This window comes from Anticarsia gemmatalis, chromosome 24 (assembly GCF_050436995.1).
Source record: "Anticarsia gemmatalis isolate Benzon Research Colony breed Stoneville strain chromosome 24, ilAntGemm2 primary, whole genome shotgun sequence".
NCBI lineage: Eukaryota > Metazoa > Arthropoda > Insecta > Lepidoptera > Erebidae > Anticarsia > Anticarsia gemmatalis.
In genome coordinates, this window is record NC_134768.1 from 5,586,039 (window position 1) to 5,730,217 (window position 144,179).

General features: G+C 34.9%; 12 protein-coding genes across 15 annotated transcripts in view; 4 read left to right on the forward strand and 8 right to left on the reverse strand.

The window, feature by feature from the left end:
• Positions 1-3,847: 3,847 nt before the first annotated feature.
• wfs1 (wolframin ER transmembrane glycoprotein wfs1) lies at positions 3,848-15,256 on the reverse strand. Of its 2 annotated transcripts, XM_076130364.1 has the most exons (9): positions 15,042-15,256; positions 14,348-14,452; positions 12,058-12,157; positions 10,311-10,430; positions 9,783-9,904; positions 9,214-9,324; positions 7,653-8,842; positions 6,750-7,258; positions 3,848-6,396 (listed from the first exon to the last, which is right to left on the reverse strand). In XM_076130364.1, exons 1-9 carry the CDS (start codon positions 15,073-15,075, stop codon positions 6,027-6,029), a joined length of 2,661 nt encoding a protein of 886 aa, XP_075986479.1. In that variant the 5' UTR covers positions 15,076-15,256; the 3' UTR covers positions 3,848-6,026. The 2 variants fall into 2 exon arrangements, with proteins under 2 accessions (XP_075986479.1, XP_075986480.1); XM_076130365.1 differs by lacking the exons at positions 12,058-12,157; positions 14,348-14,452; positions 15,042-15,256 and adding an exon at positions 11,104-11,217.
• Positions 15,257-15,991: 735 nt separating this feature from the next.
• On the forward strand, positions 15,992-18,345 carry LOC142983642 (protein SHQ1 homolog). The gene has a single exon (XM_076130623.1). It carries the CDS (start codon positions 16,206-16,208, stop codon positions 17,595-17,597), a length of 1,392 nt encoding a protein of 463 aa, XP_075986738.1. The 5' UTR covers positions 15,992-16,205; the 3' UTR covers positions 17,598-18,345.
• A 4,128-nt stretch (positions 18,346-22,473) lies between these two features.
• Positions 22,474-30,661, reverse strand: LOC142983394 (MICOS complex subunit Mic60-like). The gene is made up of 17 exons (XM_076130231.1): positions 30,498-30,661; positions 29,676-29,872; positions 29,207-29,263; positions 28,796-28,941; positions 28,358-28,484; positions 27,814-27,977; positions 27,253-27,378; positions 26,746-26,818; positions 26,531-26,631; positions 26,097-26,207; positions 25,595-25,712; positions 25,136-25,273; positions 24,681-24,784; positions 24,229-24,330; positions 23,280-23,368; positions 22,876-23,054; positions 22,474-22,577 (listed from the first exon to the last, which is right to left on the reverse strand). Exons 1-16 carry the CDS (start codon positions 30,659-30,661, stop codon positions 22,877-22,879), a joined length of 1,995 nt encoding a protein of 664 aa, XP_075986346.1. The 3' UTR covers positions 22,474-22,577; position 22,876.
• A 1,642-nt stretch (positions 30,662-32,303) lies between these two features.
• LOC142983448 (MICOS complex subunit Mic60-like) lies at positions 32,304-45,348 on the reverse strand. 2 transcript variants are annotated; one of them, XM_076130323.1, is made up of 18 exons: positions 45,193-45,348; positions 44,010-44,191; positions 42,480-42,636; positions 41,888-41,978; positions 41,212-41,283; positions 40,693-40,862; positions 40,184-40,310; positions 39,653-39,816; positions 39,112-39,237; positions 38,655-38,727; positions 38,457-38,545; positions 38,072-38,182; positions 37,605-37,722; positions 37,160-37,294; positions 36,539-36,642; positions 35,949-36,050; positions 35,482-35,567; positions 32,304-35,205 (listed from the first exon to the last, which is right to left on the reverse strand). In XM_076130323.1, the coding sequence occupies exons 1-18, from the start codon at positions 45,235-45,237 to the stop codon at positions 35,028-35,030; spliced, it is 2,130 nt and encodes a 709-aa protein (XP_075986438.1). In that variant the 5' UTR covers positions 45,238-45,348; the 3' UTR covers positions 32,304-35,027. The 2 variants fall into 2 exon arrangements, with proteins under 2 accessions (XP_075986438.1, XP_075986439.1); XM_076130324.1 differs by lacking the exon at positions 41,212-41,283.
• Positions 45,349-45,463: 115 nt separating this feature from the next.
• On the forward strand, positions 45,464-46,383 carry mRpL35 (mitochondrial ribosomal protein L35). Its single transcript, XM_076130325.1, has 2 exons — positions 45,464-45,593; positions 45,745-46,383. The coding sequence occupies exons 1-2, from the start codon at positions 45,572-45,574 to the stop codon at positions 46,251-46,253; spliced, it is 531 nt and encodes a 176-aa protein (XP_075986440.1). The 5' UTR covers positions 45,464-45,571; the 3' UTR covers positions 46,254-46,383.
• Positions 46,384-47,028: 645 nt separating this feature from the next.
• On the forward strand, positions 47,029-50,319 carry LOC142983600 (myrosinase 1-like). 2 transcript variants are annotated; one of them, XM_076130566.1, is made up of 7 exons: positions 47,029-47,085; positions 47,310-47,409; positions 47,676-48,248; positions 48,373-48,615; positions 48,913-49,070; positions 49,456-49,694; positions 50,048-50,319. In XM_076130566.1, the coding sequence occupies exons 2-7, from the start codon at positions 47,331-47,333 to the stop codon at positions 50,193-50,195; spliced, it is 1,440 nt and encodes a 479-aa protein (XP_075986681.1). In that variant the 5' UTR covers positions 47,029-47,085; positions 47,310-47,330; the 3' UTR covers positions 50,196-50,319. The 2 variants fall into 2 exon arrangements, with proteins under 2 accessions (XP_075986681.1, XP_075986680.1); XM_076130565.1 differs by lacking the exon at positions 47,029-47,085 and adding an exon at positions 47,197-47,231.
• Positions 50,320-50,463: 144 nt separating this feature from the next.
• Positions 50,464-62,051, reverse strand: pll (serine/threonine-protein kinase pelle). The gene is made up of 10 exons (XM_076130564.1): positions 61,859-62,051; positions 61,275-61,506; positions 60,810-60,889; positions 59,112-59,183; positions 53,987-54,149; positions 53,370-53,510; positions 52,890-53,016; positions 52,142-52,306; positions 51,521-51,714; positions 50,464-51,119 (listed from the first exon to the last, which is right to left on the reverse strand). The coding sequence occupies exons 1-10, from the start codon at positions 61,985-61,987 to the stop codon at positions 50,944-50,946; spliced, it is 1,479 nt and encodes a 492-aa protein (XP_075986679.1). The 5' UTR covers positions 61,988-62,051; the 3' UTR covers positions 50,464-50,943.
• A 9,540-nt stretch (positions 62,052-71,591) lies between these two features.
• LOC142983414 (uncharacterized) lies at positions 71,592-73,131 on the reverse strand. Its single transcript, XM_076130252.1, has 3 exons — positions 72,988-73,131; positions 72,385-72,476; positions 71,592-71,825 (listed from the first exon to the last, which is right to left on the reverse strand). Exons 1-3 carry the CDS (start codon positions 73,064-73,066, stop codon positions 71,616-71,618), a joined length of 381 nt encoding a protein of 126 aa, XP_075986367.1. The 5' UTR covers positions 73,067-73,131; the 3' UTR covers positions 71,592-71,615.
• Positions 73,132-93,781: 20,650 nt separating this feature from the next.
• LOC142983639 (oxaloacetate tautomerase FAHD2A, mitochondrial-like) lies at positions 93,782-100,925 on the reverse strand. The gene is made up of 5 exons (XM_076130619.1): positions 100,238-100,925; positions 97,416-97,635; positions 96,074-96,238; positions 95,615-95,781; positions 93,782-94,585 (listed from the first exon to the last, which is right to left on the reverse strand). The coding sequence occupies exons 1-5, from the start codon at positions 100,516-100,518 to the stop codon at positions 94,429-94,431; spliced, it is 990 nt and encodes a 329-aa protein (XP_075986734.1). The 5' UTR covers positions 100,519-100,925; the 3' UTR covers positions 93,782-94,428.
• A 932-nt stretch (positions 100,926-101,857) lies between these two features.
• Positions 101,858-105,270, forward strand: LOC142983602 (peroxiredoxin-2-like). The gene is made up of 7 exons (XM_076130569.1): positions 101,858-102,010; positions 102,119-102,167; positions 102,557-102,698; positions 103,083-103,218; positions 103,671-103,773; positions 103,965-104,093; positions 104,438-105,270. Exons 1-7 carry the CDS (start codon positions 101,978-101,980, stop codon positions 104,527-104,529), a joined length of 684 nt encoding a protein of 227 aa, XP_075986684.1. The 5' UTR covers positions 101,858-101,977; the 3' UTR covers positions 104,530-105,270.
• Positions 105,271-111,879: 6,609 nt separating this feature from the next.
• LOC142983697 (cytochrome P450 4c3-like) lies at positions 111,880-120,842 on the reverse strand. The gene is made up of 10 exons (XM_076130696.1): positions 120,568-120,842; positions 119,598-119,687; positions 117,146-117,256; positions 116,227-116,409; positions 115,564-115,760; positions 115,226-115,289; positions 114,950-115,139; positions 114,493-114,641; positions 113,926-114,102; positions 111,880-113,140 (listed from the first exon to the last, which is right to left on the reverse strand). Exons 1-10 carry the CDS (start codon positions 120,716-120,718, stop codon positions 112,986-112,988), a joined length of 1,467 nt encoding a protein of 488 aa, XP_075986811.1. The 5' UTR covers positions 120,719-120,842; the 3' UTR covers positions 111,880-112,985.
• A 12,125-nt stretch (positions 120,843-132,967) lies between these two features.
• LOC142983395 (putative cytochrome P450 4d21) overlaps positions 132,968-144,179 on the reverse strand; it is a 17,766-nt gene continuing 6,554 nt past the window's right edge. Inside the window, exons 11-20 of the mRNA XM_076130232.1 lie at positions 141,046-141,210; positions 139,008-139,097; positions 138,507-138,617; positions 136,149-136,334; positions 135,625-135,821; positions 135,245-135,317; positions 134,617-134,806; positions 134,095-134,246; positions 133,588-133,764; positions 132,968-133,250 (exon numbers count right to left, since the gene is read on the reverse strand). Coding sequence (XP_075986347.1) covers positions 133,096-133,250; positions 133,588-133,764; positions 134,095-134,246; positions 134,617-134,806; positions 135,245-135,317; positions 135,625-135,821; positions 136,149-136,334; positions 138,507-138,617; positions 139,008-139,097; positions 141,046-141,210 — 1,496 coding nt within the window. The 3' untranslated portion in view covers positions 132,968-133,095. The remainder of the gene's footprint in view (positions 133,251-133,587; positions 133,765-134,094; positions 134,247-134,616; positions 134,807-135,244; positions 135,318-135,624; positions 135,822-136,148; positions 136,335-138,506; positions 138,618-139,007; positions 139,098-141,045; positions 141,211-144,179) is intronic.

The window sequence follows — 144,179 nt, forward strand, 5'->3', positions numbered from 1 at the left end:
CACTCACGAATTCGCATCGTTTTCAACGTATTTTGACTTTATTTGTATTGTAAATAAGAGAGATGAAACAGGTATGAACTTTTCATATTTATTAAAAACTTTAGGACAGTTGTTTGACTTTATTTTGACTCTCATTGTTTTGACTTCTTCAATGGTAAGCAAAATGCTTATTAGATAGTATTTATTCATTACATCCCGATGATTAATTATCAAAGACTCCCAATTGGAAGCGACTAACAAACAAACAAGCGAGTAACAAATCGTGATTTCGTAGGTCTCTATTTCGAGGTTTTATGAGTACGTAGGTACTATTGAAGATTATAATTTGTATTCTGATAAAAAGTACCATCATAAGGCAGATCGTCGCAGAAAAAACAAACCACAAAAAAAAATCTGTAACTTATGGAAAAAATATTATTGATAAATCTCTAATAATAAGTGTTAGATATTAACCACTATCAAGAGCGTTCTTCATATTATTTACAATATTGTATATTCGTAGTTAACATTCTGCTCTGTAAATAGATATTTTAAAAGCCAGTTAAGTAATTAAGAGATCCATTTACGAAAACACTTCCCGTTTTCAGACGAGGTGTCATCGACGTTATTAAATTAATAGCTTAATGGGATCTAATGGTCCGTTACAGTGCTTATAATTAACCACTAAGAGATGAAATAGTATTAAGTTATAATGAGACTAAAGACACATTTTACACACAAGACATTGATTCATACTTAGCTAGAATTTAAAAACTAATATTTTTTCGTGATTAAATAACGGTCAAAAAACTATGTATGTGGGAGGTTTAATATACTGAATACTAAAAAAATATGTATTTTTAAAAGGTTTTATCTATACTAATCTATACTAATATTATAAAGCTGAAGAGTTTGTTTGTTTGTTTGTCTGTTTGTTTGTTTGTTTGTTAGTTTGAACGCGCTAATCCCAGGAACTACTGGTCCGATTTGAAAAATTCTTTCGGTGTTAGATAGCCGACTTATCGAGGAAGGCTTTAGGCTATATATCATCACGCTACGACCAATACGAGCAGAGTATCAGTGAAAAATGTTACAAAAACGGGAAACATTTTTACCCGTTCTCTCTGTGACGCAAGCGAAGTTGCGCGGGTCAGCTAGTATTGAATAAAAGACCTATTCTTGCCTAAGATAAACATCGCTAGGTCATTATTTATATTTGAATCAGGCACTTCTAACATTATTAAGAAAGTAGATTAAGATTGATTTTAAACTAGCCTTATGAAATACTGTCCCAGCTATCTTAAAAGAAGTCCTCCATGAGTCCAATGTTTTTGACCGAGTTCAAAAATAAATAAGTTATCAATTCGCCGGTTTATTTTGTATAACAATTACACTATTTCTCCGTGATTTGTGGACCGATTTTCAGAATTCATATTTTTATCTAAAAACATGACGGCTACAGCATTTTAAAAGTCAATTTAATATTTAAACACGAATAACACCAAAAACATAAGTAGGAAATATCCCGGACTTAGTTCAACACGCCACGGCGAGACACCAGTTTCCTGGACTCTCTCTTGGGAACGGATGAGATATTATTTTCCTCTTATTCAATTGGGTCTTAAGGGATCAATAGATCTGTCAAGATTTGGAATCCCTACAGCAGTGTTTGTGGATACAAGATGGATGGAATCCTTATGTTGTAATTGGACCAAGTTCGTTTTCTTTAATGATTTATTTTTTACTTCTTATTTACTGTAAGTTTTTTGGTATTTAAATGAGATATTAAGCTGATCACTGGTTTCTGTAGCTATTAAAGAGCTAATGTAATTCAGATTTTTTGTTGGTTATAGCTACGCTCTGGCAAGAGTTTAAAGGAGAAGCGGTGCTAGATAGAGGTTCATATCCCACAAAAGATTATTATCAGACTCAAGCCCTTACACCTAAATGTCATCAAGCATCGATGCACATATGAAAAATCTGCTTTTAAAAAGTCGGTCCAGAACAAAATTGCTCCGTTTATTCCATACCAAACAGAGTTTCAACAACAATTTTCTAAACACCTAGAACCACAACTTAGGTACTAAGCAATCGTAGAAACCACATTAATTTCAGTAATGGCACAACAAACGACAGAGTGAAATTTCCACTACATTTCGTAATATCCTTTGTGGAATATGTTTCCCCAAATATTCATAATGTTTATATGAACACTTTGTGAAACACAAAGGAATGCATACAATAAGTTATTATCATTAACCGGTGCGCTACAATTTGTAGTAGTGAGCTAACAGGCTGATGTAAATACGGCAAGCGATGGGCAGACACCGCTCGCGGTAAAGCGGCGGTCATAGTGAGACATTACAATGTTGTTTTAATTTGCAAAATTTTAGCTTTTAAATTAAAAATAGGTTACCTTCTAGACTTGACTTGCGGCCGACGATATTATACGCTATCGGTCGATACATTAGCTTATCTTCAGCTAAATTCTGACTCTCAAAATTCAACTAAAGATAATCATTTTTATTAATGCAACTCCCGTACTAAAAATTGCTCTTGTGTCGCGGACACTTTGACAAACATACAAACAAAGCACAAACAGACCCAAAACAACTATTTGGGGATCGCACAAATAAATGTCCCTCATGAATCCGCGATCCCGATGAACGTGCGAAACAATGGAAGTGGCGACCACCTAACCACTGCGCTACGGAGGCTGCTACAAAAATGTAAGCTACCTAGACCAATCTTTATAAAAACAACAAACTATAAAACGTAATTAAACTGTAGTTAAATCGCGGCTTTATGTAGTTAATTAACAAAATAGCGAGCAACACAGCACAGTGTTAATGTTAGTTTATCGGCCAGTTGTACGAACTGTGCCGCTCTGCTAATTAACCATTCATTGCAAACTAACATATTGACAGCATTGGTTTATTGGTGTTTTAAACTAATTGGGGGTTAGGAGCACGTTTGGAACAAATTAGGTCGGTTGGATCGACCCTATAATACATATAATTACAATTGGGAATCCCGGAAGACCACAGATCGTAGTTTATTTCTACATTTCTTTTTTAGTAAAATATATTTTTTAACATAACACCTCCATGGCGCAGTGGTTAAAGGGATCACCACGCGTGTGTCCGGAGGTCGTAGTTTCAATTCCCACACGAAACAAATGTTTTTTACGATCTACAAATTTTTGTAGAAGAAATTTGGGCTCGGCTCTCCTAGCGTAGACGCAGCTTGATACTAATAAGAATAAGCGATGTAAGGAAATATAATTATCACAGTAGGTTGCCTAACTAAAATATCGTTTAACTTTGAAAGACTCTTGATTTTAAGAGATTTGATTTCAATACATTCGTTAGTACTCAAGACATAATTTAGCAATATTGATAATGAGGTTAAAACGAAATTGACGAACCTTGTTCAATTTATTCTATTTTATTTTGACTTCATAATTTTGAAACTGTAATTATGTTTTTTTTTAGGTTGCCATTTCGTATTCAGTCTATAACGTGGCTAAGATTGCTGCTATGAATTAAAAAATTCGAAACTGATGATCAGGTGTTTTATGACTTTAAGAACGCTCCCTTTGTTGATTGGGACCAATTTTAGCTTCTTCTGGTCAAGTATTAGATACATTTTAGATTAATTTTGTAAATACAAAGTTATTTAGCGATATTCATCTTTATATTATCTTTATAGCGATATTTATCGATAGCCTTTGATTCATCGCACTGTGCAGAATTCGAACCCAAGTATAGGTAGCGGTGTACCTAAAATTCTAATTTCAGCCGCAAGAGATGTACTCGTCTATCTAAAGCAGTGATTTTTCAAAGACAAAAATGAAACAAACCAAAAATATTCCATTATTTTTTATTAACAACACTGACATTTCAAATATAGGCTCTATTGTCACACAACACACCTTCAAAATCTACGCCTAACTACACATTTATATCTTTACAAATCCAAGTTAAAATAATACTTGTTCCTTCCATACAATCAGTCGACAGTCATTGACATTTTAAATGCATAAAAATTAATATATAGAGTAAAATTACTAAAATCTATCTAGCATTACACGTTAACAATAAGATTTGATTATTTTTTGGGCTAGTTTTACTACTGTCTCGGTTGAAATACTTTTTTTAGGCAAAACGTACGTATGTATCTTCACATAGGAATCTCTTTTAGCCCTAACACGTACGATAAGAAGACTGGGCCTACTCCCGACATCATCGAAATGATTGAATGCGATTCAGGCTAATGTCGAAGCGGACGCTTAAATTTCAAACCAGCGTAGGATCAAACGCAGATTTAAGTGAAACAGAAGTGAAAGTTAATCAGATTGTTTAATATAAACTGCTTAAATTTTAAACTAGCGTTTGATCACGCGCTAGTTTTGGAATCTAAAAACACGATTTGACATTAGCTCGAACCTGATTCAATCGAATTCGAATCCGATTCTGTCGGGAGTAAGCTAGCTGTTTTCAGTAAATTTTGTTTAAACGACTCTCGCAATGATATAGGTCTAGTGTCATAGGAGTTACCAAAATGTGAAGAACACACCTAAAATTATTTGTAGCTTACACTGTGTTATTTTTTAGATTCGATGTGATTCATGGTCGTAATTCATTTAGGTACCCTCCACTCCCGTAGCACAGTAGTAAAACCAGCCTTAACTTTTAAAATTTTACAGTAGAATATATTTTTTACGATACGTCACAAAATATTTCATATTTTATCCAATTATTTCATAAGTCCAATGTCCCTTTAAAATCTTTTACTCTATAATAGCACTGGATAGTTAATACCTACAGAAAAATAAGATATACGAATAATTTTATGAACAAAAACATGATTTCGAAAATACATTTCTTTTACTTTATTCGAACATAATTTCTTTAATAATATGATTATTCTAAATAAGTTTAATTTCATGGCAAATTGAATACCCGCGTTCCGAGATAAAAGATCAAACAACTAAAGAACAATAACAATGCATTTTAAATCTTACCTCTAACTAAATAAGCTTCAAATTTGATTAAGACGTACAGTTGTTTCCAAAAATCCGAATCTATATTTAAAACTAATTTAAACTTTATTTTATAGTAGGTAAGATTTAAATTGCTATGTTGCTCTTCGAAAGTAATGTTAGCGACCGATGTTACGAGCGTAATGTAACATGTTACACAGCGAACGTTCGACTATCGTACGGGGTACCAAGGTACTACCAGCGAGCGAAATACGTATTTTCACCCACTGTAGCGGAGCTGACTGCAAATTGACCAACCACAGTGCATGAAATCTCCACTCTGCGTCAATGGAAGCAATGTCTTTGGTGGATTCGCGGTTTTCTCTGCTTTCACAAAGATTTGAATTGAACAAAGATTTTAGCACACAGTATACCTAACATTTTATGCTAGCTAATGATAAATTACGCCTCATAACACGGGTCGGTAGTCAGAAGATAAAATTTGAATACGACTGATATCATTTATGTCGATATGATATGGGTATAACTCCGTTTTTAACTACAAACAATAGGCGTGTTCAGCACAGACATAAACAACCGTACGAGTGAATTATATCCAGCAATAATTATGGAACGTATAGAATCTACACAGCCAAATCGATGACCTGTCAATACACACTAACGAGAGAGAATTTACATTATATTGGCGACTCTTTATTGAAATGAATCATGTCAGCGACTTGTAGAAAATCTTAGACGGTCGATGATTTTGGTGTATAGACTGTATTACGTTTCAAGCCTGTGTTATTAAGTGTATGTAACGGCATAACGAGTGCACTAGGCCACTGGCTAAAGGCATTTATCAAAAAAACATTCCACTCTAAACGAAAGAGAAGACACGTAATACTCGAAATATGCGAAATTTTCGGGTACCCAGAGCTCGTGTTAAGCCATTGCATGTCCCCATGTTGTGTAGTTACAAACGGAACAAAACATTCAACATTATTCATCAAAATACTACTAACTACAAACTTAAAGATCATTGAAACAGACATAAAATCATTTATTTAAAAACAACCACTGGATTCAACAGGAAATTTAAAATATATTTTGTTGAAACAACACAATCGTTTACTAAAGTTTTGCACAGTTCCGAAAATTTGGAGACAGAAGGGGCCTTTGATCTTATTGTACCTCTCGCTTCCTTGCATTCTAGGCAATTAATTTCATATCCTTTTACATTCAGGTCTTTAGTACCAATGTTATAAGGTACATTTTCGTTAGACAAGATGCCTTTGAAGCGTATTTTGTCGTCAGCGCGTAACAAACGTGTGAAATTACTAAAGTAATGGTCGAAAACTATTGATATTTCCGCGTGACGTTTTAGAAGACCACCGCTCGCTTCCATCATGAGTCTTACTTCGTATGAGTATCTGAAAACAAAGAAAAATAAGTTATTAGCTGATATATCTATTAGAAACGCAAATGTGCTTGCACGTATGTACACATGCTCGCAAAAAATTGCGTTCGATAAAAATATGAAACGTATTTGGATAAAATTACTTAAGTGCATCAAGTTCTCTAATTAATTATTAAAAGGTGATAACATTTAATTTTAATTGTATTTGAAGCCACTAGAAGACATTTGACTTGGTTTGATGATCACTAACTTGAAATGTCAAAAAGGAATAACTTTTAACGTGCTATCCGAAGCACGTGAGCACTGTAAATAATACTGTATTAATTCTTCAAGAAATAATTAGGTAAGAAAATATACCATACTCACTCATTCAAATTGTTCAAATGACAGCTCTTCCCGCTTTGCCTCGCAACGCTTCTAACAAACTCGCACTCTTTAACCGACTGTAAGCTCTCCTCCCCTCTACATAAAGTCGAATATTCTTCACCATAATAGCACCTGAAGTATTCTTGAAGGAAGTTTGGCAACCACGCGGCAAAATCACTCCACCTATTTCGAATACTCTTTAAGCGTACATCGGTTATATAACCCTCCCAATTTACGTTGGCACCGTCGAGTATCGAGCATTTGATTTGCGTCGCCGCTGTATTATAATCCGACCATGCAGGGGAGTTGCATTGATTGTAATAGTCGTCCCAATTGATGTGGTATGTGTTGTCGTCGTAGTCAGTAATGAATTCGTTCTTGAGTAGGTTCTTTATGCTTGATTTGTCTTCGCCTATGAGTTCAATCAAGCCGGACGGTAAGCCGTCATCTTGCAAGTTCGTGACGAATTGGTTGCCGAAGTATAGTAGGGTTATCAGGCCGACTGCGAGCTGTAAGTAAATTATATTTTCAATAAATAATTTGACAAGTGTTCTAGAGTGCTGTGAACTTACAAATAGGATATTCTGCACATGTTATAAAATAAAGTAGCCCACTGTCTGTGTCTGTTCGCAATAAACTCAAAATCTACCGGTTTCACGTATAGATAGAGCGATTTCCGAGGAAGTGTATATTCGTTAAGGTAACCCCTGTGTAACCTGGACGAAACCATGGCGGGCCGCTAGTCTCGGTTTGCCCGACACGTGAATTTAACTCTGAATCTTGGGATGATACATAATTAAATTGAATTTTTAGATACATATATTAGAAGTTCTGATATTAAAAAGATAGCATCGAATTGCAAAAGTGAATATTAATACAAGACATAATAAATAATCAACTTACTTGAAACGGTGTAACAAACTTCTTAGTATTCTCAGACTTGGCCAATAGACAGGTCACTCCCAAACTAAGCCCGAAGCCGATCACAACAGACACTGTGTAAAACACCCTCGACATCGTAATGTATTGAAGAAAGGCGAATATAGGCAAAGTTACCGTCACAACGCCTATCAAAGGCAAGAAAAGGAACGAACACACTAGCGCCAAAGTACCTCTAATAAGACCATATGTTGTACAACCATGTGAACATGTTATGAACATCTGCAACCAACTTAATGTCACGCAATGAGGCAACGCACACTTAAACACACCCTGCCAACTACTTCGCCTAGCCATCAACGCCAAAATAACAGGAATCAACAAAGAAAAAAACACACGAGCGTTCAAACAAAATTCAATACTATTCCCTAGTATATAAGACGGATAATTCGATACGTGCAAGTCTAAGAATCTCCAACCTTGATGCACAACCGTGTCTTTTTCATAAGGGTATTTTGCTAGTACATTTATACCGAACGACAAGAGAGCAAGGAAATCAGGATATATACTCCCGTTCGTAGCAAAAGAGAATAATGTTAAAAACATCAAAAACAGTGATAGCACGCAGAATTCTGAGAACGGTACCCATTGGGTCGCTATAAATGGATATAAAAACAAATTTATGAATAGTGCAAGAAAAAATTGGATAAATGGACCTAAATTGTTCCTAACGAACAGGTTTTCGGACTCGTCCGGTTGTAGATTCCCGTCACTATATCTCAAGAACAAACCGGACCATTTTCTGAAGTCTATGAACTGTCTTTTCGCGTGTAACATTTTGAAGGTGCATATGACCATTGCTACGAAGCTAGCGTAGTACATAGCTAATGGCACTAGATGATAGAGACTGTCTGCACTGACTGACAAGTAAGCTATTAGTAGAATCGAGAGTTCGACATTGGATAGTCTGAAAGTGAATGTACCGAAGTAGTATAACAGTTTGAGGTATAGAACTTGTATGAAAACTATGGGGTGTATGAAGGCCTGGTGGAGTAAGGGAACATGGTCTAGGGCCTTAACACTAGGGTCTGTGAGCGTGAGTTCGTAGCTGACTAAAGGGAGCTCTCCCTGACAGTAGTCGACGGCCGCTGACACTAAATTGTCTACTGTTAGGTTTCTGATGTCTTCGCTGGGACCACACCGTTCTGGACATTCTGCAAATGGAAAGACAATATTTCAATTGCGTAACAAACGCTTAAGTATTTAACTTTTTGCTACGTTTTCATTCGAGCTTTTTTATCTATTACCTAACTTTTCGTTCATTGGACTGAATATTTTTTTATATTAAATCCAAGCCTGGAATTATAATAACGGTGTTTGAACCTTCGAAGTACCAGTGTGGAAGGAGAACACACAACAAAGAAAAAGGGTAGGCTTTTGCCCTGCGAGACACCACAAAAGCTAGAAAAAAGATTGACGAGTATTTATAAAAATACTCGAGTATCCATAAAAGTGCGTCATCTTCATCTTGGTTTGTTCATAGTTCGTTTTTTGGAAGATTTAAGTATTTTTTGTTGCAGTTTACCTTCATCAGGTGTATTGGCTGTTCGTATAGTGCCATTACTATGTATTTGGTCCCCGGCTTGCAAGTGTGAAGGTTCTAACGCCTGCCCGTCGTCCAGGGCCCGCGCTTCCTCTGATAACAATACATAATATATTTTTCCTAGACCTAGGTTCATCAATATAAATTAATATATTAGGTCGGGGAAAAAGTTTTTCGCATTATGTATGTATGAACTTGTAATAAAATCTTTTCTCTATACAAAAAAGCTCGATATATGGGTAGCTCACTGAAAGAAACCTAATGAACCATATACTCATTTGTGATTCTTGAAGCCAAAGAGATTTTATTACAAGTTCATAAATAATATAAAGCGAAAAGACTTTTTCCCCGACCTAATATTATTTGGACAACTCATACAGGTAACTGATTCCCAACTGAGCAGAACTTGTATTCTTAAATGAGGGAACATTATAACTGCGGTGAATTTCAATCAACACTGTCTTCAGCCTTGAGTATGACAGTCATGATTGTTTGTAAGTCTGTGTTTTGGGTACAATAGTTAGTACTTTACTATTAAATAATAAATTTACCTGGAGAATCATCGTCCGGTGAATCGCTATCGTCGGGTTCCTTACGCAGTGTGGTGTTGCATATCTCTCGGATACGTCTCTCCAGTTGCGCGGTGGTTATGTATTGTTCGCCGTTTGATAAACTGTACATAATAATAATATATACACATATGTTTTTACACAATTTAGAACCGTTTTAATGGAAATGAGAGAAACCTTCATGGAAATGATTATACTTGGACCATTACAAACATGCAAACTACGTAAAACGCTTTTAAAAATGAGACGTTCAACTTCCAACCACAGGTGGCCTTTTGTAACCAAGATCGGTCGAAATATCGCATCTGGTATAAAAATAGCATACAACGTCCCCAACTTGCACTTGGCCAGCATGGTGGACTCAAGGCCTAACCCTTCCTCGTTCGGGAGGAGACCCTTGCCCAGCAGTGGGACAGTAAAAGGTTAAAAAAATAGTACACTTTATTTTAAACCGCGCTTAAGACCCGTTGCATTACAATATAATAAGTATCAATATTTTGTACGACTCACCTAGCAAACAGATCTCGGGCAGCTTTCCTGGCGACCGTCTCCTGCCGGCTGGCGGCAAGACACGACTTGGCACGGACTATGGCTGCACTGTCCTCGTCGATCACGCCGCTGCGTATACACCTGACAAAAAACAGCTTTTTAGACGACTGTTATGACTTAAGGTCGCTTTACATCCTAACAGTCGGCTAAACTCAAAGTTGGTCATTCATATATGTACATAAATCATTTTATTAAAATAGCGAATACGACTTCCAGGAGAAGATTTTGTGTTCCAGGAAAATTGTCCTGGTATCCGGCACCTTGTCCCGTATCTAACACGACCAACCGCGTCACCAACACCAATAGAATATATTGACAAAAATCATCACGCTTGCGTCAACATAAAATGCAACCCTATAGATTTTGAAACAACGCGCGATTGCTAGCCCATTGTTACCTTTAAATTTGTATAACGCTTATAACTAGTATTAAAGAGATTTATAACTATTTCCTGGAAACAAACAAAACCAAATTAAAGATATGTGACTAGGTAAACTGCGTTAGTAAAGAACCCCGAAGTACACTTATAAAACTCTTACGCAGACCGACGCAATTCATCGCGTACTCTATCCCATTTTATCTTCCAAACCGCATAATCGTTGTTTCCATTCATTTATTACACAATACTATTACACATAAGCGTTAAAACGCATGAACTGTTGCACAGAGAGTGTACCTACAAACTGTGGGTCAAAGATGCGCACCATTTTTTCCGTAGCGGTATGTCAGTAATTCATAACAATGGTTTTGTTACCTCATATCATTATCGAGAATGTGATACTATTGCCGTTCTCTGAAACGCCGAGCTGATCCTATTGTTTCGTTTGACGATTATTCGCCGTTTTGTTTTGTCATTGTGACATTCGTGGCGTTATTTATGATTTTTTGTTGATGAAGTCAACCTCCTTGACAAAGTTTATCTTTTAGAGAAAAAGGTTTGATTGGCTTATTAAGTTAAAAACCTTGTACTTGGTCCCAGCATAATCGAATTCGAATACAACCGAGTTCAATTCGTGCAAATCTCTAAACGAGTCAAATTTTACATATTAAATCCAAACTTACGCATGAAACTGGTTTAAAACGAAAATAACTAAATGAACCGATTAAATAAAATAAAATAAAACCATTTCCATATAAACCAACGGTCAAATTTAGGATCTCGATTTGATATTAGCTCGGATCTGATTAAATCGAATTGAATAAGAAATATGCTCACCAATACCTTCTAATTGTTGGCGGTAGAAAACGCGGCATCAACGCATTTAAACATACCGTTTCCCACGACGCTTTCGATGTCGTTCAATAAACGAGTAAAAAGTTGTTGCTATACTAATACTATAATACCTTAGTTACTAATCAAGCTAAAGTTCAGAGAGAGCTGGCTCGCAGTACCGAGTGTAAATTTATATGAACAAATTTTTCCCATAGATCTTAAATAAAATGTTGAGTTTGATTTTCATTATATTCGCTATTTTCATCGATTGCAGATGATTAAGGTTAAAGGTTTAATTTGTTCAAGTAGAACGAACAAATTAAAAATGACCTAGAAAGTATTCATTAGCTTTCAGATTTAAATTTATTTCCAGTTGTGTCCATAAAGAAAAAAAACAGAAACTAGTTTCTTTTTTTCGATTTTGGTAGGAACATCTGCTAAGTGCCTGTCAAAATAAAAAGTACGCGATGAAATTAATTAGGCAAAAGTTGTTACCTTCGCAACATCCTTCTGGCTTCAGGGTGAGCTTGTTCAGTAGCACATATCAACCATTCCAGTGCCTGTTTGAAGTTCGATATTTTGTCAGCTTCTAGCTCTGAAAATCACAATTATATTTTTATATGCTGTATATATATGTTACTTACTAGCTGACCCGCGCAACTTCGCTTGCGTCACTTAAGAGAATGGGTCAAAATTTTCCCCGTTTTTGTAACATTTTTCGTTGCTACTCCGCTCCTAATGACCGTAGCGTGATGTTATATAGCCTATAGCCTTCCTCGATAAATGGTCTATCTAACACTGAAAGAATGTTTCAAATCGGACCGTTCAAACAAACAAACAAACAAACAAACAAACAAACAAACAATCAAACAAACAAACTCTTCAGCTTTATAATATTAGTATAGATTTTTATTTTGAATAATACAGCACGACAGTTAGCACTATAATAGGAATAAAAGAAACAATAAGGAGTCTTTATATTCTTTGAAGTACCTACTGTACCTTTATTCGCATGAATAAAGAAGCAGTTTCTAAACAGAGGAGGTACTACACTGCTAGCATAGCTACTGCACTGTATTCAATTAATTACTTAAATTCTGGCCGAGATTTCATCCGCGTGAGATTACTTTTCGGAACAAAAAGTATCCCATGTGTTATTCCAAATCATCAACTATCTATTTACCAAATTACATCAAAATCCAAGTAACAAATATTTTCGCTATTAGGTTAGGTTAGGTTAGGTTTCCTGGGCTTTTTCCGCACTTAGCCTCTTAAATGGGCCTTTGTGCGTGTATCTACCCTCTCTCATTGTTGCGTTGATTCACCCTCACTCCAGCCATCCTAGTTCTTCCCAGAACTTCAGTAGCTTTTTCAAGTTGCTGCAGGCTTCCTGGAGTGTTGTTGTCAATATTTTTGTTCGCGCTCGTTGGTCCGCCACGCTGTTGCATTCCACGAGTACATGTTGTGGTGTTTCCTCTGCCTCCATGCATCCTCTGCACAGAGGGCTGTCCGTCACACCTATTGTACATAGATGTTTGTTTAGGGGACAATGGCCGGTTAGGATTCCTATTACCTTGCGTATTTTGTCCCTTTTTAGACTGATAAGGTTGCGGGCAAGATTCTTAGGTGCCACCGGAACTGCAGCCTTAGTTTGCCTGCAACCTTTGCTGTTGTTCCATTCTTTTAGGTGTTTCGCTTCGGTGTTTCTGTTCAGCCAAGATTTAATTTGTGCTTGGGGGATAGGCAGTAGTGGTTCCGGTCCAAGTACTGTTCCATTTGATCCCCTTTTAGCTAGTTCATCAGCTGCATCGTTTCCCATTGAATTGCTGTGCCCTTTGATCCATTGCAGGGTAACTGTGTTCGTACGTGCAATAGCCTGGAGCGCATTATGGCATTCCAGAACAAGGGCAGATGTTATAACGTTATTTTGTAAGGCTTGTAGCATGGATGCACTGTCCGAGACAATTTTTATTTTAAAGTCTCTGACATCTCTGGCTGCGACTGCTTGTGCTGCCTTAGTGATTCCTATACATTCTGCTTGGAAGATTGTATTTAGTTTGTCTAGGGTGGCTGATATTTTGATATTTAGATCGTTCGAGAAGACGCCGGCTCCTGTACCAAATGCGGTTTTGGATCCGTCAGTGTATATCCTAACTTCGTTGATGCCAGAGTCATCTTTAGATTCCTCTTTGAGTTGGATATTGTATCTTCTGTCAAAAACGTGGTGACATGGCGTTTTATCTGTAGGTGCATCGAGAAGTGGTATTTCCTATATTTTCGCTATTATAATATTAGTAGGAAGTAGAATATTACTAAAATAAGTAATACATATTTATTAAATGTAATGAGACCACACCTGTGTTTACTTTGTAAAAGCAAATTCAAAAACAAACAATGTCTGTATTGTGTGCCTTCATTATTCTCTGTTATATTGTATTCTACATACATTTAAGTATTAATTTCCTGTACAAAATTGACTGAACAGGGGTTATGAAGTATAAAGGTAGTTTAAAATCTAAGTCTAATGTTGCAGTAGTATATGCACACAGAGGTCTAGGGTTTGATACCTGAGTTGAGACAGAAAGTAGTCCTTTTAGTTACTCTGTTAAGAACCCCTTATCTCTCATATTAAGGTACTTAAGGTTGTAGATACAGAGATGGTGTAATGCCTGTCCTCTAACATATATATTTTCCATATTTTGTTTTGTGAATGTAACCAAATAGGTATGACCAGAGCATATACCAGAGGCATACGACAGCATGTATTTAAAATAAGCTGACTTACCACATTTTTCTTCCAAGAGTTGTTTAGCAAGGACAACCTGTGATTCAGCACAGCCATCCTCAGCCAACTGATTGCGCAGACGTCTCAGGGAGCCTTGAGGTCCATCTGAAGCAAGATACACCTTAGAAAGTATACTAATTTACTATGACATAAAGCATGTGTAAGCGCAAAGGCAGTATTTTGTTACATAGAATTCCCATAAGAACACATACTTCCACACTATAATGTTATTATTTTTTAAAAAACTATTTAGGCTGAACATACTGTTATTTACAGTTTAAGAACCGAACATATTTTTTAACTCCACTCTTATGATTGAATATTATAGATATTAATAAAAATGTAGTCTCACAGCTGTCTGAAAGTTTGTTAATTAAATTTGGAAATAATTTATGGAAAAAGAGAATTATAGTTAATGGTGTACTAAAACAACATATTAATAAGAGCAAAAAGCATAATATTCATAACAGCATTTAATTTTAAAGCACCTGCTAAACTTTGGACATTTCTATCAACCTTGATTTTATGCAACCTTAGATCAGGAAAGAAGCCCTAAAACCAATCCATAAAAATAGAATCTATAGATTGGTAACAATAGCCATAAAACTACAAATTATAATAACAACTTATGAGCGAAATTAAAAATATGGGCCACATAATTGCGATAAAAAATCTGACTCATTTAACTACTTACCATGTAAATTCCAACGTTTTCGACCGACTGGCATAACTTAGTGGAACCTAAAGCTGATGAAAGTTCATAAATTATAACATTGACCTACCTACAATAAATTGATACAAAAATAATAAATTATTTCTAGAAATGAACAATTTTTTGTTTTGATTATTTACACTGCAGGCGATCCGCAATTTTTTGTCGATTTATCAATATGTCAATGTCAATACTGACAGCGAAACGAAATTGCGAAAAACAATTTTGCACATCAAAACGCAAATATTGTACCTACTGCTTTTGTATAATCGATTAAAAATTAAGCACCAAAACCTCTGAATCACGTATTAAACTTTCACGTCGCACTTCACAGAATTAGCATAACTTATGCAATATATTCTTATTCTAAAATGATAAACTGTACTTAAATAATAATTTATTCCACTGTATACAATCACTTCATGTGTGAAAGGAGCAAAACTGAGTTAATGAAAGCGGTATTTGACACCCACGAATTCCGCCCACCCTAATAATACACTGGTATATCTTAAAATAGACTTCATTGAGATGAAAGATTTCCTGTAGCCGTTTTTAAATATTTTCCTCCCCAATAGTGACTCGATGGAAAGATATTTCAGTACATGGTAGTTAGATAAACAAAGTTCGAAACGAACTTATTTTAAATTATTTTTAACTTTGCATAAACAAAACGTAGCTGTCAAATCTTGTTTTATTTTAAACTAAACTAGTTAGAAGCGCCTGTTGTATCGACTAAAATTATTTTTCTTTAGCGTATGGACAGACTTTGAAACAATAATATATGGTAAAAAATATGTAAATAAAACATTCACATACAAGAAAGTCAAAACAAAACATTGCATAAGTAGAAATAAGTATCACCGGAACAGTTCAGTAACATATAATAGAATCGATATTTAAACTAAAAACGATTTTAGTTGGATGGTATAGACCTACACCTCTCTATCTATCACAATAACCAAAAAAAACAGTTGTTAAAAAAAAGCGTGTGCTCATGCCGTGCTCCTCGTCGGTGTGTCTATTCAAAGAGTAAAATATCGTGTGTTGTGCATCGGTTCGATCGACTGCGCGCTGCGTTGCATTTTTATCATTTAAAATTATATGACCTTTGTTAACTATATGTGTTAATGTCACTGTGGCCGTAAAATGTTGACTCCACGGTTTAAATTGACTCAAGATGATGGGCACGTTTATATAAACGTCCACGCTCCGTACACAAACATCGGAGACACAGAGATCGATGTGGAAGGTGAGAACTTCCTCTTTGTTTCGAGCCCTTATTTTTTGCGGCTTCGTCTTCCGGGTAAAATCGTCGATAATGACAGCTCCAAAGGTTCCTATATTTGCGACTCCGGAGATTTTAACTTAACTTTCGATAAGGAAGTCCCGGGAGAGCACTTTGAGAATTTGGACATGATTACTAGCCTTTTGGCTCCGAGAGACATACCGGACATGAACCCCGACCTCGTCGAAATGCTCGAAGAAGATGGCATCACGTTAGATACCGAGAACGACAATGACACTGGCAACAAATACACATTCGGATTCGCAAATAAAATTACGACGGAATTTAGTAACATTGGAACAGAGTTTCCTCAGATATTTGAATTGAGAGTGCCTGAGAATGTCACCATAGAAGAACGTCACACAATGAGAATTAAACACGAAAATGATAAATTTTCTTCTGACCATTATTTAGCTGATCTTTATGATACTGAGTTATTAGAACCTTATTTGAATGCAACAGTTTATCCAAATGGTCAGAATGTGGATAGTGAAATTGAATTCACTGAAGCTGAAGTAGGGGTGCTGAAAGAGCTCCCTAACAAACATTACTTGCTCACTAAAACCGAATACAAGCAGGTCTTGTATGGATTAGTTGATATTCTTTACGGGTATTGCTATGACAAGCGAACCACTCTTAACGAAAGCACTGTTGAATCAAGTTGGACTATAAACAAACTCTCATCTACTCTGAGCTGGTTTTGCACATTCAATGATACAAGACAAGTCTTGATCGCATGCTACAGACGAGCTCTTATACATCCAATCTTCAGAAACTTTCATCTATGTACCAAAGTAAAGAATGATTTAGTGAAATTGTTCCAAAAAGGCAAGAAATCTATTATCAAATGTATGATTGAGATTCATCAAATGTTCAACGCAAGTAATGATGCTCGGTACATTTTAAACCAACTGTACATCAAAGACTATTTAATATTTCTACAGAAATGTAGATCGGAGGAGTTAAATGAACTGTGCAACAATATAGCTAACATTGATCTATCCAAAGACGATTTGGAGTTAGAACTGCACGAATTAGAACAAGCTGCAGAGATGGTTAAACAGGAGGAAATGGCAGTGATGCAAAATGAAATGGCTGTGCAAATGGCATCAATGTCTTTACTTCCAGGCTTACAAAAAACCAACGAGTTATATTACGATGATGATAGTGATGATGATTCCGATTCATCTTCTGATAGTAGTGATTCGTCCGATGATTCGTCTGAGCTTGACTCCGATGATGACCCATCCTGACATCAACCGGATTCCTAGGACAGGTGTTGCAAGGGATTGTGAGTGATCTGTACTGAAGACTGAATTTAGGTAATGGAAGTGTTATGGTGTATTCGGAACATTCTCAGAATGTGTTTATGCAAAAGTTATATATTATGATATAACTTGAACTCAGATTTTAATGTTAAGTTTAGTGAGTAGATGTTACAATGTAATTCAATTTATGCAGCTTTAGTTTCACATGTTATAATCAAGTTAAAATGGTTCATGTTCAAACCATAGTCTAGACAAACTTCTCTAATATAAATATGTACCTATTATATTATATTCATATAACATGATATAAAAAGCAACTCTTAATAGTAAATGTCTATAATATTGCAACTACAATAATATTAGTGTAGAAAAATTCAATTAAATATTCAATCAATGGTATGCTTAGTTATTGTTTGTCAGTGATTAACTGGAAACTGTTTATGTAAACAAATCATGTATAATATGTACACAATACAGTACCTATGTTTGCACTAAAATATTTAGCATTTTTTAATCACTCTTTAGCCCACTTTGGAAATGTATCTTTAAATAATCTTAATCAAATTCACATTCATAGTAATCTTGTCCTTAGCAGTCACATAGAATCTAATTAGTATTGACAAAGCCTAGCCGTAATTTGCAATAACCTAGCTGTTTCTTCAATTCTATAATAATCAGGATTATATTGAACTATTGAAAGTGTACTATATTGTAATATAGAATTTTAGATTTATGTATGTTTGTTTCATTGCGACTACTATTATTACTAGATGACTCGCGCGGCTCCCCTCGTACAAATAATTTGAGCACTATTTCCGCCACTTAGGCCCATGTAACAATAAGGGTAGATCCAGCCTTATGATTGCGTAGCCATAGGCAAAAGTTCGCGTCCGCTGTAAGTTCGCGTCGCGTAAGAATTTGTTGCTTTGTATCAATTTCTATGGTACTGCGTCTTCTGAATCGGTATTTCGGCGCCGTAGAAATTCATACTAATTGACACTTACGATCCGAGACCTTTAGGGACCTAGGCCTATAGGCCTTTAGTTATTGCTGGCGTCTAATAAAAATTATATATATGGGACTATATTTAACTGTTGTTGTTGTTAGTATTGAAAAGGGAACATAAATAACAAAGACCAAAGTTTTGATTTACAAATATAAATAATTTATTTTATTCGCAAATACGTAATATCATTTCATTTTAAATACAGTTAATAACAAACTTTTTCCATTCCTTTAAAAGAAGTTCAAAGTGATATATGATTCCAAGTTCTATTTACGCTTATATGTAGGAGGTTCATAATAGGCAAATCTGAAATTAGGTTTATAGATTTCAGGTATCTTATACTCTTCATACAAAACAGGGGCTGCCCATTTCGTATCTTCGAATCTATGATCCACATATTCAGGTTTAAATAATCCCAGGAATGCATCGTACAAGAAATCTAGAACAGGATACGTGTCTATCACAGTGAAATAGTGAACTATCTGACGTGAGCGAAGTTTCATTGAGAAAGCAAGCATTCCGGATAGACCGTCGTTGCGATAGTCGGTGTCTCTGTCCATATAATGCAACGGTGCTCCAGAATCTAGACCATATCTTGCCCAATTTCCGTAGACACAGTGAAACCAGTGCCATTCGGTCTGAAAATTGTAAATGATATAAGATTATAACACTGAACAACATCCATTTAGTATTAAACTGGATAAATACACAGTAGTAGATGCAAATGTGTCTATATAAAGTCTGCAGTATTGTCCCTCTATCTACAGTTTCACCCATTTTTTTTTGAAGTCGTGTACATTGTAAGGACAGTGTATTATGGTCTTGTACCTTATTTAATTCTTACGAGGTACAATGTAGGATGAAGGTTTATTAGGTACTCATATTGTTTAAACAAAATTTATTAATAACTAAGAAATTAGGAGAATTAATAATTACCTTAGGACATGGGAATAAATATGAATCATGTACTTTTACACCATATTTGATATAAGGCAGTGGTCGTCTATTGTAAGCCTTTATGAACATATACCCAACGATAACATGGACATCATACGAACGTGGTATCGTATGTGTAAATACTTTCCTGGAAATAATACACAACGATTAATACTATATATGTACATTATGTATACCGATCAGAGTCGAGACCATTTTTACGCAGTTGTTAGAAAAAAATAGGTTTCTTGAATATAAACTGATATTGTCGTGAGGTTTACGGTCTCGGTGAACTCGAGCCGTAGTTGATTCCACGACCGGCTCAGTAGTAGCGGCGTTTTGATAACTTTTACAAACCGAAAATAGTTCAAAAGATTTTACTTTACTTAACTTACCATGTAGATCCAGCTTTTTGACATATCACAGTTCTCAAAAGTGAACCGCGAAATCCGGAAAATCGGATTGTCATAGCCCATAGAGACAAATCGTACATACAAGGCAGTGGATGGGATGCATTTGCTTGGTAGTCGAATTTATACTGAAAATTAATATTTTATTGTCAAGTATTATTATGTAAAAAAGTACCGATAGCCGAGTGTTTTCGGCATGCGCCTCCCTCGCAAGTAGTCAAAGGCTCGAACATTGAGTTTTGGAAGTTAAGTGTGTATTAGGAATAATTTTTTTCTCATAGTAACGGTGAAGAAAAACATCGTGACCTGTATACTCATGATGTCTTTGTCACTTTATCTTTATATTGAGGGCATGCAAAGTTCTCAACACACATGCAGCCATCGCGGTGGACTCAAGCCTAACCCCTCCCTTACTCTGAAGGAGACCTTAAGCCAATAGTGAAAAAGTCGGTCAATAATAATCGGCATACTTACTAAAGGATGATAATGAATACGTGCAGGCGTCACATAAGCTGTTGAGTTATATAAATCATAATTATCGTAGTCATGATACGCTCCTAATATCTCTTCAAGTGAGAATTGTTGGCGAAAGTTTCTTAGCACCACTTCTGTAGACGTGGCTGATGTTAGAATATGTCTGGTGGAGATCACCGCACAGGCTCCAAGGACGTGCTGCCTTCGGTACGCAGTTGAGCAGTAACAGCCTAGCATATCTGCTTTTTCCTGTAAAATGGGTCAGACTAAAATAGGTACACATATCTTTCAGCACTTGAGAAATAAATCTTGGTACTGATGGTCAATGTAATAATAAGTATCTTAGGAGAACTCGCACACGGTCATCTGATTCCAAACTAATCAGATCTTGTCCTATAGTACCTATACGACTTGCTTATATACTTCTAAACACATACTTATGTAACTTAATTTTCATCCAGGTTCAAAACGAATACTGCTCATCACTCAAATAGTTGTACTTGGTGGGATTCGGACCCACCACACGCGGTTACTATACATTCGCGCTAACTGCTACGGTTATTACGGCAAGGTTGATCATTGTACCCGGGTTAATATACATTCACTTTGAGTGAGTTATAAAGTGATTGATTACTCACTCTCCAATACCATCGGATAGTTTGTTTATAATGTGGCGAGAGACGATAAGGTCTATTTACTTCACCGTAGAACTTAGGATTGAACTGTATGAACTTGTCTTCTTCAACACGGAAATCTGGAGTGTGGGAACGATCTGGAACCTCAACAGTGTCGGAACCATTGACCCTCATCGGCGGCAGGGTAGTGTACGCGCCTGGGTAATGCCATCTTTCAACCCAGCAGACGTGTTGCATTATAGGATTTCTCCAACCGTGTCCCGTGACGTACGGGATTAAGAAATATGTTGTAACCGCCAACCACCTGAAGAGTAAACAAGTTTAGTTGTATCAGGTATCGAACCCGAGATGTTGTGATCAGCAGTCGTATACACTACCCCCTAGATCACAAACATCCTACTAAGGTAGGTAGGTACATATTACTGTAAATAAGTTAGAACACAGAATCAATTAGATACTTACCATTTTAGTAGGCTTAAATCCATCTTGATGTCTGTTAAATTTAAATTAATTCATAAACAAACAAAATACTATCGTCATGCCTATTTAGCCCAAGGTATTAAAACCACTGTCACCTCGGCGCAACTACTATCACCGCAAGGTATGTTACTTTATCAAAGCAGAGCACTGCAAGATTCCTCTTTTATGGCTATCTGTCGAGAATCAGTGTTACCACCGTTAACAGCTAACTTAACATTAAGGAATTATAACATGTCATGTGCCAATGCATAATGTGTTTTTTCGACTTATAATAAACGTAACAAACACTTACCTGTGGGTAAACGCAAATAATGAGAATAAATTCTTATAATAAAAAATCGAACACAAAAAAATATATCGTCATATTTATTTTTTTATTCTACCAATCGATTAGGATAATACGGTACCTAACATGAAAAATTTAATATATGGATTCCAACAAATACACCAAATGTCTGTCAAATTTAATAAAAAATGTAAAGCATAGTTTGATTCTTGATGGTCATTACAATCTTTGATGTAGCAACTCTAAATTATTCGTTAAATGTTTTTTCCGGTCTTCTTTCGCAGCATGCATTCGTTTGTCTCGTCTCGTAAAAATGCAGGTATTGACATTTTTGCTGGGATTGTTACGTGTGTAGTACACATATTGATTAATAGCCTGGACTTACACACAAGTACTTATAGGTACTTTTTACCCAGAATAAAGCAAAATTTGCTTTATTCTGCTTATTTAATGTAGTTAGATCACAAACCGCGAAAAAATACTCTCTCTTACTCATTCTTCTTATATTTTCTATACATGGGTCTCTACTGTGATTAGGTACCTACCTACCTAGTAGGTAAATGGCAAAACGTGATTTAATGTGTGCATGTATGTAAGTATGTTTCAGTAAAAATAAAACAATAATATAAGTATAATCACATAATATAATTAAAAACAAGAAAAATAAATACAAGGGTTTCAAAAATTACATTTGTTTAAATTCGAAGACGTTTCACTTTTCAATTTCAATATTTAGTTCTGAAACAAAACTGTCGTTAGTTATAAAGTAGGTAATATTGATACGTTTGAAATGTTACAAATGGGTACCTTTGCAATTAACAAATGTAGGGAAAATTTGGGGTATTGTATTCTGTAAATAATTTTCAATCAATACATAGTTACATACACGTAACAATAGTTACATACATCTATTTAGAGCCCGAACGTAATATCGGCGGCCATTATCAGCATAAGCATCGCGGTGACTGAATAAGTATACGGTGCTGAACGGGTTGTACGGGTAGTCGCTAGACTAAGAAGTAGATGATTCTCTTACACTATATGTATTGTAATCCCATCGCAGCAGCGTGTGCCAGTACGGCCTCAGCAGCCTGGCGCACTTCGAGGTGAGTCCGCGCAGCCTCGTACCACTGATGCGCAGCCAGCCTCGAGGCGCCCTTCAGCGAGTTCACGTAACGCAGCGCCGCCGCTAAATTACCACGTTCTACCCAAAATCTGTCAGAATACAATTTTTACTATAAAGCTACCGTAGAGCTTAGTCGTTCCGTTTTCGTAAAGAAAGATCCCTGGAAGGCCAAGGAATCCAACTGATTTCATCGCGTACGGTTGCCTTTTTGCTACGGCAAGGTTTTTTATTTTGGACATACAGAAAATATTTGTGAAAGATAGATAAAATTTAAAGATGCGTTAAAAGAATATTGAAAATAAGAATAATTATACCTTGCTCTTTGTAGTAAATCGAAAGTGTCTAAATCTGGAGACGGCTCTTCCGGAATTTTATCATACTCTGCTTGTGGGATTCCAGATATCTAAACATAAAATATACTATTAAGATTTTATATTAACTATAGATAAGGAATTTTTATCCTCGGTAAAGAGGCAGTTCTCTTTTACTTTCAATAAAACTTTCGGGAAATTAGGGCAAACTTACGTTTAGTTGCGTAACTCTCTAATTGTTCGCTGACCGAAAAATATAAGGCCATATACATATAAAATCAAGTTTAAATGTATGTTCCAAAGTATAAACACATTCAGACACTACATGCAAAGCGGCCACACTTCCATCGATCTTGGCAAAAATAACTTAGCCTCGTTCGTCGCATGTTGATCGATATTACTTAAATATAAGTTTCTGACGGCTGTCTCTTTTATGTTTCAATCTTCCCTGCAATATTCTCAGTACCTACGTTCTAGAACTATTTTCACGTTAGATTGTAGGTTTGATACGAGTATCTACGAGATTTAATAGAGATGTTGTTTAGTAATCCGCCTGTTCTGTTATCTCTTTGGCTTATATTTAGAAGCAGCTTATACCTTTATGAAATCATATTTAATTAAGTAACCTTTTAACAGCTCCATTTGGCATGGCAATTCCAAACAATCATGTACCTTGGTAAAACTCTACGATAGAAACATTCTAGCATAATCAACGAATACGAATATTCGTTGAAATTTCATTTATTTTACAGGAATATAGGGCATGTTTATCCGTTACTGCCTACCCCTTGTCAAAATAGAATAGGAAAAGATCCTAAACAATAATTTAATTTTTTAATAAGTATTTTTCTGAAATATTTGACGAACTATAGTAGGCCCTCAGTACCTCCCTACATTGAAATTTTCCAAATAAGTCCTGTAATATTCAATAGTCCTTTGGCACAAATATTACCTTCATAAAGAGTAATGCAGCCTGCAACCAAGATAGAATATAGACTGGCATAGGACCTCCGTCTTCTTCTACCAGGGCCACTCGCAATGCGGTACTCTCCATCTGAACACGTGTACAACTTCACAGATATTATTACTTGTTGTCTATTTATACAGTCAGTCTTAAAAGTTGTTTGATATAGAATAGCATGCTCGCTTAACAACACGTGTGGCAACAAAGCGTGTTGTTTGTAAAGTGATGGCAAGATTATTTATTTTACGTTTGAAATTTTAATGTGTTAAGCGGCTTATTAGCTAAGTATATGTATATCTACTTAGCTAATATTACACGTATATATCCACAACACAGTTACAATATATAATTTAAGGACTGTCTAAAGACTGTCATTGGTTATGATCAACATTATTAATGATTACTGATACACGTGATTTTTTATTTATTTTTGTACTTACTAATTTGTATCTATCTTTGAGCACGCTCTCAGGCATGAGTCCGTTCTCACGAACTGCCGGGGGTATAGACTTCAGCACAGTCAATACTAGTTTATCCGTGCCGTCTGAAAAATATCATATGTTCAGTTTAACTATCCCTAATAACGAAGCAAAGAATTTACAACGTTGTTGCTACGACGCTACAGTTTGTCTACGTCGTAGAACTGCTACGGTCGTTAAATTGTACCTAAATGTATGCCTGTAACGTCCGAGACAAGACTTTACTATCGAAAATCTAGAGGAGATGTGCACGAACGGAGGATACGCAAATTCCTGTGGTGTAAACTGACTTACAAGAATCGTATGAACGCGTTAAATCTTAAAGACATCATAGACCCATCAAAATAAGCGTGCAACCTAGACGGCTACTAGGGAAAACGATAATTATATCTTGGTTGTTCTGGCAAAGGCTTTACCTGAAGCTTTCTCGATGGCATTGAGTTCTCTATTGATATTAATGTTGCGGCCTCCTTTCTTAGTGGCTGCGAGAAGAGACGCGCCCGCCGTCCAAAGTTCTTGAGATCTGCGCGTGTCACGCTCGGCTTTCAATCGTGCTGAACAAAGATATCACAGGGAATTCATACAAGTTATGTTCTCATTCAGTGATTAATTTTGATGGGCACTGTTATCTATCGTCAAGTAATTTCGGGCTCGGTAAGGAAACAATACCAAGAAGCAAAATGTACATTTTAGCAAGACATTAGGTATTTGTTAAAATAAGACTTTATTTGGCATTACAGGCTGCCCCATGCAATGCCCAAAATGTATGAACATGTAATGCCAAAAAGGTATGAACAAAACGTTGTAGTATCTAAGCACCCTTTCTAGCATTCACTTGAAAGATGTTAAGAGAAAGTTGATATGAACATTAGTACCGTTAAGTTTATCCTCGACTGCAGCTAGTTTGACAGCCATGTCAGCAAGTTGTGCCGCAAACACACGCTTCTCGGCCGCCACTCGGTCCGCCACCAACTTCGCTAACTTGACCTTTGTCTAGAATATAACAAAATAAATATAACATTCCATGGTATCTAAAATAAATAAACGTTACATGCGGTTGTCTGATACAAAACTAAGCATAGCCTAAATTGAGGCTCACAACAAATACTCGTTCACAAAACAAATAATTATCCTGAGTGGTATTCGAACCAACTACAGGCGAGGTTACCACGTTAATCACTGCGCCAAACGTGCAATAAATATATTTACCCGTTATTTATTTAAGAATTTATGTATGTCACTCATGTTCGTATGTAAAGATCTCTAGTATATGCCAACTTCGGTAGCAAATTTTATATAGGTACCTAAGCAGATTACGCGGGGAGAATGTCTAAGCAGTATTTACTTACCTATTAAATAGGTATAAGTAACTCTTACCTCTTTCTCCTTCTGTTCCAGTCTTGTTTTCATCAACTCTTCGTGTCTCTGCTTTTGTTTCAAAATCAATTCTTTCAAGAGCTTATCATTGTCCGCCCTTTGCTTGTCGTACTGATAAACAATATGGATAAAAATATTAAAATAGGAAACATTTTCAAAAATAAATAAGATTAGTGATTAAGACTTACGTTGCGCGACTATCTATACTCGGGTAATTACAAACGTTCGAACTCCGTCATAATCACATTTGTATGAGCGGGAGAGAGCAGCCAAATTATATGACGTAGTTCGCACGTTTGTAATGGTCCGGTTGTGATAAAAGAAAAAAAAAATACGGTGTCTCGGAGGTATAAGATTAACAAGCGTAGTATTTAATTATGGATAGGTACTACTTAGACCACACCTAACACAGATAAATAAATTCTTAAACATACCCTTTGTTTAAACTCTTTATCCATTTCGGCTCTCTTTTTAGAGAGGGCAGATTGTAGAGCGTATTCCCTCGCTTTCTTCTTTTCTTTACACTGTGGCAACACTGTAATATAGACAAACTATGGTAATTTAGTATTGACTCCTAAAACGCCATGACTTATACTGAGGAGAAAGCAAAGGAGTGTGAAGAATGAATAAATGTTTAACTTTTACTTACTATCATAAGCGCGATTGACACGCTCGGACATTCCTTCAGTGGCATCCTTCAACTCCTGATTTAGTTGATTAATCTGAAAAAATAGAACTATTTAACAGTATTTACTATATAGGTATACAGACATTCGACTAAAAGGTCAGGTGTGTAGTACTCGTAAGTCGTAACCGGCAATCCTCTATGGTAAGATGTAAAAATGTTAATGAGGCAAGGAAGTTTGTAAAGATCTTTGGAAGTAGCAAGTTCTTTGGTCTCTGCCTCGTGCCTACCCATACGGTAAAAAGGCTTGATTTATGTATGAATGCACGTAATTATGTAGACATTTATTTTGCAGTGATTACAGTACGTGTTACAAAACTTTTATAGATAAACTAAAACCTACCTAGATCGCTGTCTAAAATTACAGCTGCCTAAAATAAGTGAAGTTATTTTTGAGTATATCATGAGTAGACGGACGCAAAGGACTTCCTATAATAAGTAGAATGATTAGTAATAGCAAAAAATACTCACATATCTATAAGTATGGTATAACAAGATGTCAGGATCGCCTCCTATGTGCGGTTTCTTCGACAAGTATTTCAGCCCAGGGTAGAGGCATTCATTCTCAGATGTATATTTGTCTATTATCATTTCAACCTGATAAATAAAACAACGTGATCATAATTTCATCTAGGGGCAAGTCTTTTGATTGCTAACTTCGCTAAATAGTAAATTTGCTATTTGACCGGACAAGCACGCATCAAAATGGACATCACGTCTAATTACGAGTCTCGATTCTTTTTAAAATTTCTTTGAGAATGTTCTCATTAGTAGTAGGTATTATGGAGTATAGCAACCTACCTTGTACAAGGCAGGCAAATACAGACTCGTCCTCTATTACCTACATAGGAGCAACGAAATTGCGGCGGAGTGGGGTGTGACGTTGAAAAACAATATCTTTGCTTGACAATACTATGATGGTTGGCATAACAGTCTTCGAAAAATAGCTGATTTCAGTACCTCAAACTGGCCGCTGCTGTAGCCGAATATGGAAAAAGACTACATTACTCTAAAGATAATCAGAATCCATACCATCTCCCACTGGGTATCCATAACAAGTGACTTGTCGTTCTGCCATTGGAACTGCATACGAGAGCCCGTGTACAGTTGACGGAGATCCTTATGCAGCAACTTGGTCTTAGCAATCGCGTCCTTAGGGGCTTGCACTCCGCAGTCCAAATAACGGTTCAGTTCCTCTGTTGGGAAAATTTATGATAGAATAAAAGGGAAATTTAACATGCTGCTATCTTACTGCAGAAGCGAGTTTTCTCTTTTGCAGAAGATACAGAAGTCAAGCTTAAAATTTTCCACACTAACCAACCTAATGAGAAAAGGGAAATATTCCACTGATGATCAATCCAGTCAAGAGTCGTTTCCATTAGCGTTACAGCAAGCAGTTATTTCTAATACAAAGTAAAAAAAAAGGGTAAGGCACCTCATATTTCTTACGGATGTAAGTAATAGTTTGAGTGACGGAAAACGTTTGAAAAATACCTGGTCAAGCTCTTAACTAGGTACTTCTACAAAATTTGTGAAATCGTAATTATTGTTAAGATGAAAGATAGTCAAAGTTTACCAAATCTTTTCACAGCATCCTCAGCGTTTTTAATATGCTCCTTCACGAGATCAAGTCTCTCCTGCTTCACTTCATGCAGCTTCTTGAGTCCCTCTGCAGTGAAGTTTTTCATAGTTTCTTGTACTACCTGAAAAGTTTAATTCGTAATGTGTAGTTAAGTTTTAAACTGCGCCTTTTATAAGTAGGTACTTGTATACATAATTGCGAGACTGCATCCTCAAACTCTTGAGCTTGCACGACGTACCTTAACGATAAATTCGCACCCGAAACCAAGGAAGGAAATTGAGTCAGACAATAACGTTTTTTCAGCACCTTATTTTCTACAAGTAAACCTGAACTAAGGTGGTGAAAACCAATTTATGTATGTTTTATCACCTTCACTCTGTTTTAAGATACCCAAGAATAAAGTAAATATACTAAGTAAACGTGAAAAATTACCCCATTATAATAAGCGCACGCTTCCTTAGCGGTGTCGTAGTTGTTAACAGCAGTCTCGCCGAGTTCTTTGAGGCACCTCTCGACCTCACAGATGCCTTGTGTAAGTATCGGAGGCTTCGGACACTCGCATTTCTCCGGCGTTTCTTCTGAAATTTTACTCTATCTTTCTTAAATACCAAAATGGTATAAGTAAAGTGGTAGAAATATGATGTAATTTATAATTTATCACCACTATGCTACTGCTGGGCAAGAATTGTTTCCCGGAATGATGGCAGGTTAAGACCTTGAGTACTTACACCACGCTGGCTACATGCGGATTGGGGGACCTCAAACCCTCGTCCTCTTGCATGGGAAGCGTATGCTTAATAGACCATTTTAATAAATAATTATAAATTTATAGTATTTTCTAACCTTCCTCATCTTCTTCTTCGTCTTCTGGTTTCTCTTGTTTAGGACATACTGGTGGTTCTGATACAATGCAAATTGTAGAATAAGTATTAAAAAATAACATTCAAATACAGTTGGAATATCACTACAAAATATTAAGATCGAGATAAAGCAAATTAAAGGTATAAGCTTGTTAATCGATTGAAAAGTTACAATAATAATTAGGGTTGAGTTCAATGCATCAAATATGCAAGTTAAAGCCTAAAAAAATTACATTTCAGGACGAAATTAGTTAGAAGGTTAGAATGTTCGAAACACTAAGTGGGTACTAGGTACCTAAGTATACGTAAGTACTGATAAAATGTCATGAGGAGTGAATTGGTCATTCCAAAAGTGCAAATAAAAACTGTCAAAGAACTGAACCCCGAAACTGTTCTTGATAATATATTCTCTAAAAGTATAGCTTGTTTAAAAAAAATATTGAAAATAAAACCTTCGACTGGTTTCCCATCGAGCGAGCACTGCTTCGGTTTCTTATCATCGCTATAATCTTCGATATACTTCTTAAGATCGTCTATACACTTCTCAGCGTATTCGGCATACGACAGATTCTCTTGATACAATATTGCTATGAAGTCGTCCAGCCATGGAGCGTAGAGTGTCAACCAATCGCGGATCTCCGGTGTAGCTCTGTCATGAAAAATGTACGATGGTGTAGGATAAAATCTGCGCTCAACATAATCTAGGCAAGTATCGCCATCTACCGGCATACAGATAAAATAAAATATTATGGCTCTAATCCCCGGTTTCTAAGTACTTTTAACGGTAGTTTATCTATTCAATAGCGGTTTTTATATGAGTTTAAACGCTATTTAATAGATAAACTACCGCTAAATCTACCTCAGAAACCGGGGATAAATCGCACATGTTTATTTTGGATTTACCGTATTTACTTATGATTGAGATACCTTACAATATCTGTTTATATATCCTTGTTTTATTAACAGCAGCCCGTGTTCTCAACCAGGCATCACCGACTTAAAAATAAACTATAATTTGACGCCTCCATGGCGTAGTGGTTAAGATGCCATCACGCCGCTACCAGTACATCGAGAAGTCATGGGTTCGATTCCTACACGTACTTAATATTTTTTTTGTGCGATCCACAAATATTTGGGTAAATAGTTTCGAGTCTGGTTGTACTTTGCGTCCGTTGTTTGTATCTTTATAAAAGTGCCCGACTCAAGAGCAGTTCTTAGAGCGGGTGCCGTCTAAAAAAAATAAAAATAAGTACTACTACAGTATTTCAACTTACTTTGCAGCCACTATACCGACACCAGACAGAAAGAGTACGGTCATAGCAGCCCAGAACCACGTGTCGTCGGGCGGTGGTTTCGGCGGCGGCGGCGTAAAGGGGCAAGGTTCACGGGGACGTGGGTCATCAGTCTTGAGCGTCTTGACCGGCGGGAACTTCGTCATACACGCTATACGATAGTCGATTTGGCGGTGACGGTACTAGAATAGTGTAGTTGACGTAAGTTTTCCTAGTGCACAAATACGTCTTTCAAGTAAGTGGTCACTTTGGACATAGACCTAGCGCCTCTAACACAAAATGTCTTACAAGTCTTCTTAGTCAGAAAATATTCAAGTCTACTTCCAATAAGCTTGGGTATTTGCACCGCTAAGTTTTACGGCAGCCATGGTAGTAGCTCCAGGACTGGCCGCCAGTGGCGTCCCACCAAAGGCCGCTCCTATCATCTATTGATATTTATCACATTATTATATTTACTTACCAAAAGTGTTCTGATATTGAAAATACATGATGTGGCTCGAAACATACTAGATCAAGGTCTGATAAAAGCTTTATTTAATTTTAATTTGTAATTTTGCATATTTTACTTTGGCTCTATTCTAAAACTGTTGAAAAAATGTTATTTATAGTTTGACTTTTTGTCAGAAGTTGACTGTTAATGAAAAAGAAAGTGGAAAGAGTTTCAGATCGCCTGTAGTTTGGTTAACCAAAGAGTTATATTAGCATATAAGCATAACTTCACCAGAGAAACTGATTGAAACCGCAAAAATGTGCAAAAACCTAGGAAAAGTGGCACAGATTACAAACAATGCCTTAGGGCTCTTTCAATTTAGCCGTATCGTGTCGGACCGCAGCAGTGCCGAAACGGTGCGTTTGTCGTACGGTGCACGGACGGTCATTTGTTTTCATACAAATCGCACGGTGCGGCAACAGTGCGGTGTCGGTACCGAGAACGCACGACGGCAGGACGGCAACGTCGCAAGCTCCACGTGTTTATTTCGCTGTTGAATAGTGCGGTGACTAAACGTGACAGCTAATTTCATTGAATTTTCATGTTTATTATTTGCTTAAAATGGATGATATAGACGTGGAAGAATTTATAAATGAAATTGAATTACGTCCTGCTATATGGAACTCCAAAAGCGACAAACACAGTAATCGCACGGAAACAAAAAATGCTTGGGAAGGTATATGTGAAAAATTTATAAAGGATTTTAAAAATAAAAATACTGGTGAAAAAACTGTCTTGTTTTAACCTAGGATAAAGAATATGGAAATCACCAAAATTACATGTTAATGAAAACATCGGTAGTGTTCTTTTACGGGCGCGGCGTTTTTGTTTCTGTTTGATATTTTTTAACAGGAGCACTAACAGTAATGTTTCTTCGTCAGAGTCCATGGCTACACTGCTGTCACATGAATTTAAAACAACACTAACATACAAACGCACGGCAGTCAGATACGCTTTCAATTTAGGCGTTTGGTGTCGGACGGCTAACGTACCGCAGCGGTACGGCAGCGGGCTATAACCAGCGGCACGGTTAACGTGCGGCAGCCGTACGACACGAAACGTCTAAATTGAAAGAGCCCTTATTATTTTGCCAGAAATTGGTGTATCTATCACTATCATTATTCTGTTCCAAATACAGTTATGTACTCATGTACCTAATTTTTTTTTAAATCTCATCATAATAGTTCTATGAGCTGATATTTTACGCATAAATGCTGAGTCAATTTTGATTGCATTTTCCAAAAAGATGATACAAAACCAGTCAGGCAGAAGCTAGGATATTAAATAATAAAACAACATTGACATCTAAATGAAAAAAAAAATCTTTAATTTACATACCATATTTTATTTACATAAATTACTAAAATTAAAGAAACCTCCACTTCGCTGGCACATTAATTTTCTGGTCTAAATCTGATGATAATAAATGCAGAACACATTTGTGCACGAAACGAAACAATTCAACTAATATTTTATAACCAGCGATTACACGTTTTTGATACAAATTTTCTTTGTGAAATAACTTTGTAAATGAAAGAAAATAGGTAACCATTTTTCCGCCAAAATATTAAACAATATTTGACAATGATGGTTTAAATCTAAATAAATGGCTAATGGACATAATGGGTGTAAAATTGTAAATAACATAATATTTCAATGTCTTACAAATATAAATTAACATGGAAAAATAACAAAACTTTCATTTAAATAAGTAACAAGTCATTTTTATTCTACTTTTCGTCTTACATTACGATTTATAATACATTTCCTCATAATTCACAAAGGCAGCTATGTCAGTAAGAATGTGTCTTTATTTTAGCGCATTGAAATTAGGGTAGAATGACAAAAAATATACACCGTTTTCGTGCCGTTACAACTTTCATACAAAAAATACATTTTATTTGCAAAGAAAGTTTAATCAATAAATAACATTCAAGGTGAATTAGGGCTGATCAAAAAACCATATAAAGGGACTCGACTCATCAAAATTTTATACCTGCATATATTCTATGGGAACAATTTTATATTACAAAACAATTGCGTTTTAGACAAAACAATATACGAAAAGTACTCCGCAAATAAATTAGAGAGAACCTAAAATCTTTCCAGTTTTAAAACATGTTAAAATAAACAAAAAATGGTGTTAAATTTATTGTTTTGCATTTACTATATCTTCGCACTAACTAGGGTTGGTAATCTAAATTTTATATACGTGATTGTCTATGCGCCGCTTATTCTTATTGGAGTGGTGTTTAAGACCCATAATATTACACGTTAGACTAGTCGATGTAAGTTAATATAATTAAGTGCAAACGCGATCGAATGTCTAAAATCAGTTTGTTCAGATGAGTTTATTTACCTTCGAGTAGAGTCACATAGGGCCGAATACTCAAACGAAACTCAATAATTTTAAGTAACACTTAAGTCTCGTCTCGTATCGTAGTGGTAGATATAACTCAGAGGATCACTTAAAATTGAGTGACATTGGAGGATTCCGCTGATGCAGCCCTTATATGGTGACGACACGCGATCTTCTACGCTGGCCGTTAGTGACGCGATGTGTAGGTATACGACGTGACTTGTGTGTTAAATATGACAAAATACGTCGTCGCGAAAGTCTATGGTTTATCGGCAATAAAACAGGCCAATCATGATGTTAGTCGCTGACGTTGTTGATAGTTAAGAGTAAACACAGGTAAGAAGTTTTGTTTTTATCGCTCCATTCTTTCAGCTTTTTTGCGAAGCCTATGTTTTTTAACCCCTTTGTGCACAACGTAACATAAACCTTCCATACACGACGATTTTGTACTCAAATGACAGCACAGACTCATACATCCAATGGTATTTTCACAAAGTAGAAATGTCTGCAATATGTAACTGTCCGAATTACCATGAGTCATTACTGTAGCTGTCGCTTGAAGACAAAAATCATCGGGGATCGATGATTTATGTTGCGTTGTTTACAAAGAACCCGAAAAACATAGAAAGAAAGTATATTTTATCGCGTTCGTCGTTCCCTACTGTTGTCCCACGTGAACGAGTAACGCATTACAACGAGATATTTGGGCGTATTTTGACATATATTTAACACACGCATCACGTCGCATAGTATCGCGTCACATTCGACATTCACGTAAGACAACCTTAACTCTACTTGAATGTATACTCATCTGAACAAACCTTAGCTTTAATAATCGCTATTGTTGTTATAGATTTTATTAGGAATCCATACTAATATTATAAATGCGAAAGTAACTCTGTCTGTCTGTCTGTCTGTCTGTCTGTCTGCTACTCAATCACGCCTAAACTACTGAACCAATTTGCATGAAATTTGGTATGGAGATATTTTGATACCCGAGAAAGGACATAGGCTACTTTTTACCCCGGGAAAATGACGCATTTCCCGGGAAAATTCAGGTTGCGAACGAAGTCGCGAATAATCAATATAATAATGACATTAAATTAACAAAATTCCGTTGTCATGGCAACTGTTTTAATGGTGGATATGCCTTAGCGCGACTTCGTTATATTAAGAGATATAAATAATTTTAAGAATATTTTTCGTGAAAAAAAAAAACATATTTTATATCATCACGCTACGACCAATAGGAGCAGAGTAACAGTAAAAAACTTTAACAAAAACGTGAAAAATTCTGACCCATTCTCTTTTATGTGACGCAAGCGAAGTTGCGCGGGTCAGCTAGTACTCTATAATGGATCTTAAAACACACACACTGGACATTTAGAGTACGTTTTCACGAAAGCGAAACTCGGTAGATACGGCTGCGAATCAACCAATTGCAGTGCTCGAAATTTTCACTTCACGGAAACAGTGATATTTACCGATTCGCAATCACTTCGCTTTTCCCTGCTGAATTTCGCTTCCGTAGAAACGCACCCATAATGGCGGCTCCACACTATCATTGTGAACGCGTAGGTGTGAATATACGTGTGGTAGGTTTTCGTGGAGAATTAGTGCGACACTAGTGTGGAGCCGCCTAGCATAAAGATATGCGTAAGGCCTAGAGGTAGAGCAGGCCGGACACAGAAGCATGTGCCATGACAGCTTCAGCCGCCTGGCGCACCTCGAGGTGCTGGCGCGCGGCGGCGGCCCAGGCGCGGGACGCGGCGCGCGGCGCTCCCTGCAGCAGGTTCACGTAGCGCAGCGCCGCGCCTAGCGACCCGTGCTCCATGTGGTACCTGCACACAACACTATCTTATAGCAGTGCAGAAATATTTCCACTCGTCTCTTTAAACTTGCTGTTACAATTAAATACAGCATATTTTTGGTACTTTTGAGTCGTTAAAAGTGACCATGACACATCAACAATTACACATTTATACGACGACACCATACTTTGATCGACTCGGTTATCGAACTCGAGACCTAGTGATCGTCAGTAACATACACTACCGCCGAGAAAACAGACTACAGCCATATTAACTCAAAGTCGCGAAAAAGCAAATAATTGTTACCTTGCCCTCTGGATGATGTCGAATGTGTCCAATTTGGAGAAGTCAGTGGGTAAATTGTCCAACTCGTCCTTAGGTATCTCAGCATACTAAAAATATAAAAAAGACATGTTACATAAACACTATCTTCTGCCCGCAATAAAGTTCGCTTGAAAATATTTTCCTGGTGTTTATAATTTTTTTTCAGTGCAGTGTGGCATCTTAACTTTGCCATGGTAACTTTACCTATACATTATTTTATGACAAATATGTTTAATTTCAGTGATAATGCGCTACTACCTATGTCCCTACTCCCTACCAATCCCAATAACCATTGAAAATAACTATATTTCCCAGTTGGTAAAGTTTACACGACAAAGGTTACTGTGTTACCACAGTTGACGGTAGTTCTTGCGTGATCGAGTAACAATCATCCATCTAAACCTGTCATCTTTCACATTAATAATTAATATCAGTAAGCTTGTACGTACTTTCTGGAACAACAGTTTGGACTGCAGCCAAGATAAGAAGTATACTGGTAACGTAGCACCCTCACGACCCACTAGCGCCACTTTCACAGCGGTCTTCTCCATCTGAAATATTAAAATTAACCATTTAAATCATATAAATAACTTTTATAGTCTTCGGACTTAAAAAGAAAATGAAAGGTACATCATTAATATGGAAAATGTTATGCCATTTAACACCTGCCGAACTTTCGGAGCCAAAACATTCGCCAACGGAAGGTACAATAAACGCAATATAATTCCGACTTACATGTCAAGTGACTAAAATAACACAGCGAGCGTGTTGAACAGTAGCGCGATTCTCTAACACTATCAATTACCGATAACCGGTTAGCTATCGAGAAATTTTGTATCAAAATCTGATCAGCGCCTCTAACGGGCGTCGTAGGAACTATTTTGGAAGTACATTTTTAATGTCAAACTTTCGATACTCGACAGTACCGACTATAGAGATTCGGCATTTAGCGACGGAACTTGCATACTTGTAGTTGCGTATGTCGCTTCACTTAGCCTTTCTAGATACAATATTGATATTTATAGGCAAGTTTACTTACAACATCAAACCTATCCCGCAACGCTTTCTCGGTGACGATGCCCTTCTCGTGAACTTCACTAGGGATTCCCTTCAGCACTGTCTGTACCAGCTTGTCTGATTTGCCTGTTGTATAAAGTAATATATTAGTATTATTGGTGCATACTAAATGCGAGGACGTCACTATAAGATTGATGACAATGAAAAAGAATAATTCAGTAAATTCCATAATGCAATTTATCAACAATAGTTAGAACATTAGATACGCTGATTTTTTTATAGATGCTGTCAATTGTGATAAAAAATTGAGAATTAGGCTAATTTTGCACTGACATAATCTCTATATAGTTTAAAACTAGCAGACCCGCGCGACTTCGCTTGCGTCACATAAGAGAGAATGGGTAAAAACTTCCCCCGATTTTGTAATATTTTTTACTGGTACTCTGCTCCTATTGGTCGTAGCGTGATGATATATAGCCTATAGCCTTCCTCGACAAATGGGCTATCAAACACTGAAATAATTTTTCAAATTGGACCAGTAGTTCCTGAGATTAGCGCGTTCAAACAAACAAACAAACAAACTCTTCAGCTTTATAATATTAGTATAGATTAGTATCTATAGATGAATGTAAAGTGTACGCACCCGCTTTCTCGAGCGCCTTGAGCTCGTTGTCGACCTTGGTGTTGGGCGCGGCGCGGCGCGTGGCGGCCAGCAGCGCCTCGGCCGCCGCCCACAGCGACTGCGAGCGCCGCGCCTCCGCCTCCGCCGCCGCACGCTCTGTGCATACAATCATTCACCATTATTTATTATTTTTTACCCTCTTATTCTTAATACGGAACCTCATAAACATACTATAAACCTATTTTAGTTAAAAAGCTTATTTTAGTTATAATATGTTTTCTCCTCTTCATTTCGCTGAGGAGTGAAAGAAACAAAACACTTTATAAGCCTTTCATAACTTCATATATTTATATGAATAAGAGGGTTAGACTATAAAACGGTTTCTAAGTAGTATGCACGCACTCGGACGCTACATACAAAAAACCTGCAAATCAATAGCCATATTTTAACAATAAAATATACTAACGCTTCAACGTCTGCTCAATAGCCTTCAGTTTGCCGGCCATAGCCGCCAATTCCTTCTTGAACTGTACGCGTTCCTTCTCAACCTCTTTGGAAACTTCGCGGTTGAATGTGTTTAGCACCTGAAATTAAATTAAAATATTAGGTCGGGGAAAAAGTCTTTTTGCAGTATAGTATGTTTGAACTTGTTATAAAATCTTTTCTCTACACAAAAAAGCTCGATATTTGGGTACCTGAAAGAGCTCACTGAAAGAAACCTAATGAACCGTGTACTCATTTGTGATTCTTGAAGCTAAAGAGATTTTATTACAAGTTCATACATACTATAATGCGAAAATACTTTTTCCCCGACCTAATATAATAATAAAGAAATAATAAGCGTTTAGTAAAAATAAATATATAATAAAAACCAGGTCAAACGTATTTTTTCTTTGTACAATAGTCTGCCTAGCTCTATGTTTAAATAAATACCTCTTTCTCCTTCCTTGCAAGTCTGTCATTCAAGACCTCTTGTTGGATCTCGAACTGCTTCTTGAGCTGTTCCTTCATACGTCGGTTTGCTTCTGCCTGGATTTCTAAACTCTGGAAACAATGAAAAAATATTTCGGGTACAAACATATTATTCATACACATAAAACTACGCCTTTTTTTAGTGTGGGTATGCAACGACCAAATAAAATATTTTTTTTTCTTTATTCAAATCTATGCATCTCTTCTACAGCATCGCCGGTCAATAGTACCATGTACTTGACCTTTTTGAAAGATATCACTGATATAATTTGTGTATGTTTTTCTAGACCGTCCCCTACGGCATTCTCTTTTGTCAAGATTATTACGATTGTTTAATGTAAGTTACCTTTTTCATGAACTCTTTTTCCTTCTTCAGTCTCTCGGTTTGAACAATTTCATCGACTTTCGCCTCAATTATGGCTTTCTCGTCGTGACCTGAAACCAAATTGATTTCTAAAAAGTACTCTCTGTATACAAAATTATATTTGACAACAAAAATATATCCATTTTGTTATATAGTTATAGGTTTATTTTGTTAACTTACATTCAATAGCTCTGTTGATTTTCAGCTCTCGAACAGTCTGCAACTGCGCAATTTCGTTCTGCAGAAATTGAATCTGAAAATGAAAAAACAATTGGGTTATAGCAGAAATAATATTTGCAGACCAACAAAATGATATAAAATTTATTTCGTTAACAATATTCATACAATAAAAAATAAAAAATTACCTGGCTTAATCACTAAAGCGGAATCAGATTTGACATGGGATCAAATCCGACTAAATCGACTTCAAATTTAATTGTATCTACTAGTCGACTAACTATCTAGATTTTTTGAATGAACATTTGATCAGTGCCTCTAGCGGGCGCCGTAGTAACTATTTTTGTAGTACATTTTCAATGTTAAACTCTAGATACTCGAAACGCGCTACAGATCATATTCTGTCAGTAGTATTTCATTTTACACACTAATCAATTAAGAGATGTTTAGGTTTTCATACCTGTTTCAGTGCATAAGTCAACAGTAGGTCGGTGTCGCCTCTGATGTCAAGTTTCTTAGCGCACAGGTCCACGCCCGGGAACAACGCTTGCAACTCGTCTTTGAACATACGACGAGCTTGTTCCACCTGAAAGAAAATATACAGAGTGAGTTAAACTAAAAGAGTTTCGAAAATCTTTCCAAAAGAATTGAAGACCACTAAATCTGTACCAACCTTAATTAGGGTTTGTTTTTTTTAATGCTTCATGATTTCTGTACTTATTATGTGGGGTTTAAATACTGGTTAATTTTTTTGACACAGAGAAATGGCCATAAGATTACATAAGAGCACGCCAGCTGTCGCTATACTGGTGGGGGGACAAGTGTGTTTTTTCGTTCCCTTTTTCCAACCACATCGTCATGCGGGTTGATAGACTAATATTATTTTGACCAATTATTGTTTAATGAAAAATTGTAATCGCTGTCGTTGTTACGTCTCCATCTGCGGTATTTTCCTACGTCTCGTTTTGAGACCCACAAAATTATTTGGCTATAATCTGTACCTTGTTCCAGTAGCGGTCGCTGAGCACAGCCTTGTCGAGCTCGGCTTTGTACGCATTCTCAGCTTGACTGAGGTCGTTGCGGAACTGCTTCAAGTAGCGCTGCGTCGCCGCTATGCTCTCCGGTGGAGCCTGGACACCGGCTTGGATCATGCGGTCTAAGGTTTCTGTATAAAGAAAATGTTTGGTTGATTACTTGGATAGTAGAGTAGTAGATTGTTGGCTTATTGACCGACTTTAGAATAAGGAGGATGTTCTCAATTCGTCTGTACCTCTTTCTTAAGATTTTTACCTCATAAGTATTTACTGGGTAGATAACTTTTCGATGACTTTATTTTATTTGAAAGCGAGTCATTTAAATTTGGGCTAAATTTTTCTAGTACTTTTTGTGATGTCCTTAAAAAGGTTTAACTTTGTCTATTCCATGATGGTTTCATAGTAGCACCATAAAAAGTAATTTTGCTTAGAAGTAGCTTTTTTAAGAATTATTATATGCATTCATAATGCCCACGTATAATAGCAAGTTGTACATACCAATAGCACACCTAGCTTTGGCGCCGGCTTCCCTCGCCTTCGCGTAGGTCTTGTCTCTTTCACCCTGCGCGCCTTGAAGCGTTGAAAAGTACTTCTTGTCTAAATCACCGAGAGATGACTCGATCACCTATAAAATAGATTTACGCTTTAGTCATCGATGCCTTAATATGTACAAAGGGTTATGGTGAAAGAGATCACGAAAACAAGATAGGTTGAAAATAGAGTTGATTTGCTAACTAACCCCACCTAGCGTGAGATAAAGATCCAGGACTTATATGTGCAAATTAAATTGTATTGTTCTTATTAACTAAATCTTATCTTATAGTATATAAAATTCTCGTGTCACAATGTTCTCGTACTCCTCCGAAACGGCTTGACCGATTCTCGTGGAATTTTGTAAGCATATTGAGTAGGTGTGAGAATCGGTCATCATCTATATAATAAAATAAAATTGTCATGTCAAAAATTTTAAGGTCGCGAGTTATAATACAAAAGAGGTACTCTCTGACCTTAAACAAAGCGGTGTTATAATCAGCGCAGTGCTGCGTCGCCTTCTTGTAGTTGTCGATAGCGAGCTTGGTGTTCTCGTGCATCTCGTGTTCTATCTCCACCATGTCTTTAGTGATCTTGACGGGAGGAGGGGATTGTGGCTCGCATTTCTCTGTACGGACTAGTGTTGCTGAAATTAGAAAAAAAATATTAGACAGTTTCACAGGGCGTGGATAAGTACGGGATAACCGATCGTACATAAAGTAACAGGTCATGAAAACAACTATCAAAGTTCTACCTGTTACAGTAACTACAATGAATGTTGTGCATTCTCGTCAGTTTAATAATTAATATTGTCATCCGATTTTCATAGAAATTATTTAACCAGTATTGAAATTGTATCGTAAACTAGGATAACAGATCCATATCTACTCTTTAATTAAAAAGTCTTATGGCTGTAAAAGAACCGTTAACAAAAAAAAATCAAGTGTTATAGAAAAAGGCGACGGTAAAAACAACGCAATTCCCAAAGAACTTACCTTCCGTTTCAACTTCAGCTGGTGGGATGATCTTCTTCTCAACATAGAGTGGCTCGAACGACGGAGGCGGCACTGTTAGATACATGTGCACACATTATGTTAACTCCATATTAGTAACACACTAGGTCAAAATGTTTGAAGTATTGTTATAGACCCATGCATGGTTTTGAGTCGTGAGTTCCCATTGTATTTTGGGGTTTGGTGTAAAGGTAAAACAGTGGATGATGTATATTAAACACAGTTTGAATGTAGGAGACGAAAGTGCAAAGAAATGTTACTGTGCTTTTCATTTTTATAAACTGCAGTGGATTTCAGATTAAATCAATGAGTAATATCCTGTGGTTTATATACATTATGTTTTCCTGTCAATATGAAATAATTATTTCTGTTTATCATATGGATTTATGTGAAGTTTACACGGGTGAATAAAGCTGCACGGCATGGGCCGCGCGCCGAGATTCTATCGTCGAAATGAGAATGCGGCTAGATCGCAAACGACTAAACGTGCGAAGCGTTATTGCCGCAAGTCGATAATCGACCCGCGTAAAACCCCTTTTAAAAGTACTCCCAAAAGAAACAGTATGATAGTGGAAAAACAAACAGTATTAGAACAATAATGCAATGCAAAAAATCTATGTAATTGAGTAAAACCATTATTATTTTACAATTCACTTACATTGATATTCTTTCGGTGCGAAAGTTTTCTCAGCATCTTTGTCGATATCCTGTACCGATCTAGGTGGGATTGCCGGTGGAGTGACACCCTCCTAAAATACATCATAAATAACTGTATTATAAGAATTTCATCATCATTTAATCATCCTCATCTTGTCTCAACCTCATTGTTTAACCCATTAATGTCCCACTGCTGGGCAATGGTCTCCTCTCGTATTAAGGAAGGGATCAGGCCTTGAGTCCACTGTATTACATAGTAATAAAAATATCAAAGTTATATTACAGCTAGATGATGCCAATGCAGTGGTTATTAAGGTTACAAAGTCTATCTCTGCACAGGGATTGTTGGGACAGTGTCCTAGATGGGAAACCTTGTTGTTGCACCTACTAATAGTCGATCTTATAGTCAAACTGCGATGATAGTTTTATGGGACATTAACTAAATACCTGTGTTATAAAGACGTTTAATAAATAAACTGGGATTATAATGTTCCCATTGTTTGTATGTTCAATAAAATAAACACATTATAGTTTCTTATTATGATCACATTCGGTATTTTACAATTCTACCTTGATAGTTTACTGTATCTTACCTTTCCAAACATGAACTGGGTGATAAAAGTGGAGATATTGCCCAGTTGGTTGGTTGCAGCCTTCCAGTATGTTGTATTCTCCTGGTACACTAGAGCCACAAAGTCGTTAGCCCAAGGGACATTTGATTCCAACCAGTTGCGTGTATCGGGACTGTTCCTATGGACAAAAAAAAGGTTAAAAATGTTAATTAAATTTCTTCTTTGATAGTTTATTTCAGCAATAGCAAATTTATGTAATCAAATCTGCATACCACTGCTGATTTTGAAGCCTAAACTTTGTTTCCTAGGTTGCACTGCGTGGTATTTGTATATATCTTTATTTTTGAGCACAAGCCTCACTGTTGAATTTCCAGTCTCTTTTAATTTATGATTAACTAGCTGACCCGCGCAACTTCGCTTGCGTCCAATAAGAGAGAATGGGTGAAATTTTTCCCCGTTTTTGTAACATTTTTTACTGGTACTCTGCTTCTTTTGGTCGTAGCGTGATGATATATAGCCTATGTCCTTTCTCGAGTATCAAAATATCTCCATACCAAATTTCATGCAAATTGGTTCAGTAGTTTAGGCGTGATTGAGTAGCAGACAGACAGACAGACAGACAGAGTTACTTTCGCATTTATAATATTACTAGCTGACCCGCGCAACTTCGCTTGCGTCACATAAGAGAGAATGGGTCAGAATTTTCCACGTTTTTATAACACTTTTTACTGTAACTCTGCTCCTATTGGTCGTAGCGTGATGATATAAAATATGCCTTTTTTTCACGAAAAATATATAAAAATTATTTAAATATCTCCTAATATAACGAAGTCGCGCTAAGGCATAGGTATCCGCCATTAAAACAGTTGCCATGACAACGGAATTTTGTTATTTTAATGTCATTATAATATTAATTATTCGCGACTTAATTCGCCACCTGAATTTTCCCGGGAAATGCGTAATTTTCCCGGGGTAAAAAGTAGCCTATGTCCTTTCTCGGGTATCAAAATATCTCCATACCAAATTTCATGCAAATTGGTTCAGTAGTTTAGGCGTGATTGAGTAGCAGACAGACAGACAGACAGACAGAGTTACTTTCGCATTTATAATATTAGTATGGAAGTATGGATTATCTATGCAATTTAATAGCTTCTCAATTATAGTGTTTGGTAATATGCCAGGTATATGGCAATATGCATGCCAGTAGGCAACATTCTAAATGGTGAAATGTGTCTCTTGTTGTTATGATATTGTGTATCTAATAATTGTATTTAATAATTACAGTGACCAGCTGACCCATGAAACTTCGCTTGCGTCACTTAAGAGAGAATGGGTCATAATTTTCCCCATTTTTGTAATATTTTCATTGCTTAAACTCCTAATAGTCATAGCGTAATATTGTAGAGCCTATAGCCTTCCTCAATAAATAAGCTATTCATCAGAGCACCAGTAGCTAATGAGGTTAGTGCCTTCAAGCAAACAAACAAACTTTTCAATTTTATAATATTAATATAGATAATACATAATAATACCTATATTTGTTATACTTACTTAGCATAAACAACAGCAGCACCAGTAAGTACAGTCGCGCCCACAGCTCCCCAGAAGAATTTAGCAGACTTCTTAGGTGGTGGTGTGGCAGCACACTTCTCTGCTTCACCTGCATACCCTCTGTGCGGAGACCGCATCAATATGAGGGCAGCCGATGACCCGTCCACCACGTGCCTCCGCACCTAAAACCATTACTCATCACATTGTCATTTTATTTCTTAATAGTGGACTGACGTGACCTTATCCTTTGTTCCTTTGGGACTTTGGATCCCATCTATCCGCAAAAATACATTTTTATTTATATTGATGATGCCAGTTTAAACATTTACAAGCTAGTTATCTAATAACATCATACCAACCTAATTAGGTGTGTTTATAAGCTCCTAATAATTGTAAACACATAAGAACATGTCTATTATGCTATCATGGTTAATCTAAAAAAAGTGAAACCAAATGTAAGTGGTATACCCAACTTCATCCATATCTTCCTCCCCTCCCAATTAAGCCTGAAGAGGTCTTCTCCAAATAGGAAGAAAATAGAAACATAAAGTGAATATTGGCTTCATCTGATATATTTCATATTCATTATTTATTATTAAGTTTGTTTCTAATTTGGAAAAGAAAATAAGCTTCCTATATCTATATCTTTCATCTGATTGCATCTGCATGCTGCTATCTCTGTTATCTATAAAAACAGGTGATTACATCAACTTAGTGCCACTGAAGTAATATTATTACTGCAACTAAATTGCATATTCTTTAAACATATTATATTGTTAGCCATACATGAATATGATATTAGTAGAGAAGAAGAAACCCTGAGAAAATAAGATACTGGTACAACTTGACATGTTATTATTTTGTCAGACCAGTCATCTAGTCTGAACGCAGCCTTAGCAACAATTTTGTAGGTTATTTGAGAATATGACGTTTAATGATTGTTATGTAAGGTACAACAATATCAAGGACTGTGTAAATAGATCTCATAACAGAAGCTATATCCTCTAATAACGAACGAATAAGAAAATATAGACCTCAAACACTCTGCAAAACATTTTTACACAATCATAACATAGCGAAAATCGGTGTCAACAAATTGTCGATGAAATACTTGTGTATACAATATCCATGGTGATAACTACTTGTTATCGAGAGTAATACGTAAATGCATGATTGTACATACCAAAATTAGTTTTGCATTCCCTACATGGCTCGTAAATTTATACATTTTTCGGCACGAATCTCTTTCCACTTGGGCTGTCAAAATTCAGAGACTACAGAACGGCGACTACATTCAATCACAGAGAATAGAACAATAGTGTTTCTGTAATTTCGTTTCGGCCGTTTCGGCATAATTTTTTTATTTAAGTTAAGAGAAATGCTACTTTAGATAACCAACTGTGGAATTTGTTTTATATCCTTCTTGTAACGCCAAATAATTGGGTTTTATTTAGATTTTCTTAGGCTGTAGAACTGTGTTAAAAACTGTCATTTAATGTCAAACTATTTTTGACAGCTGTTCAATCACTCAAAATTACGATTTCTATGGTGTTTTGTTGAAAATGTTTCGTTGCGCGATTTATGGTAATACACTTTTAACTTGAATAAGTAGTGGTGTTAATATGTCTTCTAAATATGATGTATAATTTATTGCCTCTTTTTCCTCTATTTATTGAGCAAAAATTGTATCAATATTTCTGAGGCTTATTTTTGAGGTTATATTTTTCTTTTTCAGCTGTTCGGAGTATACGGCCTCTTACGGTCCCTTATATCAATGCTGCCAGAATTATTTATAACAATAAAAACTTTTCGACCCTCAGTAAAGTATGCAACGTGTCAGCAAATACAGGCATGAAGCCAGCGAGTCTTTTGAACAACAAACAGATTCTGGATATATCAAATAATTTACAACCTGTTCCTGTAAGAACTGTGACGAAATTCAGTCTAAAGCGAGGCAAAAGGAAGACTGTTAAGGCAGTGGTCAGCAGATTCTTCAGATTACACTGGGGAGGCTGGATAAGGCCTATGGTAGGCAGACATAAGAAAATGTGGAAGAAGTCTCCACCGCAAAAGAGGAGACTGAGACAGCACGTGACTTGTAACTCCACACAGAGCACATTGTTGGACAAAATGGTGACAAAATTCTGGAAGAGACCCAAGCATTATGTTGATGACCCATATGCTCCATACCACACTAGAGAGGAGTTTCCTTTCACAAGAACCAAGCCTATAGCTAGGCACTAACTTAAATGGAATACCTCAATAGTTTATTTAGCAGTACAACATCATGGCTACTGTTTCTGTGTATGCCTCTTAATTGATAAAATGTTATATTATGTTAGATATAGATAATAAAAAATTCTTACTCATACAATGTGTTATTATTACATTTGCTAGTAGATTGTTAGATTAAATTCAGGCCTTATTTTAGCAACACTAGATATGTGCATGAACCTATAGAACTCTATACTTTTTAGTTATAATCAGTCCTATCTTGCTGTAGTTTTTATTGCATGAATGTTACCAACATTTATGTAAATATTTCTGTAGGAATATAACTTCTGTAAAATTAGCAGATCCTCAACAAACAAGATAATAAGTACTATGCGTTATGGTGCTTTATTATACTGTTCTTTACATATTTTAGTCACCACTAGTATAATATTACAGTGGTGACATACCTACTACTAAAGAACAAGGGGCCCAGAAAATTTCCTTGCACTACACTTCCTACATGCAAGTGTAGAGCCTGTCTAAACCCAAAATAATTCTTATTTATTAGAGCAGATTATTAGCAAAAGTAATAATGAAAATGCTTAAATTTTCACAACAATTTGAAATTGCTGTTATATACAAAAACCCAAGTGCTGTAAGTATGTAATTAGACACCAGGCGATGTCGTTAACGCTGTTTATCGTTTACTCTCAGATTTACGTTTTGCCTATGTAAATGCTTAACACAGATTGTCAACACAGTACCTACAAGATAAGCAGCATTATCCAATAAGAATGAGTTAGTTGCACTAAGTAAGGCATTCAATAAACAGTTGCAGTTAATAGCTGAGCATATTTACTTTGTAAGTACACAAACATGTAAGGGAGGGAGCAAATAAATTTACCTAGTTATCTAATCTAGCACTATCTAGAACAAAATAAATATTTGGTAAAATTTGCCGTCATAAGGTGTAGCACTGTAGATGAAAGCATATGAATTGTGTAACCGGTAATAACTGCACATGCTATCGGTTTCCTTAAAAATAATCAGTTACTTAACAAAGAAAAATTATTTATGTCAATTTAGTTCTCCTATTCAGCTGCCGATATGAGGAAATTACCGAAGAATATGAAATTAGGAGTGGCAACCGCTGCGTACCAAGTGGAGGGTGGTTGGAATGTCTCAGGTAGGCACATGTTTTTTAATTTTATTGTTTGAGATTCGGTTTCGGAATTCCTACAAACATCACAAGGTACGAATACGTAGCAGGCAAAGTAGTTACCTAATTTTAAACATAATAATAATATAGGTAGGTACTTAGGTGACCTTATGGGTTGCCCTCTACTTATGTAGGTACTAATGCAAAACAGTATCATGCTAAAGTACGAACTAGGTCAGGTACCTTTAATGTATCTCCTACCTAGGTATTTTCCTTTTTTCTTAATATTTTAGGAAAAACGCCTAGCATCTGGGATGTATACTGCCACATCCCAGGAAGCATAAAGGACGGCACAACTGCTGAAGAAGCTTGCAAGTCTTACGAGTTTTACAAACGAGACATTTTGATGCTGAAGTATTTGGGTGTCGATTTCTACCGCTTCTCCATCTCGTGGCCCAGAGTCTTGCCGAATGGATTCGCCAATGTGATCAGCAAAAGTGGCATAGATTATTACAACAAAGTTATTGATGAACTCCTTGAAAATGGAATAGAACCAATAGTTACAATTTATCACTGGGATCTGCCACAAAATTTGCAAGATCTTGGTGGATGGGCAAACCCTCTCATAACAGAATGGTTTGAGGATTACGCTCGGGTATTATATGAAGAGTTTGGAGATCGCGTCAAAACGTGGATAACTATGAATGAGCCGAAGCAGTTCGCTGTATTTGGTTACGGCACCTTTCGATTTGCACCAAATATTGTTTCACGAGGAATCGGTGACTATATGGCTATTAAGAACTTGCTTTTAGCGCATGCCAGGGCATGGCATTTGTATGACAAAGAATATAGAGATAAACAGAAAGGTAAGTAATACATTAATCTTTTGTTTTTAGGCTTTATCGATTGGAATTTATTGTATCCAATATCTACTGCCACACATTGGAATATCCACCAGTACCTACCTACAATGCGATTTATTATTTCTAGGTATTTGTGGCATAACAATAGCAACAGATTTTCGCGAAGGTGCATCAGATTCGGCCGCAGACATAGAGACTGGTAAACTGGCGTTAGATTTCGAAGTCGGCTTGTACAGTCATCCAATATTCTCGAGCACTGGTGGGTTCCCGGAAAGGGTGGTCAAACGTATTGCTCAAAAGAGTGCGGAGCAAGGCTTTCCTAGAAGTAGACTGCCGAAGTTGTCGCCTGAAGAAATAGAGTACATAAAAGGTAAGTTACTAGCTACATAATAGAATAAAGCCATCCATAGGTATCAAAAGTTGCGAAGCCGTTTTATATCACAAACTTCTTAAACGAAAAAAAAATAAGTAGATACCTACACTGAGTTTGCTGTAAATCTTCCATAAGCAATGGAAAAACAGTTCGATTCATAAAGAAACAGGAAAACGATACCAAAAGGTTCTGGAAGGACAATGTTCCCACGGAACATTTGCTTGGAAACATTGTGCATCAAAACTCGAAAAAAAAATAGTGTAGACAAGCACTTAATATCATTATAATTTCCAGGTACAAGCGACTTTTACGGGTTCAATCACTACTCAACAAAGTTCTACACCGAAGACTTGTACGTGCCAGGAATGTTTCCTATACCATCGTACGATGACGACATAGGTGCTGTAGGCACATACCTGGACTATGAGCCGGCACCTGTGATTCATACCACCGTATGTTTTATTTTCCTTATAATAAACTTTATTCTGTGGTAGAAGATCGTGACATGCATTTTTTCTTGTGGTTAATGCAATGGTTAGCAGTCTAACTAGGTACCTACGTGTTAAAGTTGTTAAAACTTCAAAGTCCACACGATCTTGGACCAATTAAGCGTAATGATTTATTACTTACCCAGTATTTTTTACATACTGAATAACTTCAAACAAAACTGCAAGCATCAAAATTTCCTACCTCTACCTATTGGTTCAAAAGCACGTTAACAGATGTTTACCTAAGTATTCCAGTTTCACATTCGCTTACGTTTTTGGTACCCTACCTGAGGCCTCTTAACAAGACGACTATAACTCAAGATCCAACCTATAATTCTTATTTTTTCAGCCAATCCCATCAGGCATGCGTAAAGCGTTAAACTGGGTGCGAGAAACCTACAACAATCCGCCTATAATGATAACAGAGAATGGATATGGTACAATGGGCGGTCTGAAAGACAGAGTAAGGATAAAATACTTCAACGACTATTTAAACGCGGTGTTGGATGCTGTTGACGATGGTTGTAACGTTATCTCTTATACCGCTTGGAGTCTTATGGATAATTTTGAATGGGATTCTGGACTAAGGTAAGTCAATTTGTAAATATTTAAGAGCTCATCCGTTTATTGCAAGTCTTGACCTGGCTGACAAGATACCAGATTTTTATTTTGCCGAGAAAAAATAGCCTAGGTTTCCCCTTGTGAATTCTTGTTAGAGAAGGTTTTCTCACGGAGCTTTATGGTTCATTCTGAACAAATATACTTGATATAATTTTTTTACCATTTTGTCATCACTTTTAACACTATTTCTAAGTCAATATTCATGTATGTATGTATTTAGGCACAGGCAACCCGAAATCCAAAGTTCTTTTAATCAAACCTGCCTTTGATTTGCCACTGACGTGGATTAAAGTTTCAATATAATGTAATTTTGTTTTCAGCGCAAAATTCGGTATATTCGAAGTGGACTTCACAGATGAACAGAGACCCCGCAAAGCAAGATCTTCAGCGATATGGTATCGCTACATTATAGCGACTCGAACGTTAAATTCAAACTATGAACCGGAGTTGCAAGACATAACTTTTTAATTCAGAGATTGAACCTGGTAGTCGTAGGGCAATTTCCGACCACTATCGACAAATTTTGTATGAATACCTAAAAAGCGCCTCTATCGTATTTCGCAAAAACTACTTTCTTCAATCATTTTAAATGTTAAAAGTTAGACATTTAAAATTACTGGAAATTGCACTGTACAAATGACGTCGTAATTTAGGGACTTAATGCATAAGGAGTCTGAATTAAGGTCTAACTACTAACTAAAAGTTAGGTAACCGTTTTAAAGTAAAACTTAGTGTATCGTTTTATAACAAAATATATTATATTAAATATCAACCATTTTATGTATTGACGCATTAAAAATACATTAAATGCTATATTCTTAACATTATTGTAGCTTGTTATCTAAAAAAACATTATAAATCTATATTAAGTTGTGATTTATGTCAATTTATCATAAATATTATTTACACTATTTCAGTCGTTTTTAACTTTTATTGCGAAGGCACACACAAAAAACAATTGCATTGTCCATTTGAAATTTTTGAAGTTTAAAACTTTCATATCAAATGTTTACCTATTTTTAAAGCAAACTCAATCTCTATTGATCTGTTATCTCTTTCTTAAATGTATTTGATACGCGATAGAAAGGGACATAAGATTCAATAGAACACTACTTGCAGGATCAGAACGTAATGTAATAAGCGACAAATGCCTTATAATTGAAATTCAACTCAATAACCAGATTTTAAAGTACATTATGCCTTGTCAAACGAATTATCAAATGAAATTGTTCGCGGGTATCTGCATAGCGTCTAGTTGTTTGTAAACTTGCAACATGGTCGGTCGTTCTCTTCTCTCGTACATTGTACAGTGAAGGCCGATAGCGAAGAATTCACGACACATCCTGGGGTCTGACAGCGGGGTGTTACGGATTACGGGGTCTTCTAGTGTTGCTGGAAATAGATGTAATACATTTTTAGTAAAAAACATTAATTTTGTTGAAAAAATTGCTTTCCGCTTCAGAAATTGAGGGCATTAAATCAAATTATGAGTAGTTGAAACATTCTTGTGAAAGAAAACGGCATAAACATTGCACTCTGAACAATATTTGAAAAGTAATTAAAAGATGAACATCACCATCATATTCTTAGATAAAGGGCCAAAAGCCGAGCAGTTTTCCATCTATTAGCGGCTAGCAACGGTAACGAAAGACTGCTTAAAACACACCATATCGCGGTTTTGATGTGGTTTTATATACAGACACTTTTCATAGATGCACGCATGTACGCACTTGTGCACGTACTAATTCAACTATCACAAAACTATTTTAGCCTCTTAATATCTAGTAATATACCTGGATCAGTCCCAATTTTATGCAGCACATGCATATGCGCGCTGAGCAGCTGTACTTTCCGCTGTCGGTCTATAGCGGGCAGCGCGGTGGCCATCTCCACCATCACCACGCCGTAGCTGTACACGTCTACCGCGGGAGACAAACAGTGGGAACGTAGGTATTCGTCCGGTAAGTATGGACGAGTGCCGTATACCCTGTGGAATAGAATAATGTTTTAGAATCAGTGAATTGAACATTTGAGACTTTTGCCTAACAATAAAATGCATTAGTTAATATTAAAGTGAATATCAAACTGTATAATTGACTAAAATAAGAACGAACAACCTTTAGTTAATATCAAGATAGTGTATTCGCGAAAGTTTTGCCTCTATGGCGTAATTTATTAGGTTTCGGGTTCGATACCCGATTCGGTCTAAGTGGGTCTTTTTTAATTATTATTATTTTATTTTAAAATTATTTTATAGTAGCCCAGATTGATAACGTGTCCGGAATATGGCTATTTACTCGCTTCCTTTCACGTAAGACTGGCATTGATAATGGCTAAACACGTTTCTATCTACATTTTATACACGAGAATCGCATAATTTTATGTATGTTTGTACAAATACAAAATGATATTACCTGGACACTTTCAAATGTGTTCTATCCTCTCCGTAAGGACCTTTCCTCGCGAGGCCGAAGTCTCCGATCTTGGGCATAAGACACTGGTCTAAGAGAATATTAGCAGGTTTAATGTCTCCGTGGATTAACGGTGTTCCAGCCATCGTGTGGAGGAATTGAAGACCTCTGGAAAGTGGAAAGAGTATGTTTTATACACAATTGGCAACTTGATAGATTAAAAGTTTCAAAAGCAGTAGCTTTGATAGGTGATTGCTAGATTAAGAACTTGATGATCCTGAACTCATATTGATATATTATTATGAGTTAACTTTTTTATTTTGGTTTGCGGTGATTCTGGCTTTATGCCTAATTCCGCCAACAACACAGTATTAAATAAAATATATCTAAAAATATTTAAAGTCGTGTTTTTCCGACTGCTAATAAATCATGTTGAAACATATTTCGTGAGTTATCTTCATTAGCAGATTAATCATATAATTTATGAAGCCATTTATTAAAATCTTAGCATTCTAATACAGTTTAAACAATAGACTATCCATTTTTTTAATGGATACAAAAAAATTACCTTTTTAAACAGGCACAGACCTTTAACAATAGGGTAAAGATATTACTATAGACATAATTATACAAGTATATTATGTTTATATAGTACAAGATGCATGTCTTTTAGAACTATTTATTTTCAATTTTATGAACTCTCCAAACAAAAGTCAACCTTCATAACCAAAACACAAAGTTCATTTCTTACCTAGCAACACCATGTGCGATACTGTATCTTTGCGACCACGTCAGCGGTGGATGGTGGGTCTTCCCTCGAAGCCTTTGTTCTAAAGACCCTCCTGCCATTAGTTGGTACACTAGACATGCTTCTGGCCCTGAAAATACGACAGTCTTGGATATAGAATTTTACATAAAAACAACTATTTCCATCGGAAAGATTAAGTAGGTACCAAATAGTCTACTCAATGCATAAGGTAAAACAATGACAACGTGATTAAATTAAAACTACGCAATGGAGATATAAAATAATCCAATCAAAGCAACTTATCGTTAACACGAAGACATAAGCAGGAATGTATTAAAAAATATTACATTTTGTTGGATACCAAAACATTTCGTATCAGCAAATAATAATAATGCTTTATCCGACCCAGGATTCGAACTGCCTTGCTAGCAGCAGTACTGTCCTAACTACCAACATCATTCGACAGAAACAAGTTTTTCTTACCTCCTAAACAGTATCCATATAACGGTAATATATTGTCATGCCTGTATTGATTCAAGCACATCTCTCTGATCAACTCCTTGTTCCTGCCGTCGTCGTCTCTTTGAAGACGCTTCACGGCTACCGGTAGATGTTTCCATTCACCTGTAATTCATAGTTAAAGAGGTTATAGTTGCCCTTATTTCTTTAAAAACTGAATTGAAAATAAGCTTATACATATTATTATGTGGGCATATGTTGGTGGAACAATGGGTGACAAACTCTAAACTACTCGATTTTAAGACATGAATGATTAATCATACAATTATTGCCACTTTAATATTTAATTACGCGTCGCGGACACTGTTACAAGCATAAAAGAACAGACACAATCGACAACAAACTGGCGACAACTTTTTGTTGATTACTTTAATATTGTTCCAATCGATCCCGCGATATTCTACAGAGATGATAGCTGCATAGCCATAATCACAGCCCCAAGCACATCGTGTGCTTTTAATTTGCAACAACACAAAAGTAAGGCACTTGAAGTACCTATTTGGAAAAATATTTTGGGGCCCTTATACGTCTTTACTAACCATTTACTATTCAAATCACGTACACACATTAACAATACATACCTTTGAACACTTGTCCGAAGCCTCCTCTACCTAGTAGATTGTCTTCGGACCATCCATTTGTGGCCTCCTTCAGATCTTCATAACTCATCTTGGGTATAGCAGACACATTCTTCATGATTTCGTCATCATCATTGTTGGTTCCTTTACTTGCTGTTGATGAAGACTGGAAACAACAATTTAAATGAAAAATAAGTTATACCCACTACTGTTAGGCGAGGGTCTTCCCCCGGAATAATAGATGATTAGGCTTTGGATTCATTATTTAGTGAAGGCAACTACTTGCCTGTCATTAACGATTTTAAACTCTCGCGACTATTACACATCATATTATAATGCAACGGGTCTTAAACGCGATTGAAAATTTAAGGTTAGAATACCTTCGCGTTTAAGACCCGTTGCATTATAATATTACTTGCCTGTGTCTTTGTCACCAGAATTTTTAAGTTTGTTGCTATAAAAAGCCCCGGTTTCATCACCTCTGAATAAGTATCGATTACTTTATGAGGTAGAATTTTGACGGTTGTTTTCGTACATTTGCTGTTAATTTATCTATCATGTGTGTTAGTTTATTAATAGGTTATAATCGGTAAACTATGAATCTGTTTCTTATATACGTAAAGAACCACTATTTAAATGGTAACTTACAACTATTTACTCGTAAGGTAACTACTCGTAAATTTTGTTTAATACCTAGGTAGGTACTGTAAAAATCACCATTGAATGACCTTAATTGAGATTTTTTAATATTTTCCTAGTAAGTTAAAATTTCCGAATTAATAACGTGGTTCCTAATAATAAAATTGAAAACAGATGGCTCGCACATGGCGTTCTTATCTAATACAATTACTTCCTATTAATTACTAGCTGACCCGCGCAACTTCGCTTGCGTCACATAAGAGAGAATAGGTCATAATTTTCCCCGTTTTTGTAACATTTTCCGTTGCTACTCCGCTCCTAATGGCCGTAGCGTGATGTTATGTAGCCTATAACCTTCTTCGATAAATGGACTATCTAACACTGAAATAATTTTTCAAATCGGACCTGTAGTTCCTGAGATTAGCGCGTTCAAACAAACAAACAAACAAACTCTTCAGCTTTATAATATTAGTATAGTATAGATCAGGTCGATTGATTTCCTATATACATAAATAGATAATTTTCCTAACTCATTACGTACACTACTCAAATATTAGGTACAGTTTTATTTGTATTGTGTCCACCAGTTATGTGTAGAGTGGTTACATGTAGGTAAAGCCCTTAGTTATAAGTACAAGGAATTCTTTGATTCATCTTGACCTTTATAGCATTGCACGAACTAAAATGACGCACATGATAAAATTATTTTAATACCTTTTCCGCTTCTTCCTCTATTTCATTATAGGAAAAAAATTTAAAGATACTATTCAATGTAAGACAGTGTTGGAGTTTCGTTTATGTTTTAACACTGATTTGATCTCGAGACGCTTTTGGCTTCACTCGGATAGCGTGTAAAAATTACGAAACTGAGATCCGTTGGTCCCCTTGGTAGGTATGTACTTATTTTTATTTACCGTCCCACTGCTGTGCAAGGATCTTCTCCCGAATGAGTGAGGGGTAAGACATTGAGTCCACCAAGCTAGCCAAGTTCGGGTTGGGGACTTGGCATGCCCTCAGGAAATGTGTTTAACAATTTTTAGGCATGCAAGGTTTCATCACGATGTTCACCGTTTGATGTTAGTTAGATTATACATCCAAATATTTCAAAACACGTGCTGAATAATAAAAACAACACACGTTTATATTTTTGTTGAGAAAGACCATAGCTCAAAATTTCCGACAACCTTTTGCCTCAATCATTAAGGGTATTTTATATCGGTTTCCTTAAAATATACTCGTTGGAAACCCCAAATTGATTACGTAGCATGGATGCACAAAGCACTGCATATTGGGAACGATTCTTAGAAAATCGCGAAGAAAGTCGTCGTACAACATTCTTTGAACGTTGAACCGGTTACAATGTGTTTCTGATGCGTGACCTTTGTGATGTCTTATGATTGAATGGATACAAATTATGATCACTTTTTGTTGTTTTGTTTTTAATGAGTTTTAAATTGATGAGGCATCAGATATCGGATAAGGCTCTTGAATTCTTCTACTAAGTAATATAAATGTGGTATTTGTTTGTTACGTTGTTGCAGCTAACTATATCGATTTCGACATAGGTACCTAGTTGCAGACTTAGGATCAAACGTAGGCTAAATTTAGTATACGAATTGAGCTATGGAATAACCGGTTATGGGTTTTTTGAAGTTCTGTTTTGTTTAATGATTTTACAATTGATGACATCACGATATGGGCTGAGCGTCTCGAATAACTTAATACAAAAAAATACGACCTTCAACCCTTTACCCACTTTATAAAATTAGGTAACAGATACACTCCAGTAGGTATCATAATGACATGTTTTTATAAAATGCCTGTTTATGGATGTCTGATGTAGTCGATAAACATTCATAATGAGTTTGAACTCAAGTTATCGAATATAATTTAAATAAATGAATAAATAAGGATTTTGTATTTTTCTAACTCATACATCGACCGTTGAACCGAATACGTAAGAAGTTATTTTATTCTTTGATGCTTATCTCCCCTTTAGACTTGTGCAGAGAGAACATAAAGGACTGAAGAATAAATACGCAAAGAGTCAGCTGACACCGAGATGCGACTCGATGCGACTCTAAAATATAACTATATTTTCTACATGAAAAGGGGGAAGGGGGAATTTAAATCGCCTCCCTGTAGATACCTTTTACAAAGAAAGTATGAAAGTATGTCTGTTAGTGTTTCTACTGACTGCCGCTTGAAACTGCTGAACCGTCTTTGACAAAATTAGATCGTGGGATAACATCCGCCTATGATGAAAAAAACCGCGAACAATAGATCATAGGTAGGTAGATATAGCAAGTTTTTGGTGAATCATCTGCTTTGAAGTATAAATAAATAACTTGCCTACAATTAGATTAGCAATACCACAAATTGGCTTTGGCGTTATTTACTCTACAACATTTATGAGGAAAACACATACTGGATATCGGTTGAGAGAGATTAGTTTGTTAGACTTTATTTCTAGAGATAATGTTTCAAAAACGACAGGTGTGTATTACTCGTAACCGGCGGTACTGTACAACAAGATGTATGGATAAGATTGAAGCAAGGGAAGTTTGTAAGGATCTTGCAAGTGGCGTTCTCTGGTCTCTGTCTACCCCTTTAGAAAAATGACGTGATTTATGTATGCATGTATGTATGTATATCTAGAGAATTGTGCTAGCAGAGAGATATAAAGAAACAGTTTTTATACGTCAATCTCAATTTATACTTAAGTGTTTGTGAAACGTTACCGTTAAAAGTTTATTTTATGATCTTTGTTAAATCTACCAATAGACATTTTAGATGGCAGGCGTGATTCAACCATATGACGTAAATAGTACAATTTATTATTATGTCGGTATAACAACTTTGTACTAAGAATAAATCTTGCGACACGTCAACAGCGTATCAATACTATAAACTATGCGTTCCGAGTTGTTCAAGTATTGAGTTGTTTGGCATAGAGTAATAATTTATTGAAATATTTCCTTTCTTTAGGTCAAAAATTGTTAAGAAACCGTGTTTGGGAAAGTCAAAAGACGTCATAACGAGGCAACATACGATGTTGTTACGTAAAATTTTTGAAAAAGCTAAATATTTATGTTAACATTTTCCTATTACCTTACTGACTATAAAAAAAATGAAATATTATTAAGAATCTCGTTCTATAAAGCTTGTTTTGTTATTGGTTATCCTTATATTATTATTTACTATTTTACCGAGCGGGACGACCTAATTTGTTTATTGATAATTTTATCAACTAGAATCATCATGCATTCATTCTTATCTATGTTTCCCAAGTTTACATTTGATATTTAGCTTCACTTTTAACATAATATACAAATATTAATAGACGTTATCGAATTTCTTAATTAATTCTCGGAACCATTTAGAGAGTTATGAATAGTTTTCTTGTGATATTTTCCTTATAGAAGAATAGACAGTTGAATGAATATTTTACGAGCAAATTTACTTCAAATGCGTGTTTATAATGTTCTGTTCTTAAAAAAGACAACTCCCGCACTAAGAATTGCTCTTGTGTCGCGGGGACTTTTACAAACATACAAACAACGGACACAAAGCAGAACCAGACCCGAAACAATTATTTGTGGGTCGTTCAAATAATTGCTCCGTGCGGGAATCGAACCCACGACCTCCCGACGCAGTGATATCGGCGTGGCGACCTAAACTACTGCGCCACGGAGACAGTCGAAAATAATAAAGGCAAACTTCGAAAGGGGTGCAATTACTTAAATATAAATTCCATTACTTCCATTAAAAGGTAAAAAAGTAACTCGCGACATTGCTAGTAAAATGTATATGTGCGTATACGGGCACGCACGCATTCATACGTATAAATGTCAGAAAAACTACTCCATTTAATGTTTTGCTAAATCCACTGAGATCCTATCCATTAATCTTTGGAAAGTTCAAGCATTGATCAGTGTGAGAAACAATGTATTTTCTATTCTGTCTGGTATATTAGCATTAAATAGGTTAAAGATAATTTATAAACCTTCTAACGATAGTTCAAAGTCTGACCAGACTTGAAATAACTACACCTAGTTCTTAACTTCTTACTAATTGTATTTCGTGGGAAACCAAACTGTACTTCAGAAACCACCTTTATCCTTATTAACACGTGCCACATATAATGACGTTCATTCATTCAACGTATAGTTAGTGGTCAATCTAGAGTTAAAGTTGTTTAAGCAGTCCGAAAGCCTTTGACACGGCATTTCGGCAACTTAATTCATAACAACCGGGAACTACTTTTTACGTACTCTCCGATCTCCGGAGACTCTCAGCTCAAATACCAATATGCGGTCACCCATCTATCGTAAGTCCGCACTTAATTTGCTTAACCTACTCGATCTAACGGGTGAGTGCAACTATGACCACCTCAATAGTGACGTAAAATCATATGAATCACGACATTTAAATATGAAACCACAAAGCCCATTCAACAAATGTTATCTGTGATCAATTGTTAACTTACCTTGCTAATGTCGGTGCTTGACTCATAGTTCGGCGAAGTCTGTATACGGCTCGTGGTTGGCTGTTGAACACCCTGCAGCAAAAAATGAGGATGCATTACGGCAAAAATATTTTTGGAAATACATTTTACGATTTGGACTGGAAATACGATTGTTATATATAAACTGGAAATTTTGAACCACAATTTCCTCTATGGTGTAAAATACAATGTAAAATTAATTATTATATTTAGTACCTTCTATTTAAAGTTGTAACAAAAAGCAAACTTAACATAAAAACCTAGTTCACCACTTCTGACGAAATATCAATTAACTTATCAAGAAGACCATTGACAGTTTTTTTCATAGCATTACTGTTCATTTATCTGCCATGTATTTTATCTAACACTTATCCATAAGTGGCGAAATTGTCGCAAAATACATAAATGTTATGCTGAGTACAAAATATTATAGTTGGTAGTTAAATATAAAAGCTATAGGTAGCACAAGACATCCGTAAGATATGTACCTGGTCTACATTTAATTACAATCTCTTTTCTTCATTCTTTAAAGTCTAAGTTCTGTTTACAGAAGCATATTCTATTGTAATTTCTTCAAGAATATTCCTGTTGGAACTAGTCATAGGAATGTTCTAATTGGCTGTTGGCCAATAAGAATGAATGCAAATCTTTCCTCTTGAATAGTTTTTATACAACAGGAAAATTTATTACAAGAAACTGTTTTTTCAACTGACTGAGGTTTAAAGCAATGACCATTATCTTCTACAACCTGAGTTCATTCAACTTTTATTATTTTTCAAGAAGATTTTGCTCTGATCATTAGTTATAAGAATTAAAAAAATATTCATACCTTATGAACTTTTTTTTACAAAATTTACATATTGTTAAGTCACTACATAGTATAAAACAAAGTCGCCCATTTTGTCTGTAGTCCCTTCGTATGCATAAAACTTTAAAACTACGCAACGGATTTTGATGCGGTTTTCACTAATAGAAAGAGTATTTTCTCCGACAGGTTTTTATATATAATTGAAATACATTGAAACTATATTAGCTGAGTTATAGCGATTTATGTCCAAGAAGTCAGAAAAAAAATCTAATTGAAGATTGCATTTGTGCGTGCGCCGCTTATACCGTTGGATACAAGTAAGAACAATGTATAGCAAAAACATTGGTCTTTATTAGTTCTACAAAAAAGTCCGCGATGACATATATCCAGCTTTTTTATTTAAGTCACAAAAACTACTTTTCTGTATTAAAAAAACATTTAATTCGTTGGGTGATGTTTAACTGGTGATATAACCAATAATACATATATCCTTATCAAAATAAGTAAGTTCATCATCACGAGCATTTAATTTAGATTATTTTTGCAGTTTACAGTGTGTTATTTAGACATATAGTTTAGGAGATATCACGATATTAGTATTGCGGCACGGTACGGGCCGGCCGCGGCAGCGTCCCTATAAATCTGTACATTACTTAAATATTTTTTCCAAAAACTGATAGGGGGGGCGATCAAAGAAGAGTCACAGAAACCAAAAAACATTTTAATATTTTATAAGGGAAAGAGAAGTTATTGTGAATTGAAAATTAGTATCCAATATGTGTTGGTGCGTTGACTGTATTTGTCGAAGTAGCGGGATACACGCAAACGAAGTTGCGCGGGTCAGCTAGTTAGTAATAAAATAAAAAACATACCTTTTCTATTAACATAACAGGCAATGGTATAGAACTGAAGCTGCCATCAGTTTTCTGTGTGCTTTTCTTATTGGATTTGTCTGAAAAAAATATAATTTGTCAATACTATTTACATAAAGAAAGAGAAGAAACATCAAAATCTTATTTTGGTTCAACATTTAAATACTGGATATTCCTACTTTCTAGTCAATAGGCAGAAAACTAACTGTTTGCTAGTAATTTTGAATTCCACTAGTGTCTATTGCTATATTGAAATATACATTTATATTTATGCAAGTAACAATCCCTATCTTTATTAATGTATTAATAACATTAATTCTATGAATTACTTGACCTTTATACCTATAATTCTAAGTTTATTTCCTTGACTAGACAACATAGTAGGTAGGTATATTATTATTCCTTTTTATTGATAGTAGTAAAATAATATTTTTAATGAGAATTTTTCTATTTAGGATATCTTACCTTGTGCAGCACCTGTTGACTTTTCCCTTATACTGCCAGAGCTTCTTATTTTTTTTAATAGTTTATGGAAATCTTCACTGACTAAAGGGACTAGGCATTGTAATGCTGGCACATATCTCATTTTGTATAGTAAAATAAATAATTCTTGCACTGTATGGTTCTGTTGACCCCATCTTGTGAATAACTGTTCTGTTGGTGTAGTGTTTTGACGGCGGGCCGCTTGCTCTATGTCCTACAACATGAGGAAAAAAAAAAGTATTTTAGGAATTTGACACTTCCATAGATACTTTTGAATTTTGTTTTAATCAATCACTAGAAAAAATCGCAAGTACCTAGTTAATGAAGTGTGAAATAGTACTAACTACTTTAACGCTTGCTCTATTTGTGATATAGGTACTAGTCAAAATAAACATGTTAACATTATATTACTATACGTGACATAAAACAGGTCTACTCTCATATTCATTGACGCAGACACATTAAAATATCTGGGAATTCCGAAAAAAACATATCACAAAGATGTATAGTGCCCAGGAAAACCCCAAACTCACGGAACATCCAAACAAGATAGTATAAGTACGTACATTAACATCAAACGGTGAATATTTCATCTGATTACCCGCTAGTTCCTTCCAATAATCCTCTATATCAAGCAGTCTACATAGTTCTTTATTTATATCGTACGGCAACTCGTAAATATACATTTTTGTCATTGTAAAATTATGTTTTTCTTAAATGTTGACCGAATACACCACCACTTCACATAACCACTTGTTGTTCACTGACAGCTGTCTAGCCTGACAGATGACAAAGTGACACTCTGTGATGACAGTTTATTTCTGACAAATAATGATGTCTAGATATTCGTTCAAAAACCATAACCACAAATCGACACAAATAAAAACCATTCACGTCCTAAGACTTGTAAAAGGTTCGTCGGCAAAAAAAGATGAAATCTGTCGTTTTCAAGAATGCTACATAATATGTGCAACTGCAGTCTATTAATGTTCATACAAAGTTTGCCATTATGCTGTAGCGATCATCAATGCTGGACTCATGCGTTGCATGCAGATAATCTTTTAATATTAAATAATTCAATTTAGGCACCTACTCCTCACAATCTGAGATTACATACTATAACTTTAAAAGCGCCTACATTTTATTTGTAGCAACAATTCTCCTATCATCAGACTAATAAAATTATGCAACACGTAGGCGGCACAGAACTAGAGAATAATGCTCATGCTTTTTATTATTCCAACTTACCTCCATTACTATCGTGGTTTTATTCGTTTGTCGTCAGAAAAAACTGGGCTGAACTAATGATAGACCGCTTGTTTATGACACATACTTAACTCTAAATCTCTCTCTTAATATAACTAATTTGAATATCCAGTGGATTTTCCCAAACATCATCAAGACAAACTTTATTTAACGATTCATTTGTTAATTACTTTAGGTATAATTATTATCACTTAAGTAATGTTCAACAATAGTAACACAAGACTTGTTTTTAAAACACATTGTCACCGTCGTACATTTAGGTATAGTGTTTTTTGAATTATTTTATTATTGGTGGTCATTAGGTACAATATGATTCACAATTACCTAGTTCTTTAATAAACAGTTACCGAACAGCAGATAAGATCTTTGTTACTTTCCATTCCCTGGTTTTTTTATTTAATTTATAAAAAAATGATTAGCTTGTTGAGTTGTTTGGCATTTAATATTATAAAACCTAGGTATTAACTTTCATTGAATTTAGGTACTTTGCAATTGCGGGTTCTTTAGAAACAAACTATATAATGAAAGAACTACATATTAAAACATAATATTTTTATTTGTTATGGCCGGTTAACTTAAATAACATCACTGGTCCCGGGAGGCGTACGGAGGTTCTTAATTAATTAGGGAGATAACTTAGTACTTACTTATTATCTAATAAATAGCTATTGGTACCTAATTTGTTTTTAAATATATCTTTTACTTATATGACATTTATTATGTAATATTATACACAGAGTAAATATGGTAGTAATGCATATCCAGTTGCGGTCTGACGGTGAAACCGCGTAACGCAAGAAGTACCTAGATGTGTGCTAATTTGATGTACCTACGTATTATATTTTATAAGGTATTGTGAACTAAACTACTGACATACTGATAGTCTCCATAAGTGAATGCAGGGGTGCCTTTTGTTACAAGGGAAAGTACCTTATGATATTTATTCCTCGAGGACGAAAGAAATGGTTACGCAAGCCATTTGACTCGCTAAAAACCGGCCCCGATAACCATTCTTTACGTACCTGCACTGCAGTGCTCCGTAAGCTCCACTATGCATATGTATCATGCTTCGTTGAGGCAACTCCCTCGATTCCATGCAGACAGTAACCTGGGCTAATAAAGCCTATTAATGCGTCCTGGACTGCAACCTCCTGTCTACATCATCGGAGACATACCATTACGCCTATTGATCCAGGTAGACCCTTTTTTTGCGTCAGGAAAATGCATTACTGCATGTCCCGCCCCAGGGAGGAAAGCGGTGGTCTTTCGGCTAACTTGGGCATACCCACTAAAAACCTGACGATGTTCCTTCCACGGTCACCATAACGTGGCCAGGACGCGGTACCTCCAATCGGATACTCCGCGTCCCATTCAGGTAGACCTAGGAACACCTATTAAGATTATCGTCGTAGTTCTGTCGTTAGACTCCAGGACCAATGGAAGTTAATATAATAATAAGTATATGACGTTTGTTTGAACTCACTTTGAACTGCTTTGTGATTCTCTTACTCACGTTATACTTACAAAACGTGCGCATTAATCTCTAACGTACTTATATTATTCTTCGATTCAATTAAAACGTTTTAAGGAAATACAGAAATATAATATGTAAGTAGGTACCTAGTAGATAAATTAGCTACGTTATATATATACGCTATATAGTTGCTACGTTTCTACAACGCGACGTAAGAATGAATCTTGAGGAAAAAAAAGGGCTGAATACTAAAACTTAACGACATCAAACCTATATACTAGATTAGTTTTCAACATGAGGTGCTAAGAAACAACAACCGTAATGAGATACGTCAGATAAGATCCTGAAATCCTGAAACAGCTAAAAATCGCAGAGTTCTCAGTAACTTTGTAAAGGTGAATAATCCTGATGTTCACTTATACTTTTTGTGACAAGGCAAACATTCTTAAAAAAATTTTTAGCAAATGCTAGTAGAGGTTTCTTTTACCCTAGAGTAAAATACCGAAGACCTAAAGAAATATTTTAAGCTGGCAGAAGAAGATGAAGCTACGCTTTGAGATGCAAGTTAATTATTTTTATCTGCCAGTGTTCTATTATCGGGTAGGTTTCTAATTTATAGCCAGTTACTTCTAATTTATTACTTACCTACCTATGCGTTAGCTTAACAGGCGAAATTTTGGCAGTTGTTTTCATACAGATAGGACTTAAAACTTATCTATAAAAGTTGTGAAACTGGCCAGTTTTGACTGCCTCCGTGGCGCAGTGGTTATGGTACTTGCTACGCCGCTAGCGTTGCATCGGGCGGTCGTGGGTTTGATTCTCACGGCTCTGATTGTACTTTTTGTCCGTTATTTGTATTTTTGTTAAAGTCCCCGCGACACAAGAGCAATCCTTAGTGCGAGAGTTGTCTTTTGAAAAAAAAAACTAACCAGGTTTACACTTAACCATAAAGCTGTAAAACTGTTCGAATCGCCACCCTAACCTACATTATCGAATCAGAATCCCAACGTCAATAAAAAATTACTGGCCATTGTGCAGAACTATTTGCAATTAATTAAAACAAAAGAAACAAACGGACCTTGTTGGTGGAAAGAGGACACATAGAATACAAACATATGTGTATTTGTACAAATGCTACAAAAGTGGGATTGTGTAAAATTCTATCGTTTGAAATTTTACTAATGACTGACCCAAATATGTCATGCAATGTATGTCTTTATTATGCGTAGAAAGATAATAGAAAACGCAGTAATGTCGGCTATAGAATTTGAATAAAACCATATGATTTATTCATTACTAGCTGACCCGCGCAACTTCGTTTGCGTGTATCCCGCTACTTCGACAAATACAGTCAACGCACCAACACATATTGGATACTAATTTTCAATTCACAATAACTTCTCTTTCCCTTAACCGCGTTTAAAATATTAAAATGTTTTTTGGTTTCTGTGACTCTTCTTTGATCGCCCCCCCTATCAGTTTTTGGAAAAAATATTTAAGTAATGTACAGATTTTTTTTTGTCTTATATGTATAGATCAAAGTCGTAGTACCTACTTTATCGTGATATCTCCTAAACTATATGTCTAAATAACACACTGTAAACTGCAAAAATAATCTAAATTAAATGCTCGTGATGATGAACTTACTTATTTTGATAAGGATATATGTATTATTGGTTATATCACCAGTTAAACATCACCCAACGAATTAAATGTTTTTTTAATACAGAAGAGTAGTTTTTGTGACTTAAATAAAAAAGCTGGATATATGTCATCGCGGTCTTTTTTGTAGAACTAATAAAGACCAATGTTTTTGCTATACATTGTTCTTACTTGTATCCAACGGTATAAGCGGCGCACGCACAAATGCAATCTTCAATTAGATTTTTTTTCTGACTTCTTGGACATAAATCGCTATAACTCAGCTAATATAGTTTCAATGTATTTCAATTATATATAAAAACCTGTCGGAGAAAATACTCTTTCTATTAGTGAAAACCGCATCAAAATCCGTTGCGTAGTTTTAAAGTTTTAAGCATACGAAGGGACTACAGACAAAATGGGCGACTTTGTTTTATACTATGTAGTGAAGTTTGATGCTAATGATAATCGATATGATGATGATGAGATGAATGCGCGAAAATTGATTTAGGTTCTCTATCAAAATATTTTGAGCGCTCGTTGCCTACATAGGTATTATTTGTGTGCAATAAATGTAGAAAGTACAGAAAAATAATATTTCGCGAAAAATGCAAAATGTAGAGTCAAGTCTACCGGCACCTACTCTTAATTGTGGTCAGATTCATTTCTAGCAAGTACGATACCATTCAATTTTGAATGCAGTGTTAGAGAACAAAAAACTACGGTTGCTTAGAGACTAGATGAACCATGCAGAGATAACCATGTAATTTTGAAAGCGAATGAAAAATTACATATCAAAGGGTTATCCATTTGCTTAGTCTTACTTAAGTTAAGTGTATTTCTCAGTTATTTTACCGTTTTCACCAAAAGCTAACATGTGGTTAAAACAGAAATGATGTGACGTTGTGCGACTCCGACTTGCGAGGTACACTTACGCAGGAATTAGAACAAATATAGGAGACACTTGAACACACATGAAACCACACGAGTACAGGGCTGTACTCTGTGCTTTTGATATGTAGAGTAATTTAATTATAATGTTTATAAAACTTTTTTTATGTTTATTTTTGAAAAAAGATCAATAAAAAATAAAAAATGCATCGTATCTGAAAAAATGTTTCTGTTCCATCAGAACGGCATCTTTAGTCGAAACTGTCTTTATGCTTAGTCTTCCGAGAGTCACTTTTTTATCCGCAAAATACTAATTTAATTACGTATAATACGTGTATTTCTCTCCTCTAAAACGTCTCCTTCATTGGAGAAAATCGTACTGTTTCCTGTTATAGCCATTACGAACTCAACCAAACTTATTACTGAATGAGAATGAGAATTTCATAAGACCCGAGATTTCGGACAGTTTTTTCTCTAACCCCCGGTTTCTGAGGTACATTTAGCGGTAGTTTATCTATTCAATAGTATCAAAATTAAAAAAAACGCTATTGAATAGATAAACTACCGTTAAATGTACTCAGAAACCGGGGGTTAATGAAGTAACTGCAATATTTTTAGTAATAATGGTGGTATTAAATACAGCCCTGTATATCGAAGGCTGTATGGCATCGTTCACAAGACCTACATTGTCGAACCGCAGCCGATATCCCACTCAGTCCTCCTCAGATCACCTTCTGAAACAGATCTCTGAGTTACAATTAACATTACTTATTGTGGACACATCGGTGGAGGAACCAGGTAAGAAACCACGTTTGTTTGAGTGTTTGTGCATTCTGAAAACTTTTGTCTATATTGTTGATGCAATTTTAGTTCTTATTTCTTGGAGCATAAGGCTTAATAAATCAACTGTAGGTAAAACTTACCGGATAGGAAAATTTTGATTAGTGTTTCTTACACGTGGCTTTTAGTGTCGTTGAACTTATTGTTTGATTTGTGATCATCCTCTATGACAACAATGGTTGGGAGTGGAAGAAATCCTAACTCCAAATAGAATGTCCAGGTTTCTTCGAATTTATCGAAATGTTGGACTTATTTGTACTTAGTGCTTTAACGAAAGCTTACTAGAATTTTCCTAATCAGGTATCTAATTCAAATTCAATCGAGTCAGATTCGAGCGATTGCCAATGCGTATTATATTACAGCTTGGATGCATGAATCCTGGCTTAAAATGCAAATAATGTTAATCGAAAATTCCATTTAGGTCCATTTTAATCAATTACCGAAATATAAGTTATTTGGTAATTTAAAAGTCACCTGTTCTACCAGTTTGTATACACGATAGAAACCTTTTAAAACGACAGTATAAAATCAAAGGTTGTTGCAACGGGTTCTCACTGACACTATACAGGCTGTTTGCAATCTTGCAATTGCTATAACCACTCGTATTACATATTAAACTCCCCTACACGGGATGTTTACACTTTCAGAGTGTATCATACTATTAGGACCGGATGATCGCAAGTGCAGCAATCTTCTATTAATTCTAATATCGGAGTAGCGAGGTGACAAGTACTGCAATGTAATGGGCCTTCCTATGACGTTAGAAACAATGTAGGTATGTTTTCGTAGGCAAAGTTTGGAAGCATTAGGCGAGGTCGGTTTCTGGTCTACTAGAAATGTTTTACAATTCTGCAGTCTACAAGGACAGTTATAAAGCTTCAGCATTTGATAAGCATGTCGTAGAACATTCAAGATTTCCTTGAAATCAATCAATTGGTTTTAAAAGCTCATGCTCGAGGAGTTTCATATTATTATATATCTTCAAAATGTAGGTGGTTTTTGCTAGCGATTCTGCGATAATCATCATTTATGACGTTAAACCGTTGCCATCGCAACAACTCCGCAAAAACTGCATTGCAGCACTTAATTGATAAATAGATATAGGTTTTGGTCTTCGTCATAAGCGGAAAGCGGGAGGCCAGATATTTTTTCAAATAAACCACCGGTCGTTTTTACTGAAACTGCATTATCGACATCGGTAACGAAAAGGACTCTTGGACATTTCTTGGGGTGTTACAGCATGTCAAAATATAATTTCTTAAAGTGTGCGCTTGATTGTTGAAGAAGCCTTTTCCTTGCTGACGCTAATATGGGCGCCGGGACTAAGAGGGTGTGGAATATTTGGTGGATTTAAAAAATCTGTCGAGTATATATCGTAGTAATAATAATCTCACTCTTTGCTTGAAACCGATTTTACCGATTAAGCTCTGCCTTAGATTGAAAGAGTTTTTTTGCCGCAATCGAATATTTGTAAGGTTTGCATCAACACTGATCCGTGCCTTTCATACAAGTCTTCCCAAGTTTCAAAAGTTTACGTCTGTCATTAATATTTTGGCTTATTTTTTTGGAAAGGGCGGTAAATATTTTCCATTTAACCGAATTACGAAATTACATATAATTCGAACATATTCATGTGAGTCAAATGTGTTGTTTGTACAGTTGTGACAAAAACTATTGTATTGGTAACCTCGTCTGGTTGATTGTGTACCCAGTCGGGCACCACGTACTTGTAATATTCAAAATGTTAAAGTTATATTGCTCTTTTAGAGTTGAATTGATTAGAATCAGTTTACGATTTACTTTTATATAAACATCTCAGTTGCATTTATACAATTTTCTTTATCTTCTCGCTATTCAGACTTCAAAATATACTTTGGCGTAAGTACGCAAGTGTCTACTGGTTTAGTCGAATCTTCATGTTAAATATCTGGTTGAAATGGTAGATTCCGTGAAAAAATAATCAGAGTCGATCTTAAAAAAAAATACAAGATTTTATTTCCAAACCCCAATAACAATTTCTATGGAACGATGCATCCTCACCATCATTCCGTAGAGATTGTTAATCCTAGGTATTATTACTGGCTTTTAATAAAGTTTTATCTATTTATCTATTAACATTTCAGATGCAACGAAATCTTTAAGTGGGTCTGGAAAACGAAAGCTACTGCTAGCAAAGCTAAAGCAAATATTCTGCGCCAGGATTCAAGGTTTGATAAGTCTAAAGGCCAGGAAATAGGTTTGTATACATATTTTGTTTAAAATCAAGAGTTTTACAACCAGTCTCATTATTTCATATATCTCTGTTAGACGCAATGGCATATTATTTATTATATACTAGTACCATTTTCAGAATAAATTAATAAGCAATATCTGCAAATTACCGATGGTGTGTACATTGAACTCAAATTGACAACTGCATAGATACTAAAATGAGTCATGTCTGTATAAATAATTATATAACTTACTTATGATTTATTAATATTCACAGGTGTTCCAGTGTTTTAACAATTCGCAAAAGGACGAATAAACTTCCACAACAAATAACAAGTCTTTTGATCTTGGACTTGTTTTTAAAAATATTATTGTTCGATCTGTATTTTTTACTTAAGACTAAACTTACGCCACGTAAAGAGGTTAAAATAATATTAGTTTTGTGGGTCAACTTTAGGACTTAGAGGAAGAAAGATAAAAAAATGCATTACATTTTTACTTACCCCGTAGGGCTTTAACATATATTAAACTTAGTTGAATGATCATTTTTAGTAGAAAAAAAAATGTTACAGATTCTAACTCGTCATTTAATATGCCCAGGATTTTGAGTTTAAGTAAAATTGGGCATCTGCAGCCAAAGTAAAAGTACGTTTATTTTAAGTTTATTTATCCGTTCACAATCAAATTGTAAGTTAACATCCTCAGTTTGCGTCTCTATCTTGGTTAAAAAACAAACTTCTTCCACTCCATTATACTCGTACTTTTACACTTACATACTTTACTTTTTCATAAACTACTGTTTTCTTTTATCAAGCGGTGTATCAAGAACAATAACTATTTCTCGTCGACAATCTGGATTTTTAGTTAATTGTTTTTTTGTCATTTCAGTGCAGAAGTAACAAAGAAGAATAATTTGAAGAGAACGTGCGTATTGTTAAGCGAAGTTGGTTTGTGACCGTCACTAACGGGCAGTGATTTGACTATTTGCCCGTTTTGACGATCGCAAAATGAACTCGCTTGACTAAAATCTACCAGGAGAATCCAGAAAAGACGTCCTACGAAGATTGTTGAAATTATTTTGGAATTCCTGAAGAAATTATTCAAGACTTGTGTTACTGGCTTCCTCAGAAACATTATTTTCTCCCCGTGAAATAAAACAAATGGCTGAATACTCAAACGACACTCAACCTAAGTAAAACATTCGTGATTCCATTGTTACTTTTACGTGAGTTGTAGCTATAGATATAATAATATGTACCTTAAAGCATCACCTGAAATTAAATGTTGTTAGAGTATTTGACCGATAGTCATCTTCCCTGGAATGTATGTCCCGAATGGGAAGGAAAGAAGAAGCTGTCTTAAGTAAAAAAAAGTAAATAATATTTTTTTCCAGTAACTATTTGTTTGTGTTACTAGTTAAAGTAATTTAATGTATAAATGATAAGCGCTAAATGACTAATTAGATACTTATTCTTTGTAAACTTAACAAATTATTAGTCTTGTAATGTCGATGTGTAATTATTATGTCTTGAGTATAATATTGCTACATAGCACCTCCCCCTCCCTTTTAGCCCTTTTTTTTATTAAAGTTACAGCTACCAATGTACATTAATTGTTTAATACATGATTATAACTCTACATACTCTAATACTCAAATGACACTCAGTTTTAAGATACACCTAAATCTTATGCTGTCAATGTTGTCGTGTATTGTACCAGTCCAAATAATATTTAGCATGACTTTTTCAATGGAGTGTGGCTTGGATGAGAATAGCCATACATTTTAAATTTATTATTAAAGTGAAATTAAAAAGTTTGTCTTCAATTTTTACTAGTCCGTAGCATTAATTAAAAAAAGGTAAAATCGCCCTAAGTCCGTATTTTGGAGACCTTTACATATATTTTTGTAACAATTTTATGCTAGGTATATGCATTAAAAAGCAGATTTATGTAAATAAAAACTAACAAAACAAATATCGAAATATAAAAAGCCTTTTATTTTAATACGAATGCCAAGAATCTACTTCTACTTTCCGCTCTTTCTTCATAGAGATGCCAATAACACCGTAGTATATTTCAAGGAGTGGAAATCTTATCAGAAATGTGATAGTCATTGTCTCTGGATTGTAACTCACTGTGACGTTTGATACTGGACTTTGGTACTCCACTTTGAGGTAATGAAACTCTTCCTTCATATCGGGTCTGATAGCCTGAAAAGAATTAAAGTTATGTATTGCCTCTGTGGAAACTAATTTATGAAAAACGACTTTACTTTAAACTTTATACTTAAGTGATAGATATTCTATACCTTTTTTTGTTTTACCTTTTTCTACTGCTGGATGCCGTGGCCGAATATCGTGTAAATTATTGTTATTAGGTGTTTGTTTCTCAAAGAGTAAATAAATAAATTGAAAACAGATTTATTTACATAGCTTTCTCTAAACTACCAATGAAACTAATGGCTACACTCGCCGATTTCATTTGGTTTATCTTATTTCAGTTAAAACACTCACTGAACAAACATGGTTAATACTAATTTAATCATGACGCTGTCGCAATTCTTGAATTATTTCTATACATTCTTATAGTTTACGTACTAGTTACTCGTGTTAAGACTCAAGCGGTTGCCGTAGGAACCATATTGAAGTAAAACCTTTCGAAACTTATCGTAGGTTGTTTCAATAACCCCGCTACTACAGCTACAGTAAGTTAAGAGTAGGCTTTAAACTTAACTATCTAAAATTGGGCAATGAGTACAAATTCATTTACCTGACGCTTTACGACATGGTCGTAATGTGTTAGAAAAGGTTCTATAGTACCTTGCGCCGTATACGCTATCTCTTCACCGAGGTAATGGACACCTGATAAAGAAAAATATAAATATAAGATGTTTACACATTACTGCCCTAATGCTGGGCCTTTGCCCTAGGCCCATGAAAAGACCTTTTTCTCTTCTTAGCATTGGAGAGGCTACGCAACGAGGCTTTGCGTCTACCAAACTAGCCAAGTGTGATTTATTCTTTGGCTAGGAAGGAAACCATTTTCAGGAAACAAATTTATGCAGGGGAAGCTGCCGACATATTATAGTTAATAAGTTACAGTTCTGAATATATAGTCTAAAGTAGGTATAAAAGTGCCTGTGACAAGGACCATGGATTCCTCAGTTAAGAAAAGAAAAAAAGTTAAATGACACGTAGTGGTCAATTCGTAGGAGGTTCAACTTCCTCAAGAAGAAAATCTGTGATTCACAAATAGCTGTAATGAGTGACTGCTGATCACGAGGTCTTTGGTATAAAATAAATTGTATTTACTAAAAGAGCACAAATAACCGACAAAATGTATGAAACACGATATTTCTAAACTTTTACATACCGTATTCGTATGACTCTATAGTAGCATCAGTTATATTAAAATAAATCGCAACTAGAAACGTTATCGCATAGAACAACATTTTCTTTTGCTACAAAAAATATTTGTTAAATAAAGATTGTAGACGAGTGTGTATGTGCCTATGAATTGAGAGAATCACGGTGATTGGATTAAACAGATCTGTCTTATCTTTTTGCCTTACTCAATAACATTGAAAATTGATTTAAACCGTGCTAAATCGTAATTGAAACGGTCCTCATGGCATTTATATCATTTTTTTTGTGTATCGTGGGTTCAATCCCAAACGAAATCATTATAATAATAATGCAAAAGTTTAAACATTGTATGATGGTAACTCTTAAACGCAAAAACACAAAGGATTAAGGAAATTAAGGTACAAATAATAATATGTCATAATCTCATATTAAAATGCTGGATGTTATGGACAACATCAACATCATGGATGCTTTTACCCCGGCAAATCTTTCCACATCGAAGTTGCAGGCATTTTCATGGATATTCACCAGAACTTCTTTTTCTAATAAATTGATTCGTTTAATTTAAGTATAACACCTCTACCACTACGCATTATGCAAGGTTTTAATCTCTTACGTATACATAGCAACCAACCCGTAATCAAGAAAAGTTTTTTATGGAAATTACAGGAACTATTCCTCTATATCTATAATCTATAATATATAATATCACGCCTGAAATAAGTTCTTGCCAGATTTAAGACTTGAGAAAAGCAAATCAAAAAAAAAAAAGGTTGGTCCCACAAATCCAGAAAATTCGTAAATGTCATGGAACTTTTACATAATTATTAACAAACAAACAATAAATTCATAAACAAAATAATTATCTAAAGAAAGCTGTACTTGTAATTTCTTAATAGTTTTCCGCCTAACGACAATCAAAACAAATCGATTAGTTTGTTTACAACAACTCATTAGCTAAGGACTAATATTAGTTTTAAATGTATAAATACATACATTTTTCTAAAATAAGTATCAGTTACATATTTACCTCTTAGAGAGAAGGTATAAATATATCAGTGCTACAATTAGTAATAATAATTTAGTGATTTTCTGTGTTCTCTGCGGAAAGTTACATACTTTCCGATATTTAACGTAGACAAATGATAGTTTGTAATGTTGTTCAAGTGTTTCGTTATAATATATCATCGTTCAGTGTTTATAGGACTTTCGTGACTTATTAAAAAGTTTTAAGAATACTTTTTGTTTGGTGGTCGTGAAAATTAAATTAGTAAAAAAAATAATTCTCTCGTTTTTTGAGATGGTGTCTTGTCATATTTTGGAAGTAAAATGTGATGTTTTATTTCAGAAAAAAAAATGTTTTACCTGATTTTAAGTAGGTTCTTTCCGGCTTTTTATTAGTCATAAGCCGAAATTTTCCTACTTATGTTCAGGTAAAGACTACTCACCGATATTTTTTACCACAGAAGTTAAATTGTTATAGTATATGTTTTTGGTTATGTTATAATTCCAGCGTTTATTATTTAGTCGTGGATATAAGTAGATCTAGTCCGGATTTTTTTTTCAATTAAAACCCGAACTCTTTCTACTTTATATTAATGACTAAACACACATCGGACCGGCTGCACAAAATAGTAATTTAATTTTGTTAATTTACAGGTAAAATTGTTTTACATTTATTGTTGTGATCATAAGTAGATTATGTCCAGCTTGTTTATAAAGTTAAGCTCGGCTTAATCTACTAATAATTACGACAATTCTATACTTTACAGATTTTTTTATTGTCATATTTTTGTATTATCATAGCAATTACAATTAATCTGGTAAAATTTGTTGCCTTGCCTGTTCCTTAGATTTGTTCAACAGCTCTAAATTTTTTTTGATTTTCTGTTTATAGAAATTATTTTCGATGTATAATTTACATTTTTATTTTGTATTCGAAGTCTTCGGGTTACCGTTTGACGCTTAGGCCCTGATGGTTATTATAAAAAGCTGCAAAAGTTAATGAGATTTTACATGAATTTAAGTAGGTTTTTTGTCCGGCTGTTTATTATAATCCAGCCACAAGATTCCTAGTTACATTTAAGTAAAACACCAACAGAAAGACACGCCACAATCTTCAATACTTGGATGTAAGTATAAGTAGATTCTGTCTGGCTTTTTTCTCATCAAAGTCATTCAATTTCTATTTATGTTTAATTCCAATGTAACCTTCGAGGAAATTATACGTACTATTGAATTTATAGCCTGTTCATTGTTTTATGATACCTAACATGTTTTGACCGTAATTGTACAGGAATATTAGACCTAGCGATGTGATTTTTAATTTTTATGTAAAATCGTGATAAAACCTTGAGAAATCTTTAAACAGTTCTTGAAGGGACGTCAAGTCCCCAACACACCACTTGGCCAGCGTGGTGGACTATGCGTCTAGTCCCTCACGCAGTCTGGCAGGGCACATGTGGCCAGGTTTATTTGTTTGTAAAATTGTGGTATGTTATCATTTTAAGTACGATTCGATCGGCTGTGATAAAACAAATTTTAGCCCTTCGTTTCATGCTTTAATTGATGACGCCATTACGAAGTTACTTATTTGTATTTTCACCTTTTCATAATTGATGTTATACCTAACTATGCTGCGCCAATAAGGTTCTGTATGATATCTTGGATTTTTTAAAAAAGAAGGTGTTTCAGTCAACGTCAACGTCCTCCTTGCGATTTATTTACCTGAGCAAGCCCTAAAGCTCTATAAACCTCTCTAAAACCATCATTGTTGAAATTCTTAGTATCGAATGTTCTAGCAAACATCTATCACGTATTAGTTCTCACCACGCCAACATATGTATACTTAGTTTTCAGTGCTCCAAAGTGTTCACATTGTGTGAATGCATCAAATCACAAAGGAGGCGACGGCTCCCCAATAGGGAAGTTGTCACTTAGTGTGCACCAAGTTTAATGGATTCAAATCACCGGGTGTGAGCTGTTCAACTCATATTATACTATTTTTGAGCCGTTGTGAAGCGATTATTCGATTGCAGTGGGACCATTTTGCACTTAAGCCTGGGTCACGTTTTGCAGAATTGAATCAATCAAACTATCATGCATAGGCGATGGATGGGTGTAGACCTCGCAAGCAATTTTATCTACTCATTAAGTTTTATACTTACTGTTTAATGTCTTAATTTTCAGGGAAATCCCCACCAAAATGTAGCCTACCGTATACCGTCTTCCTTATAAGGACAATGGATTGACCTAAAATTCTCCTACAGTTTCGGGTTTTCCATAAACATCACAATACTCGTATTAACGAAAACGTCAGAAGGACAAATTTATATTTGATTGTAACATACGTCATGCATAAATAAAAATCACGCCTTCTTTCCATAGGGAGAACGCCATTTGCTATGATTCTTACAAACTTTACTTTTCAAATTTACAGCCATGCATCTTGTCATACAGGACCGCCGGTTACGAATACTACGCACCTGAACTTTCTGCAAGACATCAAAATGTGGTCAAAGGTGTTCCCTCCCGGCGTTTCCAAAACGTGGGAACAAAGGATAGAAGGACAAAATATAACAATATTATTGATTTTAGTTTAAAAGCAGTTCTCTAACATTTGCATTGCTACGGCAGTAGTACGTAGAGCGATCTACGTCAACAGCTACGATTACTCAATCGCGGTCAATCTGTGAGACTCTACGAGGCATTTCCTGAGATTAACAATATCGCTATAAACAAGATATGAATACGAAATACATACATGCAGATTTTCTATAGAGATAACTTTGCCTGTATTTTTACCAACTTCAAAAAGGAGGACTACATGTTTGAAATGTTTGTTTTTTATGTACATAACATATGTTTATCAATTTCTCTCCCTCGTTACCTGTGGACTGAATGCAAAATTATTTTTATTCGTATTTTTCTCCTTAATATAATTGGAGTTGGGGTGCACAGTAGGTAGGCATGTTGCCACACCCACATTTAACAACTTACTGGTTTGATAGGTCAAGTTTAACCGTAATATTCCGTTCTTTTAATGAGAATTTTCTAGAATTCTAAGTCGACAATCAGTTACTTATGTGATACAGATGGTGCTTGCATATAAAACAATTAATCAAATTAAACATATAATTAAGCCAATAAAATCTGTTCGATGTTTGACGCATAGGAAATTACTTATGAGTTTAAATGAGAGAGATCAGGGGTCTTGACGGCAATCTTAACCCGCACTAAATATAATTAGGAAATAACTTTTACTGTTTCGTGAATCACTACAATTCTTAGAAGCAGCTATATAAAGTATTCCGAAATAAACTTAATATTTATTTCGGAATACATTATATTAACTACAGAAATTATTGTAATTATTGATGTTTTTTCTGTTGACATGCCTCATAAATAAATAAATACATTGCTGAAAATTGATCTTTTCTCACAATTAAAGTGATTTTGCTATACTCCATTAGGCCGTCAATAACAATGATTGGTTTAGCATTTCTTTAAGATCTCTCGTACTTTTTTTGGAGAACGCCACAACTACAAAATTTTGTTCGAAACCACAAAAGTTCATAAACTTTTGCTAAAAGATGGATTCATTAATAATGTAGTGTTCTATCAATGGTCAATTTGGATTCAGTTATGGTTGAATATTGGATCAGATAACCATTTTTTACATACTGAAATGAAATGTTTGTTCATTGCAAGGTTAAGAAAATGCACTAGTTTTGTATGTATAAATTTTGCAAAGAAACATATTTATGAATGAATGTCAAACAAGTGTCTTGCTAATAAGCAGTAATAAGTACAAATCGGCTCACCAGTACACAGTGGCTAAGTTAATTGAATCAAATTCAATTATGTAAGAATAAGCGCCGTTTCCGCCGGAAATGACCTCATGAGTAGGATGTGACGCTTAATCGTATTTAAAATCTATTTGTTAAAGAGAATATAAAATTTAATTGGAGAACAAATAATCGTTAAATATTCTAAACTCAATATATTGTATAAATACGTACGATATCTTGCAAACGTAAAGTTGTTGGAATTAAAATGGTTTTTCAGATCGATAAAAATACATATAGTTGAGGCAGAAAGAACGAAAAAAAAATGTTAAAAGCTCCTAATGTAACTCGCAATAAAACAGAATTTAAATTGTTTGTGGTCACTCCGGCTTAATCTCTCTGATTTTACTTATAATCAAAGTCCAAAACTCTCAAATTGTTATCTTTTGATAATGAAAACAAAAGAAAAACGTCCTTCGGTCTGTACTCGCCAGATAGGATAGGTCAGTTCATATAATGTTGAACCAGAATGGACCAGTAATAATACTTGGTAATTATTGAATATCCTGTAGAAAATAATATTGTATTGCATGCTTTGTTCCTATTACGGACACCAAGGAACTATCACGTATCCTCAGTTGACAACTATTTGTAAGCCAAGCTGTACATTGTTTCCACCCTACAATTTTAATGATTAACTCGTTACCTCAAACAGCAACGAATAGTGACCATCAATTTGATGCACACTAGTTGTCAGCCGAGATACATGTGTGTCAAATATAACACCTATTTGACACGTAAAAGATTTCATTCTAAATCAAAGTAATAAATTCATTGCATAGTGCCGACAAATAACCGTTGCACCACACGCATAGTCGTATACATACAACGTAATCTATCGCGATACAGTAATTCAAACTTTGACATGGATCTTCAGATAATAACATCATCCCCGCTAGTACTGAATACGTAACTATAGCTCTATCACTTCGTGCGAAGTGCGTGCTCGAACATTTATTTTAATTTAATTTTGTAGTTCGTTTCTCTTTATATGTTTTATTTAGAAACCTTTTTTGAAACAAAATGTTACTGAAATAAGAGTTGTATAAGCATTCAGCTCTTAAACTGGTGGACAAGGGTTTAAAACCTAAGTAACATGTTATACTAATTTCGTCTCACAAACAAACGAATATGGATTTAAAACCTAGGCAACATACTACCTTCCCCCCTCCTAAGCAACCGGATAGGAGTTCAAAATTAAGCAACAAAATACGCTTCTTAAGCAATAGGATAAGGATTCAAGACTTTAACAACAAACTACATTCACCTCCCGAGGAATTTGAAAAAGACTTAAACACACTTATGACTAGGTATTGAAGCGTACTTATTTATTATTTTTTAGGAGAAATTATAGCTTTCTTAAGCGGCTAAGTATGACGTCATGAAAAGTACAAAACCTGAACTTGACCAGACCTATCTCTTTAAAATTACGGGAGAACACTTAAATCCAGCAAAGATTAGCTGCGCCAGTCTTCAAACAAATGTTGCGAAAGATACGGTAAGATCTTCTGAAGGCCAGTTTCATAGAAACCAGCCAACGGTGCGTGTCAGAAAAACTCGAGACTCGGACCCGAGACCTCTGAGAAACTGTCGCATACACTACTTACTGCGCTAAAAAGGAATGGAAAAAGGTGTGAAAATATGCAGCATGTGATGTGACTTCATATAACTTTTCTGAAAATTTTACCATTAAATTACAAAAATAGGTAGGAATATCTACTTAATGGACTTCCCCAATGTCACCATAAAACTAAAGCTGACCTTTGTGTCTACCGAAAAAAACATTAATTAGTCATCATTAAGGGGAAACTATTTCAGACATTGTTACAAATCATGGTATTTTTATCCTCAAATTAGCAATAAAATACTAAATTCCTTCCTGCAAGCCAGGAAAATCGCAGTTTCAATAGGACGAACGGTATTTAAGTTGTCGGCCTACACTGGTATACTACAGTCATCGAAATAAAGGGAGACCCACACCTCCCCTCGGCTCTTCAATGGAATAAGTAGATAATGTGGGCATCGCTATTTAAAGCTAATCAAACTTAGTTAAGGAGTAGTCGGTACGGATGCGCAGGCGACGCGTGTCGTCCGCGCCCCGCCATATTGGTTTTCATGCAGTTTTATTTCAAATTCTGAACGTGGCGGTCGCTCTATATTCAAGTGCTCAGTTTGACGTTAAGCAGTGACAGTTGAAAATGGATATTCTTTTATTTTTGTTTTTTTTTTCGGTGAGTTGGGATACAATTTGAAGGTTTGATATTCAAATAGGGACAACGCACTAATTAAGAAGAGCGCGTCTGCCAATAACTTACGTTACTCTTAAAGACGATAAATTCTCGGTACGGGCAATTTATTCATACTTTAGGGAAAGATACACTCGTTTATGAATAAGTGTACATATTTATCGTGAATTATTAGTTCGTTGTTGGAATTTTCCTACGTGTTTACAATTCTGGTCTCTTGGGTTTATAATAATAAATTCATCGCTCGCTGGGCTCGGTAAATAAGCATTTTTATAAGGAGTGACTTTCCTTTGGAGGTAAGTATTGATTGTACATAAACAGGTCAATAGATTGACGTTGTATAACATTGGATCGCAATCACGAGACGTCAAAACATCAACGTCACGGACAAATGACGTTTTTGAGTCGCGACGACATCTGAAAATCGAATTACAATTGAATAAGCTAATTCTAAAAGAGCACAACTCGCGTTCTAATGAAATAGAAGGTACGTCTTTTTAAAATTGCATGTTTATGCAATGTTAAAGTTCTTTTAGTATTCACGTTATTATCGTCACTCTCATATCTCGGGTATGTTGGGGTCAGTTTCTAGTTTGACCTATGACTGTTAGGTACATAGAACAACGACTGAAGTCCATGTTAAAGTCATGAAGATTATTTTGAAAGGAATCATTACATCACGTATTGCTGAAAGTCTTTAGTTTCTACGAAATATTGATCAAGATTTTTGCCCTAGAATTTTAGCTCTACATTTTCTTTCTTTTTTATTTGGCTGGCAAGCTTTATACAATGTATTTTATACAAGTCTTGTACTGATGGGTATTAGTGAATAAAACCAAACATATAGCCAGACGTCTGGAGAGCGTTAAAAGAGTAACATTCTTCATACCATGTGTCTCTCAGATATCTTGTTTTTCTTATTCATAAAAAAAAACATATTATCCTTTCTATTTTCTAACCATACCTCCCTTTTCCATTCTTGAATAAGTACTTAAAACTTTTTTTGTTGCATCGCGAAAACCTATATTAATTCAATTACCACATATTATCTGCTGGTTTGACAAAACAAATAGTCATCATAACTGAAAAACATAATCAAAATTACGAATCGTATCACTGATTTCTATTTCTTTAACTGTTCAAAAGACTATCCGAAGTATCGACCTATATTCTATAAAATAGTCAGTCTTCTTGCTCATCTAAAATATCTTGAAAACAAGGAAAACATCCGTAAGGATAAATTAATAGCAGTGTCCATTCAACTTCACTATAGATGGTATGACGTGATCATACTATTTAGAACATTATAACTACTGTAATATGATGAATCATTCGTCAGTCATCTTCGTGTTGTTTCATTAGCCGTTTCGAAATTGTGGTAGTCCTTTTATAGATCATGTAACAAGTGAAACAGTTTTTAGTTTTTGTCGGTAGTAATTTGTGTAAAATTTGCTGCAGTTCATATAAAAGTTAAAACGTTTTGTGAAGAATTTAAATGTACCATTTTGTTGTCATTTAACTCGGGTACTAAACAAAGGTCTTCATTTTCGATAAGAAAGTATGTTATGATACTAACACTTTATCCGGTTCCTGAAAAAAATTGTCGATTGACACTTGACACGTTACGTCTCATTCTGCTTTCAATATGGTTTTGACAAACCTCTTTGTTGCTTTTAGTTATAAAGATAACTCAATACACTTTAATTGTTACAAGAGTCAACGTAGGCGTGAACATAATACCGTTTCCCATTTTAATTGTATCTTTGGGACGATTTAACGGCTTCCATCAAAACTGTAGCTAAGAATCAAACATTGCAAGATCATAAGTATTATTAAACATTCAAACTGCAACATTTCCACAACAAACAACGCACAAAGTTAATAACGAAACCATTATTCATACATAAGATAACTGCAGAACACGTCTCGCGAGAATCTTCACTCTTAAACGAACGCATTCAATATTCAATACTTCAATAGTCTATTGAACAAAAAAGCATCAATGGCCGTTCTATTTACATCGAATTAGCCCATTGTATGGACAAATAAGATGTATAGGGCGTTATTTGATAAAACGGGGTGGCAACTCGGCCGATAGTGAGGAGGAAAGGTTAAAGATGAGCGTTTTGTTGATAACGGTAACGCGACAGTGTGATGAACTTGCCAGTAAACAGCGGCTGTTATTTACTAGTTTTTGTTACTGACTTCACACGTGTTAAATAGACTCTTCTCTGCCTGGTAATAGGTCTGTGTAAAATTACGGTTTAACTTGCTCGGCTTAGGTAAACCGTACTCGTGGTCGATTTTTTTTAAGATGGGTTTGTACCCAAATACCTACATCATTTCCGAAAAACTTTTCCGGCAATCAAATTGGCTATATTACTGGTCATGGACTCTATAATTTCAGGACGTTTTGCAACATTTTTATTCCTATCAACCGATCAAAAAATGTTGTCTCTAAACCAATGGAGCATTTTTATGTTAAAAAGTCTTTACCAGCTTTTATCAACATACTTTCTACTATTTATTATATCATTATTAAACCTTTAAATAAAACAGAGTAGGGGGTTCTTATATTTTTAATATTTTCAAATTAATATAAGACATTTGTAGTATCGTCGGTTACAACACAATTTGTTCTTTTCTATTCGTTTTCGTGGAGGCAAGTGATAATTATTGATAAATCTTCACACGCTGAGATCTTGCTGAATAATAAGGTTATCGAAATGAGATAAACAACAAATAAATAATTAAGAATAACTAAATTGGGTCGGAGATCTCTATTTTTATCACTAGGAAATGAATCTGGTTCCCAAAAAATATTAGGCTCTTGTTCTTATAACAGGCTATAAATTATTAACTGAATAATTATTTTTAAATTAAAGCTTTAATAAGGTAGGTACTAATGAATACGTGTGAAGAACGCATTAGTCAGTAGGTACACCGTGAAATAATTGATGTTAATTTTAAAATTGTTGTGCAATGTTTTCAAAATTATTTAAATAATTGTATGACATAAATGTCTATCAGCAGACGACCGCTACGACTAAAAATAAAACAACTTGTCAGTAGTAAAAAATATACTTAAAGTACAAAATGGTCATAAAACGTGAAACATAATTTTACCATAAACAATCTTCAGGCGGCCTCATTTTGGCGCGTAACATAACCGCGGCAATTAAACTTTTTTTTTAATTACGTTCAGTTGGCGTTGGCGCGCTCCCGAACCGCCTGAACTGTGGTCATTCATCCCGCGGCCATATGCGCGCGCACGCAACGCGGGAAATGTTTAGAACGGCCACGTGCATTATTTGCATAATATTATATTCATACTTGTTCTTATTTATAAACATGTTAGTGTGTAAGACATTTCTCAAACTTCAGTTGATTTCGTTCAAATAATTTAATAGTCCTAACATTATAAGTTTGTAAACGTAGTAGGAATAAAAAAAAAAACTGTAAAAAGGTATGTCTACATAAGTAAAGATTTTAAAGATTCCTTATGAAACTTTAACTCCTTATACTATACTCCCAATAGTACATAAACTCCCAATAGTATGTAGGTATATAGGTACTTAGTAGTTAAACGTTTTAAAAATAAATGAATTAATTTCATGTTAATTTATCCAAATGAGAACATCTGCAACGACAGTTTTAATTACTTACGATCGTTAACCACATCATTAAGCTATAAATTGTGGTTTCTAATTTAAGTAAATTTAACCCCTCACTATACCGCTTCATATAGACATGAATTTTCCTTAAAAAGAGCTACAAGCACAAAAAAATAAATAAAAGTTAAACAGAGTTTACAATGTAAGGAATCGTGAAAGCAATTTACCAATAAGTGTAGCCGTTTAAATCTCGTATTGAACAATTGATCAGATTAGTGAATTAACACTAGTTAAAAGTTAAAGTGTGGGCCGGATAGTCTGCTGTGTACTGCGGCCCGCGGATGCGACCAATTGAGCAATAAAATTGAAGATGTGCTCTGAGCTCTATACTTGTTATGTTCATGAGTGTATTAGCGATATTATGTGTCTGTATTTCTGTACTATGATATAGTGTAAGGATATGTTGAGGATATTTCGTTTGTGTAGAGTTTTTTCTCCATAAAATGGTTAGGAAATTAGTTTGGTTCACTGTTTTAGTATTGCTTTAGATTTTTTAAAATTTTTACTTAGGTACACATGTAATTAAACGAATCTTGTCAAATATTGTTCTTTGTTGTATACTTACTTTATATTTAATAAATATCAGCAATGCAAACTGAATTATTGGTGAGTAAATGAAAACAGTACCCACACTCTACATTTCGAACAAACATTAAACTTAATTAAAAATTATTCATGAGTGACATTCTTATTCAAATTTTTAACTTTACTGTACAAAAATGTTGTATAAGTACCTACAATGGCTACTATATATACCATTTTGTAGTTAAAACATTTATCAAACTAACTAGCCATAGTTTCGTACATTTTAAACAAGTCATTGACCATATCCCAGTCCCTTCATTACGTATACTACACTAATTTGTACGTCGAAAATACTCATACATGGTACTCAAGGACCAATTAACTCCGTCTGGATTCACAATTATTTGGTACAGATGACATGTGTGGCCGTCTATGCATGCTGCGGTAGTTCGTGTAATAATTTTTATTGAAACTTACTTACGCCTGCGGTTCCTTATCTCCTATTTCTGTTGAATGCCTTTCACCAAATACAATCTATTGCTCTAACATTCTTTTGAATCGGTTTAGCTGTTTCGACTTGAAAGAAGAACAGACAAACTAACACATTTACAATTTATAACTATGGATGCGATGCGACAGATTTAGATTGATAAATCAATGCTTTAGAATTCGGCAATGCTATGCCTCCAATTTTAAAAGTTTTATAGTAATTATTGCGAATTAAAAAAAACTAAAGCCTGGTCGAATTGGACCATTGACGAATATTACAAGTAGCTATAAATTTGAAAAAATATACCTTCTACTTTCGTTACATAGGTACATTCTAGCACTAAGTAAGTCACTAAGTGGTTGAATGTATTATTTCGTTACATACATTCAAGCACTTACTCAAAGCTTGATGACTCCATCCATCCACATGCCATCTTAAAAGTCACATTACATCAAGTAACAACTGTCGAGCTCTCTGCGGTCTATAAATGAATCATGTCTCGTACGAACATTAAATGTACTAATTTTATAAATGCGAAAGTTTGTTAGTATGTATATGCTTGTTACTCTTTTACGACAAAACTACGGGACAGATTTTAATGAAATTGGGTACATTGACAGCTTATAACCTGTATATTAACACACAGGATACTTTTTATCCCGGGAAATCTTTTTACACGTACGAAATCGCCCGAAAATAGTAATTTATATTATTTTTACGCATTTGACGAATAACTGTCGCAATAATTCGCGATTAGAATGCATTATAGCTTATGTATTTTTGTCATAATAAATCTTTACTCTTTACAATCAGTGGTTTACGACAACTCCATGAATAAACATATACCTTTGGGCCATACAGGTATGAGATCTGTATGGCTCCGAGTAACGATAAGTGCACGTCATCTCGCCAAATTGTAGTAATTGTACAATAATGTGTTGGACTATGTTGAAACTTCCGCTGCCTGAAATTACATACGTGCGTTCATTTTGAAAATAAAAGTTCTGTTAGTTAATGTACTTTTATCCGATACTCGACTACGTCAAACTTTGCTACCATTCGTGAACTACTCTTATAAAGAAAATAGTGATTGTTTTCGTTTCATACCGTGAACCTGTAATGACCTGTATGCGTATTACGTATCTCAGTTGACAGTTAGTGTACCTACGAAATAATCATGGTCACTATTCAGTACATTGATGCTTTGAGAAAACAATGTACAGCATAATGTCTTTCAAATAGTTTTCAACTGAGATACTACGAGCCCCTCTGGATCCAGAAGTCTAAACAGCAGAAAGAAGAAGAATAAAGAAGAGAGAGAAGAGAAGCAAACTAAATCTTGTTCCTAAGTACTAGTGCCGCAGGAGTGTTTTATAATATTCTCCTGCTGCTAAAGTGCTTATCAATGAGTATTTAGTGATACATCATGAAGACAACTACATGCTTCAGAGAAGATGGAACTCTCAACAATTTTTTCAAGATTTTTGATACATACTAATGTATACTTTTGTTCGCTTATTTAGTTTGCAATGTATAAGGTCGTATTCTTACGATTGTATAATTTTATATTTCTTATGGAGTGGAGTATTCAGTCTTAAAATGCCTCTAGGAAATAATACTAGAAAATGCACTGAAAGTGCGTCCTTTGTGAAACATCATATTCTTTTGTCCATAGTTGGTCTAATAAATTACTGAAAATGCGTCATTATTTGTGTTAAAATCATGCAGTGCCTTTATTAATTACGAAACAGTTCTCAGTTTTATGCAAAATGTATATGATTATAGCTGATCAATTAAACAGAGTGAAGTCATTTCTTATTTATGTAAATCTTTAAGCTTACTTTGAATTTAACTCGTGCATCTATGTAACTTGATAGAAAACGAATTGTCGACCGAATTGTTTAAGCTTTTTCGATGTTTTAAATAAGTACATTTAAGATTTACGATGTATGTACGTGTGTATGTACTTTTAACTAAAATGCGATATGGCTGTATTGATGTTAATATTTAAACTTATTTATTAATTATTAGCCTCTTTGCTACAATGATTGACCCATTTGCTACAATGCAATAGCCTCTTCCCTCTTTTGACCTATATCTTTGTAAAGCTATTTAATGTCAATCTAATATAAGCATGCTGCAAACTAAATTGTTGTATTAAAGAACAAAAAACAATCACACATATTCACCACCTTATACGTTTTTAATTATATACCGTTAAAGGTAAAAATATACTGTTAGGACTTTGTTTCATAGTAGTCACTTTTCTCAGAAACGGATGGGGAAAATAAACTCTATTTATTTTCCTTGCGCTATGTATGTAACGTATCACAAAACAAAATGCTACTATGCTGTTTTTGAGGTCTCTGAAATTTTTCATTAGGTTTTGGTTGTTGAGTTGATTTTCAACGTAGTGTGCTTCACTGTCCAGTTGCTAATCAAAGGATGCTCTCTCTTCCTCCACTTCCATACGTTTTACTCGTTTGTTGATTATGAACTGTATGAACTTGGGATAATTCATTTCTTTCTGTTACACATGACAAAAAAGAAGAGGACATGTAGTAGAAATATGTAGCAAAACTGCTAGCTGCTAGTAGGAAAATATCATGATAAATCTTCCATGGTTATAAAATGTTCTTGAAAGAGTTCAAAACCTTCACTCATTCAGCGAGGCTGCCATGGGTTAGATACGAATAAAAACTGAGTATAATTCCGGGTAGGAGATGAATCTATCCAAAACGTAGTTATAGACAAGCTCTAAATAGAAAGGGGCCAGGTATACATTTCGGACATTGGTACCGATTCACAACTTATAGACGTAGTCTTCAAAACCAAGAACCTGAGGCCTAAGTATAATTAACGAAAACGAATTCAATACTATAGTACAAAATATGAAGCATGCTTATCCGATACTGCCTACTCCGTATCATGATAGAATAGAGAAAGGTCGTAAATAAACGAAGTTCAATATTTGACGAAATGTTTTTTTCATGACCTTAAACCCTCCGAACTTCTGAGCCCTGCGTATTCTTACTTATGGAGTCGAGACATGGCTACTCGACGGCATATCATATCGTAGACCGGTTACGAAATATGCCGTCGCTGTGAAGATGTTAGTACGGATAGCCAATCTGAAATGGCAATGGGCAAGGCACTTAACTAGAGGTGAAAACGGACTGGCGGCCACGCCTAACCAAAGGGTTGTCGTTAAATGTGTAGGGCTGAAATGGATGAGACCGCAAGACCTAAAAATGTGGTGTAGAGAAGGTGAGGCTTAAAGTCAACAGTTTGTAGAAGATGGCTAAATATATAACTCAGTATAAGATTAGTGAGTATTTGAGAAAAATATGAGCTTTACTTTTTTATTAAGTAAAGCTCATAATGGTACCGCTCCACTGTTGGGCTAGGGTCTTCTCTTGAACAAGGAAGGGGTTAGGCTTTGCTTGCTCGTAATCTTACCCCGCCTGATCTACCCAAAGGAGTAGGCACAGGTATATGTTACGACGTTTTTCCACAATTTAACAATGTTGGTCCTATGCAATAGTGGGCAATCATATTGCCATATACCAGGCACTTTACTTTGATTGCAAAACCCAAAGAAGCTGCTAATCGTTAAGAATATTACTTTCTTTGAGTAAAATTCGAGTATTAGTATTAGTATTAGTAACCTGCCCTAGTCGTTCACCTCTGAGCAATACCTATTGACATTGAAAATTAAGTATAAAGGGAACCTATTTTAATTCTTAACTATTGTCAAAGAAAGAAGTAAGCTAAAGAATGTGTGATTGCACTAATTGATTTTCAAGTGCTAAACTTCAAATAGTCGATGATAGATCGACTAGGATCCCGTTTTTACCTTTCTCTAACGGAACTACAGCAATCCACTGCAGTTCCCTTAGCGACAGGACAACGGGATCCTATTACTTAGACTTCACTGTTCGTCTGCCCACTGCCCGTCTATCTGTCGCCACGTTAACCATTATAGCTAGAAAGCTGACATAAAGAAAGAACTAGAAAGCATAGAATATAATGTAAAAACTCCTATTCAAGTTTTTAAAGAAAATCGTGCGAGTATAAGAGTTAACCCTCCGTGCGCGAAGCCGACTCTCTATGGCCGGATTTTTTTTTTAATCCGGCCATATAACTTTTTAATTAAGCTAATCTCTAATCCAAACATTTGGCTAGCGTAGTAGCCTCTAAACATTAGGTACCTACGGGAGATAACCCTACCCAAAAGTGTAGCAGTCCTAGGTTTTTGTTATCTAGCAGCTCGAAGCCTTATTGAAGAAAGATTGTTTAGTGCAATATAAGTAGACTTGCATTAACTATAAGTACAAGCATACCAGTGTACTTAAACGGGATTTACAATGATTTTATCGAGCTACGCCATAAACTGTTAATGGTGAATTAATTTACAATCGAATACTGCAAACTGTTTGTAGAGGCTTATATTGGTAGGTACTACCAAGTATCTACCACTATTAGGTACATATATCGTGTATATCTTTTAGCCACATGAAATAGGCGGTAAAGACTATTCATTCATTTTGTGTGTACTACTAAGCGAACATAAATAATTCTGTACTTTTGTGCATACATTTCATATAGTAATTTAGACCTGACCACATGATATTGTTTATTTTGAAAGAGTTTTATAACAACCTACTTGTAACGATACGCACTGAATATGTCTGTCCATACGGTAAAGCATGGTATACAAATTATACTTAATTTCTTCGAATTTTCAAAAGACAACTCCTGCACTAAGAATTGTTCTTGTGTCTTTGGACTTTGAAACATACAAACCAGGGACACAAAGTTCAACCAGACCCGAAACCACTATTTGTGGATTGCTCAAATATTTGTTACATGTGGAAATCGATGCACTAGTAGTGATGACCATCTTAACATAAGTTCATTATAAGTATTTTTAAGTGATTGGAATGCCTTAAAAAGCGTAAGTTAGATGAAATCGTTACAATAATAAAATACAGCACAATGCTAGGCAATTCAAATTCAAAACATCATGAACTTCGTAACTTTTTAGCAAATATTTTAATTCGTTCTCTATCTCTTAAGGCAGGTAGAGCTCAAGCAGTATTTTTAGTTGTTTGAAGACATACATTATTCCACGATAGTCAGACTAGCCCATTCGTTTTCACTTTTGTATTCCACTAACTTGGTGGCATTTCTATTCTAAAAAGAGCTTACACACGGAAAGTCATGTAGTCCCTATAACCTAAAAGATGCGCGACTTGTATCTATACTAATATTATGAAGCTGAAGAGTTTGTTTGTTTGTTTGTTTGTTTGTTTGAACGCGCTAATCTCAGGAACTACGGGTCCGATTTGAAAAATTCTTTCAATGTTAGATAGCCCATTTATCGAGGAAGGTTATAGGTTATATATCATCACGCTACGACCAATAGGAGCGGAGTAGCAACGAGAAATGTTACAAAAACGGACAAAATTATGACGCATTCTCTCTTATGGGACGCAAGCGAAGTTGCGCGGGTCAGCTAGTTCCTTATATAGACGCCGTAAAGATTTTGTAATCAATTTCAAAAGTACTTAGTTAACTTTCAATAAAGTGGCTGTTAAATATTTCATAATTATAGGATTACTAATCAAATAAAAAGAAAGCAAATACGTGATGAGAACTACAATGTGTGATCCACAAATTGTTGGAAAAAGTATCCGCTATACAAAACTATTACAGTGCCTATATAAAAAAAACTCAACGTCAGCTGGGCTATACACTGAAAGCATCGTAAATGACTTTTTTACAAATACCTACCTAATATACAATTGCATAATAAAAACGACAGATAAAATCTTGAATGATTTTTTCGTCATACAAAATGCAAAAAGAATCTCCACGAAAACGACCAGAAAGATTTGACATTAAGATGTATCTTTTTCTGTAATTCGATTCTGTGAGTACGAAAGAAGCTTAATACCTTCGTGGCTTTAGAAATAATCAACAGAAATAACCTACATTCAGACACAGTCGTTCTTGAAATAAAATATACGTTTCCAGAATTTTAGTACCTAATATGGGTTTCCCACAACGAATTCTATTGTAACCAAATAAAAAACATTTTGTTTGTTACCTTAATTCCAAGAAAAGTTCCAAGTGGATTCTATGTACTTAATTCTTAGCTATAGGTAGTGTTTTGCCAAAATGCCGGCGGAAACTTGTGGGGGTTTTTGCGTTCTGTGTTCTCAGTAAAACTGTATCATAATCCTTTTTTGGTTTTAATGTGAGGTAGAGAGGATGCTGTTTTGCATTTTTTTCCTAGAGTTTTATTACGAATTGCTTATATCTAAGTATTTGTTGTTATTTTGAGAAGATAGCGGTTTCAGTTCCTTTTTTCCTAGAATAGTAGGTGTAATACAGATTATACCTACCTACTATTAATTTATGTATCCCACAACATGGTTCAGACTCCGTAGTCTGAACAATGTTGTGGGATACATAAATTATTTATCTACTTTACTTGTTCATATGTAAGGACTTATCTCAACAATACTCAGATATAGTTGTATACAACTTTGCTTTAACTGTGTAAATCGTCGTATATCTCCCTCGAGGCGACTGGAATCTTCCTTTCAAAGCACCCATATAATAAATCACACATCCTTATTCAATCAACGCAGTATCAATGCACAAACGAATCTGAATTGCATAACGAATAAATTGCACACTCCAACCAATAACTAGAAAATAGCCCTCAACAACAAAATTGCTCGAAATAATATCCATAACGATGAATATCCGTCGCGAATAGACGCGCTTAGAATCTGCGGGCGTCAAAATATATAATACCACTTTACACTGATCTACAGATAATAGGCCAGTTAGAACTCGTTGTTGGTAGTTGAGGGATCAAGTTATGTTGGACGTGTCGCCCGTATAGACCACTTAACTCAATAAAACTCCCCTTGGCTGACATTAAATTTAATAGTCTATGAAAAGGAACGGAGCGCGCGCAAACGGTCCTTCCTGTGAGCGAACGGAAGACGGCGATTGGTTCAATTGCGAGGCCCATTCACCAATCAGCGTTCTGATATGCTTGCAGGTCAACCTGTCCAATTTAAAATTTGTATTTGTTGTCGCAAATCTTCGTGGGTTACCGTACATTTCGGGACTTCAGGTTACTAGGACGCCTTAGATATCCATGGTATATATCGTGAACATAAACATCAATAACCCTCTGCCTGAGTTTAATTTCAATTATGTTAAGAGTAACGGTCAGTTGGAACCCTGTCATTTTGGATTAGGGACTTCAAGTCTTACATCTGACTACACATAGGTACTTGTTTTGTTAACAATCAATGTTTAAGGTCCAGTTACCAATGCCGAGTCCTCAATACTCGTAAGTAGCTCTTGGTAGATATCCACTAAAGCTAGTTGTCTAGCCTTCATTCAACAAAGAGCTAGGTCTCCTTGTAAGAATTTAACCAATTGATGCCTTTTGTACTTTTTTACACTGAAAATAAATAAAACTTTTAATACATAGCGCCACAGGGAGAGCGAGTAAAATGACGCATGAGTTTGAAATTCCAGTTAATTCTCTTTACGACTTACACTAATTAGTTTAATTAAACTATGCGAGTTCGACACGAACGAAATCAAGACTGCATTCTAACAATGAGAGAGCCCTTTATGTCAGGTTTTGTGGAGTGAATAAGAATAATTCTTTTGAAGGACAGGTGCGAAGTATTCGCTGGCCACGAGATGGGTATGACGTACGAGTGTACCTAAATTAAATGGGGATGAAACAAAAAAGCTATTCTTGTCTAGATCACACAGTATTTAAATTATCTTCTAATATTCCAGTGTAATATTATACTGTATTATAGAGGTCGTAAAACGTTGCTTTTTTTATTGTAATTGTAGCCGCAGAAAAATTCTTAGCACGCTGGTTATTTTAAAGTACGGTCAAGGAGTTCTTATTTACCGCACTGTAACATTCAGTTTAGAAGAAGTTGAGTTTATCGCGAACAGTCGGAAAGACGCGGTGAGAGGACTTGATTTAACAACTACAATTTATGTAGTAAAGAATGATTGCAAGATGAGTTAGAGGGACCGAGTTCTAATATATACCGTGTAAAAGAAGTGTAAATGGGATTTTCTGTCAAATTCTCTTTACCAGGCGTAACACAGATAGATAAAAAAGTTTACTAAGCAGGTATACAACAAAGATTAGCAACACCGAAACAGCTAACAAAACCATCATACCTCTGTTTCCAACCGTCTAAGTAAAGAGGAAGTACGTAAAACAGACGGTCGATTATTTCATCATGCAACACCTACACATAGTCCAACTCAATTTGCTTCATTATTTGACCCCAATTTGTCCCGCGCTGAGGTCACGTTAGACCTCTGTGATTCACTTGGAATTTTCGACCTCGTCTGCTTATTATACCGATGTTCATGTGTAGGTAGGTGTGTTGGGGTCAGTGAACTTTTGTTTTAGAAGTTCACTGAGATTTTGTTTCGATGTGTGCCTGTTTTAAGTTTTTTTTTTTCAAATACATATATACTTCGTCAGTCATAATTGTTAGTCCGATTAATGTGTTTAGCACTAAATAACTTGCTAGTATTAAAAGCTAACAAATAAATTGATCAATCATGATCATTATATTATCACCAGGAGTAGTAGCGCGATTTTCTACTGCTATCGACTATCGGCAACCGGCTAGCGATCGACCAATGTTGGGTAAAAACCTGATCACTAATAATTAAATGTAATTTTAAGCACATTTTTATTGTCAAACCCTTGATACTCGCTAGTACCGACTGTAGACAATAGCGCTACAGAAATGTTAGATATTACTAAACCCAGGCAAAATAGTAGAAAGCTCAAAAAGTGAAACATAAACATTCTAACAAAAATAGTTATCGTTGCTGAGATTACCTCCAACTAGGATGAAAGAAATTTATACCTATAAGAAATGTTTAGAAGTACTGTCCATCGGTTCTATCTAGGGCTCGAACAGAAAGAAACACCAAATATTATAACAGTAATATATTCTGTAATAAAATGTATAAACAAAATGTAAAAGATATGTACATACTTATTATAGTTAAGTATTCGAAGTTTAGATATTATTAAAGGGATTTTTGAGATATATCAATTTTGATAACCTTACATGTAAATGTACTTTTCTGAATCAGAGTTACCAAATATTCGGGAAATTCGGGATTATTCCGGGATTCCGTGACTTAGACCGTATCCACTATCCAGTATTTTTTTTAAAAAGATAACTCCCGCACTAAGAATTGCTCTTGTGTCGCGGGGACTTTTACAAACATAACAACAGACACAAAGCACAACCAGACCCGAAACAATTATCTGTGGATCACACAAATATTTACTCCGTGTGGGAATCGAACCCACAACCTCCACACTAGTAGTGGCGTGGCTACCACCTTACCCACTGAGCCACGGAGGCCGTCAAATAAACCTGAATACCCCGAAATCTTTTTCCCGTTAAAAGTGCTCAGAAGCTGCAATTTTTTACCTCCCAAGGGATATTAATATCCCAGAATCTTAAGTCAATATATATATGCAACTTAAATCTGTATCGATATTTAAAAATCGGTCTTATTAATCATCCCTTTATATTATATACATTTATACCTATACTTTACATAGTCTTAGAACTTCTCGACCTTAATGTCAAAGGTGCCGATGTTTTCAATGGTACTGCTAAGTACGTCGCCCGGGTTGAGGAATTCCGACGGCTTGCGGTGAACGCCCACTCCGCCCGGAGTACCGGTCAGAATGATGTCGCCCGGCAGAAGAGTCATTATACTGGAATCAATGAGTATTTGGTGTTAGAAACTTGAATGTACACTATATATAGTAAGAATATCCATATCTATACTAATATTATAAAGCTGAAGAGTTTGTTTGCTTGTCTGTTTGTTTGAACGCGCTAATCTCAGGAACTACTGGTCCGATTTGAAAAAGTCTTTCAGTGTTAGAAAGCCCATTTATCGAGGAAAGCAATAGGCTATATATCATCACGCTACGACCTATAGAAGCAGAGTACCAGTAAAAATGATCCAAAACGGGGAAAATTTATGACCCATTCTCTCTTATGTGACGCAATGACGCAAGCGAAGTTGCGCGGGTCAGCTAGTAGTTTGTAGCTTGTTCTATAAGTGCTGTCAAACGACTTCAAGGCAAGGCCCAGTGGTAAGTAACAAACAAAGCTAAGTGCTGCAGCGGGCTTTTAGTATATTGCTCTTTTGTTTCTTCGGGCCAAAATGGAATGACGAATTGGCGTGATTTCGGTTGATGATAATTTGAAAGCTGAAGAGCTGGTTTCTTTTGACCGCGGAAAGACACTTACAAATGTTGACACTAATATTTTTTAATTATCTTACTGACCGACTAATATAGAATTTCCGTTTTTTTACCCAGGAAACATGCTTACTACTGCGTTGGGGTTGAGTTCGAATTTCCATATCTGGCTTATTTTAGCTATAATATATGGTGGGTAAGAACATTATTATAATTAATTTGGTGACTAATTTGATTACTAATATGATGACTATAGCCTTCCATGATAAATGGACTGTTTAACACTGTAAGAATTTTTCAAATCGGACCAGTAGTACCTAAGACTATCGCGTTCAAACAAACTCTTCATTTTTATAATATTAGTATAGATTTGTATGTATGTGTAAACCCTGCTGTATATAGAATGAAATATATGTGGAAACGTTTTGGATTGTACGATAACCCATTTAATGTACATAATTATTTATTACTAATACACATTGTACAATTATTTGTTCTCCCTAACAAATAAATAAAATATTTTAAAATACTCACGAAGACAGTCTCTCAATAACTTCGGGTATCTTGTAAATCAAGTTGCAGGTATTGCTCGTTTGTTTGACAACGCCGTTGACGCTGCAACAGATCGCCAAGTTGTTCGGATCACCGATCTCGTCGGACGTAGTGATGCACGGACCGATGGGACAGAATGTATCTTGACTCTGTGGATTAATAAAGGAAAATAATAAAAATAATTATTGATAATACCAGCGATAGTTGATCTGCGGGTCTTCTAATAACTTTTTTTACGACAACTTCCACAACAGGACTATTGCTCATGTTCCGGGGTCTTTTACAAACAACGGACACAAAGTACAACCAGACCGGAAACAACTATTTTTAAATCACACAAATAATTGACCCGTGTGGGAATCGAACCCACGAACTCCCAATCGGGAGTGGCGGAGCGACCACCTTAACCACTGTGCCACGGAATCCGTCAACATATAATACCTTTCCAAGCAAGAACTGTCCTGCATTCTTCTCCTTTTGCCAGTCCCTAGCTGAGATGTCTTGTGCGACGGTGTATCCAAAGACGTATTTGTCAGCATCAGCCGCCTTCACGGAGCTGCACTTCTCACCGATCACGACGACCAGTTCAACCTCCCAGTCTACTTTCTGAAAGCGAGAAGAAGTTGGGTAAAAATAAAGTATGGATTGAGGGAGCTGCTTTGGACAATAAATTCATATTAATTCTAGCGAACTGGCCCAAGTATGTAAGTTTGTATAGTGCAATTTTATCCCGTTGATTCCATTCCCATGAGTTATGCGTTAAAAGTTATGCGCGTACATACATTTTGGTGATCCATTTTTATTTATTTAAGTTCCAAGTAAATAAAAAACGTCTGTACTATTATGTGATTTATATGCGTGTAAACTACAAACCGATTTTAATGAGTACCTGAAGGCGTTATGAAATACTAGCTTTTACCAGGAGCTTCGTCCGCCACCAGAATTTTCTCATGGAAATGCGTCATTTTCCCGGGGTAAACAGTAGCCTGGTCTTTTCTCGGGTATCTAAATATCTCCATACCAAATTTCATGCAAATTGGTTCAGTACTCTAGGCGTGATTGAGTAACAGACAGACAGACAGACAGACAGACAGACAGAGTTACTTTCGCATTTATAATATGAATATGTGAAGTATGGAAGTATGGAAGTATGGATAGTATGGTTAGGCGACATTTTTAAGGCTACATAGAGTTCGTGGAGCTCTGGGTACAGGAAAACTGCTTAGCAACAAAATCAAGTAATGTAAAAATACAATGACAAACATGCTTACGAAATTGTAAATACATTCTAATGTTGTAGAATACTGTGCATATTAATTATATTTATGAATACTACCTAAGTATTTTGCTCGTGTAATGAATTAATGATAGTAATAAAGCAGAGTTTAATTACTAAATTGAAATTATTGTAAAACAAAGTTTCCAGTCTGTTTCTCTGTTATAACTAAAAACTTTAGCTGAATTTTGTCTTAGGTTCACATCTCGGCTCAAGCAAAGGATTATTGCGCGTTTTAGATGGTTTCTTCTTTTTATATTAAAATTTTCTAAATAGTAGCCCAAAGATTGTTAACGTGCCCGGTAAATGGCAATAGACTCGCCTCCTATTAATAGGAACTACCATAGTTATCGGTTGCATTATGTATACATTTGCCTCTAACTTCGGGTATAATGAATACATACATAAATAATATCACGCCTCTTACGGCCTGTTATATCAGAAGGTGTAGGCAGAGGTATATTAAAATTAAAACAACAATAATAAGCAAAACAACCGTTTCTTTACCTTAGTAACAGCAGTCCTGAGTCTCAAAGGCTCGTTCTGTCCAATAACGGTTGAAGCGAACTTGCTGAAGATCATGGGTACTTTAGGAGGTTCCAGGTTCTGTTCCCTGCAGTGGTCGGCGTAGTTGAGGCCTATGCACATGACTTTGTCCATACCGGTTATAGGGGCAGCGAGGTCCACGCATGATAATGGCTCGCCGCTTGGCTTGGTGGATTTCAGACTGGAAGAGAGAAATGGTGAAAATAGTAATGATAAAAGCAGGTAAGATCTGCTAAAAGGAAATAGACATTGTAGGTCGGAAAATACATTTATAATTGCTCTAGTATAGCGAGGACTTTATATCGCATAAATATTTGTTTCGAGTGGGAATCAAACATACGCTCAGAACATTCGGTCCAAAAACTTTTCGTAGCAATACTCACGTGGCTTACGTGCTCATATTGGTATACGTATGGTATATTGTAAATGTAAAAGTAGTAAGAAGTAATCAAATCGTAGCAGTTGTGTGGCATCATCATGTTCGCCTGTTGTTATAAGGACCATACCTTGAGAAAGAGGGGCTATTATGCCACTGACTGATATACTCATATTATCTACTTTATATCTATCCACACAGTAACTTATTACATAAATAAGAAAACTGCAGATAAAGGTATCTTATCGTAATGGTAATATTTGTGAACACCGCCAAACAAACAATACTTTCATAACATATTGGTATAAAAGCGATAACAATGCCAAATGACCAAAATATCGCTCTGAAGATATGAGTAATGCTATCTTAATGACTTTTGAAATTGCATAACAATATTGTTATCGAAAGAAATATAACAAAACTGTGCAAATAGTTTCATGTTTTATTTTTCTCTTAAATACAGGAGAATGTCTCTTTAATCTCCCAAAAAAACGCATTGATGCGGGAATTTGAATGCGTATACGTGCGACAATGTATCTATACGTGTACTTTGTACGTAGGTATACGTATTTTATAAGAGCCAAAATAGCGTCTTAGGCACTGAGTAGCGCATTGGGACAATTTTCGTATGACACACTTGTCTTATAAGTTGATATAATAAATTGTAATCTGGGATTGAAGAAATGACTAGGAGCTGTCTCAAATGCCTCATTATAGGGATGGCTGTCGCCTCCCCAACTTTTACCAGCAGTTCAGCTAGTACTGCAGCTCACATAGAAAATGTAATAGTAGTATATCTACCTAGTGTGAGTATCTGTCATTCATACATAAGCATTATTTATCAAAAATAATGGATTGTACAAGGATTAACACATAATGCGATATGCATTAGTAAATTTTACATTTAGAACTGAAGTATAATGAACCATTTGTATAAGTGGTAATTTTCAGAATTGGATGTAAATGTAGCAAGGGACCATTGTACTATTTGGGGTCTCTGGACTTGGCATACCCCTTCGAGAAGAATGTGTGATGTTATGTACATATCTACAATTGGATCCCTACTTTTAAGATCCATCATTGCCAACAGATTTTCAGCAAAACATTCCCTCACATTGAAAGAAAGTGTAAATCAGTTGCCAGAAAGTGCAAACAATAAGTAATTAATACAATTAGGTATGCAAACATAATGGAAAGACAACAGTGATTAGTTCATGGCTCTTTGGATTAACATAAGTAACTTGGATTGTTATTTTGTATCCAAACATATATTATATGCATGTTATATTGGCACTTGGTTTTATACTACTTTATAGAACTATGCCCGAATGTTACTGATATTATAAATGTGAATGGAAAGATGTTTGTGACTCAACCACACCTAAAACTACCTGATTGAATTTGTTAAAATTTGGCTAAAGAATATTTAGTAGTCTGGATTAATGCACAGGATACGTTTTTTATCCCCGAATATCTTTTCACTTTGTCGAAATTGTGTGCAGAAGCTCGTACCAAATATTATAAATACTTGTGCCATTGACGAAACAGGAATATGAATGGTAACAGTAAACCAAGCAAACATTATTAGATAAATAAATTTAACCTTGAGTAGTACAGGCTGGAAATAACATTGTTAGTTTAGTTTTTTATGTCTATTGCAGGATTAAAAAAAAGAAACTTGGAACAAACAAAAAAGTAATTAAGTAGACTTATTTTTTTATAACACTGAAGTACAATTTATAATTAAGTAATTATTAGGCTTAGAACTGGTTTTGCCATGTTTTATAAATTTATTGGAAGAATTACTTTAGCTGTTATGAGACAAAGAGGGACTTAGTATCTTCTGTTAAAATATAGTAAAGGTATTTTTATGTCAGGCTTAAATAAAATGAAGAAGGTAATAAGACATTCTTTTTAGGGTCCCCATTTCCCACTCAATTCTTCCTAAATTCAATCAGAGTATGGCTATGCATATTTCAAGTACCCATTTTACATTGAAAGTTTTTGTGAAATTATTCTTTTCATAATAATTTCCACTTAAATTACTTGTAATTTTTAACTTATTGGTATATGTAACAGGTACCTATAATGAAACTGGAAGCAGACTACCTACATGAATAATAAAAATGATTTGCAATAAAATCCAAGAATTTGAATAAATAACTAGCAAGTACCAAGTAGGTAGGTTGTTTTAATGATACTTACTTTAAGTATATTATTTGCTTATATGCTAATACCTATATTGAATACCATACCTACTATTAAAAGTGTATTCTAAATTAAGGTTTGGGCATATAAGACAACACAAGACATCTATCATTTTATTAACAAAATGCTAATGATATAGTCATATGAATACATTGTTAATCATATTTACAAATAGAAATAAGTACAAAAAAATACTTACTTGACAACTTTTGGAATGTATCCCTTCTTTAAAATCTCCAGCAAAGTAGAAGGGATTGTTGGATCACATTTGTTTATATCAACCACATTGTCGCCTTCTAAATATCCCACGCGAACTTCATCCGGCTTATTTTTATAAACAAATTGTACGTATTTCATATTTCTTGTTGTTGTTAACGAAAAATTTCTAATAATCTCAAACCTATTGATGGTTTGACGTTTGGAGAACAACTGTCCCTTTACGTAGGAGCACGTAAACGCGCCTATCCGTAAACCACTCATGTTTGTGAAAAATAGATTACGTAATTATAGTTTTCGAGTGTTTACGCGCGCCGAGCGGTTTCAAGGATATCAATATAAATTAGGTTAGGTATTCCGGTAAAGAAGAGTACACAATATTCGGCTATGATAGAAGCATAAAATGATCGCTATTGTAAACACCGAGCTTTACTCGTGATCTACAGATCTAAAACTAGTATCTCGTACAGTGGAGATCGTTGCCAAAAGTTAACAAATACTTTGAAAACTGCGTAGATATTATTGTGCGAAGATATTCTAAGTTGTGTTTTAAAGAAACTGCCGACTTTTAGCTACTAAAGTGAAGTGAACAAGGTCGTTAATAGACTCAGTTTGATATTATTATAATTAATGCATTTATCTTTTCGGATTATATCAAAACATTCCATATATTTTCATAATACTCAAATGACAGCTGCTGTCACTGCTGACGTATAGTAGGGATGCGTCGCACCAATCAAGACCGATTTACACGATTCTCTAGTCGTTATACTTAATATCAGTAAAAATATCAGTAACTAGCTGACCCGCGCAACTTCGCTTGCGTCACATAAGAGAATCATAATTTTCCCCGTTTTTGTAACATTTTTCACTGGTACTCTGCTCCTATTGGTCGTAGCGTGATGATATATAGCCTATAGCCTTCCTCGATAAATGGGCTATCTAACACTGAAAGAATTTTTCAAATTGGACCAGTAGTTCCCGAGACCAGTAGTTCAAACAAACAGACTCTTCAGCTTTATAATATTAGTATAGATTTATAATATTAGTATAGATAATCTCTTGGATTACAATTTAGCATTTTTCACTGCCGCTATTTCTTCTTCGTTTAAACATATTTTAACTGTATTATTATTATTTTTTTACATCTTCTCCCGCATGTCCTTGTTTTTCCTAATCATAAACACTTTTCCTATACGAATATGACAGTGATAATTTGTCGAAATGGTTTAGTTTTACGGTTAACAATGTAATTGGTGATACATTTATTCCGATTCACACAATATTTGATGTACTATCTATCACAGTTACTTGTCATAAAATCGGATTGATCGAGTCGATGCTCACATCCATAGCGGTGACAAAATGACACTATTTAATTCGTTTAAAAATAAAGTAACGCATATATATTTTAATCTAGAGTGAAAATAACAAATCAAAACTATTTTATTTGTATTATTTATGATGTAATGAAATGTAAAAAATATAATAATATATACTTATTAAGTTTTCATAACAATTTTACTTTCAAAACAGATATCATTTTCTAAACGCGATTAATGGTGTCAAAGAAATGGCAAAACCGTCAAAATTATTATGATCTGTCAAATCTGTCATCGGCTCGGCTGAAAATACTAGAAATATTTTCTTCTTAGTTTCGGTGCCATTTCGTTTTGAGATTGAGACTATTATAACTTATATTGTATTTATCCATATATAAAACATGTCGTTTCTCGTGAAGCAATTGGCTCGTAGGGTAAGTTAAACAATACGTCCAATTTACTTGTTTAATATTCATCAGCCTAAGACCAAAAAGAAACAATAAGATAGTCACGACTAAAATGACATTAATTTCTCTCCCTAGGTCATCTCTCCTGCTGTTTCGTCGGTGAAGAACCTAAACTTTTCCACCAGTAAGTATTTTTTTACTTATTATTATGTCACATAACCTAAAAGTGCAGCATTACTTTGATACTAAATTCTAATCAGTTCATTGAACTCAAAAGCTGTTATCCTTACTATTTCTAAGATGAGTTATGACATACATTTACACAGACAAACAAGAGTACTGGAATTTTAGAGTGAAAAATGTTATCATTGTTTTGTTGTTGATAAGAAATTATTACCCCTAGATTGATTTAAATTTTAAACAAAATTAAAAATGAGATATACATATGAATTTTGTCAAAGGAAATTATTTAATTAATACTGGTTCTAATAAAGCTTAGTTTCTGTTTGAAATAAAAAGCTAGTTTGTCTTTTTAAATTTGAATAATGAGTGTGTTATTTTGTTTGTTTACAGCCAGTGCGGCATTTACACCTAAGGTCCAGAAGCCAGCCCCAGACTTCCAAGCTACTGCTGTGGTGAATGGTGAATTCAATCAGCTCAAGTTATCTGACTTCAATGGAAAATATGTTGTCCTACTCTTCTACCCATTAGATTTGTGAGTACTTAATGTTAGTTAAGAATTTAATTTATTTACTATCACAACTCTGTATTCCCCAATTTTTTAAATCTTGCCTTTAAGTTATTTTTGCCTCAAAATGTAGCCTAAAACTTATCTTGGTAACCAGAGGTAGGTACCTATTACCAAGATAAGTTTTCATACATAAAATATTGTACTAGCACCTACAGCATAAATAAATACAGGGTGACGAAACTAGCAAAATGCTACAGTGCTCTGGCCAGAGGGCACCCAAAAAAGTGGATTTTGAGAATGCTGACACTATTTCCTATGTATAAAATACTACCAGCTAGTAAGACTGTAGTTATGCTTCTAGAATGCTTATCCAGTAGTTTAGCCTTAAATTTGTTATTTTTATTTCAGTACCTTTGTGTGCCCCACTGAGTTGATTGCATTCAGTGACAGAGCAAAGGACTTTGCCAGCATAGACTGTCAAGTGATTGGTGTTTCTACAGACTCTGAGTTCAGCCATCTTGCATGGACCAATACACCTAGGAAGGTAAGTTTTAACTTACATTGAAATTAGAAGAATTTATGAAAATAATGTTTGGATAACTATGGGCTTAGATTAACATCATTACATTTTGTACTAGTAACCGGTGGTCCTGTATCACATGATGTATAGATGTGAATGAGGCAAAGAAATTTCATAAAAATCATACTAAGTGGCATTCTTTGGTGACCCCTATGGGTAGAGGACTTTGACCTTTGATACCACTGCAACGGGAGGTCGTGGGTTCGATTCCCACACGGAGCAATTATTTGTGCGATCCACAAATCATTGTTAAGAGTCTGGTTGTGCTTTGTGTCCGTTGTTTGTATGTTTGTAAAAGTCCCAAACACAAGAGCAATTCTTAGTGCGAGAGTTGTCAAAAAAGGGTGTGATGTTATGTACATATGTATGTATGCATTTACTCTGTAGTTACATGGCTTTTTTGTTTTTTTTTACAGGATGGTGGTTTAGGCAAACTGGAAATTCCTCTTCTTGCTGACTACAAGAAGACAATTTCACAGGACTATGATGTACTCCTTGATGCTGGTTTTGCTCTTAGAGGTAACTTTTCTTAAATTGATTATGCCTTTATATGCATAGATTCTCTTGATACATAAGGCTATATTATACAACATACATAATGACATAGTAATCTCTTAAGACAGAATTAAAAAAACATTTACGGAACTTATATACTGAAGTTTATTTCAAATTTTTTAAAGTCTAAAATGTGGATTTTATTTTGATTTCAGGACTTTTCGTCATCGACAGAAATGGTATCCTGAGGCACATGTCGGTCAATGACCTTCCCGTGGGCAGATCTGTGGACGAAACCCTCAGGCTTGTGAAAGCCTTCCAGTTTGCTGATAAACATGGAGAAGGTTTGTATTGAATTTTATTTAAAACTGAGAAGCTTTTTAAGAAGAGAAACTAGACAATAATCTTAATAGTGTTAGCATATTTAATTCTTGCATTGTACAAATATTTCCTATAATATTATTTTAGTAACAAGCAGCCTAGGGTCTAATATTTTTTCATGATTCTGGCTAGATTTGTGACTTTCTTTCAACAACATCAAATGAACATAATTTATTCGTTTGGGTTAATATATCACTCTTGTCGTCGTATCGTCGATCGTTTAAGATGTACCTTTACTGATTGGTAGGTATTTTTTATAACAGATTTGTATATTTTTATATTAAATCATATTTTCTTTTAATTCCAGTATGCCCAGCCAACTGGAACCCTGATACCAATGCTGATACAATCAAGCCTAGCCCTAAAGAAAGCAAGGAGTACTTCAGAAAAGCCAACTAAGCCTTCCACAGTATTTAGTTCTCAACCTTATGGCATTTATGTATAAGAGTTATTATCGCATGATGAAAACACAACTGAAGCTAAACTATCGTGGTGTACTATTTTTTTTAACTGTTTAGCAGTGAGTCTTCATACGAAAAATGACTTAAAGTCATTGAAATAAGATTCTTAAAAGAAATTCTTAGATTCTAAAATAAGACTTGTAATGTTGGTATTAGGGAAGTAATGATAGTGGGATAAAAAGAAAAAAGTCGGAGCATTGGAATATTAATGCATTAACATTAGAGTCGGAGTATGTAGGATTTTAGGAATAATCGAAACTACTCAAATCCTGATAAAGTAAATGTTCAACATTTCGCAGCATTCGATTTTCGTTTTAAACTCTGTATATAAAGTCGAAGTAAGAAATCCGACTTCGGAATTAGGATTTCGGAACGTCTCTAATTCGTATTATTCGTCCCGTGTCCTACAGTGCACGTAATCGTGAGTGTGAAAGAGACCCAGTGTAAAATATCAGTTAGAAGTGTACAATTTTAGTAAGGTTCAGTTGTGTTGTCTCACTGCATACAATTCTCACCTCTATGTACATTAGTATAAGAACACTTTTGGGATAGTTTCGGTATTCAGTAAAGATTTGAGTCTAGGTGTTCGGCCTTCGGTCCATTGCGGGTTTTTGATGTGAAAATTATTATTATTGTATTATGTTTTAGTAACGTTATTTCAATAAAGATTTTCTGTTTATTTTGTATTTTTTCTTTAACACTGTAACTACTTTACAATCATACCTATAAATTTACCAGTTGTAGTAAAATTGCTCTTTTATTCAGTTTGCTGTCCTCGCAATACCATTGTTTTTATAACACCGCCAAAGAATATAAAACTAAACTAAAAATATCTATGTAGTCTATCTAGTATACATAGTAAGTTATATGTTAAATATGTCACTAACACTTGTGATTAATTACTCTTTACTTTTTACTACTATCGACTACCCCGGCTTGCTATCGAGAAATTTTGTATGAAACCCTTATCAGCGCCCCTAGCGGGTACCATAATAACTATTAACTAATTGTTCTGTACATTTTAAATGTCAAATTCTAGATACTCGTTAGTAAGGCTAAGGCTGCCTGTCCACCGAAGCGGAGCGAGGCTGCGGTGCGGAGAAACGGATGAATACTAACCAATAAGAGTGCACAAAATCTCCTCTCCTCGTGAGTGGTTCTCTCCGATTGGTTAATATTTCTCCGTTTCTCCGCACCGCAGCCTTGCTCCGCTTCGGTGGACAGGCAGCCTTAGGTTGGGCAATATTTACCAAACAAAACCGACTGTTTTCATTTGCTCGGCTTGTGCCGATCGGGTTTATCTACACATATTCGGCGTTGCGGCCCGGCTAGACGACTAGACTAGAGTGGCTTAACTAGTGTAGAGAATTACTACACGGTTAAACATATGATAACAACAACAGTCTGTTAAAGCCGGTTTTACAGAATTTTCTGAATTCACACCTAAAAAAAATTACCATAAACAGATTCAAAATAGATTTAATAGTTTTAAACTTAATTGAATAATAGTAAAATTAATATAATAACAACCGTGTTAATAGTTTAATTAATTTATTTTGATTGGTTTTTTGGTATTCAATTTTAAGATGACGTCATTTAATGTGCGAAAATAGACATAGGTACATAATATCACGCCTGTTATATCCGGAGATGTGGGCATGAAAGGGGTATGAAATACATAGACGTCTTGCCATTAACAATGTCAGTCCCTTGTAATAGGGGGCAAGTCTATTGCCATTTACCGAGAACGCTCGAAGCTTCGAGCTGCTATAGACAGATTTTTTTTTATAGACAACTCCCGCACTAAGAAGTGCTCTTGTGTCGCGGGGACTTTTACAAACCTGACCCGAAACAATTATTTGTGGATCGGACAAATAATTGTTCCGTGTGGGAATCGAAACCGCGACCTCCCGACGCAATTACACTTAAACCTATGCGCCACGGAGGCATCGAAAATAAATTTTAAGATTAATTTGAATTTGAAAATTTTGAAATAAAGTAAATTGATTACAATTTAAGAGTTGGTGCTTGAGATTACTCAAAGACCTTTCAATGTTTATGTTTATAAATTGTTAATTGAATCCGTTGAAAAAATACTTACCTAAATCAATGGTAGGTCAAAACGTTACGGACATAGCGGATTTAGTATAAAATGTCAAGTAGGTACTTATGTAATTACTTTTACATAGTTACTATAAGATATTTTTCTTTTGTAGGGAGAGGCGTTCCAAATGACTATGTGGGCCAAATGACACCATTATAATTTATTTACAAAAACTAGTATGGTGTATGGTCGTATGGGCTAAAAAAATAAATGTTGTTAAAGTTTTGAAAAATAATGGTTTCTAATAAACCCGAGTTAAAAAATTAAAATAAGTATTGAAATTAATTTGGATTCGTACTTTCGTAAACACAGTTTTTCTATAAACTTATTTAGTATTGAAAAGTAGTGCTTATTATTTCAGTCTCTTGCTTTACTTGTAATTGATTACTCTTTGTTATTCTACTAAGTATTATGAACTAGGCAATGAACTGAAGCATACAAAGCTATATAAGGTAAAAAAACACCAATAAATAAAGATTTTATGACTAGTATGTCATTTTTTACGCCTTGAGTCCATTCAATTCCGTATGAATGGACAATTACTTAAACATAAACATTTGAACGAGTGCCACTCATACACAATGTAAATGAAAACATACAAGTAACTGTTTGTGGTTTTGTTCGTTTGCTTCTATTTTTATTGCGCTTTTTGAGTAGGAAAGCACCATCTTGAACTTGACATAGATAAAATTAAAACTGTTTGATGAGGGGCCCATCTCGTGAGCACGATTTGACATTTTGACAAAACGCATTAGGTACCTATATGCAGTGGCGTAACTATACCGTTCGAGGCCCGTGGCCAATTCATGGGCCCCCTCCCCCCAATATAAAAAAGATGAACCACTTTTTTTTATTATATTTTTGGATTTTTAATACATTTTTTAGCTTGTTTTTGCAACTGAGTAGATAACAAAAATAAATCAAAGACAGAGTTTTTTTGTAATAAACATGTATGATATATAATAAAAAAAAAAAAATAAAAAAAAAAAAAAAATAAAAAAAAAAAAAAAAAAAAAAAAAAAATGTTGGGAGTTGGAATCTTCCTCTGATCGGGGCCCCTTCCGGCTGGGGGCCCGTGGCATTTTGCCGACTTGCCACCCTGTAGTTACGCCACTGCCTATATGGTAAAAGAATGCGAGGATTGAATAAACGTCACTCGTATTTTAACTATTATTTATTTATAACTAGCAGACTGGCTCGACTTCGTACGGGTATAGTACAATTTTAACCCGCTGCTATTCCCGCAGAAATTTTGGCCCGACAGTTACAAACATTAACAAAAATAATTTTCCAATTTAGTTAAGTTGTTCAAAAGTTATGCGCATACATACATTTCGGTGATTCATGCTTCAATGCTATAATTAAATTACTGATCTGAAGGTTTTATTGTTTTTAAAATAAGGTGTTAAATTAAACGACAAATTTTAATAAGAAGGCCTTTTAAGTCACAAATTTAAAATTTTACCGAGCCTAACTGTTTGCCTTAAACGTTATTGCGTAGACGTTAATTAAGGGAACATTAGCGTCTACGCATCACCGTCATATTTTCTGTCGACAACCTTCCTTGTAAGAGTCTGTATTTAAAAAGTAAGACTGTCTGTCTGTTATTTTACAGTTAATCGATTAATTAGTTCTTCGTTTCTTCGAAATCGCTCTTTGGTCTCAGAATAATGCTATGTGAAAAAGGCGTGATATTAGGTATGTAGGTATGTATATAGCACATCAGTTGTGCCTTTGCCACCTATATGTATTACCTTGAGGTTTGAATTACGGGTCAGGCCAAGAAAATATTGGTGAGGTTCTCATCCAAGAAATTTTGTGATTCCCGAAGTTAAGACGTCGAAGTCCAGATTTCTGTGCCACTGAAAGCACGTAAAAACCATACCTACGGTTTTGCACTTGAACTCTCGTCGCATTTGTTGTCAGTGTATGAGAATGATGAAATAAACAGTAGCCCGATTCTCTACTACTTACTATCGAGTATGGACAACCAGCTAGCTATAGAAAAAAAATTAAAAAATCTGATCAGCACCTCTAGCGGACGTCGTAGAAACTATTTTTCCAGTACATTTTAAATGTTAAACTCGATACTCGATGGTTGCAATTGCAGAGAATAGCGCTACAGTTACTGTTTGCTCGTGCACACTTTAAATATAACCTAACTCCTCCACAGGAGGCAGAACTTCGTCCCTGAAAACAACTTAAGTAGGTACGAAGGCATGGCCGCAGGGAATAGCTAGTCAAATCCACGTAGCAAATCTATGGTCAAATAAACATGATGCCAACAAGTCATGGTGATTCTTAACACCGGTCCTACAATTGGTAACTTATATTTATTTAAGTAATTATCAATTTTTGAGCCTATGACGTAGTGTAATGGAGTTTATATTATACCACACATCGCCGCATGTCAATATGACAATTTGATGTTGTCAAGTTAGCCTACAAGTTGTTGACGTGATTCTTGTGAAATAAAGAACCATAGACATTAAATCAAAAAATACATTATCTTTAAAAAAAAAATAGTTCAAGGATCTTTTTTTGCTTTATCCTGGTAGAGTGTTGATGCATGCGGGAAATGTGGCCGGTCCGTCCCATTGTTGTCCCATTTCAAGCAGATGGTCATTTCCCCTACATCGGGTATACTAGTAAACTGCTGAAGCATTTAATAATACACAAATATATATATATATATATATATATATATATATTATATATTATATATTTATATATATATATTATATATCTATGCTTAATATTATAAAGCTGAAGAGTTTGTTTGTTTGATTGTTTGTTTGTTTGTTTGAACGCGCTAATCTCAGGAACTACTGGTCCGATTTGAAAAAATCTTTCAGTGTTAGATAGTCCATTTATCGAGGAAGGTTATAGGCTACATATCATCACGCTACGACCAATAGGAGCAGAGTAGCAATAAAAAATGTTACAAAAACGGGGAAAATTTTGACCCATTCTATTCTATCTTTTAATGTGACGCAAGCGAAGTTGCGCGGGTCAGCTAGTGCACAAATATAGTTACGCTCAATATAACACTTATATTCTTGAGATCTTTTGGTTAATCTTCAACATTATATTATGTCGTCAGGTCACTGACTTAAGTGTAAACAGCTTAAATTTTATAAAAAATAAGTAATCGCAAATAGCCATTCTTCCGTGTCACACAAAATCATAATCTCAAGCTAGCGAAGTAAACAACCTGTTTGGTTAATTATTAATTTCACACTGTATTAAATAGACGCAGATTATTTTGTTTGTTTCATATGACTGGATATCAATTATACAAAGTACCTAGCTTTGGGCAAAGGTCAAAATAATCAAGAAAACAATAGCGTTAAGAATTTGGGTATATTACTTTTGTTTAATATTATCTTTTTCCTGCCTAAAGAAATTGGATTTAATTCGATACAAACCTGATGCTTTCGTAACAAATTCGCGTTCATTGTTATTCAAGGCTGCCTTTTTTCTTTGAATTACCTGGAAATAAATCGATAATTTTTCAATTTTATAAATATTTAATTTATGATAATTAAAGGGGAAATTGAAGAGCGGGTGGCACTAGACCAGAAGTTGTGGACATCATTTGGGGAGGCTTATGTCCAGCAGTAGACGTCTTCACTCTACAGACTTATATGATGATGATGAGAGAGGAAGTTGAGATCTATTTTTTTTACAATTTCTGTTAAAATTGGTAATGAATGAAAGGTTACGTCGACACAATTTTGTTCGGCATTTTGTTAAATAATCAAACTGTCTGTCGGTTCTGATTTGTGATTTTCCGAAGTAAGGCTCTTAATTCTTTGAGATGGCAGTAGCGCGCAGTGCAGCGGCGATGAGATTCATACTTACTTAAATAATTTTAAACTTTATTGTTATACAAAGAGGCACACTTCTGTGTCTCAGAGAGCACGCAAAAGGTCTTGCGCCTGAAATCTTGTAATGACCGATTTCTGATAGTCTGTCTATTCAATAGCGTTTTTTTTATATGAGTTTAAACGATATTGAATAGATAAACCACCGCTAAATGTAGGGAACCTACCTCAGAAACCGGGGGTTAGTAATATGGGTGGGTATAAATGAGGGTTTACCCGTGTAGGTATTATGTGCATATCTATACTAATATTATAAAGCTGAAGAGTTTGTTTGTTTGTTCGTTTGTTTGAACGCGCTAATCTCGGGAACTAAGTACTGGTCCGATTTGTAAAATTCTTTCAGTGTCAGATAGTCCATTTATCTAGGAAGGCTATTGGTTAATAACATCACGCTACGGCCATTAGGAGCGGAGTAGCAACGAAAAATGTTACAAAAACGGGGAAAATTATGACCCATTCTCTTTTCGGTGACGCAAGCGAAGTTGCGCGGGTCAGCTAGTTTTATATAAGTGTAACCTAACTCTAGTGGGCTGAATTTTGTGTTTATGAGTCAGTGACTAGATATCAATTATACAAAGTAGTTTTGGTCAAAGATCAGAATAATTAAGAATACAATAGCGTTAATAATTTGGGTATAATATAATATACGGAGTGTATTTAAAAAAATAAACAGTCATTGTATTCCCGTTATTATTAATACTGAAGAAAAAGTAAGCATCAACCATAAAGTAATACTCATTACTCTATCATAGAAAGCATCTTCATTAAAAGTTACTGTATTTCCCTGATCACCAAATGTATTGTTTAAAACAACTGCAATGGTCAGGGATTGAGTTAAGGGATTTCGAAGATCTGGGGCAACATATTAAGAAAGGTCTTACAGTAAATAAGTACTGAAATAGTAACTAAAAAGGAATCATACTGGAGAATCTAAACCTTTAGATTTATGTATAGCTACCTACCTATCTATGCATATTGTTGGCCAAGCCTAAGTCTAGTTTTTTGACTGCCTCCGTGGCGCAGTGGTTTAGGTCACCACGCCGCAACCATTGCGTCGGGAGGTCTTGGGTTCGATTCCCACGCGTGACAATTATTTGTGCGATCCACAAATAATTGTTTCGGGTCTGCTTGTGCTTTGTGTCCGTTGCTTGTATGTTTGTAAAAGTCCCCGCGACACAAGAGCAATTCTTAGTGCGGGAGTTGTCTTTTTAAATAAAAGAAAATAAAAGTTTAGATAGAAATAACGAAAATGAAAGTTTAAGGTTTATATTTTGAATGTTATATTTATTGCACAACATACACAAGCAAACAAGTCTCATAAAAAAGAAAATATAAAATTAAAACTTAATTAAAACATCAGTCCATTTTTAAACAACTATTTACAATCACATACCTATATACAAATTTTGTAGAAGAAATTGGCCAACATATTGCTAACAAAACACGCATACCATAACCCATGTTGGCCAATAAATCGGTATGCCTACTACCGTTTTACATTTAACTATAGTACGTGCCACTTAACTTTGTGTGTCTGAGTTTACTAACAAGCTGCTAGACATAAAATGAAAAATAAATAAAAGTTTGTCGATGGGCAGTTGTGCCCGGCTCATCAGCATATGGAGTTATAGAGTGCTTTAGGCAGCGTCTGTTAGGGGCCCCTAAATTGTACGGTGTAGTGCTTCGGCAGGTTTCCCTTCGCACGCTGCCAAGTGGTCATAAGATCACACGAGGCGATTTAGTGGGTATGGGTTCCCGGTGGGAGAGACCCACATAGCTTTGCACTCCACCTAGGGCGCAGGTGAATGCTAAATGCATTAGCCATGTCAAAAAATTGTAACGTAACGCAAGAACTCCGTCTTGTCATGCCTATTTTGTCTCTTATCCGCTCCCACTATAAACTCTTTAATTGGCTACGCTTAAACTTAAACAAACGAACGAAATACAATTTTATTGAAACTCCGCCGTAAGATAATTTACTCAAGGAATATCGTTTTAACTATCTTTCCATACATTATCTGCCAAAATTATGTGTCACGTTCTCTTAAGGTTACTTCAATGCGAACTTATCAAGTATCATAAATTATGGAATTTAATCTTTCCAAATAGGGAAATTTCATTTAAAAAAAGGTTAAAGTCCCAAGTGTGGTTAAGTATAATCTTCTTACGCATAAAAATGAATCGCCAAATGTGTTGGTAAGCGCAGATATCAAGAACGGCTTAATCAATTATTCGTCCTATGTATTGTAAAATTGTCTTTAAGACATGGGGAAGGTTTTTGTTGAACAAAAATTAATTTGATTGCCAAAAAAATGCAGAGAGAATTCGTGAGCTCAGCTATTGTAGAATATTTTATATCGATAAAACGACTTGTCATTACTGGCACTTTGATCTGTATAACACTTATGCTCTTTCTTCTAAAGAGATCTCGTGTCCTGATACAGGTTTGAGTAAAAAGTCGAACCGCAGTTGCAAATTGGAGTCATCAGCTGATATTTTGTATCGGCGCAGGAAATGGACTAGCGTCGTCTTCATTGATAGCATGGCGTAGGTTTTACCTGTAAAGAAATATAGTTGTTATATTCTACTGGGTCTAGCCCTTGAATAGGTCAACGTGGACTAATCAGAGTTATGACCACGAACAATACCACGCCAAAAAGTTAGTATTTCTATAGTCTACGTATTATTCTGGTTCATAAAGGTTCAACATTGCCATGTTTCATCAAAATCCTTTCAGTAGTGTCGGCGAGATTGAGTAACAAGCATTCGTTCAACGCATTTGTAATATTAGCACAGAAGTTTAGTTGAAAAAGATTAACCTTGCTCTAAGAGTGTAATCGACCCGTGTCCTCCGCAAATGACACATCGTCGCAGAGCACCTATTTTTAAACTTATTTAATCTAGCCAGAGTAAATACTGACATTAAGTTCAAACATAAAACTGGCAGTGCATACAAAATTCTGACTATCTACATAGTATGATGTTAAAGTTTGTTACTCAGTAGTGAAGGCAGTCACTAGGTACATTTTAGAGAGGATAAATATTTTTTTCCCACAACCTACTATACTAGGTTGTGGGGATTTTTTTTCCGGCGGTACACCTTTTGACTTATCCACAAGTATTTGGGCGGGTCAGCAATGCAGCAAGCAATTCTCTAAAATGTTACTTTTAATAAATCGCTTCTGAATCCGCGGTTTAATATCAGTTTGAGAAAAACTGACCTTTCTCCTTTGTTAAGTAACATCTTACAGAATAACATTGCTGGTTGTTTACTTTGTATCCAATATTTGTAAAAATCGAAGCAATCTTAAAAAAATACAATTTACGGCAACAAGGATCATACCTAAACAAGACCTTTTTCCCAGACTGAAGCCGACGAATGCTCCAGGGTTGGCAGACATGCCAGAGTCCAGCCATCTCTCGGGTCTGAAGTCCTCAGCGTCCTTGCCCCATACTCCATCACGGTGGGCGCCGTATAGAAGCACCACGCACTGACTGCCTGCTCTCATGGTGTAGTTTTCTATAGAAGAAACAAATTATACTACTACCATAAAGTTGTGCATTTGGTATAAGTTCCGTTCAACTTGAACAATTTCGCTATATTATAATGAACAAGCTTTAGGTCCACTTGGACATAATTGAAGGGCGCGACGGCAAGAACCATCACGCTTCGATCGCCCAATTGGTGGAACAGTCAATCAAGAGTCTTAGCACTGAGTCCGTGTTTAGTTTGCCATCTAGAACACCTACTTGTTTTCAAATTGTTTGGTGAGAACTGTTACTTGGATTCATCGAAAATGTTCTATGTCTGATGATGGAGAAATATTTAGCTAGATTTTCTATTCTTTGTAAAGGAATCGGTATTTCATATTATGTAAAGGAACTATCTAGAGAGTATCTAAGTACTTACTAAGTTTAACATCTTTATCAACATATCTCAAAGTGACTGGTCCCGTCGTGAAGACGCGCAAGCTTTCCTTTATAACAGCTTCAGTGTACACCAGTTTTTGGAAGTCCTCTTTTTCTACATCACGGTCAATTGGGAACAACTCACTTATCCTGAGAGAAAAAATATATTCGTGTAATTTTTGGAAGCCGATCGCAATGTTTTCATCATCATATTTTATTTATTTAACACAGAAATAAATGTACTGCCTTCAACTTTCCATGTAAATAACTATGTTTATTAGTCTTTTTTAAATCATAAAAGTATATTACGTTTATCAGCAGTTCGAAACAGCGGATATTTAGTATGAAAGGCCCAAAAGCAAATAGACTATTTGCCTGTCAACTGTTAGTAGCAAATAATCTACTATATTGAGCAAGCCTTAGATTACGACTGTTAAAACGCTGTCAAGAAAACTCACTCTTGGTATATCTTCTCCTGCACTCTCGGGTGAGTTCCCAGTAGTATCATGATGTACCCAAGCAAGCTGGACGTTGTGTCAAAGCCGGTCACAATGGCCGTATCCACTTCCTCTTGGATCTCTTTGTCAGTCAACGCGTTTTCTTCTGACAACTCCAGAAGAAGGTCCAAGAATGGCTTGTAACGGATACCTTGAATTAAATGTATAAATTGAGGTGCCTTTGTTTGATATTATATATTTCCTGTCTAAAGAAATTGGGTTTAATTCGATACAAACCTGATGCTTTGGTAACAAATTCGCGTTCATTGTTATTCAAGGCTGCCTTTTTTCTTTGAATTACCTGGAAATAAATCGATATTTTTTTAATTTTATAAATATTTAATTTATGATAATTAAAGAGGAAATTGAAGAGCCGGTGGCACTAGACCAGATGTTGTGGACATCGTTCGGGGAGGCTTATGTCCAGCAGTGGAAATTCACTCTAAAGGCTTATAATATGATGATGATGAGAGAGGAAGTTGAGATCTATTTTTTTTTACAATTGCTATTATAATTGGTAATGTCGACACTATTTTGTTCGGCATTTTGTTAAACCCAGAAGTAATTAATCCTACCTTATCAGACATATCATTGACAATCTTCACTAGATCATCGTGTTTCTTCTGCAGGCCACACAGCTTAAAAATCAGATCGCTTTGTAACCAAAAGTTTTGGAACCGTGACGTCACAATGCTCAGGATCTGGTCGGTTGCGTGCATGTACTTCTGTATAAAGTTCTTGTCCTCAAAGCCGGTTATACCAAATGCCGTAACTAAAATAAGAATATAGTCATATAGCGTGATTTATTATATAGTACGACTACGAGCCCTGTGTGCAATGTTTGCTGCTGTCGTAAGTATACAGTAAATTCTGATTTTTGAACTAATTATTGACCCGCAAGCTGTTTCAGCTGACGATGTCCTGTTTGGTACAATTATATTATTTTGAAAGTACTCAGAATTATTTACTTATATCTAGGTAAATGTTGAGGCTCTACACTTTATTAAATTGTCGGATTATAGTCACTTTGATGGGTACACACAGGCCTGTTAATGTTTTTTATCTCTACTAATATTATACAGACAAAGCATCTATCTTTCTGACCCACATATTATTATGCTAGTAAAAGTACAGATGGTCATTTACATTAACATGGTGTTGTTTAAATGTATAGTTAAGTTAACTTGTAAAATTAGTTTTACAGTACAGTTTTTATAATTATGTATATATTTACTTACGGCAAAAGGTCTCCAGAGCAATATTCCTCAAATAAACCGTGTGATCGAATTGTTTGCCCACTTCTTGTTTCAAGTTCTGGACGAATCGTCGTGATTGGCTGTTGAATATGTCTAGAAAGCCGTACATTACAGGCAGACTGAATGCCGGAGTCAGCAGCTTGCGATGACGTTTCCATGTTTCACCTATGCGACGAAAAATATTTCATTAACAAAAAAATTATAATTTTTAGATTTTTGTAAAATTTTATATATGAATATTTTTTATTTATAGGTAGCCATCACTATAACTTGTAAAAAAGATAAGCACCATATTTTTTATATATAATATAATAGGTATGCATTTTGGTGTCTGGTATTTATTGACGATATTATCATCATAAAAAGAAAATAGTTAAGAAAACAAAAAACAAACGAGTCTTCAAACAGGTTTTTAATTTGAAATTCAAAAACATGACAGTTTCAATATAATATTCTATTTTAGGAATATTAGTTATTCTTTTAGGAGGTATACTTATACCAACATAGGTCGGGTTTAAACTTATTATGCTTAGGTAGTAACAATAAAAGTTGCTCCTGACTGGTACAAATCTGAAGTAATAATTTAAGCCACGGTTTAGGCCATTGACTTCTATTTGGCATTCGTTAAAAAATAAATTTGACTGTCATTTTTATTTACTTCTGCACTTTTGATGATGAAACCGATGATGGCCGTCAGTCAAATAAGGCCTTTATAATTATATTATATCGGCGTTCAAGTTCTATCACCACGTAGGTAATTTTTTTGCAGTTTTGACATTTTGATGTCATTGGCCAGAGAATCGAAAGGCGAAATTGAAATTTGTCTCTCCTGAATAGTTGCTAAAAACTACTTACGCGGTGATAGAACTTAAACGACGATATGGCTTATTAATATACTAACCAGAAGCAGTAATAAGTCCGTTTCCAAGCCACGGCTTAGCGTAATCGTAGGTGAAGTGTTTCTGAAGGCATGCGTTAGCCGCTGTCAAGGCATCCTCTGGATCAGTTATAACTGTAACAACAGCTCAGATAAAATGAGTCTGCAAGCGCGGCCGCGGCAGTGGAAAGGCGGCTTAGCTTATGTATTTTTGGGTTCTGTACCCAGAGAGTAAAAACAGAACCCTCTGCTGTCTGTGTGTTCGTCTGTCACCAAGCTATAAGAGGTTATAGCCAGCAAGCAGTTTTTTTTTAAAATTACGTATTTCCGTTGCCGCTATAACAATAAATGCTAAAAATAAAACAGTAGAAAAATTTGGGGGGTTCCCATACAATAGACGTATTTTTTTATATATTTTTGGTACGGAGCCCTTAGTGCGCGAGTCCGACTCGCACTTGGCCGGATTGTTTTTATTATGCTGACTTATTCACAATGAATAATTAAAATCATGCCTAAATAAAGTAAGGCTGGCTTGACTCTTGTTTTTACTTTTAACAGATGACATTGCAGAAGTTATTTTTCAATTATTATTTTTGTCTTTCATTGAAAAGCAGTATTAACAGCTTAAACCATTTTTGGTTGTCTACTTCAGGGTTACGGCCTTAAATATAATTATCTCAAGACAACTCACATACGATCACCTGATTTCAAACTAAGCAGCGATTATTACTAGACAAAAGATGAACATATACCTATGTCTTAATACATAGGTACATAGGTATATAGATAAACTAATTTCTAAACTTAGAGCTAAACTCGTGCTCATCGCACAAATATTTTGGCAAGATTCGAAACCACCGTACGAGCGCATATAAATTGGTCAGTCGATAACTAAGTCAATACGAAGCATTCGGAGACTCCCTATTATTCTCCTAGCACCTATGTTAAGACGTAGTCAGTAATCTGTTCTACCTAGCATGCGGGCGCTTACGACCAATGAAAATGGATTTCCTGCATGCGGGCTCTATCGCATGCGTTTACTAAATTTCCCGCAATCCACATGCGGTCACCGGCGACCAATGAAAAGGCGTCATATGCGACGCTGCGGTTATTGCAGCAAGGCGACCACGGTGCCCACTGCACGAAACATACAGTCAAATTACATGTATTGTGTAAGTGACTCACTAGATTGATTATATTATAGCAATGTACTGTGAATGTTAGGTATAATAGGTATATTCTAATTATACGAGATAATTATATTGTTTCAGCATTGTAATGCAAATTTGATTATTGTGTGGTAATATCATGCGTTAGAGTTTTGACTGACAATCGTAGATATATACATACATAATATCCCTGGTATATAAAAAATATAGGCCTGGTATCCTCAAAGTTGTAAGCAAAATGAGGTGTAAGCAATGTAAGAATGGTTGGTAGTTTGGACGTGAAAGCTTAGCAGACAGAAAGTCAGACAAAGTTACTTTTGAATTTAATATTAGAAAATAAAAAATATCGGCGATGTCTTAAAAAAAAGTCAGGTGCGTAGTTCCCACTAGTTGCGGCGGTCTTGTATGGCAAGATGTATGGATGTGAGTGATGTAAGGGAGGTTTGTAAGGATCGTGCCAAGTGGCCTCTATGGCAAAAGGGCGTGATTTTATGTATATATGTAAAAATATTTAAAAAAATAGGGTTCTTACATGATAGACGTATTTCTCAGTTAAAGTTCAAGTTTAGTGCATCTCATGAATGTATTGTATACTATTAACATACATACTAGATGCATAGTAGTTAAATAATAACACAAAGAGCAATGAATCGTATTCATAAAATTAACACTCTACATTGTTAAAGCCATTTGTTTTCAAAGAAAACTTCCGCGCTAACAATGTTTCATAGTGTTACGAAGATATAAAAACAACTGAAACCGTTTTTTCCTGAGAGAGTTAATTATTTTAAATAATAAATTTATAATAATTTTAACCCATTGATGTCTCACTGTTGGGCAAGGGTCTTCTCCCGTAATAAGGGAGGGATAAGGCCTTGAGTCTACCACGCGGGCCAAGTGCGGGTTGGGGACTTTGCATGCCCTCTATAAATGTTTTAAACAAATTGTAGGCATGCAAGATTTTCTTACGATGTTTTCCTTCACCCTTGGAGCATGTAATAATTATTTCTAATACACACATAACTTTGAAAAGTCATTGGTGTGCTGCTTCGGGTTCAAACCTGCGACCACTTGCATGAGAGATGTCAACTTATACCACTCGGCTATCACTGCTCTATTTTTTAATGTGAAGCTACGAATATGAAACAAGAAATAATTTGTTTTGAATCACCGAACATTTGCTACGTGTGAAAAACCAAATAGCACTTTGCCCGACCGGGGAATTGAACCCGAGACTTTGTAATGAGCAGTCGCATACACCACAGCCCAGACTAAAAGTAGTTAATATATGTATTATTATTACTTACAATAATAAAGTTCGGTGCCAAGGAACAAACAAGTAACGCCCCCTCTTTTCAAAGCCTCTGCTGCAATGGTTTTAACAGTTCGCCATAAACCTAGAACAAAGAATAAAATTATAACTAGTTATAGTTAACTTACAGCTTAAAATTCTAAACACGAAATGTGATGGTTTGCTATTTTTTTACGAAAGAAAAAAAAATACAAGAACAATTATCTAAAGAAATAAGCCAATGTACAAATCGATCTATACGATGAAATTAAGTAGTACCTACAATATATTTTATAGTCGGCTATAGAGACTCATTAATATTTTACGTTACAAAATTAAATTAAATGTTCATCCAATAATACTAGTGTCGTGATTGCCGTTAGGTATTCAAAATTAATTTTAATATCCATTCTTTCACTTTACGATTATTTGTCCTGAGTCTTCATCAATTGCTCATTACAAAAGATAGCAACTAACATACTGCGATCATATTACCAATACACTAGTATATGTACAGTCAGTACAGATTTAAGCACTACACCTTGCACTAACTGATCTCACACTATATAAAAAAATTACAATAGGTATTAAAAATATTTTTTTTAAACCCCATTATTATCCCATTGTTATACAAGGCTCTTCTCCCGGAATGAGAAAAGTCTGAAATATTCCAAAACACGGGCAAAGTGGAGGTTGGGAACTATAACATTCCCTTGGCTGCGTCAAAAATCTTTTAAAAATATTACGATAATAATTCGGGGAAAAAGTCTTTTCGCATTATAGTATGTATGAACTTGTAATAAAATCTTTTCTCTACACAAAAAAGCTCGATATTTGGCTACCTCACGAGCTCACTGAAAGAAACCTAATGAACCGTGTACTCATTTGTGATTCTTGAAGCCAAAGAGATTTTATTACAAGTTCATACATACTATAATGCGAAAAGACTTTTTCCCCGACCTAATATATTAAAAATTAATACTAACTCAGTCCATCTCCAACAAGTAAATGCAGATGTCCTATAACAGGCAACAATCCTGGATGCACTGGGGGGAGCTTGTGTCCTTTCGAATACACTTTCCACGACCAATACGCGTACACGCTTATCAGAATGCTGAACAGTATAGCGCCTAACATCGTAGTAAGACGAAACACAACGTATTGATCAGAAATTTGATGTGAAGCTTTTTTATAAGGTGACCGATGCGATTATAGGCGATCGCTTGAAGTACCACTCGTTCGATATTCACTCCCAATGCTGTTTCGGTTCAATTTTTACGATATTTTGGTTCACTTTTCACTCGATTTTGGTACAATTTTCGCTTTGGTAATCTTTTTCGGTTCACTTTTCGTTCGTTTCGATGCACATATATTTTTTTAATTTTCACTCACTTCATTAAATATTCAGTAACAATTTTTTCATCATTTATAAGCGAATTTTACACCTTACTTTCTTTTCAATATAAATTTTTTAACATTTATAACTTTTTAATTTTCTAAATTTTACATCAATTTATTGACACTTTTCCGCACTTTAGAACACTCAAGTCTTCATTCGATTTACTTTAAAAAATCCACTACATTAAATAGAGCCCTTTCCACGCACTTATTGGCTTTAATTTTTTTACCGACTGTTCGTTGCGACCGTTATGTGTTAGATGCATGAGACAGCCCGGCCCTTCTGAACCAGCAATAGTAATAGTTACCAATTCAAGGTGAATAGGTAATCATTGTTTGAGTAACGTTTGAATTTCGTTACTTCCCTTTCTTTTTTAGATTCGTTTCGAGTTTTGTACCGCTCTTTTTATATTGTAACTGCACGCTTGTAAAGCTAAAAGTGTAGGTAGAAATGTGAGATATTTCGAGTTTTGTATTAGTTCGCTCATTTTATATGGTAACATCACGATTGTTATACTCGAAGTGGTAGGTAGAAGAGTTCGCGCGAGAGAGTTTCGCGATTAACAATGTTAGTCCCATAAAAGAGGCTGAGTGCTAGACGCAATTAGCACTTAGATCGAATCAGGAATCAAACCCGAGGTATCTCGATCAGTCGTCAAATACTACCTCTCAAATTACAGATGCAGTACTTTTTATACAAGAAATATTCGAATGCAAATATCTAAATTAATGACACATTTACTTAGGTCAGGCAAATAGTAGGTGTATGTAAATATAAAATTGCTTTTTAGAACTGGTTCGTGTTAAAGTTTAATTGGTACAAAATATTATTGTTTGTTCAACACAAATGTGCATTTAGAATAGCAACGTGAGTTCGTTATACAGTAAAAACGAAAAATATGTGTGGAGTGTCACATTTTCAACCGTATTTTTATCAATGTAAATAGTAAAAATACTAATTCCTTTTATTTACTCCAAAGTAAAGTCGAGGCGCCCATAGCCAGTTGCGCTCACCGGTCGGTAAACGATCTGTGGGTTAAGCAACTCTTGACGCGGTCATTCCATAGATGGGTGACCGCATAGTGGTAATTGAGCTGGACGTCTCCGTGCTTCGGAGGGCACTTAAACAGTCGGTCCCGGTTGTCATCTACTATAATAACAGTCGTTAAGCCATGTCAAAGGCCTCTCGGGCGGTTTGCACAACTTTGACACTAGGTCGACCACTAACCATACGACAGACAAACAAACAACTCCAAAGTAAAGCATTTTTTTTTATTTTTAAAAGACAACTCCTGCACTAAGATTTGCGCTTATGTTCCGGGGCTTTTTACAAAGAAACAATGGAGACAAAGTACAATCAGACCCAAAGCAACTATTTGTGGATCGCAAATAATTGTGTGTGAGAGTAGTTTACTATTTCTGTGTATTACTTGTTAATGGAATGATATATAATTAAACTGACCTTTTCATACCAAAAAAGTGCGTTTAAAAGTAAGTCAATGTATTAATGCACGGCGCCGCAGTGATTATGATGGTCGCCACGTCACTAAAAGTGCGTCGGGAGGTCGTGGTTTCGATTCCTAGATGTAACCAATATTAGTGCCACCTACAAATAGTTGTTTTGGCTTTGGTTGTAGCAGAGGGTTTGCATGGGATGGAGAAAATTTTATAATGATGATAGAGGTCTTTATATAAAGCGAAGCAAATTATCCATGTTTAGTTGTTAGTACAGAGTTAGGTATAAAATAATATTTCCTGTTACAGCACTTGCAATATCTTTGTAGCACTATATGGGTATTTTTACCGGAACATTTTTAAAAGCTTAGTAATTTCCGAGAACACAACACATAAACATACAAAGATTTATTTTTGTTATTGTAGTAGTTTATTTTATAGATACTACGTCAAACGTCTGCATTTACACTGTAACTGCCGTGACGAATATTAAATACGTAGGTATAAATTAATGACGTAAATTAATGTTCGCAAATGATTTGTCTATATATTTTTATATATGTAATTCTTCCGTAAGTGTGTATGTCACTGAACTTCTCTTAAACGACTGGACCGATTTTGATGAAATTTTTTGTGTGTGTTCAAGGGGATCTGAGAATGGTTTAGATTCACAATTTTGTCCGCTGGGCAATGTAAAAAAGTTTAAAATTTTCAAATTAAAGACGTGTAGACAGGAAAACGTTTGTCGGGTCCGCTAGTATTGTATATAAAAATGAATTGCTGTTCGTTAGTTTCCTTAAAACTCGAGAACGGCTCGACCGATTTGGCTAATTTTGGTCTTGAATTATTTCCAAAGTCCAGAAAAGGTGTAAAAGTGAATAAATTTGAAAATATGCGGTATTAAATAGAAACAAGAAAGCGTGAGCGGAGTTGAAGTCTGAGTGAAAGATAAAGTGGCACCGTAGCAAATATTGCTATTGATCATTCTGCCAAATACCTATGTTAGGTTTCGTTATAAAATTACGGATTATATCTCCGTTATTTCCTTTTTAAGGGTTCTGTGCCCAAAAGTTAAAGCAGAGGCCTTATCTCTAAGACTGCGCTGTCCGTCCGTCTTCCGCTGTGTTTGTTATAGCTAGGCAGCTGAAATTTTCGCAGTTAATTTATTTCTGTTGGCGTTTTAACAAATGGATAAACAGAATTAATGTAAGTTCAACAAGCAACTTCATTCTTTTTGCCATTTTGGTAATTATAGGTACTTACGGTATTTTTCGTGCATGAATTCAATTCGCATTTGGTTGGCTTTTGGTTTCATTCCTTCTATAAGTATATAATAAGATTAGCACGAATTGCCAAACTTATGGAAATGGACTACGTGCGGTTAGTCAGATCGTCCAAAAAAAAATATTGACGATGTATCGACCAATAAGGTAGAAAATCGTACGTCAGACATTAAAAATTAGCACTGTAATTAGACCTAATTTTATTTTTTATATTTAGTCAAGCTTAACATTTTATATAGGGTAAACGTTCTTTAATAATTAAATTGTGGTGAGAAACCGATCTTGGCGAAATGTTGCAAGGAAATAGTTGAAGACCTAGGATCAAAAATAGGTTTTCTATTCTACCATAGAGCCGCTGAAAACAGAAATGGTAATAATAAGTCAGCTAGTATTATTTTATCTTTTACTATTATTTATTTCGCAAACAGTACCACGATTCTCTACTTGTATCGACTACCGACTACCTGCTGTCAAAAAAAAAGTATGACAATCGATTCTGCGCCTCTAGCGGGCGTCGTGGAAACTATTTTTGCAGTACATTCTAAATGTCAAATTCTCGATACTCGAAAGTACCGACTGTACAGAATCGTGCTACAGTATTTCACATTTGAATCCGCCTGCACAAATGTAGGAAGTCGACATTTCTGAAAATATAGACGTCCAATACAGAATAATAATAAATAAAACTATTAATATAATACACGGTCACTGCCAATGCAATTCGATTAAAACGTCAGGCAATAAAATATCGTAACCTTAAATTTTAAAAATAGATAATTTGTTGTTTAAGGCCCTTTTATCAATTTAGTATTAAGATTAATATTGATAAAAAATAAACATCTCTAAGAATAGTTTAATAATAATTAAATAATGGATGATTTATTCCTAAGATCGATATTTTTTTTTATAAATTGATCAAGTTCTAAACGTATCTACGATATTCCCAGTGTACAATGAATTTAAGATAGCAATAGCACTTATTGGTTGAATATGATTGACTGCCTGACGTCCCACAGTCAAAACTACTGAACGAAGCTGAAATTTGACAAGTATGTTCCTCTAGAGGCCGCCCGCGACTTCGATTGCGTGGAAACCCTTCCCGTGTAAATCCCGATCCCTCAGGAACTCTGGGGTTAAAAGTAGCCTATATGTTATTCTGGGTCCTCAGCTACCTATATACCAAATTTCATTGCAATCGGTTCTGTAGTATTTGCGTGAAAGAGTAATAAACATCTATACATACATACATTCATACATTCTCACAAACTTTCGCATTTATAATATAAGTAGGATGGAAATTGTTGGAAAGCACTAAGATTTTTGAAAACTCCACCTCAAAGGAAGTGAAATTCACGCAAAACCACGGTCGAAAAGTTAGTCTAACTCATTACCAAAACAAATAAACCAAGTCTATAATCTCCACATAGCAAGCAACTATCGTCCAAGGTCGCAACAGTGTAACCATTTTTGTAACATCTCGTAGTATGTGTTATGTAACAGTTCATTCGTTAGTAAAAGTTGCGTGATAATCACACTGACAAGCGAGGTTGTATACATTGTAATTGATCGAGTAACGTGTCTCAACCGAAATTGTACTATGTGTGGTTTCAAATACAAAAAAACTAATTTTACGAGTTAATACCCGTGGTTACGTTATCTTAGCTTTTAACACATTGGTTGCCAGCAACTCACCACTTGGGTTCAGAAAACCACTAAGCAGGTTTTCTGGCAGCGAAAGTGTTAAGTAGAAATGGCCTACGTCTTCATTCAAATTCGCTCACAAAATTGACATCGTAGCTGGCTTTTTCTCACCAATAATAAAAAATGATAATGTTTTAATTTCAGTACCCTGTACTATTTACAAAAAATATTACTTTATCTTTTTGTAAGTAGAATGTTCAGCCCGTTCAAACTTTATAATGAAAAATACCTTATCTGTTTAAAGATTAAGAAGGAAGGGGATGAATTTTTAATCTATCTATATATCTATCGTATGGTAAGTGGTCAACCTAGTGTCAAAGTTGTTAAAGCCGCCTGAAAAGCCTTTGACATGGCATTACGACTGTTATCTTAGTTGACTACAACCGGGACCGACTTTTTACGTGCCCTCCAGAGTACGGAGTCGCTCAGTTCAAATACCACTATAGAATGACCGCACCAACGGTTGCTGAACCCACAGATCGTTTACCGATCGATGAGCACAACTGGCTATGAGAAATGGATCTGTGAAATGAAAGGCTTATTCCCAAACGGATCGCTCTCTAACCAATTTTACAATAAAAAGATATGTCAATATAAGTAAGCATCGATTTCAAAATTAGCCGGTGCATTGCAACGTGATCTTCGTCTGCAAAAACTGGCATAATAAAATGATTATGTGATTTAAAGTAATAATACCAGATAGGTAAAAAGGTCAATATCAATATCAAGATGTTTAAGTGACATTATTATTTAATTATTCATCTATACTAATATTTAAAAGCTGAAGAGTTTGTTTGTTTGTTTGTTTGAACGCGCTAATCTCAGGAACTACTGGTCCGATTTGAAAAATTCTTTCAGTGTTGGATAGTCCATTTATCGAGGAAGGCTTAGGGATACATATCGCTACGACCAATAGGAGCAGAGTACCAGTGAAAAATGTTACAAAAAGGAGGAAAATGTTGACCCATTCTCTCTAATGTAACGCAAGCGAAGTTGTGCGGGTCAGCTAGTCACTGATAATTTGATTGGTTAATATTGTGCTATGATTAGACAGGCGTAGAGGAGTACCTAGCGGTTCTGCATCAGGGATACATACGTACATAGTTATTATGTATGGATACGCGGTGGTTTAGGCAGATGACCCATTTTGCCATTAATAATTTTATTCCCATGTAAGTAATTGAAGGCGAGCCTATTGCGACCGGACACGTTGCCAAACCCAGGACTACTTTTTTGAGAAATTATATAATTTCATACATAGATAGATATAAAAGTCACACCGTGTTACCTAAGGGGTAGGCACAGCCAAAGAACGCCACTAGCCATAATCCTTACAAACTTCCCTTGCTTCTTTCACATATTATTATGTTTGTACTTACATACATTTTGTCATACGGGACCGCCAGTTACGAATACTACTTCTATATTCTACTAGCCGACCCGCGCAACTTCGCTTGCGTCACATAAGAGAGAATGGGTCAAAATTTTCCCCGTTTTTGTAACATTTCTTACTGCTGCTCTGCTCCTATTGGTCGTAGCGTGATGATATATAGCCTATAACCTTCCTCGATAAATGGGCTATCTAACACTGAAAGAATTTTTCGAATCGGACCCGTAGTTCCTGAGATTAGCGCGTTCAAACAAACAAACAAACAAACTATAACTATATTAGTATAGATTACTGTACTTCATAAATAGTAGTAAGCCGATCTATCGTTAGTGGTTATAATGATAAATTACGTTTTTATTAATTTTTTAAAATTTATTGACATTCTTCCCTATGAAGATGTTTCAAGACCAGTGCTAGTAGGTTTTTCACGTGCTTTGCTTTATTATAGGAAACACTGCGCTTTGCTTTTAAAACAATATACCTACTCAAATTCCACCTGTGGACGCTAGCTTTATGTTATTAAACATTTAATAAGATTGCATAAATTAAGTCGTAAGTCCCGTTACTGCATCATAATATTATATTTTTATTAGCTCAATTATAACAAGAAACGATTGTCGCCTTCCTGTTTTCATATATTATGATATTTATAGACTAATTAGTAAGAATATTATTCATCTAGATACGAAAAGATGCATCTTTGGAATCAATAAACTCTATTTTATCTTTAAGCCATGTGTCATTGAAAATACCAGTTTAAGATACTTTTTATTGTATTCTCTTCATCTTATGAACTACTTATAATCCGGCAACTTACTAGAGATGTCTTCCGCATGTATGATGTTCGATTTATCTAGATTATATTAGGTCGGGTAAAAGTATTTTCGCATTATAGTATGTATAAACTTGTATTAAAATTTGGCTTCAAGAATCACAAATGAGTACACGGTTCATTAGGTTTCTTTCAGTGAGCTCGTGAGGTACCCAAATATCGAGCTTTTTTGTGTAGAGAAAAGATTTTATTACAAGTTTATACATACTATAATCCGAAAAGACTTTTTACCCGACCTAATAATTTAAAGTGGTGGTTAAAAGTATTTCCAAAACAAAGTAGCTGTATCTTCAGTCATCTTCAGCCACAGAAACCTGTGAGTCACTGATGTTCTCAATTCAGAATTTTGTATACCTTTGTCAGCCGCAAAACGTTCGTACAAGGTCTCTTTACTAAGTCATTGGTCTATAGGTCGTTTATAAATAAACTCGATGGTTAAAAATAACTTTAAAACTAGTTTATAACTAGATCACGAATTCACAGACTTAATATTATATTTATTACTTTTGCATCAAGACGCTTGTTGCAAATTGAATGTCCCAATTAATTAGTAACTATATAAGTCACCTTTAATACAAAAAAAAACTAAATTGAAATCACTGCAACCGTTCAGGATTTATGATGCCACAGACAGACAGACAGACACGTAAATTAATAACACCCCTCTTTTTGCAGCGGGGTTAAAAATGATAAAAAAATAATGTCCCCTTCCCTTCCCTTATCACTGTTCCTTGAATTTGTATTGCATATGTTTTAAGAAATTTGCGATTTTGGAAAGACCCAAAACCAGTAGTTTTGTTATTCTTCAAATATAAAGATCTGGTTTTGTGCTAATATCTGGAACTACACAACTGATTTTAAAACTGGTTCACCTATCAATTGCGATGGATCTTAATTACCTATAGTTTATTAGTCACCCAGGGTGGATTTCATTCTATACTTCGGCTAAAGAAAATAATAAAACTTTAAAAAGAGACGTTAAGTTATTTTTTTTAACAACTTCGATCAAATAAATGAATGAATGAATGGTCTTCTTATATTTTTTGCCTGTTTAATAATTTTACCGTGAAAACGTTTCAACCAGACACAGACCTTCACATTTATTGTAGATAATAGATGGATGAATATACCCAGAAATAGCAGATCGCCCCGGCTTCGCCTGGGTGCCATCTCGAATAAACTTAATAGTTCACTGCCGTTAAGACTGCTGGTCAACCGGAACGAACAGGTGCAGACTTTGGAAACTAAAATCTAAGAAAGAGTGTTACAGAAAAGATCTTAAACGTTTCTGTTAGTTATAAACGGGGCTATTGTTCGCGCGGATTGTTCTCTGAGGTTAGTTACGTTTGCCAAGGTTTGTCTGCGGATGGGGGATTATAATAATATTATAGTCCGATACATATCGAGTGCCTTCGTGTTCCGAAGTCACATTAAGTGGTCCGGAAATGTCAACTGGGACCGTTGACATTTTGGAAAACCTTTAACAGTCGTTAGAAGCACATCGTCAAAAGCTTCAAAGTCTGACAACCTGTCTTACCGAGAGGTATCGTTTAACATATATTACCCAGGTAACTGGACTGTGGAGGTTTGATAGGCAGTCGCTCCATGTAATATACTGGTATATACCTGCATCTGGTTAAACTGGAAGCCAACTCCAACATAGTTGGAAGAAAGACTAGGCTGATTGATATGCGACAGTGTGTATCGATCCTGCTTGGTTAAAAAGACTGGTGCCTTTAAAACATTGACTATTGCCACTGCTTATAGCTTGATCACGATAGACAGACAAACCAAAAACAGTTACTTTCACATCTATACTAATATTATAAAGCTGAAGAGTTTGTTTGTTTGAACGCGCTAATCTCAGGAACTACTGGTTCGATTTGAAAAAATATTTCAGTGTTAGATAGTCCATTTATGGAGGAAGGCTACGCTACGACCAATAGGAGTAGAGTACCAGTAAAAAATCTTACAAAAACGGAGAAAATTTTGACCCCTTCTCTCTTATGTGACGCAAGCGAAGTTGCGCGAGTCAGCTAGTTTATGATATTAGTAAGTTAGTAATTCGTTTGATAGCTCAAGGCTTTCGATATTGACAGAGACAAATGAACAAAAAGACATAAGAATGCTTTTGCAAAATGCAACATTAAGTTTTTAATTATGTGTTACTTTATACAACCTACGGTTTGCAAGGTTGACATTCAGAAATTTTACAAAAAATAAAATAGGTATACAAATTGAAATAAATGTTTTTGGTGACATTTTTGAAAACAGCCAATTTAATGGCTGCTACAAAAAAAATCAAGATAATATTGCTTATTTCTGCTTTAAAATGATACTATGAGATGACTAGATGAATACTATGAGATAAAACTGTGATAGGTTATATAAATAAAAAGGTAGGTTTATTATAATTACACTAGTTGGACCCTATTAAAAATGAAAAGGTTGATTGTTTGTATTTTTTATAATTTTAAATAAGTAGTATTCGTATTCGGAGGTCCTGTATGACAAGCTGGATGTGAATGAGTCGAGGGAAGTTTGTAAGGATCGTACGAAGGAAAAATGGCATAGGTTTTATATGTACTGTTATTATGTATGTAAATATTAAACCCCTAACATCATGCTGCGATTCCCACAAATCTGTAAAATATGCTGATTAGGTATATTAAGGTATCGGTTAAGTTATATAAACATGAAAAATATAAATAACAATAATATGAAATGTATGTACTTACGCGTTGTATAACTTTGGAACAGTAAAACTAAATTGGATAATTCTTTTTTTATTTAATTTTTTTATTATGTTTGTAATTGACGGGACAAGGTTTGTATGGGATCGATGGGATCAAAATTCTCACGAGAATGAAATCAACGGTATAAAACTGTACCATACCCTGACGAAGTCGGGTCAATTTGATAGTAATAAATAAACGAACGCCTAGAAAAAAACATTTTTTAACACAATTAATACATCTATAAATTTTTACAATCTAAAGGCGCCTTATGTAATAAAATAGTAAACGCACGCTACAAATATTATATCAATAAAATATTAAGCAGTTAACTACAACGTGCATTGATTGCGAAACTACTCTACTGTGAAAACTTAAATATAATGATTAACTGTGTCGTGTAATGGTAGTAAACACTTCTCAGTGAATCTATCTGGCATGCATATAATTACAAGTTCTTACTGAAATTATTACCTTAGTTTTATCATAGGTATGACAAAATGGCCATAAAATGTTATACAATAGGAATCAGTCAAGACAAAATTCAATACTTGTACAAATTTAAGTCCTTTTTATAATAATTATCACTCTTCGTTCACGTAGCAATGCAACTTTTAGTTAAAGGTTGCGGTTGTCAATGGTTCGCTGTTCCGTTACATAATGGTTAAGTTTTACCTATTTATTTACGTTTGTGTATTCGTCATGTTGTCTAGTTAACTAGCAAAACGAATTATAAAGACATAACTATGTCAAATACAAAATGCACACAAATAACTAACCCCCGGTTTCTTACCTGTACAATTGACGGTAGATTATCTATTCAATAGCGTTTAAGCTCACAGAAACACAACAGATTGAACAGAACTACCGCTAAATGTGCCTCAGAAACCGCGCACAAATTGTTTCATAACCTCTCGAGCGCCCCAACGTCAAAATTCAAATATACCGTTAAGCGTCCGGGCCAAAAATGGCGCGCGAAATTGAATTGGCGGTTGGCGTTTAAGCGTCGATTCCGTCATATTTTAATACTAACACCCTAGACATACCTTATATATTTGAAATCTACATAAAATTTGCTATAGATTAAAACAATAAACCACAAATAATATTTGATAGTGCTAGCACAATAGTCGGTTTAATCTGAATATTATGTGCTTTAGGCATGTGTTTGAAGAAAGTCTAATAAATATTTTTAGGCAAAAAAAATAATATGACGAAAGGTCTTATCGTGTAGTTAATGAATAATGACATTAAAATCCAACTGTAAAATATACTCAAATCTTTAAAATTAGTTAAAAAAAGTGTTTACAATATTGGTCATAAAGGAACATGTCGTTGGGTCAGATGTTGTTTATGGTGCTCTCTGGCCTATATCAACCACTTATTCAAGTGTGTGCATTAGATCGTCGTCTCGTTTCATCAGCTTCAATGTCAAATATGTTTAAAAGGGATAAAGATAGTTTTAGTATTTCTTTTCTACGTTTTTTAAATGTAAGATCGTTTAGCCGTACCACGGTGGCGGGGCGCTTGACGGGGGTAGAACATTCAACCGTGACACGGTGGCCGGGCGCTTGAGAGGATAAGCAATATGAATCACTAGTAAATGATTAATATTGATAACTATTCAATAATATAATTTGTGTTGAGTGAGTGTATTAGTATAAAAATACCTATAGGCCGATCATTAGGTCAAGTCGGCACATCTCCGATTACCGGGCTCTTCATTTCTGACGTTCTACGACAGGCTAAAGCCAGAGTAGCGCGGTAACAACTCATCAGGTTCCTTGCAAAAACCAATCAGGATGGTTCAAGAGTATAAGAAGTAGCAGTCTACGTACTAGATAAATTTACTGGCAGTTTTCATAATACAAAATTTATTTTCTAGAAAATATTATTGCCTATTGTTATTGGTACAGTCAGCTCCAAAAGTCGCTGAACAGAATCAAATTTCCAAAATACAGGTACTTTGTATATAACTTAAGGCATTTTTATTTGATTTTGTACACCGATTTTTGGAGCTGACCTCACTGTACTGTACTGTACCGTGTTTTCGTTTCATGCAAATAGTAAATTGACGTTTTGAAGTGTGTTGCTATTAGAAAATTTCAGGTACATGTTGAAGTATGAATCGTTACCGTATACATATTTATTCTAAATTGGTCTTTATCATTAATAATAGTTAAGTATACTTTAATAGTAAATAGATCTTTATTATTGTATGAATAAATTACTATTAACTTAAAATAATAAACAATATATTGAATGGGTCATGCACAGGCAATACTTAGTTGCAAGTTAGTTGACAATTTACAGTAAAACTTTTAGTTAACAATAATGAGTTAGGTTACGGTAAATATTTACTGTTAACTACCTTACTAAAAGTTAATATAACTTGTTAGTATCTTAATTTTTATGAGCAAACCTAAAGTAGAGGTTGTAACACTAACAAAATATTGTAATATTTTAAACATGAACTAAATACTTTGTAACAATCGTAAACTGAAAAAATGAAAAATATCAATTGCAGCAATAAACAAGTATAAAAGTTTCTAAAATAAACACTTCATATTATTGCTATATCTAAAACTGGTACATTATTAACGGTAGGTACAATTTCTGGTGGTCTTCTCACTAGGCATGCCTGTGTCGAGAAGACCGAAACTAACTAACCGAACTAACGATAACTTTAAATTTGATCGGTGTATAAAGTATTATTATGTTCAACTTCTCTTATCTATGCTGATAAAGGATCCGGAGACAGGTTTGAGAAGGAAGTCAATCTTCAGTTTAAGTTGGGTGATGTCTGATGTGATCTTATACCGGCGGAGCACGTGGGAGAGAGTCGTCTTCATTGATAGAGTGGCGAATGTTCGTCCTGAAAGGAAAGACAAGTTACTAGAACTATTCTTAGGCTAGAATATAATGTCAGCTGCTTTTTGTTTTTACTGTTCTGTTGGAGAAACGATGTTTTGCCTTTTTGCGAAAGTTTGTGAGGATATAGGTACATAATTAATGTTAATTACTCTTTTACCTGCATCATACATTGTCGCGGCCAGAAGGTTTTGGTATATACACAGAAGGATAGCCGTATATCCGACTGCTACAGAGATGACAATAAGGAGAATATTTTAAAACGAAAATAAGCCCAAGTTTTCTGATTTTCTCATGTAAGTCTCTAGCAGAATGAAAAAAATATAGGCAAAGAACCTCACCCATACACGCTCGTTTGCCAATACTGAAGCCGGCGAACATGTTGGGATTGGGCAGGTTGTTGGGGTCCAGCCATCGTTCAGGCCTGAACTGGTCACGATCGGGGCCCCAGTTGGAGTGGTAGTGGACGCCGTAGATAAACAGAGCGCACTGACTGCCAGCGGGCATTACGTAGTTCTCTGGAATTAGAAAAAAAAAATGATGATGACGTCCAATTTTTTACTTTACAACCAAGTAATAGTGAGAAATCGTGCTTGTTGACAAAAATGAAAAATATTAGGAATCCAAAGTACAAAGTCGCTAATCGGAAACACTACCAGATATGGCTGATCCAAGGGGTTAAACGATATTGCTAAATACGCGACTAATTGTTGAAAGTGGGTAAATAATACTTGCTGCAGAACACCTGAGTGTTTACGTGGAATCTTCCGTTAACCTTAAGTTACGAATGCTTTGTGAAAGGCTTATCCTAAAATGCCCGTGGCAATTTTGGTTTCCATTTGACTTACTTAATTGGACATCCTTATCCACGTATCTCAAGCCCACGGGTCCTGTGGGGTATAATCTGAGCGTCTCTTTGATGACAGCATCGGTGTACAGCATCTTTGGCAAGTCGTCTTTGGTTACATCTCTGTCTGTACCACCGAAAATTTCGTTTAATCTGAAATGGATAGGTGGAAGTTAGTGAGGGGTAATTTCTGCAAATAAAAATGACACCAGCTTCCGTTTGATAGGAATTATTAAACAATATAATTTATTTTTTACTGCCCTTAAACTGCCATATATAATACTTTGTCGTAGTGACAATCGCATTAGTTAAAAAATCATTAAATTTTAATCGGAACTTAAAAATTCCTACACGCTGTGAGTAGCATGTCGAGCCATGAACAGACACAGGAAAAACCAGGGCACCACAATGAAAAGAAATGGGTAGCAAAAAAAAAACACAAGAACTCGACATGCAAACACTTGGTGCAAAGATTACTATTGCAGACTACTTTAAGTACGAAGGTTTTCTAAAAGGTACTTACTCATTATACATTTTTTCTTGAGCCTCGGGATAAGTTCCCAGCAACATCATGATGTACGCAAGCAAGCACGAGGTCGTATCGTAAGACGCTACGATAGCCGTGTCTACTTCTTCTCTTATCTCTTTGTCAGTCAGAGTGTTTTCTTCTGACAGTTCGATTAGCAGGTCCATTAGAGCTTTGCATTTTATACCTGGAATCGAACCAAAAATATAATGATTTAGCAAATTTTTGGAAATAAGAGAATTGTTTACTGTCCTATTGCTGAGTACGGGTCTCTTCCCAGAATGAGGAGTTGTTATGACTCGTGTACGTCACGGTAGCCCATATGTTGTCCATGTTTGTAAACTTTGCACGTCAGACGATGAAAAATACGTTGGTTTTTATTGTCGCAGTAATTAGCAAGTATAAATTTGAATCACTGAAGTCTAAACAATATATATACGAAGACTTTTTTATAAAGATAGACTATTTGGAGTTTACAAATTATAGTGCAAAAACTGAATACATAAAGCAATTAAGTATGTATTTAAAGGCGTTCCAGTTTTAGTCGGTTTATGTTAATTATTGTAATGTCATGAATCATATTAACATTGTTTAATACTTTCGTACGTGGCATTAATAAAGTTACCTGTGGTTCTTCTTTGTTGTTCCCATTGCTCTCTTGGTATAGTTTTGATTTGTTCTTTCTTTCTTTTGATGACCTGATCAATAACAAATTAATTAAATTTGTGATTTAGAACACGTAAGAACCATAAAACATTTAAAATCAAATGCTCATTGTTATTTACAGTCTTTTGTCGGTATTTTTTTTCATCTATAAGAGTGACTACTTCACTATCAGTTATTACATCTATTATAATCATAAACAGAGGACAATAGTATACCCAGTCTCGGAGCAACTGTCTGTAGATCACATAATATCTTTGTTAAGAATAGAAACGGGTTTCTAAAGCAGTTTGACTGTCACCTAAATTAGGTAACCCATACAAAAAACAGATTAAAACTTACAGAATTAGACATAGCATTTAAAACTTTGACTATTTCTTCTTGTCGTTTCTTCATATCGGTGAAACTGTAGATGAATTCGTTCTGAAGCCAAACGTTCTGAAACCTGAGGGCTATGATGTTCAGGATCTGGTCCACGGAGTGCATGTATAGTTTGTTGAAGTCTTTGTCTTCGTCTGCTGTGATGCCGAATGCTGTCACTGGACAAATACAAAAAAATACTTATTTATTATCTTTTATTTGTATATGCTAAATGCAACCTCGATTGGCTATTTATATTGGCATAATTCGTAACTAGTTACTGCAACTTTGTACATAAAAACCGGGAAACAAACCCTGCCTATAATATAGTGTTCGTATATACTATCTTTAGGTCCAAAGAAAAAAAATGAAAAAATGCAATTTCGTGTCAATCTTCTGAGCGGTTTACATATTTTTCAAAGAAAAGATGTAGCTAGCGGTTGTGTGACTAGTATGTTTGTTATAATAAACGTTTATTAACTGGAATCTGTATGTATCCTACTTACAACAAACAGTTTCCAAAGCAATATGCTTCAATGTGGCGAGGTGATCAAACTTTCCTCGACCGACTTCAGCGTCGAAATGCTTGATCTGTCGCCTCGCCTGCTCATTGAACACTCCCATGAAGCCGTGGAGGACTTGTAGACTGAATGCTGGATTCAACAGTTTGCGGTGACGTTTCCATGTTGGGCCTGGAGCAGAAAATATTTTGCGTAATAGGTGAGAGCAGGACAGCCGTTTGATATAAGGATAGTACAGATCAACGCAAGTGAACAAGGGCTTGGACCCAGATCACAAATCATTAAATTTCCAAAAACAATTGGATTACAAATCAACATCACTTTCTTATACTTCCTGTACAGCCGTCCAACGAAAAAAGGAAAAACTCTTATGTTGAGTTACTCGCTATATACTGTTATCTTGCTTGCGCAGTTCAGGCTTTTTTATCCTTGTTTGTTGTGATTGTCACTACTAGATGGCGCTGTTTTACAGATCTTTGTTTATATTTAGGTTCTTATTTTAGCTATACGAATATCATACCGTACGCAGGTCATCGCACGTGTATGTTACTTAAAATAAAACGTGTCATTCTAACAAGTAAATCATAATTCTGCTAAATTATTATTTTCATAGTAAAAAGTAAACCTATTGTAAATTTAACGATATCGTAAAACTGGGTAATAGGTGGGTGAGGAATTTGTTAAGTGAGATTGACGTAAGCGCTAGTTTTAGTTATGAATTAAGTTAGGTAGCGTACTAAACTAATATTATAAAATAATCAGTATTGGTATTTATCGATGCGATATGGAAAATTCATTATTTTGGTAAAAGAACTACTACTATGAACTATTTTCGTAAGAAGAAAAAAAGATTTTTCAAACATTGCACCTATTTAACTTTCTCTAATTTTTTTAAAAGATTTGACTTGGGTTGTGTTAGTGTTTTGTTTACCTTGGGGATGTTTTCCATACGAAAATAAGGATAAAAAATTAAATTGATTAATGACTAAAGTATTGGCATTCATTTACAATTTGAATTAGGTATTAGAATAAAATGTCGATGACCCTGACCATCGCTGTGGGTAGTTTTACTTTTCCAAAAAGTCACGTTTTGTATCATTTGTATTCTAAATATTAGACATGTATTGTAATAAATAAGACACAAAATGACACTAATCTAACGGATACGAAAATATCTGCTATCATAAAATATAAGTCGTTTACACAGTACTAATAACAAAAATATAGTAGTGTGATTGTTTGTTTGCCTGACCTTTACGCGAATACGGCTCAACCGTTTTGACAACATTTAGTATTAGATTTAATTGCCCGGATGGGGCTTAGGAACATTCTTTCCACGATTGCAATCATAGCAGTGTAAATGTATTAGAAATAATTTCCCTTTAAAAGTAAAGGATCATGCATCCAAAGTTATGTCATGATGTTTCATCATGACATAACTTTGGATGCATGATAGTACTAAAGCAGTCACATAGTTCTGAAGGAGTGCTAAGTCTCTAATTTGCACTAAGCCGGTTTGACCACGGTCTAGTTTTTGAATGCCTACCTATTCATGTGCCTATACCCAGCTAGGAACTGTAACAAACAGCTAGCTATCAAAAAAATTTGTATGAAAATCTGATCAGCGCCTCTAGCGGACGTCATAGACGCTATTTTGGCAGTACATTTTAAATGTCAAACTTTCGAAACTCGATGGTTCCGATTGTACAGAATCGTGCTACTGTTGTGGGTGTGGAAAATATTTTTTTCAAAAAACACGTCACGTGTTTAAAACCTTTTTTTAATAATTGAGTTGTACCTATTACCACATGGTCAAGGTTTATTATGATGTGTAAATTATTTTCCTTATTCATAATTTTTGATCATAAAACAAAACGTTTACAAATAATGTTTGTGTTAGAGACATTAAAAACTAGTTTTTTCTCGGGATGTTCACGATAAGCCCTTTTTATATTTTTATTGTTATATTTTATTTAGAAGCGGAAGTCACAGAGGATCTGGTTTTCTAGCAGGTACAAAGTAACCACGGACCTACGAAGGCTTTTGTCATTTTAATAAAATAAGGGTCTAGGTTAGCAGTTTACTTCCTCAGACTATTTTTAATCGACATCAAAAAAGGAAAGGTTCTCTTGTTGTTTTTATTTTTTTAATAAATTACTGTTTTATAATAGAGGTCATCGCAAACACGAAAATTGCTGACCTACAATTTATTAAGAGACTCGAAACTTATTTTTATTCCAGAATTCAAGTTACAAAGAATGCAGAAAGGTTTGCTTTAGTCCGTTAGCTTATTTTGGTGCTATATTTATCCTGTTACTTGATTTTTTAAAGAAAGTTTTTTACCTGAGGCCAGTACCAGTCCATCTCCCATCCAAGGTTTGCCGAAGTCGTACGCATAATGTTTCTGTAGACATGCATTTGCGGCTGTCACACTATCCTCGGGATCTGCTATCACTAAAACAAAATAAAAGTATTATTAAGGCAATATTTATTAACTCTTGCCCGTAGTTTCACCCACATAGAACACCTGTAGGTGATCGGTAGCATTTTACTTTGCTTTATCTTACTGTCAGTAGTTTTGCGAAAATCCGTATTTAACAAATCAGGATTTTTATATTTTGAACATTTTTTTATTTGATCTTACTGTTGTACGTATAGATCGGTCTTTCATCTTTCATCTCGCCTGACGGAATGTGCCGACGAAGACGAAGATGAGTCTTGCACAGCTAAGTGAAAAACTAGACTAATGATGCTGACGTGAACGTTTTCATAATTTTCTCAAACAGTCGATTTCAGTGGTAATGTTATAATTAGGTAAGGTATATAGATACTAGATTTACTTACTGTAATAAATATCTGTCCCGATGAAACCAACGGTAACTCCTCCTTGCTTCAAGCATTCAGCCGAAAACTTTTTCAGTATACTCCATAGTCCTGAGTCAAAACATTAAATTTATAGTCTGCTAATCACAAATTTGATTAAGATTCGCTGGTACAAATTACGAAACAAATAACTACTATTGGGGGTAGAGATCTTGAAGAGTATCTCTATTTTTTTAAGGTTGACACCCCATAAGTCTTCTCATAGTGTGGTTAGTGGTCAACCTAGTGTCAAAGTTATTCAAGCCGCCCGAAGGTCTTTGACATGGCTTAAATAAGTCTGAAATTAATCATACCTGGGAACTGTCATTCTCAGCCATGTACGAGCAAGCCATTTTCATGCGATGTTAGGTTTATTTTTACATATAATTCTGTATAATTGGAGTTTTAAAAAGACTTTGAAAGGATGTGTAATACTGTTAAGGCCTACGTCAATCATAAATTTCGAAGAGGAAACTAGTCATGATTTGTGGGGCTGGAATAAGTAAAATAAAATAATCACTGATCAATTAACATCAATAAATTGTATTTTACGTCAATAAAATTATGAAGTAATTGAAGCAGTGGCTGTAATTAATTTTGGCTAGTCCAATTACGGAAAGTGGTTTACGAAACGTGTAGTAGGTTTTTTTGGAGAACTGCATAATAAGTTAATAGTGTATTTGAGGTTTCGTGTGTAACGTGAATTCTTCACTGAACTTTAATCAATGTTACATTATCCTTTGAAATATTTATGGGTATTGTAGCCTATTAGTCAAGTAAACAATTATCATTGCTCTTCGCATAGCCTTTTAGAATTTTCAACATACATAGATTTATTTGACAAGCGTCTGTTTTAGCGTACTCTACATTAAATAGAATTGTCATAGTATTGTTCATATCGATATTATTTCTCGTATCTGCTGGTCCATTTTAAAAGAATTGAAAAACTTACACTATATTTACTGCCAGTGTTGAATTTGTTAGTATACCTTAACTTAAGAATTTCTATATATAATCCTGCTCTTCCAGACTATATAAAACTAGATCTTGATATTTCGAAATAATAATATATTTATTATTCAAACAAGTTTTATTATTTAATAGTCTAGTATTACAAAAGTGTGATTTTTTCTAAAACTGGTTTCAGTCTGCATACCTAATATGCATTTTTGAGGCATGTAGAGCAGACAAGACTAGAGCCACAACTCTCAATACTGACGGCCTCCGTGGCGCAGCCACGTCACTACTGGGGTTAGTATTGCGTTGGGGTTCGATTCCTACTTGGGGCAATTTTTTGTGCGATCCACAGATAGTTGATTCGGGTCTGGTTGTACTTTGTGTCCGTTGTTTGTAAAAGTTCCCGCAACACAAGAGCAAATTTAAATGTGAGAGTTGCCTTTTTTAATTAAAATAAAAATAAACATTATATTATTATTTAAAAGTTTAAATAATTATTTTTGTTAGGTAGGTTTTTACGGTAATTGGAGCAAATTAAATGTTATCACGAATATAGTAAATTGGAAAAATATAATTTATACTAACCGTCGTTTTTCACGGTCACGAAAGGTGAATCCATTTCTAGTTAGGTTCATTCACCTCTCAACCAATAACATTGAACTTTTTGATTTCAAACTCTGATTATTATTTTGATTTTTAAAATTATAATGAATTATCAAGAAGATTATATTTTAAGGAAATACTCTACGTTTTGGCTTTCTGAATATCATTGTATTGAATATTTATGATACAAAAATTAAGTTCAGCAATTTGGTCATAAAAAAAGTTGAGTTTTAAATACAATGCAAATAGTCTTTTTTAAAAATGTTAATTTAGGTATAATCATAAAAATAAATGTAAGAAACGTTAAGGACCATGACTGAAATTGAAACAACAATAGATACCAATTTTCAGCTCCCTTTCCAAGCCTAAATTATAACATAGTCATGAAGCTCTATTCATGAGATGAATGCGGAACCAGATTTAATACAAGTCGTATCAAAATAATAAAAAATTAACTTACGTGTTGTATTTCCAATCAGTAAATGTGCATGACCAACAATAGGCAGCATGCCGGGATACATCGGTGGTAGTTTATAATTAGCCTTCAGACCACGATATCTGGACACCCATTTCCAATAATAATATAGAATAAATGACACCACACCAAGGAGTACGGCCAACATTTTTTATTTAAAATTATTAAATTGTTAAATTGATTTTTTATGTTAAATTGAAATATTAATATATTTTAATATTATTAACACACACAACAACTAAATAAGTATTATTACTAATCAAATAATAACGATAATTGAATTTATCTATATCAAGTAAATAATATTATTAATAAAAAATACACAATTTTAATTTTACGTGCAACCTCAATCATGAAATAATATACTTAGTCTTTAAATGTTCAAAATAAATATTAAGTATTTATTATATTTTGTTACATGACTGGTCAAAGTTCGGACAATAACTAGGAGTGACCTGGACGCGTCTCAAGAATATATAAGAACGTTATAGTTTTAAGGCTGGGGTATCACAGAACCGGTAATGTAGACATATGATTGTTTACTAAAGATATATGAGACGGCGTGGATTTCAATTGCCGCTTACCGGTGGGCAGTCAAGTCGATGCAACGTTTGAAAATGTCTAACTTTTACGCCTCCTCTATAATATAGAGGTATAATACGAAACAGCAGATTTTTCATAAATCGCATTTGGATTCTGAATTCTGACTTTGTATTTTTGGGTAAAATGCACGCTATTTGAGTTATAAATGAATATTTCAAAATTGTTCTTTGATAGATGTTCCATAAGTAGCCATCAAAAAGGATTTGAATTTAATTAAATGGAATAAATTGTATTATTTCGTGCACTTAACATTTATAGTTATCTTCTTTTACTTTATGATTATAAATAGTTCTCTTGTTAAACCGACGTATAATTTTATTACTTTGGCTATTAAATAAATATGAAATGAATCTACACTTATTTGCATTTATTATGATAGATGTGCGTAAAAGTGATTTGTTACACATACTTTTTTAATTCGTATTTTTTTTACAGACTTTCATGGTAATGCATTATTGCTCTTATTTTTAATGTAAATATTGTATATTTCTATGTCTGTAGTTTAAAAATTAATCAGTTAAGTATCCATTATAATAATATAATTAAGTTAATATTATTCTGAAAGGGTAAGTAAATACAGTTTTAGAGTAGTTTGGCACAGTATAAAAAAAAACAGAGATTTGAATAAGCTGATGTCATAGTAGAGTCTCAAATAAGAAGAAATATGTGCAAATATTTTATAACAAATGATGTATAAGTAAGTACATAGACAGAGATGTGTGAAATCTGTGGTGAAATATGAGATCCGGTTAACAGACTCACGTGCTAATTCATTAATTAATTATTAATTTTGGGCAATATTCATACTGTTCTCACGAATTATATCATGATAATAGTGGTTAAGAGCGAGTAGGACCAGCAACTAGTTCCGTGCTATCATATAATAATATGAGTATTTTTGTCACGTGCCAAAAATGGGTGCTATATGAGTGACGAAATAATATATGTTCATCATGTTCGGCTATTAAATGTAAAACGAAAATAAAATGAAGTGAAATAGACGTATTTTTTATATTGCTTTAATTAATTTTCGTATGTTTAGGGGTCAAACGATCCTAGACGCAAAGACGGACATAAAGCCAAGCCTGAGTTATAGAATTCCATTCATAGCATTTGTATACGGAACCCAAATAACGACTTTTGAGTCCTAAGTAGTTTCTAACGATCTAATGGGCAATGAAACACATTATCATTTTTTCTCTAAATTGTATTAACATTATTGATCAAGGCTACACGTGTTTTCAAAATGTTGTTCCGCCTAATGATGGGCCACAGCGGTCAATTTGAAATAAACTAGCCTGCTCATAATAAATGCTTCTGCTTCAAATACTTCTCTTCTAGGCACAAAAGCAATAATAATCTTATACATAAAGCTTCTACCATTATTATTATGCACTAGCTGACTCGCGCAACTTCGCTTGCGTCACGTAAGAGGAATGGGTCAAAATTTTCCCCGTTTTTGTAACTTTTTTTACTGGTACTCTGCTCCTATTGGTCGTAGCGTGTTGATATAGATATAGCCTTCCTCAATAAATGGACTATCTAATACTGAAAGATTTTTCGAATCGTACCAATAGTTCCTGAGATTAGCACGTTCAAACAAACTAACTCTTCAGCTTTAGTATGTAATTGGTTACCACATTACAAGCTCTGCTTTGAAATCAAATGACCGTGTGTGAGTTATAATATTAGTATAGATTTGTGGTGCAAATTCTAATCACAGCTAAGAAAAGAAAATTATATAAGTAAGGCCGAGTAGGCTATTTGCTGACTCATGGTGTAAAATTCAAGTTTGCAGTTATAATTATGGATAATAAATAATAATTATAATATAATAACTCTAAAATGGGACCCGTTTATAATAATATATTACAAGATGCAATGTTACATAATATTATATAATAAATACGTTTAATTATAGGATTTATTGTAAAGACTTGAATCTAAACATATGTTAGAACTTCTCATATTATTATCTTACACTAATAAACCAAAGAACAATTATCTATTTTTTTGTAGTTTTGTAACAATTTATTTAAATTTAGTCCTTTTATCAATCTACACGTTAATCTAAATTATAATTAAAATATCGGTTTGACATGACTTGAATCAAAATATAATATAGCTTATAATGTAAGCGAAATGAAAAGCCTGTACCTATACGTTAATCGATTATTAACAAAAAGTTTATTTAAATGTATTCGTACAATTACATTAATTAATTATGGGCCCAGATGTGTACCTTGCGAAATACTAAACAATATAAACAATTAATTCCGGTCAATCAATCAACTCGCGGCATCTCCAGTTATAAAACTTTGCCATTTTGCATAAAATTTGCATTCATTTTGTATCAAGCGTTTATTATCATGTGTATGCGTATTAAAATCATGTTTTTTTAACAGTTGATGCTGTCAAAAGCTTAACTAGGATCAGAGAATCGTTAAGAATTTATAAAAATACTGGCGGACCAGACAGACGTTGTCCTGTCTACACGTCTTTAATTTGAAAATTTT

Bases quoted from the DNA above. Each gene is read 5' to 3' on its own strand.
- LOC142983602 (XM_076130569.1), top strand. From the start codon at position 101,978: ATGTCGTTTCTCGTGAAGCAATTGGCTCGTAGG. The intron at 102,011-102,118 runs GTAAGTTAAACA...TTCTCTCCCTAG, and splicing joins TGAAGCAATTGGCTCGTAGG to GTCATCTCTCCTGCTGTTTC. The intron at 103,219-103,670 runs GTAAGTTTTAAC...TTTTTTTTACAG, and splicing joins GGACCAATACACCTAGGAAG to GATGGTGGTTTAGGCAAACT.
- LOC142983394 (XM_076130231.1), bottom strand. From the start codon at position 30,661: ATGACGAAGTTCCCGCCGGTCAAGACGCTCAAGACTGATGACCCACGT. The intron at 28,942-29,206 runs GTTAGAAAATAC...GTAAAATTTCAG, and splicing joins CGAAGAAGAAGATGAGGAAG to AAGAAACGCCGGAGAAATGC. The intron at 26,208-26,530 runs GTATGTTTAAGA...ATTGTTTATCAG, and splicing joins ATAAAGAGTTTAAACAAAGG to TACGACAAGCAAAGGGCGGA.
- LOC142983642 (XM_076130623.1), top strand. From the start codon at position 16,206: ATGTTGACTCCACGGTTTAAATTGACTCAAGATGATGGGCACGTTTAT.
- LOC142983697 (XM_076130696.1), bottom strand. From the start codon at position 120,718: ATGTTAGGCGCTATACTGTTCAGCATTCTGATAAGCGTGTACGCGTAT. The intron at 115,140-115,225 runs GTTTGTATCGAA...ATTTAATTCAAG, and splicing joins ATTTGTTACCAAAGCATCAG to GTATCCGTTACAAGCCATTC. The intron at 114,103-114,492 runs GTAAGTACTTAG...TTTCTTCTATAG, and splicing joins TGATAAAGATGTTAAACTTA to AAAACTACACCATGAGAGCA.
- pll (XM_076130564.1), bottom strand. From the start codon at position 61,987: ATGACAAAAATGTATATTTACGAGTTGCCGTACGATATAAATAAAGAA. The intron at 60,890-61,274 runs GTAAGATATCCT...TATTTTTTTCAG, and splicing joins GTCAACAGGTGCTGCACAAG to ACAAATCCAATAAGAAAAGC. The intron at 54,150-59,111 runs GTAAGTTAACAA...TGTTGTTTCCAG, and splicing joins CAAGCACCGACATTAGCAAG to TCTTCATCAACAGCAAGTAA.
- mRpL35 (XM_076130325.1), top strand. From the start codon at position 45,572: ATGTTTCGTTGCGCGATTTATG. The intron at 45,594-45,744 runs GTAATACACTTT...TTTCTTTTTCAG, and splicing joins GTTTCGTTGCGCGATTTATG to CTGTTCGGAGTATACGGCCT.
- LOC142983600 (XM_076130566.1), top strand. From the start codon at position 47,331: ATGAGGAAATTACCGAAGAATATGAAATTAGGAGTGGCAACCGCTGCG. The intron at 48,249-48,372 runs GTAAGTAATACA...TATTATTTCTAG, and splicing joins ATATAGAGATAAACAGAAAG to GTATTTGTGGCATAACAATA. The intron at 49,695-50,047 runs GTAAGTCAATTT...TTTTGTTTTCAG, and splicing joins GAATGGGATTCTGGACTAAG to CGCAAAATTCGGTATATTCG.
- LOC142983414 (XM_076130252.1), bottom strand. From the start codon at position 73,066: ATGTTGTTCTATGCGATAACGTTTCTAGTTGCGATTTATTTTAATATA. The intron at 72,477-72,987 runs GTATGTAAAAGT...TTTCTTTATCAG, and splicing joins TATAGAGTCATACGAATACG to GTGTCCATTACCTCGGTGAA. The intron at 71,826-72,384 runs GTAAATGAATTT...AATTCTTTTCAG, and splicing joins ACCATGTCGTAAAGCGTCAG to GCTATCAGACCCGATATGAA.
- LOC142983639 (XM_076130619.1), bottom strand. From the start codon at position 100,518: ATGAGTGGTTTACGGATAGGCGCGTTTACGTGCTCCTACGTAAAGGGA. The intron at 95,782-96,073 runs GTATTATATGTT...ATTAATCCACAG, and splicing joins GACAGTTCTTGCTTGGAAAG to AGTCAAGATACATTCTGTCC. The intron at 94,586-95,614 runs GTGAGTATTTTA...CATTGATTCCAG, and splicing joins GTTATTGAGAGACTGTCTTC to TATAATGACTCTTCTGCCGG.
- wfs1 (XM_076130364.1), bottom strand. From the start codon at position 15,075: ATGCCAGTCGGTCGAAAACGTTGGAATTTACATG. The intron at 8,843-9,213 runs GTAAACTGCAAC...TTCCATTTGCAG, and splicing joins AGCCAATACACCTGATGAAG to AATGTCCAGAACGGTGTGGT. The intron at 6,397-6,749 runs GTGAGTATGGTA...CTTTGTTTTCAG, and splicing joins CATTTGAACAATTTGAATGA to ATACTCATACGAAGTAAGAC.
- LOC142983448 (XM_076130323.1), bottom strand. From the start codon at position 45,237: ATGTATAAATTTACGAGCCATGTAGGGAATGCAAAACTAATTTTG. The intron at 40,863-41,211 runs GTAAGTTCTTTG...TTCTAATTTCAG, and splicing joins AGCTGAAGTTGAAACGGAAG to CAACACTAGTCCGTACAGAG. The intron at 36,051-36,538 runs GTAAGTAAACTT...TTAATATTTCAG, and splicing joins TGCGGGATAGGTTTGATGTT to ATGGAGAAGACCGCTGTGAA.